The sequence below is a fragment of the Rana temporaria genome, chromosome 1 (genome assembly GCF_905171775.1).
Source record: "Rana temporaria chromosome 1, aRanTem1.1, whole genome shotgun sequence".
In the NCBI taxonomy this organism is placed as follows: Eukaryota; Metazoa; Chordata; class Amphibia; order Anura; family Ranidae; genus Rana; species Rana temporaria.
In genome coordinates, this window is record NC_053489.1 from 363289062 (window position 1) to 363433240 (window position 144179).

The 144179-nt window shown below is 43.8% G+C and overlaps 3 protein-coding genes across 3 annotated transcripts in view; 1 reads left to right on the forward strand and 2 right to left on the reverse strand.

Moving 5' to 3' along the window:
* The first annotated feature begins 23016 nt into the window (after positions 1–23016).
* Positions 23017–107594, forward strand: FSTL3 (follistatin like 3). Its single transcript, XM_040322085.1, has 5 exons — positions 23017–23160; positions 32718–32903; positions 42405–42620; positions 103859–104083; positions 106691–107594. Exons 1-5 carry the CDS (start codon positions 23076–23078, stop codon positions 106741–106743), a joined length of 765 nt encoding a protein of 254 aa, XP_040178019.1. The 5' UTR covers positions 23017–23075; the 3' UTR covers positions 106744–107594.
* A 3857-nt stretch (positions 107595–111451) lies between these two features.
* Positions 111452–131682, reverse strand: LOC120910244 (serine protease 57-like). Its single transcript, XM_040322086.1, has 5 exons — positions 131576–131682; positions 127448–127595; positions 118641–118785; positions 111908–112168; positions 111452–111822 (listed from the first exon to the last, which is right to left on the reverse strand). Exons 1-5 carry the CDS (start codon positions 131625–131627, stop codon positions 111670–111672), a joined length of 759 nt encoding a protein of 252 aa, XP_040178020.1. The 5' UTR covers positions 131628–131682; the 3' UTR covers positions 111452–111669.
* Positions 131683–143680: 11998 nt separating this feature from the next.
* The window catches only part of LOC120910259 (nicotinamide N-methyltransferase-like), a 24756-nt gene continuing 24257 nt past the window's right edge, over positions 143681–144179 (reverse strand). The window contains exon 3 of the mRNA XM_040322087.1: positions 143681–144179. This exon is cut by the window's right edge and continues 209 nt beyond it. Within this exon, the coding sequence (XP_040178021.1) occupies positions 143959–144179 (221 nt within the window). The 3' untranslated portion in view covers positions 143681–143958.

Consider the following 144179-nt stretch of genomic DNA (forward strand, 5'->3'; position numbering starts at 1 on the left):
TCCGTCCACAATACAAAGAAGGAGATCTCTTAAACCGTTGCTTCAAGCCCTATCCCAGAAAGCCATCAAATATAAGTGGGCCTTCCCCTTTGCAGTCAAGTTCGCTGTCAATGGCAAACCTTTTGCTTTTTCCACCCTTCATGAAGGAGAAAATGTACTCCTGCGTTTGAAGCTCATTTCACACAAAGCTGACATGGATACTACCTCCGTGGGGCAAGGATCCAATAAACGTGCTATCCCTACCAGTCCTCAATCTCCCCTATGGTTGAAGGGCAAATCTAAGAAAGCAAGGGACAATGGAGCAACCTGAAGATCTGACTTTCCTGCTCTACCAGCAGATCCCCGCTTGTTCTGATGTTTGGTTCTGGATAGGATGAACAATCCAATGTGTTTCTCTCCATAATTTGACTTCGTTGCTTTGGTTTTTTTTCCCCCCCCCCATTCATGTTCCTGAAATTCTAGGGTCCTTTTTGCTTTTTTCCTCAACTGGCCATCCCAGATGGCTTTATTGTCTCTCGGTTTCAACATTTTCTCTGTGCAGCTTTGACACACACACACGGAGGTTCCATCCATTCTCCGCTCCTTTGCGGCATACACTATTTGGGCTTGCTGTGCTGTTCACCTGTATAGCGGTACGCATCACAGGCTGACCACAGTGGGCGCTAGGGGGCCTGCACCAGCGACGCTAATAGCATTGCCGAATCCGAGCGGAGGCTCGGATGCCAGTGTAGGTCCGCTTCGGATTGGCATCTATTGGACAAGCACTGGACGTCATACCTGACGCCAGCGCCCCTCCTGTTTGTAACGTGCCGCCTCCCCATCAGCTGTGGGGATTGACGGCCAACACAGGGGGAATCCCTGTGATGGCCATCCGATTTCCCCGCCCACTGACGCAATAGATACCGCCTCACATACAGGTTCCACTTGTTGGGAGCTGATTGTGAGCGATATTTAAGTGATCTCTGCAGCTGTCCCATTAGCGTGGGCTTTGCTGGAGAGATCACTTGGCTTTGCAGTTGTGACACAGCTAGATCTAAGGTAGGCACTCTCTCCTTATCTTTGTCAGTATTATTCTGACACTCTGACTTAATTGGTATCTTATTGAACCTCTTCAGTCACCTTATACCTGCTTTAATCAGTAATATTTCTTTACTCTATTCAATCTGTTACAGCTTTTACACTTTGTTTGGCTACAAAGTGATTGAAACTGCTACATCATTGGCAGATTCTGCTATAAAACTAACCAGGTACTGCTTTTTGTTTAGTAATTCTTTCTAGCACATACAGATAGGGACATATTCTATACAAATAAAAAAAAAAATTTCTTTCTTTTTAACCCTGTCAATACATATATGCTCTGCATCCCTGATGATAGGATTAATATAGGTCATAGTCTTTTTTATATTAATATTCTTTTAGTAAGCTGTATGCACCTGTAGATATATGTATATATATATCTATATATATATTTGTATCCCTTGAAGCATGAATGTGTAATCTATTCCTTTTTATGCTATGTAGCATTACTGGAATTAACCCTGACTGGTCAGCATACTATTTAACCTTGGACCTCCCTCTGAAATTATCCAATTACTCAGTCCATCTGACCTATGGCTATGACTTTTTTCAATCAACAATAATAAGGTAATTCTATCACCTAATAATTATTCTCTCTTTTCCCATTTGAGCGTTTGTCACCTATGTGATGCGCTCTAATAATTATATTATATTTTTTTATACTCAATTACTATATATACATTATACATATACATATATCTTCCTTTCTCATTCTTATTTATTTCCTAGTTTCTGCCTGCCTCCATCTTCTATCTGTGTCTCTAGGTCAGCCTTTTTCATGCGGCCTGCTCTCTATGTGACAGCTAAGCATTTGCTGTGCTGAGACTCTTCCCTCCCCTAGGGGGTCTACATCTGGGATTTGATCTTGACACGGCTCATGCCCCCAACCATCTACTCCGTTTGTGCAAGGTAAGGACTGCTTCACAGTCCACAGCTTTTACATGCATCTAGTCCAGCTTTTCATTTTATTTAAATTAACATGTTTGTAACGGCATTTATTAACTTGTACTTGGATATATATATATGTTTATATTTCTTTGGTCAATGATACATATTGTGTCCAGAATATTATAACTATAGCCTTCTAACTAACGGGCTTGTTTTTTGCCTTTTTGGTTCTTTTGATTTTTGTGTTATCTTTTCTTTTCTTTCTTAGATGAACTGTACTGGTACACAGTATTTTAATTGGTTTTGATGCCTGTTAATATTCTATTGACATACTCTCTATTCATGTAGGCTATCACCCTCCACGGGTTCCTGACGAAGCCCTCTCGGGCGAAACTAGTTGAACCCCCAATTAACGTGGGCTGTGATGAAGATCACCTGCAGCATCTTGCACGTGTAATATACTATGTAAACTATAGTCTGATTGTTTTTAACATGTACTAAACATTCAATTTATATCTTTTGTATATTTTTCTATTTTTTTGTATAAATAAATATTTCTTAGTAAAATCATTGTTGGTATGAGTTGAATGACTGAGGTTTGACCAAGCCTACAGAGTTATTTAAAATACTCTATCTTTATCCATTAAGCTTCAATTAAAGTCCCACAATCCTTCCTTGCTTCAAGGAAACCTTTCTAAACTATTTCTAGAGGGACTCGGTCGCTTATGGTTATTTACCTTTAATTGGTGCTTTTGCTCTACTACTCTATATATATCTCGGTTTCAACGTTACCTTACAAGCTCCTCCTATCTACTGTGTTGAGGCCATGTATTGGAGCTCTCCCTATTGATCCTGAGGAGAGCCTAATCCTGGGCCACTGACCCTGATGACCACAAGTAATTTTTTTCATTTACATGCGTTTTTTTATTTATTTATTTTTTTATTTTTTACTCAGGAGGAGTGACGCCTTTTTAGTCACTGACGCTCTTAAGTGATCCCTATGGGCTCCCCTCGCCTCACTTGGTGGGGTGTCGGGGGCCGGAGTGATCAATTGGGGCTATTTGTTTAGCAATAGAAATATACTTTACTGCTGTGTACCATTCATGAGATTACAATATGTAAGATTGTGGGCGCCCGGTTCCAGCCTGGCTCCACTGCGCCTCCATCACCTGATGGTTTCCGAGGGGTGGACAGCTCGTTCCTGTTTAAGGGGAGCTGACTTTAATCTCGATTCTCAGAGCATCCGGGGAGTCTCCCCCCGGGAGCTGCCCCGTTTTTCCTTTCAGGGAGTTCTACTTTTCTCTGTTCTTTTCTGTCCCTCCTCACCTTACCCAGTATTCCCTATTCAACCACAAATGTGCCTAATATCTGTTTTGATTGTAGGTTCTTCACTCCTTCACTCTGTCCCCAGGGGTACAGCCTTCGAGACTTCGGATGCTTCTGGACTCGGATTCGTTCGGGACCCGAGACTGCGACGGGTGAGTGGTGGTTGCTTTAAACGGGGTGCTAACTCTACGCTCCATGGCTGATACGCTAGACACTAGGCTCCGCATTGCCTCTCATAATGTGCAAGGCATCAACTCTCCAATTAAATGGAGAAAGGTAATGGACCACTACAAATCTCTTCATCTAGACATTATTATGCTACAGGAGACTCATTTTCCTATCCGTTATAGCCCTACTTTTATTCACTCATATTTTCCTCAATTTTATTTAGCCAGTGCCGAAAACAAAACCAAAGGGGTGGCAATCCTGATCTCCAAGAACTGTACTTTTGTTAAAATATCTGATACTATTGATCCTGAAGGGAGGTTTATCTTAGTGAAAGGCAAAATAGGAGACCAACTGTTCTCTCTGATCTCATATTATGCACCTAACAGGGGTCAAGCTAAATTTTTCAAATCGATGCTAGACACCCTGTCTCCCGAATTAGAGGGCACCATAGTTTTTGGGGGAGATTCTAATACAGCTCTGGATCAGGACAAAACAAAACCGCCAGGGTCTAGATTAATACGTCCCACAAGAGAAAGCCTTAAAATTGCAAAAATCCTTCACGAATTTGGCCTAGCTGATACGTGGAGAGAACTCAACCCCTCCAAGAAGGATTACACTCATTTTTCTCACCCTCACCTCACATACGCTCGCATAGACCATATTCTCACTCCTTCTATCATTCTTCCGGCAGTCCTTTCCGCCTCTATTAGGGATTCTGCACTATCTGACCACTCCTTAGTGATCATATCTCTTAAACTGGGTCTTCCGGGGGGGTCACGTACTTTTTGGAGGCTGAATGAATCTCTGCTCTCTGACCCTGCCAGAGTCGCGGAGATCGAAAATGCCCTGACGGAGTACTTTTCATTTAATAACCGAAGAGGTTTCCGCTGAAACGCTTTGGGCGGCCCACAAGGCTTCGTCAGGGATAAGCTTATCCAAATCTCCTCGCAAGTAAAGAAGGGAAGAAAAGCGGAATTAGATCAATTGGAAACTGACTATATTTCCCTTAAGGCTAGGCATAAAAAGGACCCTTTCGGAATCCCCACAATCCAACTTGACAATGCCAGGTTAGCCCTTAACCTCGCTCTCACTACCCGGGCAGAGAAATCAATTAGGTGGAGTAAACATAAATTCTACTCGCAGGCAGACAAAATCGGCCCCCTTCTTGCGTCCAAACTCACACCTAAACCCAAACTACTTTCCATGCCCAAGATTAAAATAGGGGGACTTCCTCCTACAACCAACCCGACCAAGATCTTAGATGCTTTTCAAGGTTTCTACTCAAAACTTTACGATTCTTCCGCCCTCCCCCCACTGACATGACCTCACGGTTTCTAGAGGGACTTCCTATCCCTTCCCTGTCTACGACCCACAGGGACATAATGGATTCCCCAATCACGGAGGAAGACGTAAGGGGTCTCCACAGCGGGTCAGCCCCTGGCCCTGATGGTCTGCCTGTTCCCTATTACAATTTTTTTTTAGACATACTAACGCCACATATGACCAAGTTTTTTAATTTCAAAGCTAAGGGTGATCCCTTCGACTCCCAGATTAATACAGCCTTTATCACGGTAATTCCCAAACCAGACAAGAATACAGAAGATGTCTCTAATTATCGCCCAATTTCCCTTAACAACGATCTTAAGGTTCTCACTAAAATATTGGCCAATAGAATGGCAGGGTTCATCGGGCAATATGTGCATAAGGACCAGGTGGGATTTATACCCGGTAGACAAGGCCCGGACCAAATTAGACGTGCAATAGACCTGGTATCGATCCTACAAACCAATTGGACGGGAGGGAACCCCCAGAAGGGATTTTTATTGTCTCTAGACCTTCAGAAGGCCTTTGACTCTGTGTCCTGGCCCTACATCTTCAATATTCTGGAGAGGTGGGGCTTTGGAACCAAGTTCATGGGCATTATTAGGGCCCTCTACTCATACCCTAGAGCACTCATTAGGATTAAAGGTCATTACTCCTCCCCCATCGGAATTAAACGAGGCACTCGACAGGGTTGTCCGCTATCCCCACTAATTTTCGCCATTGCAATTGAGACTCTGGCAATTGCTATAAGACAGAACCCTAATATATCGGGAGTCCAATGCGGGGGTCGGAACCACAAATGTGCCCTCTTTGCGGACGACATTCTGCTGTTTTTGACCTCCCCCTATCCACTCTTCCCACCCTATGCCGCACCGTGGATGATTTCTCTACAATAGCAGGCCTATCCGTCAATTTCTACAAATCGGAGGCTCTTAACGTTTCTCTTTCCCCTCATTTAGTGTCGGATTTGAAACAATGTTTTAAATTCAAGTGGAGTGATAACTCGATCCAATATCTGGGTATCACCCTCTCCGCTAAGACTGAAACTCTATACGACCTTAACTACGCCCCCATCTATAAAAAACTGGAGGCTGATCTTGCTATGTGGTCCAAACTTTACCTCTCCTGGCTGGGGAAGATCAACTCACTTAAAATGACGCTGCTCCCAAGATTGCTTTACTTGTTTCGCTCCCTTCCAATCACAATCAGGAGAAATCATCTAAAGTCTTTTCAAAGTAAATTACTTAAGTTTATCTGGGGTTCTTCAGGGTATCGTATACCGCAGGAAACACTTTTTCGCCACAGACACAAAGGGGGTCTGGGATTTCTCGACCTTTACAAATACTATCTCTCAGCTCGATTGGCTCAATTTTCATTTCTTTACTCCAGATTTGATAAACCAGATTGGGTCGATATTGAGGAGCAAGCAATCCCGTCTATTCCCCTGGACTTTCTACTGTGGTCCCCCACTAAGTCTCGCCCATCCATCCTATCCCCAGTATTGTCACAGTCCTTTGCAATGTGGGACCACCTCAAACGCAATCCCTGCCTAACGTCCACTGTCCGTCCTCTAGCACATATTTTTAATAACCCCGATTTCCCACCAGGATTGCAAACCACTGACTTTAAGTGGTGGCTGGATAAGGGGCTATATCGGATAGGCCAATATTTCACCTCTAGTGGTCCCATCTCCCTGAACTACTGTATCCACACTCTGAAACTCCCCGATTCCAAGAGGGTCCACTTTGGACAAATTTCAAGTTTTCTATATAATATTTGGAGATCCAAACCCCTACCCCCTGACTTCACTTCATATGAGATTTGGTGCGGACAAGCCATGGGGCGCGGGGGAGGCATCTCAGTGATCTACTCGGCCCTCACTCACCCAATTGATAAAACATCTTATATGAAGGCTTGGGAATCTGATTTTCAGAGAAGCATTAGCTTGGAGTCTTGGCACAAGGCTGTCTCCAGATCATTCAGGGGCATTCAGAATGTCTCCTTGGTGGAGGCAAATGTTAAAGTCATTACCAGATGGTACCTCACTCCCTCCAGATTGTCTGCCATGTTTTCTGATGCTGATCCCCTCTGCTTTAGGGGTTGCCAGCTTCGGGGCACCATGACTCACATCTGGTGGGAATGCCCTAGGATCCGCTCATTTTGGAGAATCGTCTTCAATATGATTTACAGAGTGACCGGATATCGGACTCCAAGGACCCCCAAAATCTAGCCATTAACTTTTGTGCTAAATACAAGAGTCTGATCACTGCGATATTAGTTGGGTGAGGGTATAGTTCTTCATCAACTGCACCCAATATGCATATTAGGGGGTCCAAAGGGACCCTAACTTGGTAAACCGAGGAAATAACCTCAGTAATACTACCATAGAAACGGAGCAACTTAGGACAGCGCCACATCAGGTGGATGAGCGACCCCTTCTCCCCGCAATGTTTAGGGCATAGAGAAGAATCTCTTCTTCCCCAAGGAAACAATTGTATAGACGTGCGGTAAGCCTTATTTAACAGAAACAGGTGAGACAGTCTGTGTGATTGTGAAACCGAATTGAGAGGACCTGCTTGTAAGCATGTGTCCCATGTTTCGCCATTGATGACCCCTAGGTCTTCCGTCCAACCTCTTCTACTTGGTAAAGTCGCTGAGTCCTGTACCGTTGACAAAAGGCTGGAATAGATATGGGATATTAGGCCCTTTTTCTCTCGACCAAAAAATACGTCTTTTATCAAGGGATGACTAGAGAGTAGGAGAACAGAAGTCTGACCCTGGGCATGCCGGACCTGAAGTTATCTATAGAATTGGTGTCTGGGGAGGTTAAATTCAGTCTGCAAGTCCTGAAATTATTTAAGTACATTTTGATTATACAATTGGGCAATATTGCAGATACCAGCCAGTCTCCAGGACTGGAAGCCGTCTAATTTGGACACTTCCACTAAGTTGGGATTATCCCAGAGCGGTGTGTCTGCAATAAATCCTGAAATACGCAAGCTAGACCTCACCATGGACCAGAGTTGTTTAAGGAAGACTACAGTAGATGCCGCCTGTGGCAGGTGAGGAAACCCCGCCTCCAAACTCGCCAGCACTGAGGTGTTTCGTGTCCCTGTCCGCAACAGGTTTTCAATAAAATCAGATTCGCTTAAGTGCCCCAAGGGGATAGCCTATTTAAAGGTAAGCCAATGAGGTGGGAGTTGCAGGAGCCGAGGCAAGAGATGGCCAAGGAGTAAATTAAGAGCTTTGTGGTGACATTGGTTAGGAAGGGGTGTATTATGGAGATGTTGCAGGGGTTGAGCGGAAAGCTTTGCAAAGTGACTGGATGTGGGGCCAAAAGGATAGTTCAGAGTCCAGGATAACACCCAGCACCCTGGCATGCGGGGATGGGTTGATGATTGTGCCATTGATCTTGACAGAGAAGTCAGGGAGCCAGAGAAGACTGATATGTCTGTTAGTACATTAGGGATGCGTGAGGACACTAATGGAGTAAGCTGAGGGGTAGAGAAATACATTTGGGTGTCATCAGCGAAGAAATCCATTAGAGGCTATCAGCTGACCCAGGGAGGAGGTGTAGAATTAGAACAGTAGAGGTCCAAGAACAGAACCTTGGGGAACCCCGACGGAGAAAGGAAGAAGAGAGAAGGAAGCAGAATTGTAATTGACACTGAAGGTGCGGTGGGATAGGTAGGATGAGAGCCAACAAAAAAACACAGCCATGGAAACCAAAGATGTAAAGTTTTTTTTTTAAAGGAAGTGGGTGGTCAGCCATATCGAAGGTAGCTGAAAGGTCCAGCAGGAGGAGTACGGAATAGTGTACATTGGTTTTTGCTGTTAGTAAGTGGTTTGTGAGTTTTAGGGGAGCAGTTTCTGCAGAGTGTTGAGGGCGAAATCCAGACTGAAAGGGATCAAGAAGGTTTTTCCTAATAAGGTGGTCACTCAGTTGGTTGTAGACCAGGCATTCAAGGAGTAGGGATGAGCTTGATGTTCGGGTTGAACATAAGTTCGACTCGAACATTGGGTGTTCGCCCATTTGCCAAAGAACAAACATTATGGGGCGTTCGCGGAAAATTTGAGTGCCATGGAAAGCTCCATAATGCACTACAAGATCACAGTGCATTGCTGTATGATGATTGGCCAAAGCATGCACCTGACTTGCATGATTTGGCCAATTCCAGCGCCATCTGCAGGGTGCCTTTGGCCAATCATGGCTCACGGGGACTAAGTCTACGCCCCACACTTTATAAGGCTGCCTACACGGCGGCCCTGTGTAGTAGTGTTGGTGTGGATGGAGAAATTGCGTGATTAAGATTAAGCAGGCAGGTTATTCAGTTGGTGGCATTTTATATATATATATATATATATATATATTAGGGTTGTCCCGATACCGATACTAGTATCGGTACCGATACAGAGCATTTGCGCGAGTACTAGTACTCGCGCAAATCCTCCCGATGCCTTATCCGATACCTGTGTCCGTGTATAATGCTCATACGGCAGCCATCCAGTGTATAAAAGCCACGCCTCCTCCTCGTCTGTGATAGGGGAACACTCCCAGCAAGTGAGTCAGTGTTCTGCCTATCACGGACATCCTCTCATCCTCGTCCCATGGACGAGGATGAGAGGATGTCTGTGATAGGCGGAACACTAACTCACTGCTGGGAAACTGAGTTCCCTTATCACAGACAAGGAGGAGGAGGCGCGGCTTTTGTACACTGGATGGCTGCCGACTGAGCATTATACACGGACACAGGCATTACACGCTGCCTCTCTCTCTCCCAGGTATCGGGTATGGCCCATGATGTCCTTTGATTCATGGCACGCTCTGTGTGCAGCTCGTCTCCCCAGTGACAGCATGCTGTGTCCGTAATACTGGTAGACTTGCGAGACTGGGCATTCATTCACACATTGAGTAAACCAGGGTACCATAGAGACTCTATACAGCCGCAAAACAGTAAATATTGCACACGGAAAATGTAAATATTCAATGACATGTATTAGTAACGAATCAACTTAGTTATTTATTTATTTTTTTACACACACCCCATCACGCATGCGTGAGATTACGGTGGGGGAAACAAGGAAGGGCGAAATGATATCAAAAGCAGAGTCAGAAAACAGTGCTGAAAGGCCTTATCTCGGAAGACAATTTTTTTTAAAAGCTTGTAAAATAGTAAGTAAGTGATTATGCATACAGTATACTGTGTAATGATTGTAAAAAAGTATCGGTAATCGGTATCGGCGAGTACTTGAAAAAAAGTATCGGTACTTGTACTCGGTCTTAAAATAGTGGTATCGGGACAACCCTAATATATATATATATACTGCATATATATATATATATATATATATAAAGTCAGTCTATATATATATATATATATATATATATATATATATATATATATATATATATATATATATATATATATATATATATATATATATATATATATATATATATACTCTGCATCCAGTGTAGCCTATATCTACAGTGCATTCCTGGTGTACTTTTACTAATATACTTCAGGCGGTGTATTAATATATATATATATATATATATATATATATACAGTCTTGTGTGTATGTGTGTGTATATATATATATTGTAAGATTGGGGTTATTAGACTCCAGCGATAGATGCGTTTTCCAGTGAGTACGCCAATCCAGAACTGAGTTTTTAAGGGCCTGGTAGCCCACTTTTATTTAAAAAAACACGAAAGTTCACAAATACCATAGTAGCCCTCACAGGGGGTACCACCATTCCTGTATCTTGACAAATTTAACAGTTTAGCCTCCTGGCTTTCACATACTTGCCATCCGGCTGTTTCAGGCCTTTAGCCTAAGACTAGTTCTGTTCCTCAGAACACACAGTTTCCTAACGTTAAGCTCAAACCTCGCTTTCTTCTGTCAGCGTCCTGCTGCTCAATCTCTGTTCGTCAGAACAAACAGTCTCCTGGAGTTAAGCTCAAACCTTACTTTCTCCTAATGACATCTGCCTCTTGCAGACATCCACACAGCTGTCTCTTTTTTTTTTTTTTTCCACTTCAGACATAACCATTTACCGGGAGAAGGTAGCGAGACTTGCCCGCCATTCATTTGCCCACCATGACTCCTTCTGGTTTCGCATCATATGTGGAAGTTTTTGTATGTGGAATTTTTTATTTTTTTTCGTTTCTTTTTCTAAATCCACAAGGAACAAGTATATATATTGGCCCAGATTCAAGTAGCAATTGCGCCTGTGTAACCATAGGTTACACAGCGCAATTGCTTACTTGCTCCGGCGTTACGAATGCTCCTGATTCAGGAACATCATAACGCCGACTGCAGCCTAAAATCTGCGTGGCATAAGGCTCTTATGCCACGCATATTTTAGGCTGCATTCTTGCGATGCCCGCTAGGGGGCGCTCCCATTGTGCTCAGTGTATAGTATGCAAATTGCATACTAACACCGATTCACAATGTTGCGCGAGCCCTGCGTACGCAAGTTACGTTGTTTCCGTACAGCGTGTTTAGCGTAAGGCTGCCCCTTCTAATAGTAGGGGCAGCCAATGCTAAAGGATACCCGTCGTTCCCGCGTCGCGATATTTGAATGTTACGTCGTTTGTGTAAGTGATTCGCGAATGGCGCTGGACGCCATTCACGTTCACTCTGAAGCAAATTACGTCCTTGCGACGTCATTTGCCGCAATGCACGTCAGGAAAGTTTCCCGACGGAGCATGCGCTCTACGCTCGGCGCGGGAGCGCGCCTAATTTAAATGATTCCCGCCCCCTACGGGATCATTTAAATTGCGTGCTCTGGCGCCGGGCAATTTTGCTGACTCGCCCTCGCAATTTACGGAGCTACTGCTCCGTGAATCGAGGGCAGCGGAGCAAATTCTCCATACAGCATCTCTGACTTCTCTCAGAGAGGTTGGGAGTCACCTGACTCCCAGCACAGACCTCCTGTCTGTAGGGTGGGACCCTGAGCTGTAGTCAGAACTAAATAGCTGAACACACAGCTGTCTAATGTGTCTTTTTCTCCAACATATGGCGTAACCCAGCAATCTTTCCCATAGCACAGGGTCCCGCCCTCACAATATATATATATATATATATATATATATATATATATATATATATATATATATATATACACACAGCCCTCAAAAAATCCACTCGCCCACTCGCATTTTGCGAGTGGATTTTGAGGGCTGGCAAAAAGGGCTCCCTGGGAGCCCAGAAGGCGAGCACCGCCAATCAGATGGGAAGAGAGAAGAGCCGCCGGCTGGATGATCAGAGCAGGGATCATCAAAGCTTTCATTTCAATAGCTGTGTGTTCCCCACGCCGTGCGCCGTCATATAAGCCCCTCCTCTTTTTCCGGGACTTTGATAGACAGATCACCGTCCAATCCTAGGACAGGTGACATGTATCAAAGTTTCCCGGACAAGAGGAGGGGCTTATGTGACGGCGCGCCGTAGGGGAACACACAGCTATTGCTCTGATCATCCAGCCGACAGCTCTTTTCTCTTCCCATCCACAGGTAGGCTGCATGTGACACAGGCTGCATTATGTGACACAGGCTGCATTATGTGACACAGGCTGCATTGTGGGCACGGGTTGCATGGGACACAGGCTGCATTGGACACAGGCTGCATGGTGGGCACGGGCTGCATGGTGGGCACGTGCTGCATTGTGGACATGGAAAGCATGGTGGACACGGGCTGCATGGTGAACACAGGCTGTATTGGACACAGGCTGCATTGCTGGGCATAGGCTGCGTGGTAAGCACAGGCTGCAAGGTAAGCACAGGCTGCATGGTGGGCACAGGCTGCATGGTGAGCACAGGCTGCATGGTAAGCACAGGCTGCATGGTGGGCACGGGCTGCATGGGACACAGACTACATGGGACATAGGCTGCATTGGATACAGGCTGCATGGTGGGCACAGGCTGCATGGTGGGCACAGGCTGCATGGTGGGCACGGGCTGCATGGTGAACACAGGCTGCATAGTGGACACAGGCTGCTTGGGACACATGCTGCAGGGTGGGCACGGGCTGCATGGGACACAGGCTGCATGGGGCATGGGCTGCATGGTGGGCACGGGCTGCATGGTGGGCACGGGCTGCATGGTGGACACAGGCTGCATGGTGAACACAGGCTGTATTGGACACAGGCTGCATTGCTGGGCACAGGCTGCGTGGTAAGCACAGGCTGCAAGGTAAGCACAGGCTGCATGGTGGGCACAGGCTGCATGGTGGGCACAGGCTGAATGATAAGCACAGGCTGCATGGTAAGCACAGGCTGCATGGTGGGCACAGGCTGTATGGTGGACACGGGCTGCATTGTGGGCAGGGGCTGCATGAGACACAGGCTGCATGATGGGCACAGGCTGAATGGTGGGCACAGGCTGCATGGTGGGCACGAGCTGCATGGTGGGCATGGGCTGCATGGTGGGCACGGGCTGCATGGTGGGCACGGGCTGCATTGCTGGGCACAGGCTGCATGGTGGGCACAGGCTGCATGGGACACAGGCTGCAGGGTGGGCATGGGCTGCATGGGACACAGGCTGCATGGTGGGCACAGGCTGCATGGGGCACAGGCTGTATGGTGGGCACGGGCTGTATGGTGGGCACTGAGTTGTCGCATAGAGAATCGCATTGAAGTCCTTGCTAACCGCAGTTGTGGTTTACTCTGTTTACCAGTGCTGTTACACAGCCGTAGTGCAGTTGCTACTACTTTTCTGGTGGTGTACACAGTACACAATACAGTGCAGCCATAGTGCAGTTGCTAATTCTTTTCTGGTGGTGTACACAATACAGTGCAGCTGTAGTGCAGTTGCTACTACACTTCTGGTGGTGTACACAATACAGTGCAGCTGTAGTGCAGTTGCTACTACTTTTCTGGTGGTGTACACAGTACACAATACAGTGCAGTCGTAGTGCAGTTGCTACTACTTTTCTGGTGGTGTACACAGTATACAATACAGTGCAGCCGTAGTACAGTTGCTACTACTTTTCTGGTGGTGTAGACAGTATACAATACAGTGCAGCTGTAGTGCAGTTGCTACTACAATTCTGGTGGTGTACACAGCACACAATACAGTGCAGCCGTAGTGCAGTTGCTACTACTTTTCAGGTGATGTACACAGTATACAATACAGTACAGCCATAGAGCAGTTGCTACTACATTTCTGGTGGTGTTCACAGTACACAATACAGTGCAGCCGTAGTGCAGTTTCTACTACTTTTCTGGTGATGTACACAGTACACAATACAGTGCAGCCATAGTGCAGTTTCTACTACTTTTTTGGTGATGTACACAGTACACAATACAGTGCAGCCATAGTGCAGTTTCTACTACTTTTCTGGTGATGTACATAGGTGAAAAGGTAACTAGGGGGCAATCAGGTGGTTAATATTAGGTAATATATGGGTGTACCTGAAGCTATAAAAACCTGACGGTGAACCTAAATAACTATCTGGCTACCTAGCGTCATCAGCGACACTAATACGGAGATCGCTTAGCGACACTGACGACAAGGGGTGAAAAGTTTACCTGGGGTGCAATCAAGGGGTTAAACCTTTATTAGGGGGGGGGTTAGGGGGTACCCTGGATCTAAAGGGGCCTAACACTAATATCCCTGACATTTTTTACAGTCACAAATGACATTGCATGCAGTGATCAGTAAAAAAATTACCACTGCAATCGGTGACCCTGTGATGGGGGTGTGCTGGTGTTAGTGTAGTGTTGGTGCAACTCACTATTGATGTCTTCTCTCCTCAAGCTCCGGATGAAAAGACCGCCTCAATGAGAGTGACATCACTTCCTCTGTCTGTGTTTACAATTCACAGACAGAGGAAGCATCTGATTCGCCAGGAGCGATTGTGAGGCGGTGGCCACGAATCGATGGCCGCCCCCTCATCACGGATTGCTCCTGAAGCGATACCGACCGCCGCGGGCACAAGGGGGGCTCAAGCTGGGAGGCAGGGACGTACCTGTATGCCAATTTGCCTGCCCATGCCATTCTGTCGACGTATATAGTCGTGTGGCGGTCGGCAACTGGTTAAGCATGCACTGAGGAATCTGTTAAATTGTTTTATTTTAGCGCACAGAAAATACAACTGGAAAACATATTTTGTATGCAAGAAAAGTAGGTGTTATACATTGGATTTTATTTGATCAACCGTCAATTTTAAACCAATAATAGACCAGAATTCTTTATATGAAACCTATTAATAAGATTGTATATATCAGACTATTGTATTCATTCCTATCCTTGTTGTAAAAGAAGAATACAGGAAGTAAAATCTAGTTTTAGTTACCCTCTTAAGCTGGCCACGCTGCTCCAAATTCAAGCTGGTGAGTGCAGAGGTCAGAAGAAAGTATTGTACAGAATGCAGGTGCCAGGAGTGGATAACACACAGATTGCAGAGGTTGGGATAAAGTAATGCACAGGGTGCAGGGTAATAAGTGCATCAGTGCATAGTAGCTGAAGGATATTCTACTTTGCCCTATGCTGCTGAATAGTCATTTAAAGATATTGGGGTAGATCCACAAAGAAATTACGCCTGCGTATCTATTGATACGCCGGCGTAATTTCAAAATTCCCGCGTCGTATCGTTGTTTTGAATCCTCAAAACAAGATACGACGGCATCTCGGCTAGATCCGACAGGAGTACGTCTTCGTACGCCATCGGATCTAAGATGCAATTTTTCTGCGGCCGCTAGGTGGTGTTCCCGTCGTAATCCGTGTCGAGTATGCAAATGAGCTATTTACGGCGATCCACGAACGTACGTCGGCCCGTCGCTTTTTTTTCCGTCGTTTGCGTTCGGCTTTTTACGGCGTATAGTTAAAGCTGCTATACTGAGGCGTACTCAATGTTAAGTATGGCTGTCCTTCCCGCATACAATTTTGAATTTTTTTACGTCGTTTGCGTAAGTCGTTCGCGAATAGGAATTTGCGTAGAATGACGTCACCGTCGTATGCATTGGCGGGTTCCGGTTTAATTTCGAGCATGCGCACTGGGATACCCCCAGGGACGGCGCATGCGCAGTTCCAAAAAAACGTTGTTTACCTTGGGTCACGACGTATTAACATAAAACACGCCCCCATTAGATCCATTTGAATTCCGCGCCCTTACGCCGCAAGAGATACACTACGCCGCCGTAACTTAAGGCGTGAATTCGTTGAGGTTTCAAAGCAAAGTAAGTTACAGCGGCGTAGCGTATCTCACATACGCTGCGCCCGGCGCAGATGTATGTGGATCTGCCCCTTTCTACCTTGTCATTTGGTTTGGTGGTCGCTCACATCCTAAGTAAATTCTGTCGTTTTTTCTTTCCCCTTTTTTCAATCTATAGTTCATGCACACCTCTAGGTTATGAAGGCATTATCCTTGGCCATCGCTCAGCAGGGTAATAATTGCCCTAAACAAGTGCTAGCTCAACAGTTTTTAGCACTTGGCAGTCCACAGGTGCTCTCTCAGTAATCTATCTCTCTGTGCAATCGTTCATCCAGATTCCAAAATGGTGCCTCTGGAGCTGACTGCATGTGCACAGCAAACTCACTGGTCACCCACTGGCATGGGGCTCCATTGATTAAATTCTGGAATCTGGATGGGCAATTGCTGTTCAAGCACCTGCACATATGGCTGCTGAGATGCCATGGGGGGGGGGGGGCTAATTCAAGAAGACAGACTCCTCAAAAATGGGACAGTCCCTGGCAAACGGGGCATCCTTAAAGTGATACACCTACATAAACTGTACCTGTTTATTTGCATCCTTTTCTCCTCCACAGTCTTCCAAAGTGCAAAGTTAAGATGATATTTCTCAACTTCCAGAAGGAAGGAGGAGGGAAAATGATGTCACATACTGCACAGCACAGATCTGAGTGCAATCTTGAGACCTGAGTAGAGGGAAAGAACACACCACCCTCTACACAGCCTCATGGAGACACATGCCCATTTGAGGCTCTCAGTCAGCTACTGTGTGCTGGGGATTGCCTTGTGTCTGAAAAAACTTTCAGAAGTGACCCATGCAGACAGAGGAAGGAGAGAGCAGACAAGATCCACATTTGCCAAGGATTGAGGCAAGTACACACTATATAAAGATATGCTTTGTTCATTTTATATTTTAGAGGTTTACAAGCTCCCCTTTTCCCCAGTAATATACACAATGTGCACAGTGCCCCCAGAGGCTGGAGGAATGCTTGACTGACGATAAAACAGATTTTCCAAAGCATAGCTGTCAATTCACCCAGGAAATCCAGGAGACATTTTGTATTGGGGGTCTTCTCCCAGGTCTCCCAGATGTTAAAGCAAATCTTTTGGGTTTCTGGGAGATGATCAGTGACCAGAAAGCCCAAAACCTGCAGGCTTTATCTTTCCTCCTCTCTGTATGTGATTGCAAAGGTGATGTGGGTTAGCAGGAACAGTGGTGGAGCATGCAGTGGCAGTGTCACTGGTTTGTGAAGGGGGGAAGGTGCTGGCAGGCAGCAATGTCTGAGGTGTTGGGGTTCTACATTGGGGTGTTGTGCGACAGGGAGGTTCAGAGTCAGGGGTGCAGGTTCAATGGTAGATGTGATGGATAACAGGGAGATGCAATATCAAAAGCTGTCTTATTTCGTCACTGCACATGACTGCCATCCTCCTCCCTGCTTTTACCACCCCTCTCACATACCCAGCCACTTCACTCGTTGCTGCACCAATGCCCAGTTTCTGTGCTCGTTACCACTACAGTGATGCACCTTTCTGTGTTCAGCCTATTCATAGAGTGGGCACACTTTTGTTAGTATATTACTAACTGTAACAGCACCCCAGCTTCCCCCTCTGCTTCCTGCATGTCCTCAACCGCTCCAAACCACTATATATGGTGGGAGCCATACAGCTAACATCTAGCCCCTCACGCACAATTCCAGACACTCTACGTTTACTGGGTGCAATGCACCAGGCAGTCGGATCCCCTGGTGCGGCCGGTGTATTGATCTCCTTTAACCAGCCGCAGCCTTCCTTCCTCCAGTCACCAGGGTCTGGCAGGCACGGATCACTCTTCTCCCCCATTCTGTGGGCTTTTTATCAGTGCTGTAATACATTATTGCCCTGTGGACAATTTATCTGTCCTGTGCCCTACTGCCACCCCTCCTATACACTCAAGTTCCCCAATAAACACCTGCACATTGGGTTCCGTGTGATTTGCCTCCAGGTGCTCTCTCTTTGCGCTTTTAGTCTATCACACTAACATAAATATACATGGCTGAAAATTTTAAATTATAGATTACAATCATTGGAAAGAAACATTAGAAAGTGTTTACTGTGCTTCCTGCTTTGCAATAGAATTTAAAGAACAGTGGGGTTGGTTTACTAAAACTGGTGTAAAAATCTGGTGCAGCTGTGCATGGTAGCCAATCAGCTTCTAACTTGTTAAAAATGGGTGTACTTGCACGCTGCTATGTTGTGCTATTGAGTGTTATAAGACTCCAAAACGTATTAACCGGATTGCTCACACCTATACACTCTCTCTAAATGTGTATCAATGTGCAAAATTATATTCAAAAGTGGTGCTCTCCCAAATGCTAATGTGCTAGTGTCCCCTTTTGAATCTGTTTGCATTACAATTTTCAAACTCAGCATATCATTTCAAACCACATATAACATTAATAAAACAAACAATGCATCGGTTCATAAAGTGTCCTTTGGTATGAATTTGCTTGCATATGCTCAGTCTTTCATAAAAAAAACAGGCTTGTGTTCACATATCCAAATGACTGCTTCAATAATTAGTATTCATCACTATGTGCTCCAGTCATCCACATGCATTGGTGATAATCCCCTAATCTGATTTGCCCTCACCTGGTGGATAAGACTAACCAATGGTCTATATGTGCTTTTGTCCCTCTCTAGGGATCTGTTTTATGCTGTTTCACTCCTTAGCTGGCGATCCAGGTATTATTATCCTCCTTCTCTTACACTTATCTTCATACGCCCAAGTCATAAAGGGAGAAAGCTGGACATAGTGTTTTTGTCTTTTAAAACAACCGATGCACCAGTCCGTAAAAAGCATTCAGTCCTCAAAGTGCGCGTATAAGACAATCAGACAGTATTTCCACGGTATGCTCACAATTTGCGCCTCAGGGTGACAACAGATTGGCCCCTCCCCTATGCGTTACGCCACAGGATCATGTGGCTTCCTCAGGGGAATATCCCCCTGAGCATATGGAAGTGAATTTATACCAAAGGACACTTTATGGACTGATGCATTGTTTGTTTTGTTTTGTTAATGTTATATATGGTTTGATATGATATGCTGAGTTTGAAAATTTCAATGCAAACAGATTTAAAGGGACACTAGCACATTTGCGAGCGTGGCACCACTTTTGAATATAATTTAGAATCTAACTTGTTCACTTAAGCTTTGACAAAAAACCTGAAAGCTGGTTGGTTTCTATGCAGAGCTGCACTAGATTGTGCACTCTCCAGTTTTAGTAAAGTAACCTCACTAGCAGCTTCTCAATATGATCAGTAAATTACAAGTTCATTAGCAAAATGCATATTCCTACAAAGTACTTTATTTCATGACTTCAGTGCAGTCCTTTTATTGTAATGTATATCTTGATATTTGCCAGTCTTTCTATCTTTGCCTGTGGAACATTTGAAGAGAAGTAGCTAAAAGATATAGAATGAACGTGAAGTAGCAATTTTATTCCTTTAATGCAAGAAATGAGGTATAGTATAATCAAACATCTTCTATGATTTTTTATTTTTTTTGTCAACTTATACTTTTATATGTTAAAATAATGGGCTTCATCACATAAAGTGAAATCATCAATTCTAAAACCTGCATCCATCCACAAACCTGTACATTTTGACATTGTTTCATATTTATGGCTTTAGATCTTCAGTGAACCTTACTAAACCATCCATATCACAGAAATAAAACTTTCTCTCCATAGACTTTAACTTAAATTTTACAGATGAGGAAGCAACTAACATGTTAAAAGCTACTTTTTACAGTTCTTTTCTTTTACATGTACCATTGAAAACAGCTGTAATTCTGTACTCTGTCTTGCAGCATTATCTGTGTCTGCTTTGGCAATCCCAAAATAAATCAGTTCTGCAGATACTGGAATGGGCATGTTATTATTCCCTTCACCTTTCAAGAGAAAGACAAACATAATCAAACTGTTAAAATGCAGGTACACATATGTATGGACAATTATATAAAAATGGGTTGACAAACATGATAGAGAGAGGGTAGACAAGAGAGAGGGTAGACAGGAGAGAGGGTAGACAGGAGAGAGGGTAGACAGGAGAGAGGGTAGACAGGAGAGAGGGTAGACAGGAGAGAGGGTAGACAGGAGAGAGGGTAGACAGGAGAGAGGGTAGACAGGAGAGAGGGTAGACAGGAGAGAGGGTAGACAGGAGAGAGGGTAGACAGGAGAGAGGGTAGACAGGAGAGAGGGTAGACAGGAGAGAGGGTAGACAAAAGAGAGGGTAGACAAAAGAGAGGGTAGACAAAAGAGAGGGTAGACAAAAGAGAGGGTAGACAGATAGATAGATAGATAGATAGATAGATAGATAGATAGATAGATAGATAGATAGATAGATAGATAGTAGACAAGATAGAGGGTAATTTGTTGTTTGTGGAAGAAATGGACTTTCTAGGCACTAATAGTTGACACAGATAGAGGGTAGACAAGATAGAGGGTAGACACGATAGATAAAAGATCCATAGATAGAAGTTAGATTGTAGGCAACATAGATCAATAATAGTTATAGATATATAATATATATTAGATATATAAGAAGCTATATAGATATTTAGAGAAATTATAGACAGATAATAGACAGTTGGGTAGATACTTTATTATTTTAAACCATTACTCCTAGTATTATATAGTAATATATATATAATTTTGACGTATTTATATAGCAAAGGTAATTTATGCAGTGTATTACAAATTGAACATCCACATGAGTCTCTGCCCTCAATGAGCTTTCTATCTAAAAAAAAAGCTTGCCAATGTACAATCTCCTCTAGATTTGCCAACACTATGTAACATGAAGACAAACCTAAACAATCGATATAGCTTGTATCCGTGCAACATATTGATGGTACATCTAAAGTAAATTGTACAACCAGACTGTACAGTGTATGGTAAACCTAAGGACCCTTTCTGGCATGCAAAATAAATAGACACAAAGATAGCTTATTTTTAAAGTAACACTTATACGGCTAGAGAATTTGATTCCTTATATTTGAAGTTAGCATGATGGAGATAGATAGTTATCAAAATATCAAATATGACTGGAGATAGGTACAAATATCACTACTCTGATATATATATATATATATATATATATATATATATATATATATATATATTTATATATTGATAGATAGATACCTTTTTCTAATATAATTTCTGTGACTAAATAGATAGATACTTTCCTTTTATAAAATCACTTCTATGACAAGTTAGATAGACAGACATATTTATACGACTAGATAGATAGATACCTTTGTTGTATAATATCACTTCTATGACTAGATAGATAGATAGATAGATAGATACCTTATTTTTATAATATCATTTCTGTGACTGAATAGAAGATACCTTCTTTTTATAATATCACTTTTATGACAAGTTAGATAGATAGATACCTTTTTTTTTATAATATTTTTTATTACTAGATAGATACCTTGTTTTATCATATCACTTCTATGACAAGATAGATAGGTACCTTCTTTTTATAATATAATTTCTGTGACAAATTGTAGATACCCCCTTTTTTAATATCACTTCAATGACAAGATAGATAGATACCTTCTTTTTATAATAGAATTTTTTATGACTATATAGATAGTTACCTTATTTTCATAATATCACTTCTATGACAAGATAGATAACTTTATATATATATATATATATATATATATATATATATATATATATATATATATATATATATATATATATATAATCACTTCAATGACTAGATATACAAATACATACCTTCTTTTTCAAAATGCCACTTCTATGACTGGAGGTAGATGAATATAAAAATAAAGCGATGCATAGTTCTTTTTCCAAAATCTGCCTGGTATGACCGCTCCAGAATGCAATGAGTTAAAGCCATGCATTTTTCCCACTGATAAAGGCTTGGCATTGGGCCAATACAGGGGGGTCTTGCTGTGAACTCTTGACAGCCAGAGGGGCACCCAGACTCCGACAGATCTTCCCAGACAGATAAACCTGGACCGACAAACACGCAAGCAAAACATACCACCAAACCCAAACAGATTGACAGATAAATGTGCACTAATACAAACACCAACTTCAAACTGAGAGATATTACAGCAGTAAGTAACAGAAAAAACAAAAAATCAGCTTATTGAGACAGACCCAGACAGACACATAGCAGACACATGCCGGTTGCTGTGCAGGGAAAAATGTGAAATGTTGGTGGGTCAGGAATAGAGGAGGTGTGCACATATGTTTTTTTTTTTGGTCGAAAGAATGTACTTTATTTTCTATATATAAATAGATAAAAACAAATACTTTAATGGGGTACGATCCACCCTGTACTGCAACGCAGCGCATAAATACACTACACAACAATACGCATCCATGGATCTTACCTGATGGACATGGCAGAGCAGGGGCAGACGCTGAGCACAGGGGAGGGGGGCAAGAATTGGACAGGACCACCAGACAGCAGCAAGACACCCCCAGACACACCCACCCACACACTCACAGCACCGACAAGTAGATAAAGTTCCAGCAATGTTCTCACATGTCAGACGTCACATTCCCAGACAGCTCCAGACAAGGGTCAGACACACAGCTCCACACATAAACAGGTGAAGCAATAGTAAAAAGTGGCCAGGCAGAGAGAGAAAACAGACAGCCAGGGACTTAGAGGAGAAGGAGGGGACAGAGAAGAAGGGGGGAAATCAAGAAGTGGGAGAGGAGGGGGCAGACTGATCTGTCCAATTCTTAGACACAGACACAGGACAGACATAGGGGCACAAATCAGGGGGAGATCCTGACACACTAGACAGAGGGAGGCACACCACAGGGGGAACAGACACACACAGGGAGAAGTGGCAAATAAACAGGGGAGGGACACGAATCACCAAAATCTCAGAAAGAGATAGGCTTGAAGAACAGACCTGCTCAGACACAGGGAAGGCATCAGAGGAAAAAAAAAAAAAAGGCAGCCTCTCACCCAGACAGCCAGACTTCAATCACTCACTCAGGTAGACAGCAATCAGACAGCCTAAAGAGTTCCCATTCAAGCTGGGAACTTCGTGCACCATGCTACCATTTGTGCTGCTCACTCTCCTGCTGCTGACTGTTAGCCGATGCCACCCTATCCCTGGAGGGGACACAATGCAGACGGGTGAGTCACACCAGACCCCCCCACCCCATCCTTCCTCTCTTCTACACCTCCTGCCCTGGATGAACCCCATGCACTCTATAAACTCTGCTGGCACCATGGATCCACTATTGGTGGTCATACACGCTCCCGTAAATGATCCATTTATTTTTTCCGATCGATCTCTTCCGATAGGAATAATCGATCTATAGTCGACAACCCATTCGATCTATATGACGCACACAGGGAAGTGTATTTCGATTGATAGTTAGAAGATGCGATCAAGATTGTTATCGATCACATCTTTGTTTTCACCATGCAATCTCATAATCAGAAAGACGATAGAATTCATGAACAAAGCATCTCAGTGCTGCTGATTGATGCAATACGATTGATAATTTTCCGCCTTGGCCGATTAACTCAGTTTGACTGAATCCGATCTACAGGAATTGGAAAAAAAATGATGTCTTTTTGATTATTTGCTGATTTGATCATTTTGAGCAAATTGAAACGTGTATGGCCACCATTAGGGCTATTTCAGCCAGGCGTTCAGCCCCATGCAGCAGCCAGAGCTGTCTGTTTTCATATTTTTCCACAGCTGAGCTACGTGCAGGCAGCCCATAAAAACTGAATGGGTACACGTTACCTTTGCAGACAGCTGAGTTTGACAGGTGCACGGACCTGGGTGCGCAGGCTTTCGATCGGGGTCTGTGCACCCGTCCCTGCCTACCTGTCAAACTTGACTGTGCCCAGGCAATAGTGTACCTATTCACTTTATATGAACTGCCAGAACACAGCTCAGCAGTGAAAAAAAAAAAAAAAACAGACGGCTCAGGCTGCTGCATGCGATTAAGAACCTGTGTGAATGAGCTCTAAGACTGGAACCAGAACCAATTAGCTTCTAGCCTTTTTTTTCAAAGCTTAACTGAACAAGCTGAAGCTTGGTTACTATGCACAGCTGCTCCACATTCTGTCTGCACCAGTTTTAGTACATTCTACATGTACATCCCTTTACTCAGATGCTAGAAATACACATACACATACACACACAGATAATGGCCTACTGCCTGCTTTTACATTTTTATTGCGTACTGTCATCGTCCATTTTAAGGATGAGTCATAACTAAAAGTGGGTAACTTTTGAATGAATATTCCCAACACCCTTCTGTTGCACAATCGATTAATTTCCCTTTTTTATCTTATGTTGGTCATGCACTGTTCAAATATCAGCCAGTTCCTGGTGAAAGTCAATCAGTGGGTGGCCCTCTTGACCCCCTACCAGCCAACATCCCTTGACTTAAAAATACAAGGAGCTAGGCGTAAAATGGTAATTCGAAAAGCGGCTGCATCCAGTCAGCAGGACATTTGTCCATCCACACTGTGTAGCATGGATGGAGGAGCCTGCAAGCTAAATATAAAAATGTAATATTGTAGCTAGCTTTAGTGCCTGTTTACACCTGTGTGTCTGCGATTTAGCTGCATTTTGTTTGTGATTTTTTTCAATGCGGGTTGTAGCATATTATGAGGTGCTATCACACTACTGCTCACAAACAGAGCTGTACACACAGAACTAAAGTTATAGATCGTATTTTTTAAATTGTGCTGCAAAACATTGCAGGAATGTGAACACTGCTTATTTAGGGCTATGTGATTGTGCATTGCAGTGCATCGCCCATTTCACACCTGTGCGATTTGCCACACTTAAGTCGTTGCACAAGAGGCATCCCAATACTGTCTATGGGGCTCTATACACACCAAAGCAACACACTTCCATGTGACTTGGAAAAAGGTGCAGGTGCTTCTAAGGCCCCATGTATACTGCTGCTGCTAAACGGACGTTCAGAGGTAGTTGGATTCTTTTTTCAACTGACCCTGAACTCATTCAATGTTATTTTATGTGTACATGTACACAGGGCCGTTTATAGTCGTTTCTAGGCAGTTGAGTTTAGAGGCTTTTTTTGTAAAGCAAAAAAATGATTTCAGACGCTGAGTTTAGAGGCATTTTCAAGCGCCAAATGCTTCTAAACACGGCTAAATGCGGTAACCCGCATTTAGCAGTGTTTCGTTTATAGGCGTTTTTCATTTTTGCCCAGTAAAAAAAAAAAAGGAACGCTTCTTAAAGTGGAGGTTCACCCTCAAAAAAATTTCTGACATCACATGGAGTCGAGCCATTTTTTTCTCAGAACATACCTCGTTATCACGATTTTCACCCCCCGGCAATCCCACGGGACTGGGCGTTCCCAAGCACTGCCTGTGATTGACAGGCTTCCGAACGGCGCATACTGCGCGTCACAGGTTGCCGACAGAACCTGAACGTCGGTGCGCAGGCGCCGTATAGAGCCGCACCGACGTTCAGGTTTTTTCGGCAACCTGTGACGCGCAGTATGCGCCGTTCGGAAGCCAAACGCAGCATATAAATAAACACAGCAATTTTGTAAAATCGTCCATGTACATGAAGCCTTATGGTGTGACTTTTTTCATTTCTGGCCCTATAGACTTCAATGAAAACACATTAAAAACATTTGAAAATGCAGACACACCAGTGTAAACCTTGCCTTAGGCTGGCCATACACTGTGCACATTTCGTCAGGTTCCTGATGAACCAGACCAAATTTGCTTCATCCTGCCTGACTTTGACTGACAAATCAAAGGAGTTTGTGAGAAATTGTTGGCCAAACAATGGTAGATAATCTGATAGCCACTGGTGCTGGCTGACAGACTACAGGACAATAACCCAGCAGGGGATTGCGTCCTTCCATGCTGTTTAGCATGGATGGGGGAGTCTGTTAGGTTATGTTATGTATCAGTTTATGATCAATCTAGGTATGAGCTATGGCAAACAAGCGATTAATCATCACTTAAGATATCGAACAATGCAACACACAGGGTACCCATTAAAAATACAATTGATCAGATATGATCTATTGAAAATGATAATTCAATCAACTTATATGATCAGTTGTCTAAATGGAAGCAAAAAGGTATGGACAGCCACACTCCGATAAATGTAAAAAACAATAAAAGCCTTTAATCCAGTAAAAAAACACTGCACAAACAGAGAAACAGCAAACAGTGGGATGATATAGCTGACGCGTTTCACATTGTTGTACAATGCTTAGTCATAGCCAAATATATGATCAGTTGTCTGACACATGTGCAGATAGTCGTTTGGGCAATTAGAAGTGAACAAAAAAATGTCTTTACTGTTTATCAATTTGCAAGTGTCAAAATCAATCGAAAGCTCACTAAATTATTTAAATGGAGGGTCTATAGTTTACAAAACGTATTTAATTTGATCAATTAAGTCACATTATATGATAGATATTGATAAACGTGTCGCACCTTTAGGAACTGAACTGACTGTACACAATTATTATTACTGCAGAAATATAATTAGTGAGTACATTTAAATGTATAGCATGTTTGCCTACATATAGGATAATTCATGTACCTGTAAGTGACCACCTATTCTTTTACTTTTAAAACAAACTGATTGATTAGATTATATCACACAGTGACCTATACAGGCGGTCCCCGGGTTACAAACAAGATAGGGTCTGTAGGTTTGTTCTTAAGTTGAATTTGTTTGTAAGTCAGAACAGGTAATTTTTTTAAGTGTAGCTCCAGCCCCAAATTTACGTTTTTTGGATAGCATAGAGAAGGTTAACCCCTGTAACATTTGTTTTGCTGTCTGTGCCCCTGTTCAGAAGATTTCATCCCAATTTCTGTCCCTATGACAATAGGATTTTGAAAATGTTGGGTTGTTGTAGAAACAAGGATTGATCAATGGAGACACCTTTTTCCCATGATAACTCTTACAGGAGTGAATTTTCCTTCCTAGGGGTAGATTTCCTCTCACTTCCTGTTGTCTCCTCTTCTCCATTTGTAAGTTGGATATTTGTTACCCAGGGACCGCCTGTACTCACTTCAAAAATCCAATTGGAATACAAAATTGTTTATATATATATATATATATATATATATATACTGCTCAAAAAAATGAAAGGAACACTTTGAAAACATATCAGATCTCAATGGGTAAAAATCTCATGCTGGTTATCTATACTGATATGGACTGGGTAATGTGTTAGGAATGAAAGGATGGCACATCATTTGATGATAATGACAATTATCCACCTGCAGAGGGCTGAATTTAAAGACAACCCGAAAATCAAAGTGAAAAAGTTATGCAGCAAGCTAGTCCATTTTGCTGAAATTTCATTGCAACAACTCAAAATGGTCCTCAGTAGTTAGTATGGCCTCCAAGTGCTTGTTTGCATGCCTGACAACATCAGGGCATGCTCCTAATGATGAGACGAAGGATTTTGTCCTGGGGTATTTCCTCCCAGATCTGGACCAGAGCATCACTGAGCTCCAGAACAGACTGGGGTGCAACCTGGCGGCACCGGATGGACCGAAACATAATGTCCCAGAGGTGTTCTTTTTGGATTTAGGTCAGGTGAGTGTGGGGGCCATTCAATGGTATACATTTATTCATCCTCCAGGAACTGGCTGCATGCTCTCGCCACATGAGGCCGGGCATTGTCCTGCACCAGGAGGAACCCAGGACCCACTGCACCAGCATAGGATCTGACAATGGGTCCAAGGATTTCATCCTGATACCTAATGGCAGTCAGGGTGCCATTGTGTAGCCTGTAGAGGTCTGTGCGTCCCTCCATGGATATGCCTCCCCAGACCATCACTGACCCACCACCTAACCGGTCATGCTGAACGATGTTACGGGCAGCATAAAATTCCCCGCGGCTTCTCCAGACCCTTTCACGTCTGTCACATATGCTCAGAGTGAACCTGCTCTCATCTGTGAAAAGCATGTGGCGGACCTGCCAATTCTGGTGTTCAATGGAAGATGCCAATCAAACTCCACAATGTCTCCGGCAGTGAGCACAGAGCAAACTAGAGGATGTTGGGCCCTCAGGCCACCCCCATGAAGTCTGTTTTTTGATTGTTTGGTCAGAGACATTCACACCAGTGGCCTGCTGGAGGTCATTTTGTAGGGCTCTGGCAGTGCTCATCCTGTTCCTCCTTGCACAAAGGAGCAGATACCGGTCCTGCTGATGGGTTAAGGACCTTCTACAGCTCTGTCCAGCTCTCCTAGAGTAACTGCCTGTCTCCTGGAATCTCTTCCATGCTCTTGAGACTGTGCTGGGACACACGGCAAATCTTATGGCAATGACACGTACTGATGTGCCATCCTGGAGGAGTTGGACTGCCTGTGCAAACTTTATAGGGTCCAAGTATCGCCTCGAGCTACCAGTAGTGACACTGACCCTAGCCAAATGCAAAACTAGTGAAAAAGTCAGAAAAGATGAGTAGGAAAAAAAAATGTCAGACACCTCCTCCTGAAAAAACATTCCTGTTTTGGAGGTCGTCTCATTGTTCCCATCTAGTGCACCTGCAACTGATTAACAAACCCCCTCTGTATACACCCCTCCCCCTCTGTTACTTAACTGACCAGATCAATGTCTCAGGAGTTCTGATTCAAAAGTGTTCCTTTATTTTTTTTGAGCAGTGTGTGTATGTGTGTGTGTATATATATATATATATATATATATATATATATATATATATATACAGTTGTGTTCAAATTTATTCAACCCCCCAATGCTGTAAAGGGTTTTAGGGAATTTAGTGTACATTTGTAATTGTATTCAGAATGAAATCCTACAAGGACTTCTTAAAGAACCATATGCAACTAAAATGACATCAATTGGTTTTGTAATACAGTAGTAAATGTTTATTTTGTGAATTCTTCATTTACACAATTACTCAACCCCTTAAAGACTACCACTCTGAAGAACAGAGGTTCATTGAAGTGTTTTCAATCAGGTATTGAAAACACCTGTGGATGTCAGGGAGCAGCAATAAAGCCTAATAAGCACCAATCAGGCAGCTTTAAAATGACTGTGATACTCCGCTCCTTCTAGACATTTACTGGTGTGGTTACAAACATGGTGAAGTCAAGAGAATGGTCTGGGAAGACAAGAGAAGGGGTGATTACTCTTCACAGGAAGGGCAATGGCTATAAGAAGATTGCAAAGATGTTAAACATACCAAGAGACACCATAGGAAGCATCATTCGCAAATTCAAGGCAAAGGGCACTGTTGAAACGCTACCTGGTCGTGGCAGAAAGAAGATGCTGACTTTGACTGCTGTGCGCTACCTGAAGGGTAGAGTGGAGAAAAGTCCTCTTGTGACTGCTGAGGAACTGAGAAAAGTTTTGTCAGATGTGGGTACTGAAGTTTCTGCTCAGACAATACGGCGCACACTGCGTAATGAAGGCCTCCATGCCAGAACTCCCAGGCGTACCCTCTTGCTGTCTCCAAAGAATAAGAAGAGTCGACTGCAGTATGCAAAAATCATGTGGACAAACCACAGAAGTTTTGGGATTGTGTTCTGTGGACTGATGAAACAAAATTAGAAGTGTTTGGGCCCATGGATCAACGCTATGTTTGGAGGAGGAAGAACAAGGCCTATGATGAAAAGAACACCTTGCCTACTGTGAAGCATGGCGGGGGGTCAATCATGCTTTGGGGCTGTTTTGCTTCTGCAGGTACAGGGAAGCTTCAGCGTGTGCAAGGTACCATGAATTCTCTTCAGTACCAGGAGATAGTGGATAACAATGTGATGCAGTCCGTCACAAACCTGAGGCTTGGGAGATGTTGGACCTTTCAATAGGACAATGATCCCAAGCATACCTCCAAGTCCACTAGAGCATGGTTACAGATTAAAGGCTGGAACATTTTGGAGTGGCCATCGCAGTCACTAGACTTAAATTCCGATTGAGAACCTCTGGTGGGACTTAAAGAAAGCAGTTGCAGTGCGCAAGCCTAAGAATGTGACTGAACTGGAGGCTTTTGCCCATGACGAATAGGCGAAGATACCCGTAGATCGCTGCAAGACACTTGTGTCAAGCTATGCTTCAAGTTTAAAAGCTGTTATAACTGTAAAAGGATGTTGTACTAAGTACTAAGATTGAATGTCAACTGGGGGTTGAATAAAACTGATAATGATGTGAGCACAGAAAAGACATTTGTGGTTATTTCATTATAAATGTTATGTTATATTTGTCTGACCTACACGTGCCTCTTTGATTTAATTGTAAGCAGGATGACTGAATGATCAAAATCAATGTCAAACTGGGCAAAACAATCAATTTCAGTGGGGGTTGAATAATTTTGAATACAACTGTGTATATATATATATATATATATATATATATATATATATATATATAGGTGTACTTTCTGACCTATACCTTTATACATTACAGTGAACATGAGGTCATGCAGTGAATTTCATTTATTGCAGATGCACCTGTTCACTTGCATAATGTAAGATGCATAGCTGCTGTCTGGTTTTTGAAATTGCCCTTATAAAAGGGGAAGGGTTTATGGAAAGTTCGGTGGAATGTCTGAAACTAGGCATGCCTGAGCAGATTGTTTGTCTGGGTCCTTTCAGGAGGACATCTAAACCGGCACTCGCCTTACAAATGGGCATCATCTTCATCAAGAGCCTTTGATCATACACTTTGGCAGGGTTTCTTGACTAACATCAAATTAGAGATCTTTTCCGTATGCTGTGGCTGCAAACTCAATATTTAAGGAGATGCAAAATGCCCACTTTGATCCATGCGTGATTTTGCTGGAAAGATGTCATGTGAACAAAAGATCAACTGATGCCACTTGTCCTTGGCCCTCTTGCTATCTCATGCTCTGTTTCTGCCTTAGGTTTTACACAAGTTGTTCCTATATTAAAATTTGCTTACCCTTCTTCTTAAACAATATAGGGCCTCACAATAAAATGGCCAGGGTTTAGTTTAGGCTTTTGTAGTCCGTGCTTTCTTTTATTTAATAAATCCATAACTGCTTACCCTGTAATTGATTTTATTTTGATGCCATTGTTTGCCACATGGAGTGCTCTTCACTCTTCACACATCCCACTCGTAACCAGCCTTGTTGTTTACAATGCTCAGTTGACTACAGTTTATTCTAAACCTAAAACCAAAAATGTTCTATACATATAGGGGCAGATCCACAAAGAAATTACGCCAGCGTATCTATTGATACGCCGGCGTAATTTCAAAATTCCCGCGTCGTATCTTTGTTTTGAATCCTCAAAACAAGATACGACGGCATCTCGGCTAGATCCGACAGGCGTACGTCTTCGTACGCCGTCGGATCTAAGTTGCAATTTTTCGGTGGCCGCTAGGTGGCGTTCCCGTCAAAATCCGCGTCGAGTAAGCAAATGAGCTATTTACGGCGATCCACGAACGTACGTTGGCCCGGCGCATTTTTTTCTGTCGTTTGCGTTTGGCTTTTTCCGGCGTATAGTTAAAGCTGCTATACTGAGGCGTACTCAATGTTAAGTATGGCCGCGTACAATTTTGAATTTTTTATGTTGTTTGCGTAAGTCGTTCGCGAATAGGAATTTGCGTAGAATGACGTCACCGTCGTAAGCATTGGCGGGTTCTGGTTTAATTTCGAGCATGCGCATTGGGATACCCCCAGGGACGGCGCATGCGCAGTTAAAAAAAAACGTAGTTTACGTCGGGTCATGACGTATTAACATAAAACACGCCCCCATCACAGCCATTTGAATTCCGCGCCCTTACGCCGCGAGAGATACACTACGCCGCCGTAACTTACGGCGCGGATTCGTTGAGGATTCAAACTAAAAAAGATAAGTTAAGGCAGTGTAGATACCCGGCGCAGATGTCTGTGGATCTGCCCCTCAATATGCATTTTCATTTTTTTACTGGCTCTTTGTGTGCTGGTTGCATATGTGTTTTTTTTTTTTAAACCTTCTTTTCCTTTATTGTATCTGGTAATCTAGCAAATAGCATTCTTCATATCCCAGGGTGACTACATCACTCCTCTGCTTTTTCTATGGAAGCCATGGTTCTCTTCCTATGCTGCTCTCCTTATAAGAACGTCAAACATGTTCATATCTCTTAATTTTCATTAAACTTGGGCAAGGGCAATTGGTAGTTTACAGTAGATAGCAAGGAAGGAAAATATAGTATTTCATCTTCAAACTTAGAGCAGAAGCACTGAAGTAGTTGTCTAAGCTAGCTCAGCTAACTCTGATACCCCTTCCCAGTAGTGGCTGGCAGCCCTGTAGTCAAATGTAAACACAGACCAGGGGCTCTGGTAGAGGGGAGCATGGTGAGCTGAATGACTTCAGTGCTTCTGCTGTGAACTTTTAGGATGAATTACTCCACTTTACCTGCAGCTACAGAGGGGAGGCCTGGCTATAAATTAAAATGTAATGTAAATGTCCATAGTCCTAATTTCACTTTAAATGTAGTGGTTACATTTTGGATTATATGTTTTTTTTTTTCAAATGTGTTAAGTGTTATTTCCTATCATAAAATATTATTGAGTTCCAATGCTCTGATATAAAACTGTCAACCATATCCAGATTTGTTTTTCAGTTAACTAAAAATAATTGGTGCAGAGCGCTGGTAAATCTATAGTTTTGCATTTTTTGGTTTCATTGTTTTTTCCATACTACATTAGATGTAGCACAGAGATTAAGGATTTTCTCTGTATTTCTGCAGGGGGAACATGCTGGCTTCTACAAGGTTCAAGTTCAACCTGCAGCTTGATGCTGTTAACAGCAGTAACATGGGATGAATGTTGTGGAGATGGACACCTAGACACTGCCTGGTCCAACTATACTGACCCCATGAACAAGATAGACCTGCTGGGTTTCCTAGGACTGGTCAACTGCAAGCCCTGCAGAGGTGAGCCACAAATATGACTGGTGTCCTAGATGGATACAATTAAGTAATTAGAGGCAAGGTGCTAGTATTTTAAGATTGCATGGGTACTGCAAATGTACTAAACCTTCTTTTTTATGTACCTAATAATATGGAAACCTCAAAACCTAATTGTAAGATCCGACCATCAGACTACACTCCTGAGGAAATGTACAGTCCACATAGAGAAAACCTTCATGGCTTAAAAAGTGCTCACTTCAGTTTTTTCAGTGTTTGTTCCCCTTGGAGACAAAGTACATGTAGTACTTTATACCATATTTCTACATGCTTTTTAAGCCTAGCTACGAGGTTACACAGGGCACCCCTTTAACTCAAGGCCGACTGACAACGTAGCTAGCAAGGATATAGCTGTTTAATAACCGTGGCTTGTCTTGCCTCCAAGCACTTGCCCAAGACAATCAGCAAGAGGAATGCAGAGGGAGAACAGGCATGTCAGTCTCCTGTGCCTCTGCATTCCTCTTGCCACTGCTTACCCTGGGCATATGCTTAGACAAGTGACGATTATCAAATGGTTGTCTCCTGCCTAGCTACGTTGTCAGACGACTGTGAGGGAGAACTGGGCCACTCTTTATGAACTTAAAACTAGGCTTTCAAAGTTTGAAGGAACATGGGACAAGGTACTACATGTACTTTGTCTTCTGGGGGCTAGAACAATACAAATAAACTGAAATGAGAGCTCTTCTTTAATATCCTCATTTATTTGACTCACCTGCTCAAATAAGTTTAGTTTAAAGGAAAAACTTAAATAAAAAGTAAACAGAAACATTTTATTTGAAGTGGCATGTGAAAAAAGCATGTGGTGCGTCAAGGAAAATTTACTATCAGAACCAAACTATTGCAAGTCTCTGCAAAGACATCAAGGAGGATTTTTTTTACACAATAATATAATTAGTAGCAGGGCTATTCAGACAAGCAGGTAGGCCCATGGAGAAGCTTCGTGAGAGTAAAATAATTAGTTCTTTAAATAACTGTAATAAAATCATGGAGCGCTGGTTGCCCTAAAGCTCATTGTGGCATACAAAGCTGTGTAGGGTAAAACCGCTCCAAAGCAGCTTGTGGAGATCCCTGGCTGCTATGTGAACCCGGATGCCTGCCTAGTCCGCAGCCAGAGAAACATGTAAAAAAGGAGGCTGGTGGCACTTCCAGGAATAAGTGTGCTTACTGGGGGTAATCAGCAATTATTAAGCACAGAAGTGTGAAACGTGTCTGCTGACTAGTATGTACCGTGTGTGTCTTATTGCTATTTTTATGGATTTTAAATTAAAAAAGTGCTTTTATTCCTAAAAAGTGCCGACAGCCTCCTTTTCCTCATTATGGCATATTTTCCATTTAGAAAAGAATACCCAGATGCAAACATTTGACACACTACAGAGAACACAAAGGAACAGCCTTCTAAATTTCATCAACTCTAGATTACAGAAATTAACTTAAAATTTGTCCTTCTTTCTAGACAGCTAAATGAAGTCCTTTCAGACGGTGGTAATCTAACAGTACTTCTTTCGTTTTTAGCTCCCCTGACAAGCTGCATGTAAAATATATGAATAAAGAATTTTGACAGTGAAACATAAATAAATAATTATAACAGGAACTTAACAGTTATATAAAAAAAATCTAATAAAAACAAAAACAGTCGCGCTTATTGATTGAACCACTAAAAATGAATAAAATGTGAATGTGGATCAAAAATGGCAATCCAAAGAGTATTGAACTCAAGAGAAGTGAGTATTACTAAAAGAGTAATGTGAAAAGTCAATTGAACATATAAATAAAAAAAGTGGTACAAATGTGAACGTCTCTGAAAGGTTAAGAAATAATCTTAAATGCAACAATGTTCTTAAAGTGGATGTAAACCCACTCTCATCCTTTCTAAACTACTGCCATAGTCCTGATCTATCAGGATATAGATGCCTCCTGCATGTATCCTTACCTGTCAAATGTTTCCCTTCTGTCTGTTATAAGAACTGAAAAACTGCAGATTTTGTGGGTGGGTCTGTTGTTTGGAGCTCTGTGGGTGGAGTTGGGATGTCAGTAGACTCCCCGCCCTCCTCTAAACTCCCCTTGTCAACATGCACTAAACACAACACTAAATTCTGCTATGATCACTAACATCCAGTCAAAATCCAGAAAAGTAACCACATGACTTCAGAAAAGGAGTGGGGGTGGGAATTAAAAAATAATGCCTGTCTCCAGGCTAGTGCATGAGATATGTAAATAACCTGTCATTCACAGCAAGGGGGCGGAACGGACTAAGGTTTTTTTCTGTAAAGCCCCATACACACTATCAGTTTTCCTGCAGGTTTTTCTCTACAGGTTTACCAAAACCATGTAGTGCAAGGGCCTGCCTCATTGCATACAAATTGAAACTCTTAAGGTTTGACCTCATATTAGATGGTTTTGGTAAACCGGAAGGGAAAAACCTGCAGGAAAACTGATAGTGTGTATGGGGCTTTAGTCCGTTTAATTACACTGAATAAAAGAGGATTGCTCAGAGCTGAATTAACTATATGTGGCAAGACTGGGCACAGATGATAGGAAATCTTATACTGTACATTATGAAATTTGGGTTTACATCCACTTTAAATAAGAAAGATCCAGCAAGATGAAATGTTCCAGGACTTTCACCACCATCAAGGAAAATGTCTGTGTGATAATCACTCAATAAGTGGGGACTCTTACCGGAAATAGTGGAGCTCTTGTAGCGGTAAGGTCCAATGCGCCTGCAGATATAACCCTCTGCGGGGTCAAAAGGCACGTCCCATCTTGAAGAATTCACTGACAGTCTGGGGCAGTCTTCCTCCTAAATAGTGTATTAAAACGTAAAAAAAGTATTTTATTACTTAAAATCTATGACTGGATATACAGCATAAAAAATGTTTGCGGGCAAAACAAAAAATTGGAACACCCTCACCTCTGGGGTCACGTGGGGCGTGATGACGTCATAAGAATAAAAATATTGTGATGCATAAATGTCTAAACCTAATTCCAGTTAGTCTCCAGTCGTCACATTAAGATGAGGACCTCTAGTGGATATATCAGAAAAAATACATTGGGCCAGATCCACAAAAACCTGACGTAACTTAAAAAATCCAATTTAAGTTACACTGGCTTAAAGTTTCTACCTAAGTGCCTGATCCACAAAGCACTTATCTAGAAAATTCAGGCTGTGTAACTAAAATTCCGCCGGCGCAAGGCGTTCCTATTCAAATGGGGCGAGTCCCATTTAAATGAGGCGCGCTCCCGCGCCGGCCGTACTGCGCATGCGCGTCGGCCGTACTGCGCATGCGCGAAGTTACGTTACGCCGAGTTTTGAGGATCGCGACGGCTTAAAGTTGCGTCGGGGAAAAAAAAAATTTTCAAAGAAAAAATCGGCATGGGTTCCCCCCCCAGGAGCATACCAGGTCCTTAGGTCTGGTATGGGTTGTAAGGAGACCCCCCCACGCCGAAAAATTGACGTAGGGGGTCCCCCTACAATCCATACCAGACCCGTATCCAAAGCACGGTACCCGGCCGGCCAGGAAGGGAGTGGGGACGAGCGAGCGTCCCCCCCCTCCTGAGCCGTGCCAGGCCGCGTGCCCTCAACATGGGGGGGTTGGGTGCTCTGGGGCAGGGGGGCGCACTGCGGGCCCCCCCACCCCAGAGCACCCTGTCCCCATGTTGATGAGGACAGGACCTCTTCCCGACAACCCTTGCCATTGGTTGTCGGGGTCTGCGGGCGGAGGCTTATCGGAATCTGGGAGTCCCCTTTAATAAGGGGGCCCCCAGATACCGGCCCCCCACCCTAAGTGAATGGATATGGGGTACATCGTACCCCTATCCATTCACCTGGAGGCAAAAAGTAAAAGTTAATAAACACACAACACAAGGCTTTTTAAAATAGTTTATTATTCTGCTCCGGACGCCCCCCCTGTCTTCGTTATTAGCTCAATTACCAGGGGGGGCTTCTTCTTCCGCTCTCCGGGGGTCTTCTTCCACTCTCCGGGGGTCTTCCGCTCTCCGGGGGGGCTTCACCGGACTCCGGGGGGGCTTCTCCGGACTCCGGGGGGCTTCTTCCATCTTCTCCCCTCTTCCGCTCTTGACTCGGCGAACCCCGGTTCTTCTTCAGCTCTCCGGTGCCTTCTTCTTCAGCGCTGGCTGCCTGCTATGTTTGTGTGTTAGCTCGATTTCAAACAGGCAGCCGGCGCGGTCTTCTGTGGCGTCAGGGTCTTCTGGTCTTCTGTTCTTCCGATGTTGCCTCGTCGCCTGTTGTCGCTGTAATGATGGAAGCGCGCCTTGCATCCCATTTATATAGGCATCGCCGTCCCATCATGCTCCGGTAGGTACCCACGTGGTGGGTGCCTACCCACGTGCACCCACCACGTGGGTACCTACCGGAGCATGATGGGACGGTGATGCCTATATAAATGTGATGCAAGGCGCGCTTCCATCATTACAGCGACAACCGGCGACGAGGCAACATCGGAAGAACAGAAGACCAGAAGAGAAGATGACGCCACAGAAGACCGCGCCGGCTGCCTGTTTGAAATCGAGCTAACACACAAACATAGCAGGCAGCCAGCGCTGAAGAAGAAGGCACCGGAGAGCTGAAGAAGAACCGGGGTTCGCCGAGTCAAGAGCGGAAGAGGGGAGAAGATGGAAGAAGCCCCCCGGAGTCCGGAGAAGCCCCCCCGGAGTCCGGAGAAGCCCCCCCGGAGAGCGGAAGACCCCCGGAGAGTGGAAGAAGACCCCCGGAGAGCGGAAGAAGAAGCCCCCCCTGGTAATTGAGCTAATAACGAAGACAGGGGGGGCGTCCGGAGCAGAATAATAAACTATTTTAAAAAGCCTTGTGTTGTGTGTTTATTAACTTTTACTTTTTGCCTCCAGGTGAATGGATAGGGGTACGATGTACCCCATATCCATTCACTTAGGGTGGGGGGCCGGTATCTGGGGGCCCCCTTATTAAAGGGGACTCCCAGATTCCGATAAGCCTCCGCCCGCAGACCCCGACAACCAATGGCAAGGGTTGTCGGGAAGAGGTCCTGTCCTCATCAACATGGGGACAGGGTGCTCTGGGGTGGGGGGGCCCGCAGTGCGCCCCCCTGCCCCAGAGCACCCAACCCCCCCATGTTGAGGGCACGCGGCCTGGCACGGCTCAGGAGGGGGGGGGGACGCTCGCTCGTCCCCACTCCCTTCCTGGCCGGCCGGGTAGCGTGCTTTGGATACGGGTCTGGTATGGATTGTAGGGGGACCCCCTACGTCAATTTTTCGGCGTAGGGGGGGTCCCCTTACAACCCATACCAGACCTAAGGGCCTGGTATGCTCCTGGGGGGGAACCCATGCCGGTTTTGTTTTTTACAAATTGACGTGGAGTTCTCCCTCGGGAAAGCATACCAAATGCCGTCGCTGCAATGGGCCTTTACAAGGTGTGACTAACTTTACACTTTGTAAAACGAGCCCTAATTTTACACTTGCAAAATAACACTTACGGCGCAAAAAAGAAGCTAGAAAGCTTTGTGGATCGCCTTAAGTGCTAATTTGCATACTAGCAACGGCATTTCGACTCGAAATGCCCCCAGCGGCGGATGCGGTACTGCATCCTAAAATTAGGCAGTGTAATTCAATTACACATGCCGGATCTTCTGTGTAACTTTGGAAAAAGCCTTTTGAGGATCGTTTCCAAAGTTACACACAGACTGAACAGCACTTAAGTCGGAGTATCTCTTGTGAGGATCTGGCCCATGACATCTGTCTCAAAGACAAAATCCCAACTTATAATTACAATCTAAAGTCAAAAATACGGTTATGAGCAAAAATAAATAATAATATTAGGCATTATCAATAAAAGCATTAATTTCCACATCTGCATTAAGGCCCAAAGGCCTAAGGCATTTAACCATGTATATCCAACTGATTTCAAGTTTAGAGATGGCACGTCTCTTAGGACCTCCTCTCCAGTGTGACTTCAATGTATCCATCCCTATAAGGTAGGTACCTCCTAGGGTTTTGAATATGGACCTCAAGGTTATGCCCTGAGACTGGATGACCTTTAACCACTTGCCCACCGGGCCTATTCTGGCACTTCTCTCCTTCATGTGAAAATCACTATTTTTTTGCTAGAAAATTAATTAGAACCCCCAAACATTATATATTTTTTTTTAGCAGACATACTAGGGAATACAATGGCAGTCATTGCAATACTTTTTGTCACACCGTATTTGCGCAGCGGTCTTACAAGCGCACTTTTTGTGGGAAAAAATCACTTTTTTGAATTAAAAAATAAGACAACAATAATTTTTGCCCAATTTTTTTACATATTGTGAAAGATAATGTTACGCCGAGTAAAATGATACCCAACATGACACGCTTAAAAATTGCGCCCGCTCGTGGCATGGCGTCAAACGTTTACCCTTAAAAATCTCGATAGGCGACGTTTAAAAAATTCTACAGGTTGCATTTTTTGAGCTACAGAGTAGGTATAGGGCTAGAATTATTGCTCTCGCTCTAACGATCGCGGCGATACCTCACTTGTGTGGTTTGAACACCGTTTTTATATGCGGGCGCTACTCGCGTATGCGTTCGCTTCTGCGCGCGAGCTCGTCGGGACGGGCGTTTTTAAAATGTTTTTTTGTTTTCTTATTTATTTTTATAATTTTTTACACTGAAATAATAATAAAAAAAAAAATATCACTTTTATTCCTATTACAAGGAATGTAAACATCCCTTGTAATAGAAAAAAGCATTACAGGTACTCTTAAATATGAGTCCTGGGGTCAAAAAGACCTCAGATCTCATATTTAGGCTTAAATGCAAAAAAAAGAAAAAAAAAATTAAACTGTCATTTTTTTAAATGACAGAAAAAAAAATGTTGCTTTAAGAGGCTGGGCGGGACTGACGTTTTGACGTCACTTCCGCCCAGCAGAGCTATGGGGACGGGTGAAGGAGATTTTTCCTTCAGTCTCGTCCCCAGTCACCAGCCGAACGGTCCCGATCGCCTCCGCCGCTACCGACGGCTCCGGTAAGCGGCGGAGGGCGCGGGAGAGCGGCGGGAGGGGGGGCCCCTCTCCCGCCACCGATAACGGCGATCTTGCGGCGAATCCGCCGCAGAGACCGCCGTTATCGTTTACAGGACCGTTGGCACTAAAGATGCATACCTCGGTTGTGGCAGCAGCTGCTGCCGTTACCGAGATATACATCTTTAAAAACAGGATGTCTTTTAGACATGGGGCGGTGGGCAAGTGGTTAAACCATCTCATACCTGTCAAGCAGAAAATGTTCATCATTGAACTTTTTATAAATTTGCTACTACACACATTTTTTTCTGGTTCAATAATAAGTATTATCTCCAGAATAGAGGCGTTGCTATGGGGGCAATTTGCCCCCAACCTAGCCATTAAATTTATAGGTAAATGGGAGGAGGACATTGTGTATGCCAACCACAGAACTGAATTGGTCTTGTGGGCCAGGTACATCGATGACGTCCTCCTTCTATGGAATGGGACTAGGGAGTCTTTGCACTCTTTCATGGAGGACTTAAATGATTATGATAAGGGTATTGAATTTAAGTATGAGGCAGATCTACATACATCAGTTTTTAGATCTAAAAATATGGGCGGAGGGAGGCCAGCTCCTAACTTCCACCTACTTCAAACCCACAGATAGAATTCCTTCATTCCTCGTGATAGCTGTCACCACCATTCATGGTTAGACTCAGTTCCAAAAAGCCATTATATGCGCCTAAGGTGCAATTGTACTAAAATAGAAGATTTTAAGGTACAGGCCAGTGTTTTAACTAACAGGTTTATCAAGAAAGGTTACTCAGTTTAAGTGCTAGATCAGAGACTGTTGAAAGTTTAAGAATTGAGTAGGAACCGACTTCTGGTCAAGAAACTAAAGTGACCAGTAAACAAACCGATTTCTCTATGCCTTTTGTCACTGGATATTCCCACCAACTTTTCTTGATTAAAGAACGTGTGCGTAAACACTGGCATATACTGAAAAATTATCACATACTTGGCCCCATTCTTCCTGAGGTGGTGTTTAGAAGAGCTCTTTCCCTTAAGGACTCACTAGCCTCTAGTGCTTGTGATCCCCCTAACAGCAATAAATTAATGTTCTTCCAGAATTTAAAAGGTGTACTGTATGTTCCATTAATAATGTTAGACAGGAAAATTACAAAATGTATTTCCACTAGCCCTTCCCAAGAATTTCAGATAAAATCCTTTATTACATGTTTGACTTTCCATGTAGTTTACCTTCTAATTTTCCCTTGTGGATTGCAAAAAGTTGGACGCACAATACAACCTCAAAGTAAGATTCAATGAGCATATTGGGAATATTAGGTGAGGGTTTAAAGGTCATCCAGTCTCTAGGCATTTCCTTGAGGTCCATAATCAAAACCCTAGAGGTCCACCCTTATAGGTTGAAGCCACACTGGAGAGGAGGCCCAAAGAGATGTGCCATCTATAAACCCGAAAATTAGTTAGATATACAGGGTTAAATGCCTCAGGCCTTCGGGCCTTAATGCAGATGTGGAAATTAATGCTTTTATTGATAATGCCTAATATTATTATTATTTAATTTTGCTCATAACCGTATTTTTGACTTTAGATTGTAATTATAAGTTGTGATTTTGTCTTTGAGACAGATCTAATGTCCTTTTGATACTTCCACTAGAGGTCCTCGTCTCAATGTGACGACTAGAGACTAACTGGAATTAAGTTTCAGACTTTTTTGCATCACTATATTTTTATTTTTATTCTTATTTATATCTATCTCGTCTGTGGACTTGATCCGTTTGTCTATTGACAATTTTATTCTTCATATTTCGTGTCCTTGTTTTATGAGACAGCCCAATTGGTTCCCATATCCTGAAGTCACAATGAGGCTTTGTTCTATTACTCTCTATGTAATAAGTGTTAATTCGATATACACCAGTTGCAATATGGTGGCCAGGTGAAAATGAGTCTTGGTTACCTTGTTGTACTATAAATTAACTGTGCCTGGAAGACATCATGTCTGACGAAACATGTCAGGAGGAGCTCTGCGCTGACATCATCACGCCCCACGTGACCCCGGAAGTGAGGGTGTTTGATTATATTTTTTTTGAATCAGTGTGGATGTGATCACATTAGGGGTGTCTGCTGTCGAACATCCTTGCCATGATTAAAATCCGGTCTCCATCTGGCACGGCCCCGTTTTAATAGCAGGCAGGTTGTGCTTTAAAAAAGCACAGCTTTTTATTGGGACATACTCATAATCCCCGATAATGACTATAGCACTACCTTTAGAATCAACCAATTCAGTCGGGCACATGGCTCTTAAGAGCTATATGTTGAAAACAGTCTTTGTAACAAGGAACATAGGGCCCCTCGTAACTCCTTCCCAGAGACAGAGAATAGCTGCAATTGACATCACATTTAACAAAACATGATTACAGTGTCTGTAAAATGTATGGCCTTTAGCTCAAGGATTTTTTTCTTCTTAATGCAGACAGCTGTGATGGGGTCCAGTGCCCCCCTGGAAAGACATGTATTCTGAAGGATGGGCGTCCTCAGTGCGAATGTGCCCCTGACTGTTCAGGACTCAATGGTGATGTTCCTGTATGTGGCTCTGATGGGAACACTTACCAGGATGAATGTGAACTTATCACCCACAAATGTCGTGGACAGCCAGACCTGGAGGTCATGTACTATGGAAAATGCAAAAGTATGTAACCCATTTCCCTTATACTGTTGTCTTTTGCATGTCTTTCTATACTAGTGATAATAATATAGAACATATCTATGTAGGCATGTTTATTTATAACTAAGTGATTGTCTTCGAACTGTGAAAGGACTAATTTAGGCCTTTAGTCTTATGTGTTCTCTCTGGTATTTTACAATGCATGAAAGTGCATCATTTTAATTCCTCCCCTTGTTTAGGGAAAAACTTCCTGGCCCTTGCCATAAAATGCACAGATGTGAACTACATCCATAGGAAACCATGTTAAATGAACGGTAGTGTGTTTCTGCAAAACTAAAAACGCACAAAAAAATGCAAAGGTGTGAACCAGGCCTTCGGGCTGAACAAGGTTATATTTCCTCACATAGGCTGATGATACTTCAGTCTGGGTGTGGGCCTTCTGGTCTCCAACTAAAGATTCTGCAGGTGGTTGCTCCTTCACAAGCTCATTTTAAACAGACCCATCATCCTCTGACTACTTCATAAGGCTGGATTCTTACCTATGCATTTATAGTGCTTTTTGCAGATTTGCACTACAGAATGTGTCCCATAGGAAACCATGTTAAATGGACTGCAGTGCAAATCTGCAAAATGCAGAAAGCACTAAAAATGCATAGGTGTGAATCCAGCCTTAGGGCTCATTTGCACAAGTATTACTCTAAAAAAGGCTATCTGCATTTTAACATCTAAAAACCCACACCACTGTGCCAGAACCACGTGCATTGCATGCAGTTGAGGCGCTGCCCCATTTAGTTGTATAGGTCATGTTCAGTGGACAGTATTGCCTTCTTAACTCAGGTGGGGGAGAATAACTTTTGCCACACCAAAACAAAAAAGCATTGTGGCCCCAGCATGTGTATAACCCACTCCACTGCCTTTGCAGCTTAATGGGGGAGTGCTTGGGAAATGGTAAAAACAATTGATTGTGTGTATTAGACTGTGTTTTTCCTGGTCCAGCTGCAGTCTCTGTTCCAGAATTATATCTATTAATTATTCATAACGAATTTTTGTTACTATGTCATACACCAAGCTATGCAATGGAATAACATCCTTAAAGGATGTCTCCACCTTACAGCCTCAATGCACTGTTTAATTGGGCGACTGTGTGGCAAATGAGGTTAAATGTTGATAAAGTTATGCATTTGGGGGCTAAAAATATGCATGCATCATATATACCAGGGGGTAAAACTGGGGAAGACAATGGTGGAGAAGGATCTGGGTGTTTTGGTAGATCATAAGCTTAATAATAGCATGCAATACCAAGTAGTGGTTTCCAAAGCGAGAAAAATCCTTTCATGTATTGAGAGAGGTATGGACTCTAGAGAGAGGGAGATATCATTTTGCCCCTGTACAAATCATTAGTAAGACCTCCTGGAATATGCAGTTCAGTTTTTTTGCGCCCCAAAATTCCTCACATTTGTACTCTCTCTTACCTTCCTACCTGGCCCAGCTCTGGTACCTCCCTGCTCCCTCCCTCTGTATTGGGCTATAGTTAGTACCTTCTTTTTTATTGGGGTATAGATGGTACCATCCCTCTGTGGGCGGATCTCTGTGTTTAGTACTTTGCTAAATGTTTTTTTTCACCAGAACTGCAAAATAGCAGCACACACTTCATTAACACAAGCCTCAGGACACAGCCTGCTGGATGGGGGGACTGCCCAAAAAAGCTGCCAGCAATCTCTGCCACTATGCACAGTCAGTGCATGCAAAAAAGCCGTCATCGCTGGCTGGGGGGGTGGAGGTGGAGACAGAGTGGCGGTGGAGGCGGGGACAATGCAGAGACATAGCGGCATCGTAAGCTGAGACTGGTGGAGACAGAGCGGAGGTGGAGACCGGGCGGAGGGGGAGACCAGAGCGGCATTATAAGCTGAAACAGGGGTGGAGACAGAGCGGAGGCGGTGGTGGAGGCGGAGACAGGGCGGAGGTGGAGGCGGAGACCAGAGCGGCATCGTAAGCTGAGACAGGGGTGGAGATGCAGCGATGGAGATGGAGACAGGGCGGGGACAGAGCGGCATACTAAGGAGGGGAAGATGTTTATTCCTGTGCTCACGGAGACTGACCGGCTGCGCATGCGCTAATTTGCCGCGTGGCTCGCGGGACTGAGGGGGGATGTTTTCCCTTGCTGGGATACCTACCAGATAAAAAGAGGTAGTGGACGGAAGCTGCTGTGCGGGCCACATTACAAGGCCCGGCGGGCCTTGTGTTTGCCACCCTTGGTATAGGGGGACAACACAATTATAGTATGGTTCAATACAAAATACATTACATACTTTCAGTTTGTTGGTGGTATAAGATTTGCTTAGTGTATAGTGTGATGACATTTACAGATTTTTCTGCAGCAATATGAGTTATTGATTAAAGTAAACCTCAAATTATCAATTGCACTGCAGAAATATTTACCTGTCAGCTGGTGTGAACTCTGTCAGGGTCCCATCAGCAGCAGACTTCTCTTGCAATAACACCTGTTCACTGAGGAAGTCTGTGAAACTGTGCCACTGCCTCAGACAGCCACATGCAGCCCACCCAGTCAACAGACCGAGATGGATGTGGAGACAGCAGCTGGTGGGACACAAATGGAGTTCACAGCTGACAGTATATCATTGGTGCAAGGGATGTTTTGTATGGCACATGGGGCAGTGGACATGGACCTTAGGTTTATAAGAGTTATTGGGGCTTATTTCCTGAATTCAAATATGCTGTTTACTTTTGCAAGCAAAGATGCACTTTGCAAGGAAATTTTACCCCAAGCTTAGTGAATGTGGTGAAATCTCATTTTAAAAAGGTTACCCAATCATGTACAAGGAAAATAAAAAACAAAGTTTTTGCTTGCACATGGTTTAAAGATATAAATGAGAAGTGCTTCAACTTATTCTCCAAGCTCTGGAAAACATTCTTCTGGAAAGTGAAACTTCCCTTGCTAAGCTAGCACTCTATTTGCCTTGTTTTTTTTCTAAACTTGGTTTATTGACAAAAAAGATGCATATACAAGCTATGTACGTTATATCATTACAAAGGCATATTGTAGTTCAGACTCGTAACTGACAAAATATACAAAAACAGATGAAAAAAGCACGCAAATATCGGAGATTATAAGAACAGCAAACGTGCCAGAATCATCAGATAAATACGTGTGTGCACATGCGTCATAAACAACCACACAGAAAAAAAGCTTTCATAGAATGAAGCCCAGAGTAAGCAATGTTGAATACAATAACTACTCTAGTACGTAGGTAGTACTAGCTTGTTCACCTGAAGTACCCCCCAAAACAAAATGTCACTAAAGACACAGTTACCATTGTACCTCAATAAAGGTTAAGGCCCATACACACGATCAGACTTTTTGACAACAACGGTCCAACAAAAATTTGGGAGGTTGAAATTAACCAAAATAAATGCGGGTCTCTTTATGCATTAAAAAATACGTCTATTTGCCTTTAGTAAATCCACCCTAAAAATATGAGAGTCTACTGTAGAATATAGCTTACCAACTTATAAATAGTCAAATCAAATGTGAAAAAGAGAATAGCAACAACTTTGGAATGAGCCTTCCGTCCATCAGAAGCTTCGAGAATTACTTTAATTTCTGTAGCTTTTTGTTGATTGGTGTTAACGCATTCACAATAAGATCTGTAAAGATAGTGACAAATCACAGGAGACAGTTAAACATTTATTTACTAACCTATTGCCACGTGAATCTTTCTCTGAAATCAACAATTTCTTTTGGCAGCTGCTATGTTTCAGCTGACACACACATCAAGCCGCTGGTGCGCACAGGAATGTTTTCAGCCACACAGAAGCCAAACACAGCTTCCGATTACTCCATCAATAGCAATAAAAAGTAGAGCTGTTAGAAAAGTGCTGAATAAAAAAAAATGGTGACAGAAACACTATAACACTATATCATGTCCATACATGAAAGCTGTTTTATAATTAATGCTGGTAGAATACACATATGAACATGGACAGTGCCTTGCGAAAGTATTCGGCCCCCTTGAACTTTGCGAACTTTTGCCACATTTCAGGCTTCAAACATAAAGATATAAAACTGTAATTTTTTTTGAAGAATCAACAACAAGTGGGACACAATCATGAAGTGGAACGAAATTTATTGCATATTTCAAACTTTTTTAACAAATAAAAAACTGAAAAATTGGGCGTGCAAAATTATTCAGCCCCCTTAAAGCGGGAGTTCACCCGAAATTTAACATTGGATTTAGGCTAATTAAGGGGAGCAGAAACGGGTATTTTTTTTTAAATCAATGATGTACTTACCGTTGAAGAGATACATGTTCTCCCGCCGCTTCCGGGTATGGTCCTCGGGACTGGGCGTTCCTATTTGATTGACAGCCTTCCGACGGTCGCAGACAGCGCGTCACCAGTTGCCGAAAGAAGCCGAACGTTGGTGCAGCTCTATACGGCGCATGCGCACCGACATTCGGCTACTTTCGGAAACTCGTTACGCGCTGTATGCGGCGGTCGGAAGGCTGTCAATCAAATAGGAATGCCCAGTCCCGCAGCCCATACCCGGAAGCGGCGGGAGAACATCTATCTCTACATACAATAATCCCTGGTCACTTGACCGCTAACTAAACACATCGGTGTCCCTAACTAACGCCTGGGTACAGCCTAGTGCTGCCCCAGTCCCTAACTCCCTGCTGGTTAGCGTTTTGGTAATAGTAGCCACACAGGCTTTGTCTCACCGCACAAAGATCACTCCCCAGACTATTCACACAGGTCTAGTTCCAGGTTGGAGCATATCTCTTAGCATGCTGGGAGTTTTTGTAGAGGACCTAACAAATCCACCTGATACAGCTGGGCTCATCAATCCTCTCAGCAGGACTCCCAGCACTCCCCCTAGAGGTACAAACTGGCATAAAGCCAGAACCTAGGAGAAATATATACAGCATCTTGGATGCAACCAGTGGATTTAACCTGCCTACTGTCACAGTCCGTTGCTCCGCCGTATAGACACCCCCCTTAGTGGAGACCCCGCAGAATAGACACCCCCCTTAGTGCAGACCCCCCATCAGTATAGACCCCCCCTTGGTGCAGACCCCCCATCAGTACAGAATCCCCCCTTAGTACAGACCCCCACAGTATACACCCCCCCCCTTAGTGCAGACCCCCCATCAGTACAGAATCCCCCCTTAGTACAGACCCCCACAGTATACACCCCCCCCCTTAGTGCAGACCCCCCATCAGTACAGAATCCCCCCGTAGTACAGAGACCCCCGCAGTATATGCACCCCCCTTAGTGCAGACCCCCCATCAGTACAGAATCTCCCCTTAGTACAGAGACCCCTGCAGTATACACACCCCCCATCAGCATAGGCAGCCCCCCCCCCCCCCACACATGTCCATCTACTAGTAGCATGCACAGCACAGTACACGTACAGCCCTCAGAACAGCGTGGCCACGGACATGTACACACAGCAGTGTGTGTCCCTCGGGCTCCTCCTCACTGTATGTAAACAGAGAGGAGGAGGCGCCGGTGGCTTCAGTCCACTCCACAGAGTGAGGCGCTGATCAGTGTGGGGCAGCAGGCGGTGTTAGCGGTGCCCGCACACCCACTCAATTTTCCTCCCTGTTCCACGGCGCCGTAAGGCAAGTGCCCATGTTGCCTTGCGCTAGCGCCGGCCCTGTTTACACATGCCAGAAGGAGCCGTGAGCACTACCGGGGGACCCCAGAAGATGAGCTTTGGGGCCAAATGAACTGCACAGTGGAGATAAGTATGATATGTTTGTTATTTTAAACAAAACAAAAACGAGGGCTTGGTAATCCTTTAAGTAGAATGGACATGGAATTTCAAATGTGAAAACCATGCAGGACATTTTTTCATCTGTCACTTTTTGTGTCCATGCTATTCAAATATTGATTAGTAGCAGGATACTATGGCAGCAGCAGACACAAGCCCAAATATTGGGACACAAAGGTGTTTTCTTAGGAAGAATTACGACACTAACTCTTCACAATCACGCCTTAAGCCGTGTACACACGACCGTTTTTTGGGTTCTAAAAAATTACGTTTTTAAGGGTCTAGAAAAAAACGAAGTTTTTTTTAACCCAATCATTAAAACGCCCTTGCCTACACACGATTGTGAAAAAAAAAATGCTCTAGCAAAGCGCGGTGACGTACAACACGTACGACGGCACTATAAAGGGGAAGTTCCATTCGGATGGCGCCTCCCTTTGATTTTGTGTTAGTAAAAGACGATTCACGCTTTTCTGTCTGTTACAGCGGGATGAATGTGCTTACTCCATTACGAACGGTAGTTTTACCAGAACGAGCGCTCCTGTTTTATAACTTGCTTCTGAGCATGCGCGTTTTTTCACGTCGTTAAAGCCCACACACGACCATTTTTTACAACCTTAAAAACGGCAACGTTAAAAACATTGTGAAAAAATAGAGCATGTTCGAAATTTTTAATGGACATTTTTTAGATTGTGAAAAATGCTCTGAAGCCCACACACGATCGTTTTTAATGACATACATTTTTTTTTTTTTAGAACCCGAAAAACCGTCGTATGTACGCGGCATTATTCATGTCATTTTTTCGGCAGAAATTACATTTATGAGCAACAATTTTTGAGGATGAAGCAGACAAAGGGAATTTTAGAGCCAAAATATTTGATGCGTCACTTAATCAATAACAGTGTCAAATATAGCACTTGTTTTATATTTCCCTCCTTTAATTTTATAATAAAAAATATTACAAAAATGTTTAATTTTATTACTCAGATAGGTACATTATCTTTATCAGTGATTCTGAATACTTGTATTTTGTACACTTACAAACATCTCATGATTAAAAGCGTGTTTGTATGCCGGCCGGCAATAGGAGCCCTTCCTCCTTTAGATGGAACGCGGTGACGTTAGTGTGCGCCTTCCCAGACAACGTTTCGTCATTAACAGACGTTCTCAATCCCCATTGAGAACGTCTGTTAATGACGAAACATCATCTGGGAAGGCGCACACTGACGTCACCACGTTCCATCTGAAGAAGAAAGGGCTCCTATTGCCGGCCGGCATACATACACGCTTTTAATCATGAGATGTTTGTAAGTACATGTCTTATGCATCTTTATTAAATATTTCGTACGGTATCACGCTATGGTCCGTTTTTATTTATATACCGAGGATATGTTCAATCATCGATGTGGTGCAATTTGAGATCTGCTCCCTGGATCCCTCCCCAGTCTGATGCTAATCTGATGTGGAGCCCATTGAATAAAATCTGTCTACATGCCTAATGTTTGGGTGGTTCTGGTAAGCGGCTTTCAGTTTGGTGGTGGTGTGTTCACACTGAAGTTTTGCTGACACATGGTGGTGCTGCTACGAACCTTTTATTGGACTGAATGTGTTTTTATTCATATTATTTATTATCATTGCTTTTTACCAGCCTGATATCTGGTTTCCTACTTGGCGCAGTTCACTTTTATATTGGACTTTAAATGCTTATCACATTTCTTCTGCTGCCTTGACACATACGTTTTTGACAAGCGCAGTTTTTTCTCCCTATAATACCATGATTAGACCTGCGGTCTGCATCAGGTAGGTGCACACATTCTGACAGAGTTTTATTGTGCCATAAAGGAGTATAATCATTGTAAATTGGTATCCCTAGCTTGGTAGAAGCTAAGTCCCATATGCGTCTGTAATGGTACAGCAGGGTCCGTCTGTTGTCCCCCAGTTCCGCACCACTAGAGCCCATAGCCAGCGCGTAGATTGGGTCCTCAGTGCGTCAAGCCCATCTCGGGGAGAGCAGCTGGCGAAACCACTCCTTGTCCGTCTTGTCGATATGGTACAGTTGGGAGGTGATATAGTAGAGATTAAAATCAGGGAGGGCGGTGCCCCCCAGGTCTGTGGGGTTTTTAAGCACCTGCCAAGCCAATTTATGTCTGTTGTTTCCCCATACAAAAGGTTTGAGAAGGGCCTCAGGGGATTTAAAATGTTTCAGGGGTAAGTACACCGGGGAGTGCCAGAGAACAGGAGGACCATTTTAATGAGGTTCACCCGGCCCCAAACCCCCAGTGGCAGACGGGCCAAGGGCCGGAGTTTGGATTTAACATGGGAAACTAGTGGGTCTAGATTTATATTTATATAATCCGCCAGTGTTCTGGATATGCAGATCCCTAAATATTTGATGGTACTTACTCGTTGTAATGGCAAACTGTCCTGAAATTCAGTCGGTGGGAAGCTGTCAAGAGGAAGAATCTGGGACTTACCCCAGTTGATTTTTAGCCCGGAAAAAGTCCCAAGCTGTTCGATTGTCTGGAGAGTCTCGTGTAGAGAGTTCGCCAGGTATAATAGTGTGTCATCAGTATACTTCCAGTTCTTTTTTAAAGCAATCTAATGAGCTGGCCAGAACCACCTCTGAAATATTTCTTCCTCGTAAAGAGTGCCCACTTGCCCTCTGTAATGGCCTTAAAGTGAATAACTCAACACCAAGTTCACTATATGGATCGCTTATGCATTTATACATGTTGATCATATCCCCCCCCCCCCCCTTAATCTCCTCTTCTCAAGAGAGAATACATTCAGTTCCTCTAATCTTTCTGCATGCCTCTTATCAGTTTGGTTGCCTTTCTATGTACTTTCTTCAGTTCCCCGATATCCTTTTTTGAGAACTGGGGTCCAAAACTGAACTGCATATTCCAGATGAGGTCTTACTAATGATTTGTACAGTTGCTTGGTTTTAACCATCTGAAATAGAGGAAGGTTTGTCAATGATTTATGAACGCGGCCCTGTCATTTTTAAACCATTACTCAGAAATTTGAGGAAGTTGTGGATTCAAACACATTTTGACATATTTATGCTTTTGTCTTTCAAAAATTTTCGCTTGTTGTATCACCACAGTAATTACATAAATTGACTTAAAGGCTCCTGTATGATAGTCTAAATAAGTCCCACATTATTGTATTATCAGTTAATATGATGTACAAACTTAACCACGAGCCCGAGCCTCGTTTTGAGATTTGGTGTTGACAAGTTAAAAAAAAAATTCTTTGCTAGAAAATTACTTCGAACCCCCAAACAGCATATTTTTTTTTTAACACCCTAGAGAATAAAATGTCGGCTGTTGCAATATTTTCTGTCACACTGTATTTGCGCAGTAGTCTTACAAATACAATTTTTTTGGAATAAATGCACTATTTTGAATAAAAAAATAAGACAACAGTAAAGTTAGCCCAGTTTTTTTTTTATATTGTTATGCCAAGTAAACTGATACCCAACATTTCATGCTTCAAAATTGCGCTTGCTCCTGGAATGGTGACACACTTTTACCCTTAAAAATCTCCATAGGCAATGTCTAAAAAATTCTATAGGTTTTAGGGCTAGAATTATTGTTCTCGCTTTAATTATCACGGCGATACCTCACGTGTGGTTTGAACACCATTTTCATATGCAGGCACTGCTCACATATGCATTTGCTTCTGCACGCAAGCTCGGTGTGACGGGGTGCGTTTATTTAATTATTATTATTATTTATTTTACCTTTTGTTTTTTATTTTTACACTGTTTTTTTTTTTTTTTTATGTCACTTTTATTCCTATTACAAGGAATGTAAACATCCCTTGTAATAGAAAAAAAGCATGACAGGACTTCTTAAAAATGAGATCTGGGGTCAAAAAGACCCCAGATCTCATAGTTACACTAAAATGCAATAAAAAAAAAAAATGTGTTTGAAAAAAAAAATGTCTCTTTTAAGAGCTATGGGCGAAGGGACATTTTCCCCTCACTCATCTCCATACCTAACAGGGAATAGACGCGAAGACGCGATCGCCTCTGCCGGTGGCACCGGTAAGCGGCCGAGGGCACCAGAGCGCAGCGGTAGGGGGGCCTCTGTCGCTGTCGATAAAGGTGATCTTGTGACAAAGCCACCGAAGAGACCACTTTCATCTGAAAGCAGACCGTCTGCTGAAGAAGAGGATACCAGGGGTTATGGTTGCTAGCTGCTGCCATAACAATGATATCCCTCTTCAAAGTACCGATGTATAACGAAGGCGGGCGGTCCGTAAGTGGTTAAAGGAGAAGTACAACCAAAGCTTGTTTGGTTGTACTTCTGTGGATCACAGGAGTGCAGTTCGTTTTGCACTCCTCTGACCTGTTTTCAGCAGACAGCGGGCTGAAGTCTGCTTCCTGCTGACATCACAGAAGTCGGTCCAGGCTCTGCGTCATCACAACCACGGAGTCAGGATCCACCAGACCCCTCCCCTGGACTGACACCCGGCTCAGCCATTCAGTGAGCCCCTAAGAGCTTGAGCCGGCCACCCCTGCCCCCTCCACAGCCCAGGGCTCCAGTGAGAGAGGAGGGGGAAGAGCAAAGCTCTCTGCTCACAGAGTTGTGAGAAACAATTGATCAGCAATGTTCGATCGCTCGGTTCTCAGTGTAATTGCGCCGGGGTGATGCTGCATCCACCTAGGTAAGTATGATTAAAAAAAAAAAAAAAAAGAAACCCATACTTCTCTTTTAATAAATCATAAAGTAAACAAAAAACATCCTTTACCTTCTCTAAGTCCGTTCCTTCATTTGTATCTCACATACTCCCCCTCTGATACACTGCAGGTAACAGCAGGTTCAGCAGGACAGTCACCTTTTTCAATCTAGAGAGCAGTGGTCAGGACTGGGTGTATCCAGGCAATGATTGGCATTGAAGTTACAAACTTGTGAAGCAGAAGTGACAAAGATAATACCCACGCCCTCCTTCAACATTTTTTCTTCCTACTTTAGCGCAAGCAGGCACAGCCTACATGAGGGTGGCAACTCTGCTTTGAATTCAATAGTAGTGTAACATCATTGCCACACCGTTACAGAAAGCTGCATTAGGTGGACTTCAGTACAAACAAATGGCAACCACCCCAACCCATAACTGCCTTTGGCAGCAAGGAGAACATAGAAGGGTGGCGCATGTCAAAAAACAACAAAGCAAAATTCCCAGCACAACTTACCAGCCAGCCTGCAAGAAACCAAATTGTCCTGTCCAACAGTTCATGTTAAAACCAGGGGTTTAGTTCGCACACATTTGCAAATATATATGCATAAGCTGCAGGGCCACTTCACGCCACCCCAGTGTACTGCAGTTCTGACTCTATAAAATTTGAGAACCTCTAAATTTGGAGCTCATATATAATTTATAGATTAAGGGCAGGTATGCCTGGAGAGAGCCCACACCTCCCTAAAAGGAAAGCACTGGACAACCAGCTACAGGACAAGGTGGACTTCACATGCAGAATCAATGGGTATTTGTGGGACTTTGCAGTGGGACTAAAAAACACATTCAAGCTCATTTTTTTCCTTATGGGCATAATTGTCTTTGCTTGTTACAAATCTAGGCAGTTAAAATTGGGCACAGCTAAAAATTTTAAAGATTTTATTCAGTGAAGAATGTATATCAAAATAATCAGAATAATCATAAATCTAAGCCGCCAAAATGATGCAGATTTCAATGTTATTTGCAAGAGTCAAGTCCCCGTCCCCCCCCCCACGTTTTAAGCCCCCTTTATTACTCAGGGATACTGCTAATCCCAATAAAAAAAAGGAATTGCAGGGTTTGGGAAGTGGGAGAAGGCAGATACATGCTTAGCTTTTATATGAAAAGTCAAGATATGCATGCCCTTCAGCTACCTACTAGTGTTGAGCGGAATACGCCATATTCGATTTCGCGATATATCACGAATATATAGCGGAATATTCGTGAAATATTCACTAAAATCGAATATTCGTGATATTTAAAAAAAAATAAAAAATTGCGAAATTTCGCTAATGCGAATTTATTGCGAACATTTTGCGAATTTTTTTTTTTTTTTTTTTTTTCTGATGCAAAAGAAGGGCGGAGAAAGTATTCTCGAATATTCGCAAATCGAATATTCGGAATATTTTATCAAAAAAAAAAATGTTGTGAAATATTTTGACAACTGTGGTAGGAGAACTCTGATTGGCTCTGATGCAAAAGAAGGGTGGAGAAAGTATTTGCGAATATTCGGAAATCGAATATTCGCGAATACTTTCTCCACCCTTTTTTGCATCAGAGCCAATCAGAGTTGTCAAAATCTCGCAATCAATTTCGCATTCGCATTAGCGAAATTTCGATAAAATATCACCAATATTCGATTTCAGAATATTCGCGAATACTTTCTCCGCCCTTCTTTTGCATCAGAGCCAATCAGAGTTCTCCTACCACAGTTGTCAAAATATTTCACAACATTTTTTTTTTGATAAAATATTCCGAATATTCGATTTCCGAATATTCGAGAATACTTTCTCCGCCCTTCTTTTGCATCAGAGCCAATCAGAAAAAAAAAAAAAATTTGCAAAATCTTCGCAATAAATTCGCATTAGCGAAATTTCGCAATTTTTTTTTTATATTCGGAATAGCGAATATTGGCCGCGAAATTCGAGATATTCGCGAATACTCAAATATGCCATATTCGAGCCGAATATTCGCAATACGAATATTCGTAAGCAACACTACCTACATCTCTGGGTGTATTAATGTGGTTTTCACTACGGTAAATTTAGTTTATGCATTTTTTTAGCATGTGAACTGGCTAGGTCAGCAGGGGAATCTTGAGAATTGCTGAGATTCACAGTAGCAAATTTAGTAAGGGCCACCACAAAGCTAAGTAGAACTTGCATATTATACCGATACAGCAGAAATTCCCCTGAGTTATTCGAGAAAGTCTAACCAGTGGAGACCCACTAGATAATTCTGTTTTTTTTACAGTTGTGTAATACTCAGGGTATGTTATTAACCAGTTAAGCTTGGGATAAATAAACCCCAGTTTTAAAAAAATAAAATACATTTCTACTGATTTAAATTCTACTATAACTGTAGAAGAGCGTGTCACAGTGTTCGAAAAAAGCTTGCAGACCACAAGGTGCAGTTGGTGAGCAACACTGTCAGAGTGATTGTGCAAGTGTTTTGTCATCAGACCGGCTCAGAAATTGTTCAAGTGATCTAGTTGTAAAAAAATACACATAATTACTTCCAGTGTGGCAATCACTGGTTAAGTCAATTTCCCAGCAAGGTGAAACACTGTCTCCTTGCTTACTTTCAAGTTTGAACAAAGACATAATATAAAATGACGCACTTAATTTAGTTGCTTGCACTCAACGAGGAGTTGCATACCACACCACCTACTAAATGAATACCAACATACCAGACATTCAGTGTGGCCAAGACAATAGTAAAACATATGTAATACAGGAAAACACCTTCAGGATATCTTGAATAATGCTTTCAATTGTACATTATTGCACAAAACTCTTTTTGTTTTCCCCAAAAAAAACGTATGTGCTGTAATTCCCACTACAGTTCCGTGTCTACAGTTTTTCCGGTAATACAATTCTATACATAAAATATATTCATTTTTAATAGATCAACAGTATAGAAATTTTAGAAAATAACCATTACAGCCAAAGAACCAACATGACTTAAAAAGAGGAAAGAAATAAGTATAAGTGAAGTAAATAAAGGAAATACAAATGTTCAGCAAAGAAGATGAGGAATTTGAGGAAATATTAACTGAACCCCGTGCTTAAAGTATAAAGACTTAGAGTGGAGAGAAACTAGAACACCTGTCAGGTACTTATTGCTATTTGCGCTCCCGTTAGGGAGATTCATCCTCTCTAATTGTCCTGGTAACTGTTATCATGGAGTAGAACAGTAATGTGTGTGTGTGTGTGGGTGGGGGGATCTTTTCATAGGGACACCAGCTTTAGTGACCCAGATGACAGCCACGGATTCCATCTCTTTGGATGGATTTCCTCTCACTTCTTTTTTGGCTATGGGAAAAGAAGTAAAGTTAAATCTCCCTAATGGGATACAGATGGCAAAATATGACAGGCAGGAAGCTAAACGCTTCCCGGCTGAATGAAAAATAAAGAATTGCCGGCTGAAATTTTTTTTTTTTTTAAAAAACAGCGCTGGGTCCCCCCCATGTCCATTAAAGGGCCCTTGAGTCTAGTAAATTCTAAAATAAAAAAAATGGAGTGGGGTCCCCCCCAAATTCTGTACCAGACCTTTATCCGAGCATGCAGCCCAGTAAGTCAGGAAAGGGAGGGGACAAGCAAGCGCCTCCCCCCCTTGAACCATACCAGGACGCATGCCCTCAACATGTGGGGGGTGGGTGCTTTGGGGCGGGGGCTCTGCGCCCACCACCCTAAAGCCCCTTGCCCCCATGTTGATAGGGTCAAGATCCTCTTCCTGACAACTCTTGCCTGGTGGTTTTCAGGGTTTGTGAGCGAGGTGCTTATCGGAATCTGGAAGCCCCCTTTAACAAGTGGGCCCCTAGATCCCGGCATGCTACACCTACCCACGAGAGTGGGACACAGTGCGGCCAGTGCTCTACGTCACATCTAGCTGTAACACGCTTGATTCCTTAGTGCCAAGGTCTCGGCACTTGCACAAGTAAGCTGCCATTTGGCTTTTGTTTTTAATCTGTTTTATAATAAATTGCAGGACTTCACCATGGCCTGTTTTTCTTCATTTTATCCATGGTAATTTCTTCTGTTGAGTCCATTCCTGGCCAGTCCCATCCAGGTACCAGTACAGACCTTAGGCCACCAACTGTACTAAAGCTCCACCTGATCCTTTTTAAAAACGAAGGATCATGGTGGTCTGGTAAGTAGGCACTTACCTCTAACCGGGTGTCGCTAGTTTGATATCTGTTCGATGGTGATGGTGTCTTCTCTCAAGTTAACCATTTGATGCATGGACTTACCATTTGCTTATCATTTAGTGACCATTGCTGCATTTTTTATGCATTGATATTTTTTGATGTTGTTATCATATAAGCACTTGCACTTTAAATCACTATTGTATTGTTGACCTTATAGTTAACATATTGTCTCGCGTTAGAATTTGGAATTTATTTTTCACTTGCTATTAGCGCCCCCTTATTACTATACACCCTCCACATTGCTAAAGTTGTTTTCACACCACTTTAGGGGAGCAGCTTCCTTAATATATTTTACATTACCATAGCGCAGAGTTCTCTATTTACTTATAATCTCTGATGGCTGCAGAGCCGTTTATAGGTCAATGTGTGAGAGTACAGTTTTGAAATAATTCATTAATATGTTAGTAAGAGCAGGTTTCTTCTGCTCTGGCAGTGATTGGTTTCAGGAAGCATACAATCTGCAAATAAGGGAATTATTTGACAGTTGGATGCCATATTGTGTATGCTTGTTCTTGGGATATTACGTACAGACATAAAGGTAATTTAATGAATCAAGATTTTTCTCCCTTACTTACAAAATAGTTGCAATTGTGTCCAGCTAGTCCTGTTTCAGACAAGTACCCCTTGCAGACAACAAAACCATGTCCTTGATATTTACTGGAACTGCAGCAGCAGTTCCAGTAAACGGCTCGTTGTAGTGTTGTACGTCACCGCGTTCTTCACGGTCGGAATTTGGTGTGACCTTGTGTGTATGCAAGACAGCTTGAGCGGAATTCCGTCAAAAAAAAACATCCGAGTTTATTCCGACGGAAAAAAAATGGTTGTGTGCATTATGTTTTTACAGCATCTGTTTTTATCTATAAGCATTGGTAACCGGAAAGGTGTTCCTCCATGGCTACCTGTCACTTCTGTTTGCTATAAATCCAGCGCTACTAATCTCATGGTGTGGTTATGGCTATATTCTTACATTTTACCTTATGGATAGATTTTTTCTGTAGGCATGTTTTTTTTTCTGAAGAGTGAATAACAGTGCAAAAAAAGTAATTTCAGATTCTAATAGTTATTATCCCTTAGTTCCTTAGTACTATTAAAAGGAATACTTCACTTTAATATCGCACTGACAGTTCGGACATGAATCGGATGGCATGGGTGTTCACACCCATGCGATCCGATTCTGGTGCGTACCAAAAAAAGGGTCCTGTGTGAGTTTGGTCCAAATGCGATATCAGCCACACTATCTGTATGGCTGAAATCACATCGCACGGACATTGCATGTGATTTGCGCTGCAGTCTGGTGCGAATCACATGCGATCTCACATCACGCACAAGTGCCAATATTATGTTTGCTTTGCTTGCAACAGCTTGGCATTGCATGCCATTGCAGAGCCTATCATCTACCAGGACTCCCCAGGTCCTTTTCCATCCTAGTTTCCCCCAGTGGTTCTCCCCCTAGTGAGTAGATTGCATTCATATTTTTGCCACCCAAATGCAGTATTTTACAATTTTCTACATTAAACCTTATTTATCATGTAGTTGCCCACCCCATACATTTTTTCAGATTTTCTTGAAAAGTTCCCACCTCCTGTGGAGAAGTTATTGCCCTGCTTAGCTTAGTATCGTCCGCAAATAAAGAGATTGAGCTGTTTATCCCATCCTCCAGGTCGTTTAAGAATACATTAAATAGGATTGGTCCCAGAACAGAATCCTGAGGGACCCCACTTTCCACACCGGACCAGAAAAAATAAGTATTCCCCATTTATCACTATCCTCTGAATTCGCCCCTGTAGCCAGTTTTCAATCCATGTACTCACCCTATGGTCCATGTCAATGGACCTTACTTAGTAGAGAAAACTTTATGGGGAACTGTATCAAATGCTTTTGAAAAATCCAGATACACCAATTCTACGGGCCTTCCTTTATCTAGATGGCAGCTCACCTCCTCATAGAAGAATAATAGATTGGTTTGGCAAGAATGATTCTTCATGAATTCATGGAAATTACTGCTAATGATACTGTTGTCAATAATAAAATCTTGTATATAGTCCCTTATCCCTTACTTGAGGGTGCTTCCTGTGACATGTCCTGAGGATAAACATTGCAGTTGTGGTTACTGAAGCCCCCCGATTCCCTCATTAAGACTGAGGAGAAGAATAAATTTAATACCTTCGCTATCTCTCCATCCTTAGTAACCAGATTCCCTTCATCATTCTTTATGGGACCAATTGATCTGACCTCCCTTTCTTACTATTTACAGTATATACCGTATTTATCTTCGTATAGCGCGCCCCGGCGTATAGCGCGCACCCCCAACCTGGAAGGGAAATTTCCTGAAAAAAAGAAAATACTTACAGTTTGAATGCCCCTCGTCTGTGTCCGGTCCGGCGCCCGTCTGCGGCTTTGGTGGTGTCCTCCCCGCTTCTCCCGCGCTGTTTTTGAGCCGATCCTCGCTTCCCGCGCTGTGTTTGAATGCCGCCGCCGACATATACCGAGCGCAGTACACTCGGGCACGCTCGGCTCCTCTCGCATAAAGGCTAGGGGGCGGCACATGGCGTGACCGCGAGGGGAGCCGAGCCTGGCCGAGTGTACCCGAGTGTACTGCGCTCGGTATATGTCGGCGGCGGCGTTCAAACACAACGCGGGAAGCGGGGATCAGCGTTTATCGCGCACCCACGATAAATACGGTACTTAAATAATTTCTTGAGATTTTTTTACTCTTCTCTGCAATGTGCCTTTCGTGTGTTATCTTGGCCACCCTGATTACACCCTTACATTTCTTGTTGCATTCTTTGTAAAGTTGGAATGCTGATGATTTTCCTCAGCCTTGTATTTTTTAAGGCCTTTTCCTTTGCTTTTATATGCATTTGTACGTTGGAGTTAAGCCACCCATGACTTTTGTTAGCTCTTTTAAATTTATTTCCCATTGGGATGCACTGGCTAATGCCCTTATTTAATATGCTCTAAAAAGCATCCCCATTTTTTCTCCATGTTCTTTGTTCCTAAGACTTTATCCCAACTGTTATCTTCTAGCAAGGTTCGTAGTTTAGGGAAGTTGGCTCTTTTGAAATTCAGTGTCTTTGTATTCTCCTTATGTTTCCTATTTATGTGATTTATACTAAAACTAATTGACCTGTGATCGCTGTTTCCTAAATTCCCCCGAATTTCAATCAGGTCGGTATTGTTGATTATAAGCAGGTCTAGTAACTATTTGTTTCTAGTTGGTGCATTTTAGAGGTCGACCGATATGGGTTTTTCTCTGGCCGATGCCAATATTTAGAAATTGCGGCGACCGATGGCCGATATATGACGCCGATTTTTATTGGGCCGATATGTTAGGCCAATTTTTTTTTAAATAATTTCCCTTCATTTCATAAAATCTAACAGTTAGACCCCTTTCACACTAGGGTGTTTTTCAGGTGCTTTTGGGATAAAAATAGTGCCTGTAAAGTGCCTGCAAAACGGCTCCCCTGCAGTCTCAGCGTGAAAGCCCGAGTGCTTTCACACTGAGGCAGTGCGCTGGCAGGAAGTAAAACCGCTCCTCCACCACTCCTGTCCATTAAAATGAATGGGCGCTGCTGCCGAAGCGCTTGCAAAGCACTTCTGCAGTGGTGCTACATGGGCGCATTTAACCTCTTCATTGGTCGCTAGCTGGGTTATAAGCTAGCAGCCGAATAGCGCCGCTAAAATGATGGTAAAGCGCCATCAAAACTAGCAGCGTTTTACTATCAACGCCTGTCCGCTCCAGTGTGAAAGCAGCTGAGTTCCGTCGAAAAAAAAAAATATTAAAAGTCAGCAGCTACAGCTAATGCAGCTGCTGACTTTTAATATATGGACACTTGTCTGTGTCCTGGGCGCCCACAATGCCGTTCTCTCCCTCGGCTCTCAGGTGCTGCCCCCGCCATCTTCGGTAAGGGAATCAGGAAGCAGGCACAAAAACAGGTAATCAGAACTTTTGGATGAAGAAAAAAAAAACTGTTAACTTTACTGTTTAGTTTTTAGTGTATTTTTTCCCAAAAAATTGCATTTGAAAGACCGCTGCGCAAATACCGTGTGACATAAAATATTGCAACAACCGCTATTTTATTCCCTAGGGTCTATTCTAAAAAAAAATATATATATATATATATATATATATATATATATATATATATATATATAATGTTTGGGGGTTCTAAGTGATTTTCTAGCAGAAAATACAGGATTTTTAATTGTAAGCAACAAGTGTCAGAAAAGATTTAGTATTTAAATGGTTAAACTGAGAACTTCTACACAGTTCATTTCATTGATAAGTAGAAACATTGGCCTGGATTCACATACATTGGTGCATATTTATGCCAGCGTAGCGTATCTAATATACGCTACGCCGACGTCGCGCAGAGAGGCAAGCACCGAATTCACAAAGCACTTGCCTCCCAAACTGTGCTGGGTTCCCTCGGTGTAAGCCATCGTAGGTGGAAGTGGGCGTGAGCCATGCTAATGAGGCGTGACCCCATGCAAATGATGGGCCGAGTGCCATGCAAGTACTTAAAACGAACGGCGCCGTCCCGTGGACGTATCCCAGTGCGCATGCTCACAATCACGTCGGAACTACTCCCTAAGATACGACGAATCACTGCCTACGACGTGAACGTAACCTACGCCCAGCCCTATTCACGTACTACGTAAACAACATAAAATACGACGGCTGTGTTCCCTGGTCCATACCTTTTGCATGGGTTGCGCCTCATATATATGGGGAATAACTTTACGCCGAGCAAACGACTTACGCAAACCGCCTATAGTATCTCCCTCATTTGCATATGTGCATAGAAAATCAATGGGAGCGGCAAATGCGCCCAGCGTAAATATGCGCCCACGATACGACGGCGTAGGCAAGTTACGTCGGTCGTAGGAAGCCTATTTTTAGGCGTATCTTAGTATGTGGGTTGTCGCATAGATACGACGGCGCACATTTGTACTTACGTCGGCGTATCTTGAGATACGTCGGCGTAAGTGCTTTGTGAATCCGGGCCATTGTATCTTTTCTCACACTTGGCAGGCTGCCCTGAGACAAGTTGCTCCACAGGAAACTTCAGGCAACTTGCAATGACTTCTATGATACAGAAGCTATTTGCAAGTCGCACTGAAGTTTTACATCAGGTTTTTTTTTTAAACAATCGGCCGATGCCGATTAATTAAAAAGTGCCAAAAATCAGCCAATATATTGGTCGACCTCTAGTGCATTTACCATCTGACCCATGAAATTGTCCTGCAAGACATTTAGGAGCTGGCAAGCCTTATATGAATGCACGGTTCCTTCCACCCAGTCTTTGTCTAGATAATTAAAATCCCCCCATTATAATGACTATTCCCATTCTTGCCGCCAATCCAAATAGTGATAGGATAGATGAAGGATTCCAACTCCTCCTTTGCTCCCTTAGTGATGTCATCTCTCACATTCACTTGTACATAATTTTTGATATACAGGCATGCCCCTCCCCCTTTTTTTACCCTTTCTATCCCTGCGATATCGGGAATACCCTTGAAGGGTTGCCAGCCAATCATGAGAGCGGATGATCATCTGCTGACCTCCACTTGCCTATAGAAATACATTAGTGTCCTTTTTTAATCTGTCAACGGATGGATAAAAAACGGACAAACAGAACGCCTGTGTGAAAGGGGCCTTGCTGTGGTCCCTCAATAAATTATAAACTTAGTGCCCCCCAGCTGATGCTAATTATATTCTTGGTTTTTGTCTAGAGGATGATGTAAAAGAGCAAAACTCACCATTCTCCACTGTACAGCAGGGGTTAGCATTCTGGTTACTTGCACTCCCTCCAGAATGTGAGAAGACACTCCGATATCTCCATGTACATGAGGGCGGTGACATGACCATTTAGAGATTGACCAAAAGAGAGACTTTGTGGGACCAGTCTTCACTACTGGAACTGGCATGTGTAATAAAGTAAGCTATACTCATGCTTGGTATGGTCCCTTTGAAGAAAATTGCAATATATCATGCATCAGCTAGTGGGTGTGGAGGGGGCACACATTTTATAATTGTCAAGCTGCCAGAGTTTGACTTGAACATAAAGGGTTTTATTTACTAAAGGCATAGAAACCAATCAGCTTCCAGGTTTTATTGCCAAAGCTTAATTGAACAAGCTGGGGTTAGAAGCTGATTGGTTTTTATGCAGAAGTGAGACTGAGTTTGCACTCTCCAGCTTTATTAACCACTTGCCGACCGCCCTATAGCCGAATGATGGCTAGAGGGCAGCTCAATAACTCTGGGAGGGCGTACATTGATGTCCTCCCAGAATCGCGCTCCCAAAAAAAATGCGTTCGAAAAATTGCTGCGCAAATACCGTGCGAGATAAAAAGTTGCAACAACCGTTATTGTATTCTCTAGGGTCTTTGCTAAAAAAAAAACATATATAATGTTTTGGGGTTCTATGTAATTTTCTAGCAAATACGTTATGATTTTTACATGTAGGAGAGGAATGTCACAATTGGCCTGGGTGCTCCAGAACGTCTGAAGGTGCTCCCTGCATGTTGGGCCTCTGTATGTGGCCACGCTGTGTAAAAGTCTCACACATGTGGTATCGCTACACTCGGGAGTAATAGCAGAATGTGTTTTGGGGTGTAATTTGTGGTATGCATATGCTGTGTGTGAGAAATAACCTGCTAATATGACAATTTTGTGAAGAAAAAAAAATCTTGATTTTGCAAAGAATTGTGGGGAAAAAATGACAACTTCAAAAAACTCACCATGCCTCTTTCTAAATACCTTGGAATGTCTACTTTACAAAAATGGGTCATTTGGGGGGTATTTGTACTTTTCTGGCTTGTTAGGGTCTCAAGAAGTGAGATAGGCCGTCAGTACTTCAGGTGTGATCAATTTTCAGAGATTGGCACCATAGCTTGTGGACTCTGTAACTTTCACAAAGACCAAATAATATGCACCAATTTGTACTTATTTTTACCAAAGATATGTAGCAGTATACATTTTGGCCAAAATATATGAAGAAAAATTACAAATTTGCTAAATTTTATAACAGAAATGAAGAAAAATTATTTTTTTTACAGAATTTTCAGTCTTTTTTCTTTTATAGTGCAAAAAATGTAAAACCCAATGGTGATTAAATACCACCAAAAGAAAGCTCTATTTGTGTGAAAAAAGGACATACATTTCATATGGGTACAGTGTTGTATGACTGAGTAATTGTCATTCAAAATGTGAGAGCACCGAAAGCTGAAAATTGGTTTGTTAGAAAGCGGGTTTAAAGTGGTTGTAAACCATTTACAGACCACTTTAACCTACAGGTAAACCTAGATTAAGACTTACCTGTAGGTCCAAGAAATATCTCCTAAACCTACACTTTAAGGAGATATTTTCCAAAAAAGGGGCACCGATGTCTACGGCGCATGCGCACCGTCGACAGCGGCGCAGGCGCACTGAGCGTGCCATTAGTGCCATCATTTGCGCGGGAGTGACGTCATCGCTGCTCCGGCCAGTCACAGCGCCGGAGCAGCGATACCCAAAAGTCACTTCGGGAGAGATGGCGACGGTGGAGGAGGTGATCGAGGACTGCTTCGGGGGCTTCGATCTCAGGTAAGTAATTTATAATTAGCTAGTTTGCTATGCATACTAGCTCATTGTGCCTTTCTCTTGCAGGGTTTTTTTCCCCCGGATTTTTTGAAGAGGGTTTACTTCCTCTTTAAGTGCCCAGTGATTAAATAAAACCCAAAGGCCCAGATTCAGAAAGACTTACGACGGGCGTATCTGTAGATACGCCGTCGTAAGTCAGAATCCGCGCCGTCGCAACTTTAAGCGTATGCTTAAACTGAGATACGCTTAAATGTTGCTAAGATACGACCGACATAAGTCTCCTATGCCGTCGTATCTTAACTGCATATTTACGCTGGCCGCTAGGGGCGTGTACGCTGATTAACGCCTAGAATATGTAAATCAGCTAGATACGCCTATTCACGAACGTACGCCCGGCCGTAGCAGTACAGATACGCTGTTTACGTAAGGCTTTTTCCGGTGTAAAGTTACCCCTGCTATATGAGGCGCAGCCAATGTTAAGTATGGACATCGGGCCAGCGTCACAGATACTGTAACTTCATTCTTATTACAACACAGTGAAAAAAAAAGTGACCTTCCCATTCAGAAACTAGAATTAAGAAAAGAGAAGGTAAGGCTAACATGACTACCGGTACTTCTTAGCATATGAAAAAGTGTGACTCTTTAAAAAAGGATTGCTAAAATCCTTGTAACAAATATGGTTCTCATGGTGGGGATAGATTTTTTTTTGCAAGAGTTTTTTTTGAGAAACACATTCTGGCATCAACAGTTGGGTATTATTTCTCCAAATGACACCTATGATGGAGCATAAATTCTGACACCAATAACGGGGTACTATTCCTCCCACTTGCACCAATGATGGGGCAGTATCCCTTCCACTGATACCAACAATGGGGCACTATTCCTCCCACTGGCACCAATGATGTGGGCACTGTTCCTCCCACTAATACCAATCATTTGGAACGATTCCTCCTCCACCTAACCACAGGGACGCTATGTAATCACTGGACCCCTTACATTACACAGCACCCTGCATCACTGGACCCCTTACATTACACAGCACCCTGCGTCACTGGACCCCTTTACATTACACAGCACCCTGCATCACTGGACCCCTTTACATTACACAGCACCCTGCATCACTGGACCCCTTTACATTACACAGCACCCTGCATCACTGGACCCCTTTACATTACACAGCACCCTGCACCTCTGGACTACTTTACATTACACAGCACCCTGCATCACTGCACCCCTTACATTACATAGCACCCTGCATCACTGGACCCCTTTACATTACACAGCACCCTGCACCTCTGGACCCCTTTACATTACACAGCACCCTGCACCTCTGGACCCCTTTATGTTACACAGCACCCTGCACCTCTGGACCCCTTTACATTACACAGCACCCTGCATCACTGGACCCCTTTACATTACACAGCACCCTGCATCACTGGACCCCTTTACATTACACAGCACCCTGCACCTCTGGACCCCTTTACATTACACAGCACCCTGCATCACTGCACCCCTTACATTACATAGCATCCTGCATCACTGGACCCCTTACATTACACAGCACCCTGCATCACTGGACCCCTTTACATTACACAGCACCCTGCACCTCTGGACCCAGAGAGGGGGGGTTGCTGGACAGTGTTCACACATCAGAGCGGGAACGCCCTGCTGGGGGGGGCCGGGTTTTATTCTGGAAACATGTCAGAGGCAGAGCTGAGAGCCGCACGCGTGCGCGGGGGGGGGGGGGCGCTGCCGCTGCCTGACACATAACATTTAGTTGCCTGTTACACGCTTCTGCTCGAGTCCTGCAAAGGGAACGACGTTCCTGCTGTGAAAAAAGTGCAGGGACGTCGTTCCCACGCGTTCCCGCAGGACCCGAGCCCTGCATAGTGAGTCCCCATATTTGGATACCCACTTTAAGCTTTTAAGCTCTGCATGTCATACCAGACCCCTAGATTAGCATATTTACTGCATGGTCTTTACCTGGCTCATTGTCATTAAGGACTCCCAGATTGTGAATTGTTACTGAGAGCTGTATACTGAGACCTCTACTGTCCTGTAGATAGTGACCAAACTGCATCAGGGACATTTTGTAGGACTACTCTGCTTGCAGCTTCTACCACTGGCTTATGCCTGAAGTAGGTACATGGACAATATGTGGATAGCCTAGTATTTTTTTCCTGCTGATCCTGTTAGTAGCACACTCCTTGTCCAAGGGTGACAATGCATTTTCAAAGTTTTGTATCTATAGAGAAGCAGCATCGTCACCAAAAGAAAGAACTACAAACACCTCCGTCTCTCCTCTCCTCCGTAATACAGGGATTCTACAGTCATTAGAGGTAGCTGGAAACAGTATAACTAACAATAGTGAGCACAGACAGTTTTCAGCTGACAAAGTTCATGATGGCTTGGTGCGCAGGTACTGCTTACAGTCAAGCGATCCAGGTTCAAAAAAGAGAAGCCCATAGCAATACGCAGTATTAAGTGCAGGGCTGGCATGACTAGGTAGCAGGGAAACAGCACTTATAGTGGTTAAATTAAGGGGAGTGTAGTTAGTCAGGTCAGGGGGTGGCCTGAGTTAGTTTTCCCCAGTGTAGGAGGGGCCTGAGGTCAGTTGGTGGTCAGCAAGAGGAGAAAGAGCTTGTGCCTGCCCCTGCTGTGATGGTATTTTATCTGTGTGGAAGTATGGCTGGCATGGAGGACTTTCTGGCACAACTGCGGGTGGCAGCAGCATCCCAGGGCTCTTCCTGGCTGCATCAGCAGATCGCAGCCATCGACCAGGAAGGGGAGCCAGTGGCAGGTACTTCAGGCGGGCAGCATGCTCGGCGGTCTCGGTCTCCGGAGAGCTTTTCACCCCCTTTTCCCCTTGAGCTCAATGCTATTATGGGAGCCCCAGTGCGGTGGACTCTCCAGGCACACCGGCTCCACCACCCCCACAGGCGGCCAGTGCTAGCGCCGGGAGGAATCCCCGGCAGAGGCGGAGCTCGTCTGGCAGAGGCGGAGCTCGTCTGGCAGAGACTGCGGTGCGCCCCCCGATCCCGCCAGCATGTTGCAGGAGACAGGAGCAGGCGGCCGCCTCCCCTGGTTGACGCCCCTATCAGGGAGGTGGCCCGGCGCGTGAGAGGTCATTTTGCGGGCGCCAGCCATTGGTCCAGTGCGGCCGGCGCCCCCCACCTCAGGCTGATGATCGTGTTCTCCGGTTTCGGGGGTGGAGCCAAATGGGGACCCCCCCTTCCCAGGCTGCAGTGAGGCACACCGTGTTTATAGGGGCAGACGTGGCTTCGGTATGACAAACAATTCGTCAGCGGAAAGCCGTTTGTCCATCTATACGCTGGGACCATAAGGACATCAGCTTATAAATGAAACTTATTTCTTCAGCGCGGGCCTCCCCGGCGTTTGTTCCTGGTAGCGTCGGTGGTTCAGATGCCCCAGGACAGCCGGCCCCGAAAAGAAAAGGGGTGTGTTGGCAGTTCAATGAGGGGCCTGCAGGTTTGCAAACAGTTGCTGTTTCAAACATGAATGCTCCAGCTGCGGGGGTGGTCATACCCTATCACAATGTTTTAAACAGGGTAAAGGACGTTCCGGGGATGCTATGGGAAAAGGGGAGGACTCCGGTGCGGGTGGAAAGGATGCTTCTTTTTCTAAGTAGGTATCCGGACCGTGTGGCTGCCTGGTTCCTGGAATTTGGTTTTAAGAAGGGGTTTCATATTTCGTGCTCGCTGCAGCACATTCCCCTTGTGTCTAGGAATTTGCGTTTGGCTTTGCAGCATCCTTGGGTATTTTCTGAAAAACTGTCCAAGGAAGTGGCATTGGGCCACATGTGCGGCCCCTTTCCAAGTCCTCTATTGGTGGGCCTCGTGGTTTCGCCTGGAAAAGAGCCTGGAAAATTTCATCTGATTCACCATTTGTCATTTCCAAAAGGGGGTCAATGACGCCACTGACTTTTGCATGCATGATTATGGCCATGGGGAGGGTGTTTCTCCTAAGCATTTAATTGAGCTCATGCGGGAGCACTGGGAGGACCTGCGTGTTTGGCATGTCTTCTTGGACTCTTACAACGGCCGGTCTGTATGGATGGGGGGTCCAGTGAGCAATTTGATCTGGAATTTTACACTGATGCAGCAGGGTCATCTGGTTTTGGGGCCTATGTTGGGGGATGGCAGTGTGCAGAGAGCTGGCTGGAGGATTGGTGCGGGGCTGGGTTCCTCCGGAACTTGTTCTTGCTGTAACTTTTTTCCGGTAATTGTGGCGCTGGAGATTTGGAGGGATACCTTCCGGGATTGGAAAATTTGGCTCCACTGCGATAATTTGGGGGTAAACCAGGTCATCAATCAAGTGACTGCTTCTTCGGCGCCAGTGGTGCGCTTGTTGCTTTACCTGGTGTTGCGTTGTTTACAATTAAAAGAATTCTGTATGCACGTCACATTCCAGGGACAACTAACGCTGTGGCTGATGCTTTGTCTCAGTTTCAGTGGGACAGATTCCCGGACTTGGCATCGTAGTGGGAGCAGCATGGGTTTCCTTGTCCCCAGCATCTCTGGCACATTGCGTTGGAGTCGTCACGGGTCTGATCCGGAATTCTGTGAGCGATGGCACCTGGTCGGCCTATGCAAAGGTTTGGCAGGAGTGTTGTGGGTTGCTGAGAAGGGTTGGACAAGTGTCGGGGGATGGGGTTGTCGCGGTCTTGTTGTATTTCATTGGTTTGAATTTTGAGCGACGGGTTTTGGCTTCGGCAATGGACCGGAAGATAGCAGGTTTAGCTTTTTGGTTTAAATTGACAGGGGGTGGGGATTTCACCAAGGCTTTCATGGTTCAACAGGATTTGAAGGGGTACAAAAAGGGTAAGAGGGTCCGTGACAGCAGGCGCCCGGTCACTTTTCCCATGTTACATCAGTTGATTATTCAGGTGAGTAGGGTGTGTGCCTCCAGCTATGAAGCCAGTCTCTTTAAGGCGGCGTTCACTAAGGCAGCCAGATGGGGTTTTGACAAGTCAGTCATAAAGCGGATAGGGCGTTGGGAATCTGAACGTTTCAAGCTCTATGTACGCCCACATTTGGTTTAGATTGTGTAAAGCAATGGTTATCTGTGTTCTGTGCTTATGTTGTAAGTGGTGTTTGTGGTTCTATGTGCCACATTTTTCTTTCAGATGATACGGCTGATCTCGTGTGGATCATGGGACATTCTTATGTCTTTTGGGGGGCAAAACGGGCGGATGTTCGGCCGAACGGCCGCCAGTTGGGAGTTCCCAGGGAGTTGGCGATGGAACGCTGGATCGGAGTTTCGGGCATGCTGTGGAGCAGGGTATTGCCCGAGGTTCATAAGTATTCGCACGGACCTTCCTCACACCCTAGTTGTGTGGTCTGATATTGGCATGCTGATTCGGAAAGGCATAGCTCCTCGAATTCAAAAAAATTATTTTACATACATTTTGCATAATTTAACTGAGAATATGATGTAAAAATGTATGGGGTTACCTTTACTAAAACCAAATGTGCAATTTGTTAGTGTATCTAGAGATATACAGGTAGTTGTCTATTTGGAGAAGTCATACAAATCCAGGCATACTTGATACTTACTGGTCTGAATCTACACTGATTTAAATATTTCTTTTTAAGCAGGACTTAAAAAGGATCTTATCTATTGGGCACACTATCAGTGATAGTAAATACATTTAATTATGCAATTGATTTGGCTTCATCATTATCATATTAAAAGTTATAAACTAATGTACTGCATGAATATGAAAGCTTAAAATTCAGAAGTGTTCCCATGATAAATAGGCGTGATTTATATGTACAGTGTAGGGTGTGTACTAAGATGATCTTTGGGTGGCCTAAGTTGCTCGGATTTGTCAGTGAGGAATGTTGTGAAGTATGCCTAAACCACCCCTAGTAGTACAGCTGCAACAATCATTTGCTTTGGAATCAATATTTTCTGGGGAAATTATCCAAGCCTCCCTGAGTGACTAGAAATCCCCAGCTCTGTAGAGGTAAACAGCCCACAGATCTCTCTTTCCTTCAAGCAGTTTTAGCTATAAAGGCAGAACATATCAAGCAGAAAAGCAAAGACAAACATATTTTTCAAAGTAAATATACTAAAGGGGAAGTCCAGACCAAACTGGGACAGAACATAAAATAGGTGTTAATTGTTACATGTGTCCCATTTTTAAAAGATTTTCCCTCACTTCCGGAGTGATCACTGGGACAGGAAGTGAGAGTCTTTCCAAAAAGGACATGGACAAGTTTTTTTTGAAGGGGAAGGGTCGGAATCTGTCAGGTTTTGTATTGTTGTCAGTTTTGCCATGGGGAAATTTTGTCTCACGTCCTAAATATCCACTGGGACACAAAATGAGTGAAAATCTCTGCGAGAGGAACACAGACCGGGAGGTATGGTACCCAAAACGAAACCAACATTTTTCCCTGGCAGTACATTTTCAGCCCTGCCTATTTATAGCCCATTTACTTCTGCCTCTGGAGCTTGATGAACAACTGTGTTGTTCTGTAATCCTTTCCCCCCCACTATGCCTTTGAAGTTTCAATGAAAGGCATTGAAGCAGGGATACTTCACTGGGTGAAGACACCCAGTCTCCCACAAAACCCACTGACTTTCTTTGACATTTCTCCTGGGCTTCAGGGGCTGTAACAGTAGGATTTAGGCGGGCAGCCGCGGGTTGGCAAAACCACAGCTCAACTATCAGTGTCCAGATCTGAACATGGGACCACCGCAGTGTCTGTAGCTTCTCTCGCTGTGCCACCTGAGATTCTGGACAGCTCTCAGCCTGATTCCTTAGACCACCTTGCATTTTCTTTATTTCTGGTGAGCCTTGAACTCTTTGCTCCTCTCATGAACTTCCTGATTTAAGCCATGTGTCTGCACTTCCTGCTTGCCAAAATATTCTGTTACGGGATCAAATTATGGGTTCTCTACAAACCCCCCCCCCCACGCGCGCCTGGATGTGATTGACAACAATGCGAACCAATGGCTGCGCTGCTTTCAATCCATCCACTCTAGCCAATCAACGCCAAGGCTGAGCGGCGAAGAGGACGTCAGGGGCGAGCACAGTAGGTGAACGGGCTCAGGTAAGTAAAACGGGGGGGGGGGGCGGCGGTATTGTCAGATGTTTTTTTCACCTTAATGCATATGATGCAACCTTTACAACCCCTTTAAGTAATTTTTCCCTGGTTAGCAATCTTGGTCTTGAACATCCATCTAATTTTCCATGTGATTCCTCTGTACGTTTGGCAGGTTTTCTACAACTATGAACAAAATATGTAGTCATGGACTTTGTGTGGACATATAGAAGAGAAACTGAGTACCAAAAAAAACCTTACTATGTACCATTAAAAAATCTATTACACAACGATAAAAATTATTCTCCACTAGGGTTGCACCGATACTTATGCTGGTATCGGTGCCAATACCGAGCATTTTTACGAGAATGTGGTACAATTCCTGTCCAAATCACATGTGAACCCAGGCTTGTCATAGTGATTTTAGCCTGGGTTCACACAGGAGCAGTGGGGAAAAACACATGCGATTCAGATAGGAATTGCACCACATTTCTGTTCAAATTGCATGCGATTCTTTGAAGGGCGATTTGAGCCCATTTATTTTTGTATGGGTTTAAATTGCACGTAAAGGTATCAGTACTTAGTATTGGTGAGTACTTGACCGAAAGTATTGGTACTCGCTAGCAAAAAATTGGTGCAACCCTTCTCTCCACACAACATGCAAAGATTCTGATTGCAGTTTACATGTTGACTCAACAAGTTTCGGGAATCCCTCAGGAAAATATGTGACAGAATCAGTACATTGGAACCCACTCCTATAGCTAGATTCAGATAGGGGCGCGCAACTTTAGGGCGGCGTAGCGTATCGTATTTACGCTACGCCACCTTAATTTAGAGAGGCAAGTACTGTATTTACAAAGTACTTGCCTCCTAACTTACGGCGGCGTAGCGTAAATGTGGCGGGCGCAAGCGCGCCTAATTCAAAATAGGCTGAGGGGGCGTGTTTTATGATAATTTGCTTTGACCTGATGTGATTGACGTTTTTTTGGAACGGCGCATGCGCCGTCCGCCTACATTTCCCAGTGTGCATTGCGGCTAAGTACGCCGCACGGTCCTATTGATTTCGACGTGGACGTAAATGACGTAAATCCCTATTCACGGACGACTTACGCAAACAACGTAAAATTTTCGAATTTCGACGCAGGAACGGCGGCCATACTTTAACATTTCTATTCCAACTATTTGATGGAATATCTTTAGGCCTGATAATGCGTTACGAAAATGGCGTATCTGTACTGCGTCGGCCGGGCGTATGTTCGGGAATAGGCGTATCTAGTGATTTACATATTCTACGCCGACCGCAATGGAAGCGCCACCTAGCGGCCAGCCTAAATATTGCACCCTAAGATAGGATGGCGCAAGCCGTCGTATCTTAGATAGGTTTAAGTGTATCTCTGTTTGAGAATACACTTAAACTTAGGTCGGCGCAGATTCCGAGTTAGCTCGGCGTATCTACTAATACGCCGACCTAACTCTATGTGAATCTAGCTACTAATCTTTAATCGAGTAATATCAACCAGTAGGGTAGACTGGAATTCATAGCATGTGTATTTTGCCCATAGAGGTGCAAGTGAGTAAGCCAAGGAGGCTTCAGGTACAATCAATAAACAGCCAATGGTCTTGTACACATAATCTTAAAATAGAAGGACCGACTCAGGCTGGATTAATGTGAACAGAGTTTGTTTCTAAGAGACTTATGAAGAGCCCCCTCTTTGGAATATACACTCACCCAACACTTTATTAGGTACACTTTGCTAGTACAGGGTTGGACCACCTTTTGCCTTCAGAACTGTCTTAATTCTTCATGGCATAGATTCAACAAGGTGTTGGAAACATTCTTCAAAAATGTTGGTCCATATTGACATGATAGCATCACGCAATTGCTCCAGATTTATTGGCAGTGAATCACCACCACATCCCAAAGGTGCTCTATTGGATTGAGATCTGGTGACTGTGGAGGCCATTGGAGTACAGTGAACTCATTATCATGTTCAAGAAATCAGTTTGAGATTATTTGAGCTTTGTGACCTATTGAATCATCCTGCTGGAAGTAGCCATCAGAAGAGGTAGTCATAAAGGGATGGACATGGTCAGCAACAATACTCAGGTAGGCCGTGGCATTTAAATGATGCTCAATTGGTACTTAGGAGCCCAAAGTGTGCCAAGAAGGTATCCCACACACCATTACACCACCACCAGCCTAAACCATTGATACAAGGCAGGATAGATTTATGCTTTCATGTTGTTTGTCCAATTTTGGTGAGCCTGTGCGAATTGTAGCCTCAGTTTCCTGTTCTTAGCTGACAGGAGTGGCACCCGGTGTGGTCTTCTGCTGCTGTAGTCCATCTACTTCAGGGTTCAATGTGTTGTGCGTTCAGAGATGGTATTCTGCATACCTTGGTTGTAACGAGTGCTTTTTTGAGTTACTATTGACTTTCTATCATCTCGAACCACACAACTGGATATTTTTTCTTTTTCGGACCATTCTCTGTAAACCTTAGAGATGGTTGTGCGTGAAAATCCCAGTAGATCAGCAGTCTTTGAAATACTCAGACCAGGCCACCTGGCACCAACAAACCATGCCACGTTCAAAGTAACTTAAATCCCCTTTCTTCCCCATTCTGATGCTTGGGTTCAGCAAGTTGTTCTCACCATGCATAGATGCCTAAATGCATTGAGTTGCTGCCATGTCATTGGCTGATTATCAATTTGTGTTACTAAGCAATTGAACAGGTGAGTGTATGTGCCTTGACTATTTTGATTACATGCTGCTTTATGGTGATTTACTCACATTTGGCATGGATGGTTCCCCCATTGGGAAGTCAGTCCTTCTATTTAAAAATTATGGGGTTTATTTACTATAGGCAAGTCCACTTTGCACTACAAGTGCACTTGGAAGTGCAATTGCTGTAGATCTAAGGCACAGGTGTCAAACACAAGGTCTGCAGTCCTACTCCAGACCCTTACTTTCCGCTTTCAAGCAATGCATCCAGGTTCTTCCCAGAAGCAGCATAAGGAAAGGGGGGTGCACTGTGATGTCAGGGAAATTGGGGGACTCAACTTCTTATGGTGGGGTGGCTCTTGAAATCGAATGTAAAGGGCAGGGGAAGCGCTGGACATCTAATCTTACAGATACAACCAGCCCTTTTGAGGGCAATCATAATGCTGATGCGGCCCAAGATGAAATTGAGTTTGACTCCCCTGATCTAAGGGGAAGATCCAAATGAGGGGAAACTATGCTGATTTCTATCATCCAATCATGTGCAAGCAAAAATGCTGTTTTTTTTCCTTGCATGTCTACCTCAGATCTACAGCGACTGCACTTCCAAGTGCACTTGTAGTGCAAAGTGGATTTGCCTTTAGTAAATAAACCTTTATGTCTACAGGACCATTGGCTGTTTAATGATTGTACCTGAATTTCCCACCCAATAGTGACAGAGTGCTTCGGGAGATGCATACTAGCGATGCATACTAGCACATTATGACGGTGTGTTTTTTGTTAATTGTGTTAATTTTCAGACTTTACTGCTTTACTTAAACTTTTCTAATAGACATAAGGATTGGAAATGAATGTTACTTGTATCCTCTTTTATGTTAAGGAAAAAATAAACTATACCCACAAAGCCAGACAAGCAACAACTGCTGATCTATTGAGTAACTCATGGCATACTGAAAGGCCATCTGAAAGATGAAAAGTAGCAAACTTATTTGGAGAAAAAGAAGTCCCTCACAGTTAGGCTGTGACCTCCTTTCCAGCAACTCTAAGGGATCTTTTGTCTATGACAGTCCTCCGCAAATGACCTCATTATACGTTTATTAAAACAGTCCTGTGTGCATCTGGGTCCTTCTTACTCTGGCAAAATTGACCATGTAATTGCCCACACAAGCATTCTCAATCGTTTGTTCATTTGGCAAGACCAATTGATTTAATGGTGACTTACTGTAGCAAAGAGATTTTAGCATAGGCAGCTGGCTGCAGAAGTGTTACTCAGCTGTAAGCAGGTCTGTGCCAGACTTCTGCTAGCAATAGAGACTTCTAGCTGCAGAGGAAACACTGGACTAGCTTTTCTGATGGATTTGAGTTGTCTAATAAGAGTCAGCATTGCTGCCGTTTGTGTGCATGTATCACTGAATATAAGATCTAATATTGAGTATTGTGAGTCAAGTTTTAAACCTAGACGAATTATTTTAATTTAGTTTTATTTTGCTTAAATGGAACCCTTTCAATTATAGTTTGAAAAAAATCTTTGAGATCATGCATCTATTCATTAAAATTCATTACAGCCTGTTTCACACTTTTAATTGTAATTTTGATGGATTACCGCAGGCAGGTTAATGTGCAATATTTTGAACACACATTGCGTTAGGGCAATCAGTTCACTTAGAATGGGCGTTCCATGCATGGAAATAAAAAAACTGGGCTTGATTGTATTTATTTTTTTATGCAGTGACCACAACACACATAGGTAGATTCACAAAGAGTTAGGCCGGCTTATCTACAGATAAGCCGACCTAACTCTGAATCTAAGCCGACCTATGTTTAAGTGTATTCTCTAACAGAGATACACTTAAACATATCTAAGATAGGACGGCTTGCGCCATTCTATCTTAGATTGAAATGTTTTGGCTTACCGCTAGGTGGCGCTTACATTGCGGCCGGCCTAGATTATGTAAATGAGCATTTACGACGATTCCCGAACGAACGCGAGCCCGCCGCAGTCGATTAACGTAGTTTCCGTAAGCGATAGGCCGCCTAAAGTTATTCCACCTATGAGTTGGAATAACAATGTTAAGTATGGCCGCCGTTCCCGCCGCGAGGTTCGAATTTTTTACGTCGTTTGCGCAAGTCGTCCGCGAATCGGGATTTACGTTGTTTACGTACACGTCGAAATCAATAGGCCCGTACGGCCTACTTAGCCGCAATGCGCACTGGAAAATGTAGTCGCCCGGCGCATGCGCAGTATGGAAAAACGTGAGGTCAAGCCTCATTTCCATACAACACGCTTACGCCCGCTCGTTTTAGGCTACGCCGCCGAAAATTAGCAGGTAAGTGGTTTAAGAATCACTACTAGCCTAACTAATTTACGGCGGTGTAGCCTAAAAAGACTAGGCTAGGCCGCCCTAAAGTTAGGCACCCCTACGTGAATCTACCTAACAGTATTTGCCTTTTTGTGTAGTGCTATGCAGGTCTATCAGCACCTACTGTGCTTGTGTTTTGGGGTGCCATTCTACATGAATGTCCTGCAATGCATTACACAGAAATCTATTTATTTATGCTTGTGTTAACATGACTGCAGCATAGTTAAAGTGGAAGTTTAAGGCCCCGTACACACGAGAGGATCTATCCGCTGGTATTTATCCGCAGATCAGTTCCAGCGGATAGATCCTGTGGTGTGTACGGCCCAGCGGATATTTATCCGCGGATATTATTCGGGCCGATGGATTTCCAGCGGATAAAAATTTCTTAGCATGCTAAGAAATCCATCCGCTGGAATCCTGTCCAGCGGATTGATCCGGTGGTCTGTACAGACTCACCGGATCAATCCGTCCGATTCCCTCCCTCGCATGCTTCGTAATGATTCGACGCATGCGTGGAAGTCTTTATCTTACAGCGTCGCCGCGTCATCATCGCGGCGACGGCGCGGCCACGTCACCGCGGATGTATTCCGCGCGGATTTCGATCTGATGGTTAGTACAACCATCATATCCAAATCCGCCAGAGGATTTATCCGCGGAAACGGTCCGGAGGACCGTTTCCAGCGGATAATCCTCTCGTGTGTACTAGGCCTAAGGCTTGGTTCACACTAGGTTTGCCACCTCATCCCTTTAGAACCAAACGTATATTAATTATACAGGTTCTGTGGCTGATTAAGGTGTTAATTAAACTTACTTGGTACCTTATCTGCATAAATTAGTGTAATTCATATGTGTTTGCGTTTAAAGGGATGAGGTGGCAACCCTAGTTCACACTAGTCTGAATTGGTTGCGGGTGGATGAGGTGGCAACCCTAGTTCACACTAGTCCAAATTGGATGCAGGTTTCTCCGCGTCTAATTCCCATGACAGGAGACTGTGACTGGCTCTCAATGGAGCCAGTTCACACATCTCTGGGGCGACATGCAGAATGAATTGCAGAGGGATCCTGTGCATCTTTGGCTCCGTTTCTGGTCCGAATTCAGGCAAAAATTCTAGCCTGATTTGTCCCTGACGTGACTGCAGCATACTTAAAGTGGAAGTTCAGCCAAAACCGAACGCTAAAGCTTTCAGCCATATTTTAAGTCTAATCTATCTAACCCTGTAAAGAATAAATCACTATACTTACCTGTTTTCCAACTGCTGAGATCCTGTCCCAGGCTGAGCTGTCAGCGGCAGCTTCAGTGTGTGGGAGTGTGCAGGAGGGGCAAACCAACAGCGGAAGCCCCATAGTAAGTCTATGGGTGACATAAATTCCCTGGCATTTCACAGTCATTGTTCTCTCCTGCACACAGCATCCACCGCTGGAGACCAGACCGGATCAACTTCAGAAAAGGTCTTTATAGCGATTTTTTCTTTACATGGTTAGTTAGATTCATTTTAGAATGTGTCTGAGAGTAGATTTAGTGGTAGATTGGCTAAACTTCCACTTTAAAATAAATACCCAAATCTGTACTTATATTAGCTTTATATAATACTCTACAGTAGCACAGTAGAGTAACTAGAGGTCTTTATCCAATCAGGCCCATGTTATTTTCAGGCCTCATGCTGTTATTTTTAGGCCTCATGCACATTGTGCTTTTAGCCCCTGTGCATATGGTTCTGGCTCTTTGATACAGGCAGAAGGCACAGGTGCACTGCCCACAGCCTGTAAAACTCTGAAACTTACTGGGGCTGTACCGGCTGGAAGGTGCACAGAGTGGCACTAGTGTTTAGGGCAATATGCACCCAATGACTACTAATGAGCCCTGTCCAGCCTCAACAGCTTTTTTTTCCCCACAGGCTGCTGGATACATGGCTAGACCTTGCACTTGTGCCTTAAAACACTGGAATCTCATGCACAGGGGCTAAACGTTCTGTGTTCATCAAACCTAACACTACACATGGGAAAGCACAGGAAAGACCTTATTAATGTGTTGCTGCACCTTCACTGTCCAATCAGGAAGATGGGGGGAGATGAGCTAACTAACAAGACAGAGTCTGAGCTGCCATTTTTTTTAATAATCACCCTTAGATGGGTAAATTCTATTATTGGGATTTAGATAGGGGGAAAAAAGCGTATATACAGGATATGGGACTTTAACGGTGCAATGTATGAAAGTTCACTCAAACACAGAATAAGACAAATAGAAAGACATTTATTGATACTAAATTCTAAAAGTAATGAGTACAGATAGTTCAAAGTCTTAGGTGTACACTTACTACCTATAAAATTACAATGAGATACTATACACATATACAAATTGATGTGGCGTCCATTGTTTCAACAGTTTCGCCCGTAGGGCTTCTTCAGGATTTAGACGCTGAGGCACTTTTGTTTCATATGGTAATACATAAGTCATTCAACTGATTGGTGTATATATAAAAAAGAACAAAAACAAAAAAACATTGTTAATACATCATACAAATATATATATATATTTTTAAACAGCTCAATATATGATGCGACTCTAACTTAAACGCGCATTGACCATGGGTCACATAAATGGACAAAGTCCAATACACAGAACCCCATACCTCTAAATAGAGCGCAGGAGTCAAAACCATTGAAGTGGTTCCTCCCAGGCATACCACGGCCCCTCCACTCGTTTCCATCCAGGTCCCCCGTAGGGAGGGATGTATATTAAGACCAAAAGATAAATATTCCAAAAAGAGTGCCTGTAATGCATATTCGAAATGTCAGTGAGACAGATGAGGGAGAGACATGTGTCCACAGCAAGCTCAATAGAGTGGACTGTACTGACCTCACTCCTACATTGGAGTTAAATGAAAAGCTGGGAGCTCCAATAAGCAACGGGATAAGGTGTGTATTAAGATATCAACAGGATCCGCACATCCAGGGAGGCCTATGTATATACAGATATGTATCAGTGTAATAGAGTATGTTAATTCCATCTCTATCAGATAAAAAATGTCTCTCACCCGTAACAGTAGGGTACTCTATTTCTAGTTGATGTGCCCAAATGCCCCTCTGGGGGCCACCAAACGCTCCATTCCAAAAGGAGAGCCAAAGTGGAACCAAGGGCAACCGGATCCCCAACAGGGTAACCACATCTATATCTATGAAAAAGAAGAGACCAGCTCTTGAAGATCGTGCTACAGCCTCCCCCACCCACCATTGAAGGGGTAGTTTCCTGTGTCCAATGTCCCAGTCAAGCGTAAGCTCCCAGGAGATCCCAAACATGGCTGGTTCCATGTGGGATTTAAATATCCCTCCTCGGTGCGCCAATGACGCAGCATGTGACGTCACTCCGCGATGATGCATCGCGGATGCAAAAAGGGGAGGGACCGAGAGGCATGGACCAAAGCACCGGAAATAGGAAGTGCGGTCATTTCTGGTCCACGGCTGAGTGAGCACAGAAACATCCTGTGCTGATACCTGCTGAACCAAAAGCGCACAGATCTTTGGCCCTAGTAAGGTGGCAGCACATGGCTTTTAAATTTCACGGAAGCCATGCCACATCGGACCCTCTGGGTGGGCAGACACTGAAACCACCCCATCGCAGATGGATAAGGTGGTATTATGGACACCCTTAGGCCTCCGTACAGGAAACATGGCACCCAGGCGGAAACAGCAGAGGAGAGGAACTCCCCGCAGGATGCCAGGGAGGAAAAAGATGATATGATATTGCCCATACGTGACCAAAACCAAAATATGGCCACGCATGCAGAGTCTCGTCACACCACATGAAATACAGCAAAGAAAATAAATTTATGTTCCTGACATGTAAATAACTTTGGTTCAAAAATAAAGAACCAAATATAACAAAGAACAATATAAATATGTAATAAATTTACCTCACCGCAGGGAGGCAAAAAAATGCTGGAAAAATTTGTTCAAGATACTTTCACAAAACACAGGACCAGATAGCCCATCCATCGCACGACCGTACCTCAAAAAAAAAAGGGGGGGGCAGCACAGCACAACCAAAGCAGGCAAGGATATGTAGTGTAATGTGTGTTGGCTAAATAGAGGCAACAACAGCAGACAGGCCCACACAGAGACCAGAAACAGAAGGGCAACCAAATAAGGAATCTTCCAAAGTTACAAAAATGGCTTATAACTTAACCCCTCATTCAAACCAGGGGAGCGGGTCGCTTGCAACAGGTAGATCCATCTACTCTCAAGTTGAAGGAGTTTTCAATTATTTTTTTTTAAATGTCACCTCCACGTTCATGTTGTGGTATGTGTCCCAAACTGAAAAACCTGATTGATTTAAGATCAAAATCATGATACAGTCCCACATGGCGGCTGATGGGTCTCCATTTTGCATTTGGCAATCAAAGAGACATGATCCCTGATTCTGCAAAATAGGGGATGCTTCGTTTTCCCTATGTAGAAAGCTTACCCTTTTGAATGTGGACATTTTTCTAAATGAAATGGGTGAACTATGTTCGACCCTATACAGGAAACCCTCAGCCAGCAATAGCCTACTACATGCCAGCAGCTCGCATCTAGAGCAATTGATTAGGAGTATTCCTTAGGCCTCATTTCCATGGATGTTTTTACAGCCACATTTCTGAGCATTTTTTACAGCTTAAAAACGCCTGTCCATGTTATTCTATGGCTTCATGCCCACATAGGCGTTTTTGAGCTGCAAATGGCATAGGCGTTTTTGAGCTGTAAAAAAAAAACAGGACCAGGGCGTTCTGTGGCGCCAACGCCAGAGCTGTAAAAACCCCAGACGTTAAAAAAAAAACTTAAAAACGCTACCGCTGCGTTTTTGAGCTCCAGCGTTTTACCAGCAAAAATTTCATTGGTCACTGAAGCCTCTGTAAACACAGGAAATTCCTGTCTGGACATTTGAATTACCCAGGAGTGCTTTGCACAGATGTGTGCTTGTGGGTATAGCAGAGAGAGCAATCTAAGATGGCAGTGGCAAGTTCTGTATCCCAACTTTCTCTGATCACTGCTGTTCAAGCACATCCTGAACTGTGGGATGTGGCACATGCTCTTCATGGAGATCATATTAGGAAGGTGAAGGCATGTGGATAATCCACAACTTGTGGCAGGTGACATGGCCAGGTGACGTGGCAAGTGGACAATCCACAACTTGTGGGATGAGTCGTGGTCAGGTGACGTGGCAATTGGACAATCCACAACTTGTGGCAGGTGACGTGGCCAGTTGACGTGGCAGGTGACGTGGCCAGTGGACAATCCACAACTTGTGGCAGGTGTCGTGGTCAGGTGACGTGGCAAGTGGACAATCCACAACTTGTGGCAGGTGACGTGGCCAGTTGACGTGGCAGGTGACGTGGCCAGTGGACAATCCACAACTTGTGGCAGGTGATGTGGCCAAGGATTGCCTGATCAATTTTCAGGATGACAGGACCCATATTTCTCCAAAAATTTCACAAAATGGCAAAAAAAATCAAATAGACTCAGAAATGCTCTCTCCTCTCTCTCTCGCCTAACAAAATGGCACCGACACATGCTCTGTAACATATTTATTACGTTTTCTGTGGCATTGTGGGAAATTTGGGAGTGTATATAGCCTAGAGATGTGTTTTTCTTCAAAAAAACGCTGCCTAACGCTAGCGCAAAAAAACGCGCAAAAACATTAATGCAAAACGCGGTAAAAATCACGTTTTTAACGCTGATTTTTCCAGGAGTCCTACCTAGCTTTACAGCTCGTTTTTAAAAACGTCCATGGAAATGAAGCCTTATAGTCAACTTCTGAGGATAAGGAGGATTTGCACTCAATATGAGGACTTCCAAAATGAGGCAGACCTCCTAAAGGGGAACGCCTGTTGATTAGAGGCTACAGTAGTACATGTCTAAAAAAGGCCTTTAATAGCGTAAAAAATGTGTTGCCTCTGTTTTAGCCAACACACATTACACTACATGTCCTTGCCTGCTTTGGTTGTGCTGTGCTGCCCTTCTCTCCCCCTCCCTCCCTTTTTTTTTTGAGGTACAGTCATGCGATGGATGGGCTATCTGGTCCTGTGTTTTGTGAAAGTATCTTGAACAAATTTTGCCAGCAATTTTTTGCCTCCCTGCGGTGAGGTAAATTGATTACATATTTATTGGTCTTTGTTATATTTGGTTCTTTATTTTTGAACCAAAGTTATTTACTTGTCAGGAATATTTTCTTTGCTGTATTTCATGTGGTGTGACAAGACTCTGCATGCGTGGCCATATTTTGTTTTTGGTCACGTATGGGCAATATCATATTATCTTTTTCCTCCCTGGCATCCTGCAGGGAGTTCCTCTGCTCTGCTTTTTCTGGCCAGGTGCCACGTTTCCTGTACGGATGCCTAAGGGTGTCCATAGGACCACCTTATCCATCTGTGATGGGGTGGTTTCAGTGTCTGCCCGCCCAGAGGGTCCGATGTGGCATGGCTTCCGTGAAATTTAATAGCCCTGTGCTATTAAATTTACTAGGGCCAAAGACATGTGTGCTTCCGGTTCGGCAGGTGTCAGCACAGGATGTTTCTGTGCTCACTCAGCCATGGACCGGAAATGACCGCACTTCCTGTTTCCGGTGCTTTGGTCCATGCCTCTCGGTCCCTCCCCTTTTTGCATCCGCGATGCGTCATTGCGGCGTGACGTCACACGCCGCGTCATTGGCGCACCAGGGAGGGATATTGAAATCCCACATGGAACCAACCATGTTTGGGTTCTCCTGGGAGCTCACGCTTGACTGGGACATTGGACACAAGTAACTACCCCTTTAATGGTGGGTGGGGGCGGCTGTAGCACGCTCTTCGAGAGCTGGTCTCTTCTTTTTCATAGATATAGATGTGGTTACCCTGTTGGGGATCCGGTTGCCCTTGGTTCCGCTTTGGCTCTCATTTTGAAACGGAGCATTTGGTGGCCTGATAGAGATGGAATTAACATTTCCTCTATTATACTGATACATATCTGTATATACGTAGGCTTCCCTGGATGTGCGGATCCTGTTAATATCTTAATACACACCTTATACCGTTGCTTATTGGAGCTCCCAGCTTTTAATTTAACTCCAATGTAGGAGTGAGGTGAGTGCAGTCCACTCTATTGTGCTTGCTGTGGACGCATGTCTCTCCCTCATCTGTCTCACTGACATTTCGAAAATGCATTACAGGCACTCTTTTGGAATATTTATCTTTTGGTCTTAATATACATCCTTCCCTATGGGGGACCTGGATGCAAATGAGCGAAGGGGCCGTGGTATGCCATTGGGAGGAACCACTTCAATGCATTTGACTCCTGCGCTCTATTTAGATTTCATCTCCAAATATGGAAAGGTTTCTTCACAGTAAGAGCTGTGAAAATGTGGAATAGACTCCCTCCAGAGGTGGTTCTGGCCAGCTCAGTATATTGCTTTAAAAAAAGCCTGGATTCTTACCTAAATGTACATAATATAAATGGGTATTGACATTTACATAGTTAGTCAGGTTGAAAAAAGACCATCTATTTCAACCAAAAAAAAAAGTTATACAATCCCATATACACATTCTTATACCCACAGTTGATCCAGAGGTAGGTGAAAAACCCCAGCAAAGCATGATCAAATTTGTTCCAGCAGGGGAAAAAAACTCCTTCCTGATAACCGAGAGGCAATTGGATATTCCCTGGATCAACTTTACCTATAAATGTTAGTATCCAGTTATATTATGTACATTTAGGAAAATATCCAGACCTTTCTTAAAGCACCAGACAGAACCACCTCTGGAGAAAATCTATTCCACATTTTCACAGCTCTTACTGTGAAGAAACCTTTCTGTATTTGGAGATTAAATCTATTTTCCTCTAGGTTTAAAGAGTGTCCCCTTGTCCTCTGTGTTGACCTTAAAGTGAATAACTCAACACAAAGTTCACTATATGGACCCCTTATGTATTTATACACGTTGCTCAAGAGAGAATAAATTCAGTTCCTCTAATCTTTCCTCATAGCTGAGCTTGTCCATGCCTCTTATCAGTTTAGTTGCCCTTCTCTGCGCTTTCTTAAGTTCCCTGATATCCTTTTTGAGAACTGGTGGCCAAAACTGAACTGCGTATTTCAGATGAGATCTTACTAATGATTTGTACAGGGGCAAAATTATATCTCTCTCTCTCTGGAGTCCATACCTCTCTTAATACAAGAAAGGACTTTCTCGCTTTGGAAACCGCAGCTTGGCATTGCATGCTATTATTGAGCTTATGATCTACCAAAACCCCCAGATCCTTCTCCATTATGGATTGCCCCAGTTGCACTCCCCCTAGTCTGTATGATGCATGCATATTCTTACCCCCCATGTGCATAACGTTACATTTATCTACATTAAACCTCACTTGCCACATAGTCGTCCAATTAAACTTAAATTTAAATGCATTGAGGTCAGTTTGTAAGTTGGAGACATCCTGTAAGCACGATAATCCACTGCATAGCTTAGTGTCATCTGCAAAGACAGAAATGGTACTTTTATGCCTCGTATATACGGTCGGACTTTTGACCATGCAAAAGTCTGCCGTGAGTCCGTCGGAAGTCTGACGGAAAGATAGAGAACAGGTTTTTTCTCTCGGAAAGTCCGACCGTGTGTACGAGGCATTAATCCTAGACCCTATATCATTTATAAAGGTATTAAAAAGTAAGGGTCCCAACACTGAACCTTGGGGTACACCACTGATAACCTTAGAACATTAGCCGTGTGTGGGGAACTGTGTCAAACACTTTTGCAAAATCCAAGTGCAGAACCCAGGTGGGTAGGTGCTAGTGTAGGTTTTTGTGTAAGCTGCCAGCGCAGGTAAATTTAAGCAGGCCTATGTTGTGAGATAGGCCTGTTTGTTATGATCTGGGGGCATGGAAGTGGTTTAGTGTAGCAGTAGGTGACTGACATGTGCCTCAGCTCTTGGGCGCCTCCTCTGTTTCCAGATAGAATGTTCTGGAAAAGGGGCAGGGCAGAGAGCTGGAGTGACATGGTGTGCATGTGGGAGCCCTGACCAATCCCCAACTAGAATTGGCAGGGGGCAGGACTCATATATATATATATATATATATATATATATACCCATGGTCAGCCTGCTGGGGGAGGAGTTGTCGGCTGGATGAACTGGATGATGGAGTGTTAGACTGTCATGTCTGAGGGAACCCCCTTTCTGGGGGTGTACCTCAGGCGAGGAGCTTGGAAACTGGGAGGGAGCCTGGAGAGGTGTCCTGGAACAGGAGCTGTAAGGACAGTTGGTCCGCACGTCCTGGATTAAAGTCATTCAGGAAGGATCCAGGACAGGTGTCGGTGAGTGGAAAGCACAGTGGAAAGCTCTGGAAGAGACATGCCAGGGGAGCTGGATGTAGAGTCAGAGGGAGAGACTGTTGGAGTTTTGTGCCAAGTCGGACTTGCTGGGATCAGTAGTCCATCTACATTTATTCTTCTCTATCAAATCGGTTGCTACCACAAAGGGGTACTGCAGACCCCGGCCTACAAAGGGCTATCAAGTAAAGACACTACGACTTATTCAGAGTGAGGCCCAGTCATGTGCTAATGGTGTGACAGGAGTACTGAAGTTGGACAGTGAAGTAAGAGCTCCTAAGTAGTGTGCTGGAGGAAGTGTTCTGAGGTAAAGGACTGTCAAGTTTAGAATCAACCATCTTGTTCAGCTGAGAAGTGTGATTCAGTTACTTTTATTCTGCCAAACAATATTTATCCTATGGGCATCTCATGTCCCTTTTCCCCAACCAAGTTTAATCCCCCAATAATTTTTCTTATATTTCCTGTATGTGTTTGATGCTTACAGCTAACATTAACCTTCTTAGCGGTATTCCCGAGTGTGGCTCGGGGTGAATTTTCAGTACCAAAATCGCTAACCCCGAGCCACATTCGGGATCGCATCGCAGGATCCATGTTCAGCTTACTTTCCCTTGTCCCCTGGATCTTGCAATGTCTCCCTGCTGTGTGTGCAAGCCGTGTGTCTTCCGCTCGATTCACAGTGCCGAGCTCCGTTCCCTGCGAGCGTTGCGACGAACGGTGACGGAGCTAAGGGCCAAATTCAAAAAGTGGAAAACACAGTATACATACAGTACACTGTAATCTTACAGATTACAGTACAGTAATACCTAGGATTGCGAGCATATTTCGTTCCAGAAACATGCTTGTAATCCAAAGCACTTGTATATCAATGCGAATTTCCCTATAAGAAATAATGGTAACTTAGATGATTCTTTACGCAACTATTTACCCCCAGAAGACTTCATTTGTGTGACGAAACGTGCGACGGGAGCAGGAGACGTGCTGACGTCATCGCGTTCCAGTCAGAGCGGACGGGCGTTCGCATAGCCGGCTGGCTTATTTCTTGTTGCTGCTTTTACTTCGTCTATGTGTAAGTGTTTTTACCAGAATAAAAGTTTATATTTTATACGGAGTAACACTATGGTGAGTCCCCTTTTTTTTCCGAATACCTTAGTTGACATCTGAACTTGTGCAAGCATCCAGTGATCCCCTAGTGACTTTCTATAGCTGTGTGTCTGGTTAAAGGCCCAGGCTGGGGTTTACACCTGCAAGCTATCCATGCTTGCCTTGTGGTAAGCGCGCATTCTCTAAGGTGCATTCACTTTTTGGTGGTGGAATTTCCTTGATGTAATTCACTCAAGACAAGTTTTTGGTGCTGTTTGTGTCACGTTAATTTGGACTTTATTGACCACTTTGATTTTCACATCACAATTTGGTAATTCACATATTATTTTTTTGTTTCTTATTTAGGATTTATTCCTTCCTACATTTTATATCACTATTTATTTATGATTATTTAATGCGACAGCACAGCTAAAAAATTTTATTGTTATTGGTGTGTATTTTCACTTTTAGTTGCTGCTTATTTTAGTTATTCACATTTAGCGCGGTAATTTTCCTATAACCATTTACTCATAAGTTCTTCAGTTTATAGTCCATATAAAAAGATTATAGCGATGTGATCAGGTTTTGTAACCATAAAATGTCCATCCACAAATGGAAGCTTCAAAAAGGATTAAAAGCAAAATCCAGCTGGAGCTACACAAAGTATAAAAGAGAAAAGATGGAGGGCGTGACCGGAAGCCGACCTGGATGGACGCTTAGCTTGAGAGCTCTCCTCCAGCCCGCAGCTATTAGGCCAAAATTCGGGGGAAAATACAGTCATCCATGAGCAACACCTGCACCACTAGATCCTCCTCAGCCAGAGGATCATCCCTGCCGCCGCTGGGTGCTTCCACGTCCTTTAGGAACTATTTTAAGCCGGGCGGACACAGCAAGATGGCGCCAGACACCGAGGCCTCCTGCCATCGGGCCTCCACACCGTCATTCCTGTGGGGCCGCCATCTGCAACAGGATCCACCTGCATCCCCCAACAGCGACCCTGGGCTCCGCTGGGTCCCAACAAGTGGTGAGTGTCCACCAGCATCCCCTCCATGTCCCGCCCATCCCATGTGGCGAAAAGGCCGAGACTCAGCCTCCATCGCAGTACACACAGTGTACAGAGGCCATCCCCAAGCTGCTAAGAACGGTACCAGATCCAGACTTGCAGGATACTGGCTCTCTCTCCCCCAGATGCTATGAGTGACTTTCCGGCCCTCCCGAGTTCCATGCACCCATCAGTGGCCCTGGGGCCTGAGGAGAGCAGTGAGCCTTATCCCACCTCCGGGCGGGCTCCAGTATCACCAAAGGCCCAGATGCCTTCTCGCTCAAGGGAGCTCTCCGGGGGACATGCAACAGCCCCCCCACCCCTCTCCTATGCCCAGGTGGCACAGACCCGGCCCCCACCATCAAGGGATGACTCCCCAGAACCCACCCTGCAGTCCCCTCACGCTACGTCGTGGTCCAAGCCCTGGGATCCATCATCCTCGTGGCCCCCACCCTGGGGCCCAGGGTGCCCCTGCAGTGGACTACTACCCACAATCTCGGTCCTCTCACCCGCCTTGGGGTCAGGCTCCTGCAACCCCTACAGATGGGAATTTCCCCTTCAGCCTGACCGCCAGACATCAGGGAAAATCGGCTGCCCTACGCAACCCAGAAGATCTAGATTCCTTTTGTGACACCCTGGGTATCCCCATCCCCCAACTGCTGGACTGGGATCTGGTGGCCACCCCCCCTTCCACCAATGGTGAAGTCCCGCTCAACCAAGCGCTCCAGAGGACAGGAGTCCTCCCGCAAATCAACCAAACACAAGACTGGCTAAGTCCCCACCGGGGGACCCCCCCCCCCCCCCCCCGGCACCCAGTTAAATTACCCACATATCCTTGTTTGCCTGGCTGGGCAACATTAAGAGCTAATCCTTGCTCATGGAAGATCACATGCCTTATAAACATGACTTTCCCCCCCGAAGGCCCTCGCCTTATTTTTGTTTTTGTATCCCGGGCTGCTCTGGACCGGGCCCCCAGGTTGGTCTACTTTAAGGTTACAGACCCCCCCAGCTCTTTGACCTGGTCACATCGTCAGCCGAACCACATAAGTACACCTGTAGCCCATCCCCACTGTACAATGGCTAAGATATTTTCACTAAACGTCCACGGCCTCAACAAAAAAAGACATTTGGCGCTCCGAGAGTTTAGGCAGTTGGGGGCAGACATCATTATGGTGCAGGAAACGCACTTTAACATTTACATTTTCCTCCAGACACTTCCCCCAAGTTTACCAAGCCTTCGACCCGTGTAAGAGGGTGGGCGTCGCCATCCTTTTTAAAAAGGGTACCCCCTTTACTTGCTCCTCCACTTACCTTGATCCGCAGGGATACTTTCTTGTCCTTCGGGGGTCTCTGGCAGACGCAGAACATTACCCTTTGTGTAGTATACTCTCCAAATACACGCCAACACTGCTTCCTGACCAGGGTTCACGCCCGCCTATCCCGGGAGTCCCATGACTTCCTAGTGATCGGGGTGACTTTAACTTGGCTCACTCTAAAACCTGTGACCGCCTAGTGGCGAGCCCCCCAGGCACCACAAACTTGAACCCTTAGGGACTCTAAGCTGTTCCGTCAGCTCACTAGGAGACATGCCCTATTTTATGCCTGGCGGGCTCTCCACCCGGGCGACCGTCAATACACATTTTATTCGGCCCCCCACCGCACTTACTTGCGCATAGATTACTTTTTTCGTAAATAACACATTGCGTATTACAGAATCAGCGCACATACTGCCCATCCCTGGTCCGACCATGCCCCCATCACGCTCTCATTAAACCTAGACACCCCCCTCTGCCGGCCCTAAAACTGGAGGCTGAATAATTTCCTCCTACAACACGTCCCTTCGAAAATAGAATTAGAGGCCACCCTACAACATTACTTTGTGGAAAATGACACCCCGGACATTCCCCCCTCCACATTGTGGGCTGCTCACAAGGCTGTTCTTCGAGGACGGTGTCTGGCACTCTTTTCAGCTATGAAGAGGGATGCCAACGCTGCCAAATTGTTGGCGGAAAAGCAGCCGAGGGCCCTTGAAACCCAGCTCCTGCAAACACTGATCACTTCACTCCTTAAACAGATCGTTCGTGTACGTATGACACTTCGGGACGTCGGGATGGGCCAGGTTGAGAAGGCGCTGATCCGACTGAAACAGCTTTACTATGACAAAGGCAACAAGGCGCAATCACTCCTGGCTAGGAAGCTGGCAGACCGGGCCCTCGTCTCTACCCCACACCAGATAAAGAACAGAGGAGGTGACCTTCTGACCCACCCCCAGGATATAGAAAACACCTTTGATGACTTTTATACAGACCTGTACAACAAGCAGAGATCCCACACAACCCCCCCTCACCTGACCTGACAGACCTTATGACTCAATACCTTGAGCAGGCTGGACTGCCCCGACTTTGCGAAGAGTACCTACAGGACCTAAACGCCCCCATTACGGCAGAAGAACTAGCGGCGACCATATAAGACCTCCCGACCCACAAATCCCCTGGCCCGGACAGGTTACCGTACGAGTATTATAAAGCCTTCCTTCCCCTCTTGAGCCCCCATATGACCAAATTATTCAATGCTTTTCTCCAACAGACCCCCGTCCCGAATGACATGCAGGGATACTTCTTGACCCTTATACCAAAACCAGATAAATATCCCGCGTCCTGCACCAGTTATATGCCTATAGCCCTGCTAAACTCAGACCTTAAGATATTTACAAAACTTTTATCGATTAGACTAAATGTTATTCTCCCCGCTCTGATACATAAGGATCAGGTGGACTTCATCCCTTTGCGACACATGGCATTCAGGGGACCCTTCCTGCCGGCAGAACCACTACTTTACTCAAATCCCACCTCCCAAGTTAAAACCCCCTTTGCCACATCACCCTCCTTCCTGATAGCCAATGGTACACGCCAGGACTGTCCGCTGTCACCCCTGCTCTTTGCCCTGTGTGTAGAGCCCCTGGCGGCGACCATTAGGGGGAATCCGGACATCAGGGGTATTTTGGTAAGGGGAAAGGAATTTAAAACGTCCCTATTTGCAGACAACATCATCCTCACCCTGACTCAACCCAGGATCTCCCTACCCAACCTCCACACCGAATTGGATAAATACGGGATGCTCTTGGGGTATAAAACAAATGTGTCGAAGTCCACGGCCCTTCCAGTCAACATCCTGTTGGATGAGGTTCATCACCTGCAGTTAAATTTTCCTTATAAATGGGAATGTTCATCCCTCAAATACCTGGGGTACCCCATCCTTCGGCACCCTTTACCAAGCCAATTTCCCTCCTCTATACCGGACAATCAGAGAGCTCCTCCAAAAATGGAAGGCACATCATATTTCCCTCCTGGGACCGATCGCATCCATTAAAATGGTCATCCTCCCCAAGCTCCTCTATTTATTTCAGACATTGCCCATCCCGTATGCCCAACTACACAGACTCCAAAACGATATCCTACAGAATGTATGGAACTATAAAAAAACACAGGATACCCTGTTCAGTCATGACAACGTCATGTAGGGACGGGGGCCTGGCATTCCCTAACTTTGTTAGATACTATCAAGCAGCCCAGCTGCGTTTCATAGTTTTGTGGTTCCCCCAGATGTCCTACAACAAATGGACGGAGATAGAAAAAATGTGGTTAGCTCCTGTACACCCAAACAGCCTCCTATGGCATGCGGGTGTGGAGGTAGACCCCAGCCGCCTACTGGGCTCAATGTCCCTGCTTCGCAGGCTCTGGCGCAAGCTGTCCCGTGAAAGAGAACTCAAGTCAGAATGCTCACTGATGAACTCCTGATGAACTCCTTCATCTGCAACCCTAAAATACTAGACAGCCTGACCCACCAGATGTCCTGGCCCTGGGCCTCACGGAACCTATTCCACTTCGGCCATTTAGTTGACCCGAGGTCCGTAGGCTGCTGACATTCTCGGAGCGCCAAACAAAACATGAACTGCCACAACAGGTGTTCTATAGTTACTTGCAGATCTTCCCAAACCATTGCCCCACGGCTTCAATTCTCACCGCACTCCCCATTTGAACGTATTGTTTTGGCTCTCTCTTCCACATCTACTGGTCCTGTCCCCTCATAGCCCCGTTCTGGCAATCTACGCAACAATTACTAACCCGTCTCTTCGAGGTACCAATTCTTCTGACACCTAAACTGTTTTTGCTGGGCCTCTCTCAGCCTAAAATTGTCAAACCGTACAAAAAACTACTCAGACATATTCTAACGGCAGCTAGATGCCTGATAGCCCTCAACTGGAAGAAATCCACCCCCCATCCAAGAGGCCCTTTACTCCAGGATCAAAGATGTGGAGAGAATACGATATAGGCTGGGCGACCACGATGAGGTCTGGAGGGAGTGGTGTCGGCAGGAGGACATGCTGGGAGCGGGTGTAGGAGCAGACGCAGTAACCTAAAACTCTTCTCTTTTCTTTTCTTTCTCCCCTCTTCTTTTTTTTTTTTTTCTCCCTTCTTCTTTCCCTCTCTAATTTGGTAGACTACTTATGCAGAAATGTTTGTGATACTAATTGTAAGATACTGCCTACTGTGTTATGTTTGCTGACATTACCATTGGAGGTGTTGGTTCTTGTTTTTGCACTGTTTTGGCCAATGGCCCATTCCCTCCTACACCTACCACGTGTGTAACACGAGCTGCTATCTTTTCGTCATCAAACACTGAAAGTAATGATAGCGACAATTCTGCAACTGAGCAAATTTCAGTGTTTTTGATTTGATTACATTATTGAATAATTTTTATTATTATTATTTGTTATAATTACTTCATCATACCCAGGATGTCTACTAGACTCTTGTTTGGGCAGATTTAAGTGAGTTATTTCCAGAAATTACAGGTCTACAATATAAAACGACAAATTTCCATGCGGAAAAATTGTACCGCTTTCAGCATTAAAAATCTGACATAATAATACCGGCAGGGAGGTTAAATGAAATCATGTTATGGTCACTGCTACCCAGATGTTCTTTTATATGAACATTAGTTATAAGCTCTGCATGGTTTGAGATTACCAGGTCCAACAGAGCATCATTCCTAGTTGGTGCCTCAATAAACTGGACCATAAAATTGTCCTGTAATAGGTGTATACATTTTTGCCCTTTAACTGTCCCAGCAGTGCCATTACTTCAGTCAATTTCTGGGTAGTTAAAATCCCCCATTATTATCACTGTCCCAGCCCTTGTAGCCCCCTCCATCTGTGCAAGGAGCTGAGTCTCCACCTCCTCATTAACATTTGGTGGCCTATAACAAACTCCAATGATTAACTTTGAACTACGCACATCTGTATGCAGTTCCACCCATAATGCTTCAGACTCATCACACTCTCCATCAACCAGGTCCTCTTTCAAACTCGCTTGAAAGATTAATTCTCACATAGAGACAGACGCCACCACCTTTCTTTTTTACCCTGTCTCTCTAAAAGAGTGCATAGCCAGGAATATTAATAGCCCAGTCATGTGAGGAATGAAGCCAAGATTCAGCAATACCGATTACATCATAGCTCTCCTTGAGCACCAGAGCTTCCAACTCACCTATTTTGCTTGGCAGACTACTGGCATTGGTGAACAAACACTTTAATGCATTATTACATTCTGCTCTGGTGTTTTACATATCTTTTTTAGTAGTAAAAATAGCACTATAATTCACAATGGTTGATTATAGGTAAAGTTGATACAGGGAAAATCTGATTGGCTCTCAAGGGATCAGGAAGGATTTTTTTCTACTCCTGTACCAAATTGGAGCATGCTTTGCTTAGGTTTTTTCGCCACCCTTTGGATCAACTGTGGATGAAGGATTGTGTATATTGGATTGTACTATGTTTTGTTTTTTTTTTGGTTGAACTAGATGGACTTGTGTTTTTTTTTCAGCCTCACTAACAATGTAACTATGTAACTATGAGAAAATTGGAAGAAAAATCCTGCAGGAGGCATGATTATTCGATATTCGTATAGTGTGTACCTGGCTTAAGTAACTGTTGTATTAACAAGACATGGTTTTTATGTTTAGATAAGTCACCCTACTTCAATAAATCTAATCAGCTTGCCTCCAAATCACATCTCTTGTGATACATTTTTGGATGAATGTGCCCTACAGCAGGTGACATAAGCTTTCCTACTTATGACCAAAACCTTGCCAATACTTTATGAGATGGTCAGATCATGCCTAAATGTCTTGACCAACAACTAATATCTTCAGGCAGTATTCCTGTTTTATATATATATATTATATATATATATATATATATATACTGTGTGTGTGTGTGTATATATATATATATATATATATATATATATATATACACACACACACGTAAGAGCAATCATTTCTGCTATTAAAAAAATAAATATTTGAAAAAAAGTTTGTTTCTTTGAATAGTGTGTTGAACATGGTCACATGACTGCATTTCCTTCAACATGCTGCCAAACAGACGCTGATATGTACAGAATCTCTTGGCAGCACTATTTGTAAGATTTACTTGCCAACAGTTGAAAACAAGTTAAGGAACTTTTCTGAGCAGGTGCATATGTACATGATATACGAAAAATGGTAAGTGCCAACAGACAGTATCCACATGCAAGACATGACTACTTTATTTTCATTGGGATTTTCAGCTCTATTACATAGACTTGAAGTAAAAAAACAAAAGATTCTTGTATAGTTTTTACATTTCATGATCATTTTCACTAAGATTCTTTTAGTGGTAATACAAATACTTAAAAAAATGTTTTAAAAATGTATTTGCTTTGATTCTGGAAAAATGAAAAATGTTCGGTGTGGCTCAAGTGGATAGTGACATCTGGGGATAGACTTTCACAATTATTTAAAGTTGAACTCTATTCACACTAAATACACAGATTCATTACATATAAGAGAGATGTTTTACCTGAAAAATAATTTAGTATTTCTCTAGTACCAAGATTTGAACAGCCCCCCAGTAGAGCCAGGCAGATGACACCTTTTTTCCTGTAAGACCTTTCACACTGAGGTATTTTCAGATGCTTTTGGGCTAAAAATAGCACCTGTAAAGTGCCTGAAAAATGCCTCCCCTGCAGTTCCAGTGTGAAAGCCAGAGTGCTTTCACACTGGAGCGCTGTGCTGGCAGGACATTAAAAAAAAGTCCTGCAAGCAGCATCTTTGGGGCGGTGGAGGAGTGGTGTATAAACTGCTCCTCCACCACTCCTGCCTATTGAAATGATTGAGCATCACTGCCGAAGTGCCTGCAAAGTGCTTCGGCAGGGGTGCTACACGGGCACATGTAACCCTTTATTTGGACGCTAGCTGGGACTAAAAGCACCCCACTAGCAGCCGAACAGCGCCGCTAAAACAAAGGTAAAGCGCTTCTAAAACTAGCAGCGTTTTACCGTCAACGCCCACCCGCCCCAGTGTGAAAGCAGCCTTAGGGTAGATTTAGACATTCTTTCCGCGGCAAGAAAGTCCATTAAGGGCACAGGGCGCCGCCCCCTCTCTTCAGGCCCCCCTCTCTCCAGCCCACATACAAGCATGTAGGTTGAATGCGAGAGGTGGATCAGCAGGATGAATGTGCCAGGACAGGTAGCCGTGTCTCATCTCTGCTTCCTTGCACCACTCTGCATATCACACATATCATAGATGAGACGAGGGTACAGCAGTGTAGCAGATGTGTAAGACAGTGGGCGGTGGGACAGAAGAGCAAGTGGGTTACAGTGGTGGGACAGATGAGCAGGGGGGGTTCAGTGTTGTGTCAGATGAGAAGGGGGTTACAGTGGTAGGACAGAGGAGCAGGGGGTGTTCAGTGATGGGCCAGATGAGAAGGGGGTTATAGTAGTGGGGAAGAAGAGCAGGGGGTACAGAGGTGGGGCAGTTGTGCAGGGGGGTACAGTGGCAGGGCAGAGGAGAAAGGAGGTACATTGGTGGGACAGGTGAGCAGGGGGTTACAGTGGTGGGGCAGAAGAGCAGGGGGGTACAGAGGTGGAGCAGAAGAGCAGGGGGTTATAGTGGTGGGGCAGAATAGCAGGGGGAACAGTGGTGGGGCAGATGAGAAAGGGGGTTACAGTGGTGGGGCAGATAAGCAGATAAGTTAAGTGTTGGGACAGTTGAAAGGGTAGTTCAGCAGTGAGACAAAAGAGCATGGGGGTACAGCGGTGAAGCAGATGAGAAAGGGGATACATTGTTGGGGCAGATGAGTAGGGGGGTTACAGTGGTGGGGCAGATGTGCAGGGGGTTACAGTGGTGGGGCAGATGTGCAGGGTAGTACAGTGAGGGGACAGATGAGCAGGGGGGTACAGTGAGGGGACATATTTGCAGGGGGTACAGTGATCTGAGGTGTGAAGGTGCAGGAATTGGGGCTGATCTGAGTACTGAATGTACAGGAATTTGGGCTGATCTAAGGCATGAGAGTGCAGGGTGTTAATTAGTTACTGTAATGGAACCCCAAATGGGACAGGGGTTAAAGCCGTTTAGGATATTCCATTCCCGAACACAAGGCAGCTACCGATACGCCACAATCCGGCGAACACGACCCATAGAATAATACGCGACACAGCTCTGTATGAAGTTCAAGCAGGTTTGACCATCTTTATTGAGAAAGCAGGCTCTTATATACACAAAAAGAATACTGCAGTAACCAAATGAACAATGACCCAACTCCACCCACAACATCATACAATGCTTACCTAATGAGCCCCAATACACATCTTTTAGTAGACATCCTGACTCCGGCACTGACCTAATTTACATGATCTAATTAACTACAGTTGATGATTCAGACACATGACCTTTCGGCTGTCTGTTAACTTGCGATACACATTATCATCAATAGACCTTCACACAATACAGGGTCAATTAGCACAAGCAACAATGAAAGATCCTTATAAGCCATCACAACAGACAGACAGGTGGGCTGCAGTCCAAGACATATTCTGCATGTCCATTAATTTCTGGCTCATGCTTTCTAAGAGCTTCTGGATTCCACGGGCCCTCCCGTTACAGTTACTATCACTCAAGTAGTTTACATCATTTACTTTATAAAAAATCCTTTTTGTGATTCAGAGTGTGAAGTTAACATTTTTGTGCTCAAAAGGTTGCCTCCCCCTGGGTTAGTGAGTACATAACTAGATGTAATTGTATATTTTATAGTTGCTATGGGATATACAGTATTTAGCAGTTTATGTGTAGTTCAGGTTTAATCATGACACTGACAGACTTGGCAGAAACCTATTTATCGACTTGCCAGGAACTTTATCTAGCTGATTAAACCGCTCACATTTTTGTTGGAGACAGATTCTCTTTAATGTAGAATGAGGCAATAAAACAAAACTACCACCGACCAAGTTGATGCTGAAATGTGTTTGTACTTTCTAAACTATTGACGCTTTCATTATAAATGTCAGCTGTAACATCCTCCCCCTCATGCCCTATGTATGAACTGGCATAGTGTAAACTATTGTACAAAGCAGAGCTAGCAATTTGGCAATTCTGAAATTGGTTGCAAGAAGATCAATGGTCATATTTTGTGCTAGGTGATGATAGCTCACATGAATATCCATGAAAGCTGAATTTCAGACAAATACGCAATAGTATATTCCTTTAAAAATAATGATATGCATACAACTAGCATAAGTACTTGAATTTGTCTTGGTATAGGCCTCTGTCATGTTTTACATACCAAAATTCAGACTGGGAGATGTTGGTGAAGTACTAAGAGGGGAAAACGGGCAATAGGACATTCATTCTAGAGCCCCTAGTAACAACCAGCGATTTCCTCACTTTGAAGGGATTTTGTTTCACTGTCCTGATGTGACTATAGGACAGGAAGTGAAGGAAAAGCTCCCCAAAGGGACTCAGATGACGAAAAAAAAATATACAGGGTTTAAAGCCCTCACTCTATCCAAATGGAAAAAAAAAGTTTGCCTTTAGTTCTAGTTTAACTATAAAAGAGAACAGTGTTGGTTGGTGGTCAATATTTTGGGGGAGGGGGGAGGCAAACAAACCTGGCCCCCTTGCTCGCACTACCACCCCCCGTGAGGCTCTCAAACAATCGGTCAAAGCGGCAATCCACTCGCACTACGCCTGGCACAATCAATGGCCTTACCTCATGCTTCGGTAGAGGTGCAGGGAGTAGGACAAGGTGGTGGTATTGATGAACTGCTGAATCCAGGGTAGGGCTCCTGAAAGGGGCCATTGCTTCTCCTCCAGGCTGAACAAGAAGCAGGTCCTGAGACCCGATTGGCCGGGAGTCCTAGGACTCCCGGCCAATCGGGTCTCAGTTCCCGCTGCCTGATTGTCTGGGAGGAGAAGCAGGAAGACATTAACGAATATTAATTTGCTAATGTCACACAAGTGGATGGGCTTGGCACTCAGAGCCTACCCTTTTTGAAGCCAATTAGACCCATATAGAACCATATATAGACTGTTTTTCTAAAGTTTTTTAGTTTTTTATTTTATAATATTTTCTTTATAAAAGTAGACGTAGTAGTCATTGTAGAGCTGTTCCCGAAATGTTAGTCTGATTGTAGAATTAATCCAGCATATTCCAGCAAATTGCATTAAGTTGCATAAAACAGAGAATGGATGAGAATAAAGAATTTTAGTAATATCTAAACTCCTGGTGGCCAAGTACACAGCACTTGTTGTGCAGACTTCGGGCCCTCTGCAGACAGTATTCCGTGTTTTCATTAGCTAGGTGCTTACTCTTTCTTAGATAAATAGTAATAGCAATGATCCCTCCTCACTTTTGTTTGCATGTCTTTAGTCACCGACCATTTTCTATAGTATAGCTACAGTTTCTGACCATCTCCTGTTGCAAGCCTGCAGTCTCTGACAGCTTTTAGTAGCATAACATTTATTTAATATTATGTGCTCCATTTTGTGACATCAAGGGCACACTATAGGTCCCCTATATCAAAAAAACTGACCACCACAGATCTAAACACTTAAAGTAAAGATGGCAACATGTCATGTTTGAAATGGATACTAATTTGGACTAGAAAGTTGGACTTTAGACGACACACAGGTAATTAATGTAAAAATCTAAGGGTTTTTTATTATTGAAATCTGCTGCGACACAGGAGAGTCTCCCTACAGGATTCTCTATTACGCCAACTTGCCTGGTCTCAAGCCTGGCTACGTTACCTTCTCTGGGTTACCTCTTGGACAGATTATCCCTGCCCACTCTACACATCAGATCTTTATCAGTGTGCAATCTTTTGGTGTTTTAGAGCTAGATACACCTGGAAGGAACCCCCTTTTTTCTGCTTACCAGCAGACTGTGCTTTGCTTAATACCCCGCTGTCTTTTATTATAATTTCTACAAATTCAACTGGCTATCTGGTTTAGATACTCTGCCAGTGTGTTGGTATTCAGGCTCGTGTTTCACTACTTAATATGACCTGCCTACCACCATGCTCCTGAAGAAGCGTCATGTATAAGTATCTCTTGTAATTTGAGTTTACTTACGGTATGTTATTACAGTTTTTTGGAAGTGATATTATAGCATTACTCTGGGCCACATACCGATGATTACTACATTGATATTTATGAATGTACTTTTATACAGATTTCGATAATAAAAAACCCTTAGATTTTTACATTAATTACCTGTGTGCCATCTAAAGTCCAATTTTCTAGTCCAAATTAGTATCCATTTCAAATATATCGGGACTTTGGCACACTTCATCCACAGTGTCACCCTGTGAGGATGCACATTTAAGCATTTCCTTTAAAACATGTCATGTTTACTAGTTTCAATCATTTATTTATGCTTATTTTAAATTAAATTGCAATGCCAGCAGCCAGCTTTACATAAAACTGTTGTATATGTTTAGAACCACATTTGACGTCAACGTGAAGGAGAGAACAGTGTAAAAATGGCGAGTTTGCTCAGAAGTTTGTCACTATGAAAATTACGACGCTAGGGGGAGACTTGTTGCTGTAAAACACTTTGACTAAAGTTATTCAAGGCTTTCCTGGTGATATTAAAATACAAAACAAGCTGATTTCTGTGCTGATGGAAACAATTTGCATTGTGCTTTTCTGGGTAGGCAAATCATTATCTAAAATCTTCAGTAATTTCTGTTTTTCATGCAATCCACCATCCAGGATATATAATAACATTCCTCCTCCTTAGTTCTGTTACAGGAACTGTGTGCTTTACTTTCCGTTTGTTACTTCTGAGATTTTTTTTTTTTCCTTTTTCTTGGAAAGTGAAAAGAAACACATTTTGTATTCTTAAGAAAAGCAGCAGAAATCAGTGTAAACACTTGGCAGTAGGAGAAGGAACAGTCCGTCCGCTCAAACACATGTCTTACATCTTCCTAACTCCTCCAGTTTAAAGAAATACACTGATTGCATTCATCCTCAGTCTGGAGAAACTAGTGCAAGACTTAGTTAATATGGCTGCAGCATGGAGTTTAGTAATGACCTCAAACTCTGCTCCTATGCAGGGAGGGGGGAAAACGTTGAGCTGTGACCTAGTGAAATGATCCTGCAAGGAACCATGGATCTTTTAAATTTTAGATAACCCCCGAACAAAAAATTGGATCTTTTGCAGCTTACCTGCCCTAAGATATGGTGGGCTGCATTTGTTTTCTTTTTTGTCTGTTTAATACATTTTTATTAGAAGGTATAAAACAGTTTATAATGAAAGAGAAGGGTACATTTCCCCAAATTGTCAAGTACAATTGTCTTACATCATAGCATGTAGCGGGGTCGGCTTGTGGGAACAGAGTAGATACATTTGATAAACTTTCTAATTAAGGGCTGGTCATTAGACCTGAGCCAGCTCGATTCTCTGGCTTAGGTGTGGAGCAACATGCATTAGGAGTGTCTCCTCAGGAGATGACGTACTTCAATGTAATGGAACCTCAGTTTAAAAAAAAACGTGTACGACAGTAGCAAAGAATAGAAAGCAATTAGGAAAAGGGGAAGGGAGAGATATAGGGGGAAGGAGGGGGGGGGGGGGTGGGGGGGTACCCTGCCTCTGCAGAACACCAACTTATATGCTAATCTTCTAAACATAACATAGTTATGCCTTTTGGGACATCAGTTCTGCATATGAAGCTGAGAACTTAAAGGTAAACCAACAGGACCATATCTTCTTTGATAGATCAGATTTATGTCTGAGTGTGTACGTGCTGTCTTCCATATGGTAGATCCGGTCTACCTCCACCAGCCATTGGTGTAATGTGGGGGTTTTCTGTTTCAACTATTTGGGAATAAGGGCCTTGGCTGCGTTCATTTTTTTTATACGGTCCTATTGGTTTACCTGTACAGTGGAACAATACCTCCCATGGGTCATTTGGAACTGCAAAGCCCTTTGATCCAGTATAATATAGTGTCCCAATATGGAAGGATGTGTGGGAGTGAGCACGAGTTGCCCGTTCTCCACATCCTTGCCAACAAAGATCTAACGTAGACGGAAAGATTCTGTGGAGTACCATAGGGGTGTAGTGCCACCAGCATTTTGTAGTTTACCTTTGCTGCTTTAGAGGATATGGAGGAGATGTGGGTTAGTTGAAGTATTGTAGAACAATGAGTTTCTGAGAGTGGGCCGTGAAGGTCTTGTTTCCAAGTAGCAAGAAACATGTGGTTGATTCTCGACAAGTAGACTCTCCACCGGGGTTAGATCTTACAGGGACCGCAGTGGTGCATTTTTTTTTTCAAGGTTTTATTCCTTTTATTTTCTATTTGTGATTATGCCAGTAACATAAGTTCAGTCCAAGAATGACAAGGTCTACTTGTCTTCTGTATCAGGACAACAGAAACAAGACAGGACTACTAATACTCTCTCACTGTCTAACATAGATGGGTGTGGTACTGTAGTGCACTGGGTTGGCTGAGAACAAGGTAATTGATTATAGTCACAACAGACAGAGAGTGGAAAAAGTTATCACACGTCTTCTGGCAAGATCAACAGGTATTTTTTTTAACTTAAAACATATATAACATAAAAAATAAAAAAAAAAGAGAGAAGTTGATGGTTAGGGATTACATACACTTTAGGAGCTGTTTTTAGCCACTTGGACTTTAAGGCTGCTTTCACACTGAGGCGCTTTACAGGCGCTATAGCACTAAAAATAGCGCCTGCATAGCGTCTGTAAAGCGCTTGTCCAAAGGATTAGTGAAGATGTGTTCTTTTATTCTGGCTCATCGCTTGACATCACCTACACTGTCTGCTCTCAGAGGGAACAGAATGAATTTAGACACAAGCTTAAAGGAAATGAGAGCAAATGCAGATTTCTGGAACCATTTTATGGGGGATAAATGTACACAAAATTTTAAAGGAATAGCAAAACAATTGAAAATTTAGACATAAAGCATATATGTATTTTTTGTTTTTACTTTAGTTACATTTAAGGAATGAACCTCATAGTTTTCTTTAGTGCTGATCAAGTTTTCTCTATCTTTGTCACTTTCTTTTTGGAACATTTAAAGAAACAAAGGAGCAAAAATCAAGTTTACAGCAACTAACTTGGAAATGTTTCTGTTATGATTGTAGCATATGTGATTGTAGATGTTATAAGTATAGAATTTTACAATAAATAATCGATGTATAGAACAGAAAGAACATTTACAGCGATCAGCTAGCAGGCAGTTCAAGATGCTACAATGACGCTGTCAATGTATGAAATGAGCGCTTGGAACGCTTAAAGCTGGAACTTTTAATGACCTAGATCACCGTTTCTCAACTCCCGTCCTCAAGGCGCCCCAACAGGTCATGTTTTCAGGCTTTCCATTATTTTGCACAGGTGATTTGATAAGTTTCACTGCCTTAGTAATTATCACAGCCATTTCATCTGAGGGAACTTCTAAAAATATGACATGTTGGGGCGCCTTAAGGACTGGAGTTGAGAAACACTGACTTAGAATGATTGACAAAGATCTCAGAAGCAGACAGTTGTGCCAAGCATTCCTTTCTGCTGTCTAATACAGAGATTAATTATTTACATTACTGTAGACCACAATAGCCTATCCTTCATCAGTTTTGCTCACTGCCAATTAGAGGCCATCATCCTTCTCATATCTCTGGAACATTAATTGCGAGATCTTCCACCCACCCACCATGGAAATGACAAGCGGTCTGCCTGTTTGTAATGGATTTTTATGGGAAATGTAGCAGTGAGACAGCATTAGGAAGGAACTCTGAAAACGTACTGTTTGAATCACTTCTATATAAGAATTTGCTGGGTGACCTATAGTGGCCTGTTCAACATCCTTTTTATCCGCCAGTTCATCAAAGTGAATGTAACTACTCAGGGTCAGAAGGCACACTGCTAACACAAAACGTGTCTGCTGCAGCTAATGTATGGAATACAATGATGCTCTGTGTCTTGGAAATCAATAGCTGTTCTATTTTCTTTCAGAATCGTGCTCCAATGTGGTCTGCCCAGGGACACATTCTTGTGTTGTGGACCAGACAGGAAGTGCCCATTGCGTCATGTGCCGTACATCCCCCTGCCCGATGCTCGCGCTTGACTACATGCTGTGTGGGAACAACAATGTCACCTATCCCTCTGCCTGTCATCTTCGAAGAGCCACTTGCTTCTTAGGACGATCTATAGGGGTTCGTCACTCAGGCAGCTGTGCAGGTATCTATTTATTTTCTAAAGTTTATATATGGAGGATGATGCATCTTTTACAGTAGTTTATAGAGATATTAGAAGCCTACAAAGTGCTCTATGGCCATATCAAAGCACAAAACCTTAGGTCAAGTGTGTGCTTTATTCAGTAAAAAAAGTCAGATGGAGGCAACACACGGCCGGACTTTCCGAGAAAAAAAGCCAGTCTGACTTTTTTCTCAGAAAGTCCGGCAGTGTGTACGAGGCATTAGTTGACCTGTCATATCGTTACATTTTACTTTACATTATATTTTACTCTAGTTACATCATACATTTAAATACAAAAATGTTACGCAACCCTTTTATCTCTAGGCTTTATCCTTTCGATTCCCTCAGTAATAAATGGAAATATGGCTAATTAAAGGGGAGTACCTAAATTATATTACACGCATACTCCTTTTGTGTTCTACTCAAGACACATAAAAGATTTGCTTTTGTTTTGATTTTATCATTTGATTTTAGCAATTTCTATATACAGTGAAACCTTGGATTACAAGCATAATCCATTCCAGGAGAATGCTTGTAATCCAAAGCACTCGCATACCAAAGCAAGTTTCCCCATAGATGTCAATGGAAACGAAGATAATTCGTTCCACATTGACTTCTATTGCATGCAATACCGCATGTGGCCAGAGGTGGGGTAGGCACCGAAGAGCCTCGGAAAAAATCGGGGACAGCTTGGCTGAACTCGGAAACCCTCGGAAAGGCTCAGTAAAACACTTGAGAACGGAGAATTTCCAAGTGATTCCGAGTATTTCCAAACGGCTCCGTACCGTTCCGAATGTCACCGGCGCCCCTGCACCTTCTGACAAATGTGGTACTGCACATCCCATTGGCTTGAATTCTGCTCGTTTTCCGAGACAACACTCGCAAACCGAGTCAGGATTTTTTTTAACAGTTGCTAGACTTTCAAAATGCTTGTTAACTGCGTTACTAGTTAACCAAGGTTCCACTGTAGAAGTTTTTTTGTTTGGCATATTGCATGTGTGTTTGCTTGTTCTTTAATTTGACTCCAGTTACAATCAGAATTACTTTAGTTTCTATTTTGTTAAATCTTTTTAATTTGTGCACCATTAAAGGTTGAATCAAGAAAATATGTATTTCTTAATTGTACAGTACAGGACACAGGATTATAGTCTTATAATATGGGTTATATCAGGGCTCAAAATTTCAAGTCCTGAGCTACTAGCCAGGCCTCAAGAGTTACTCGCCAGCAGTTGCCCCACCTAATTCATACACTGCCCTGCGCCTAATTGTACCCGTAAACACGCCCTCGTAGATTATCTCATGGAATGACAATGTTTTATGCAGAATCAAGTTACAAAATTAAATATTACCAACAACAACTTCAACAAAATGGGACAGGGCACTGGGGGCAGACCAGAGGGACAGGGCACTGGGGGCAGACCAGAGGGACAGGGCACTGGGGGCAGACCAGACCTTTTATTCAGGCTGGCAGAGAGGAGAGGAGCTGCAACACAGCGGGAGGGAGTACAATCTAGCGCTGAGATCCACACAACTGCACAGCCATTGACACCATAGCACAGCGCACACTGACAGCGCACAGCACACATTGAGACCAGTCTGTTCAAAGTGCTCAGGCTAAACTGTTGGACACTTACATAGAGCACAAGGAGAAGCAAACTAGAAGGCTGCGGCTCTCATGTCAGGGCAACTTTCAGTGAGCGCTGCACCGGAGTGGTCATTTTTGCAATCCTCCACCTCACTCATTACTTTCTGCTCTCCAGCTACATTGGTCGGGGCCCGGGGGAGGGGGGGCAGGCTCAGAGAGGTCATACTGTTAGGTCCCATGGCTTAATGAGAATTGTAAGGAGAGCACCTGTGTACTGCTCTGCCTGTGCGCGGCTCACCAGACTACTTTTCCCGAGCACGCACCTTTCCTCTTCGGCCGCCAATCTCATCGGGACTCTAAGTGTAGGCACAGATTGGAGGGAGATTGGTCATGCAGCCCTGTCATCACTCGCCCCCAACTTAAATCCACTCGCCAAATGCTAGTAGGCGAGTGGAAATTTTGAGGGCTGGGTTATATGCAGTTACCTTCAGGTAATTAGACATGGGCAAAAAATGCTTCAGGGAAATCCTCTAAAAATAACACATCCCACTCCCAGCAAGTCTCATTTTTTTGTTGGTGTCTATAGGTGTTGGACATCTTCCTTTTAAGCTTACCTCTCTTGTGTTGAGGTTTTGAATTAGGATGTGGGGCCGACCTGTAAAGTCACTTTGGGTACTAGATCTTGCGAGGGCGCTTACCTTGGCACGTGATGCATCATGTTGAGTTTGCCACAGGGTCCAGGACTCTGGTCTGCTTATGGTGGAGCCCTGTCTCTGAAATGCGCCTCAGGGGTATGCCCATCATAGACCACCAAGACAAGATGGGACTGGTCCTTATTACCCTGCCCAATATGGAAGACAATGTAATATATGTAATATACAATGTAATGTAGGATGCAAGATTTATATTTTAATGACAAGGTTTGACACTGTTTTCTATGGCTTGGTAATTTTAGGATTATCTCAAATAAATTAATATTGATATCCTTTTTATTCTTTTTACAGAGCACTCAAAATTTTCCATGGATCTCGATGATGCAGTGAAGAACTATGTGTGAAGTCATCATGATTTAATAGCCATGTCAAAATGAGCACACGGGCATTCCATGTGTATATTGTACATAGCGTGAGGCATATTTATTAACTGGAATTGTTATTTATATGTATCAGACAGACTCCACTACCCAAGCACACTCATAACAGAGTTCAAGAGCTAAACTCTTGAAAACTATAAGATGGTATGATATTGTGTTGGAAATGCTATGTTTTATTAATCTGTTGCCACTATGTATTGGTGGACACAACCCATGTTTAAATAGCATTTTGAATGTGTACCTAGGGCAAAAGATAACTTCCCTCCATGTTTTCCAGGTTTGCATGGAGGAGTGCAGAGAATATTATCCCATACCAAGCCAAATATGATATTGAGACCACTGCTTTACTGTCACCTGAAGACACAAAGGAAAGCTAAGGGACATTGTGAAACATAAAAATGAGCTGTTATCATCAGTTATATTACATAAGTTAGTGAATGAATCAAAAGATTGCGATCGCCTCCCCTCCCCATAACAAAACACCAGAATGATGCCCACATGACATTTATTTAGAATACATTGATCGTTGTAAGACTATTGTACCATATGACATGAAAACATTTGTTGCTGGCACATCCCATGCCAGCATATGACAGCCACATCAATGGGCTTTCTGTCATTGTATAATCCCTATCTCCTGTTCAGTTTTGGGTGTAACTTGCCTCCTAAATGTAAAGGTCAGAGACCACAGTGCTATTTTTTTCTATTTTTCTATCTCTTGTGTCCTTTCTCTTTTTTCTATCCATGACAATAAAAGATACAAATGTAACACATATTCATTGTTTCTTTAATGGAATTAAATGCTGTTGGATCTAGAAGATTAGCCTTTTTTATAGACAAGATTATCCTTGTTTCTATATACAGTATTCTTTTTTTACATTATTCCTTTTCACATTAGTCCCCTTTTACACTAGGCGGATCCGTCACAGAGGAGTCCGCCAGCTCAGTGGGCGATCTCTCCGTGGATGACAAGCTACTCTCTGCTCACTGAGCGGGGAGGGGCTTGTACAGCGCCGCTGTCTTCTATGGAGAGATCTGATGAAAACGGACAGCATGTCCGTTTTCATCAGATCTCTCCCGATCCGCCATGGACGGATGGTGACGAATTGCCATCCGTCTGATTTTAGCGGATTGAGTCGGATGTTAGCGGACATGTTTCCGCTGATCTCCGCTCCGTAGAGATGTATGGAGCAGCCGTTCAGGTCCGCCAACAAATATGACAGACGGACCTGAACGGTCCGACCATGTAAAAGGGGCCTTACGCATATCAGAAATGTATTTTGATTGGAAGCCCATATTTGCTTGCTTTTATATGTAAAGCAGCAGCACTGTGATGGGCAACCTCATTAACTAATGGTGATGCCTGGGGGGTGAAAGGGAGTGGGCTAGAGCCAGTGCCTAAGAAACTTTGGGGATCCCGGGAGGCTGGACAGACCTGGGGTACAGGTTCATTGAGGACATTATGTCCTATCATACAAAACATGATAAAATTTTGGGTTTACTCTAAGGCTGAGCAGGTAGTACTATTACATACAGAACTGTACCTAGCCATATGCAAAAAAAAATCTAATTTGGACATGTTTTATTTTTCCAGGGCACGAAGATTGCATATAGCGTGGCTAAAGATTTGTATAAATCATACCTGTTGAGTAATTTTTCATGTGTGTACTTTTAATAACAATAGCTTTTGTCAATTAGCTATTCATGTGTTGTTTATGTACAGTGCTGTGCTTCTATACTGTGTCCTCTATTGCCATCTAGTGATGTTATGTTATAATGGCCCCTGTCTGAGTGTCATAGACAGAGCATTCTATAGACCCCTGGTTGCCAACCTGCAGCTTTTGGTGTTTTTTTAGACTGTATTCTAAATGGTTTGGTTTATTTATTTCACGCTATCTTACTATTGTATGTGCTTTGCTCATTTTATGTTTATAAACGCTGGAAGAAACTTCAAATGTAACACAAGTAGTGTTACTTGCCTAGTGGGTGCTTTCACCCCCCTTCCTGCCGAGGCCATTTTTCAGCTTCAAGTGCTCTTGCACTTTCAATGACAATTCATGAAACACTGTACCCATTTCTATAATTTTATTGAGACAGATAGAGCTTTATTTTGGTGGTATTTAATCACCACAGTTTTTTTTTATTTCCTGCTAAACAAATGAAAAAATTTCAGAAAATTTTGAATACATTTTTGACTTCCTTTCTGTTATAAAATTTCCAAAAAAAAGTTATTTTTCTTCTTTACTGATGTATGCTGATGAGGCTACACTGATGGGCACTTATAAGGCAGCACTGATGGGCAGTGATATGCTAGACTTATGGGGCTGCACTGATAATCAGGGCACTGACAATCAGTGCCCTGATTATCATTAAAAATGTACCCTGTCACGGGATAGCTGGTTATCGGCTTTCCTTTCCTCAGACAGTGACAGCACTGAGGAAAGGCCGATAGCCGGCATTGGTTTACCTATGATCAGCTGTGATTGGACACAGCTGATCACACGGTAAAGGGCCCCTTTACCTTGATCTGTGATCAGCTGTGTCCAAAGAACACGGCAATCACAGAGTGTTCCTCACGCAGGGGAGCATGGTTCTGGAAGGATGTCTATAGACGCCCTCCTGGAGATGTGTGATCATGCTCTAGCCGTCATTCGACTGTGCAATGGTTTTTCACAGAGCAGCCTGGATCCTCCTATTTTCATGTCCCACTCTGACGCTCCTGGCTCCTCACTCCTGCTGGATGCCCCCACAGCAAGCAGCTAGGGGCACCCGAGGAGGTGTGCTCTCGAGCCATGGCTCTGTATGTCCATTCACACACAGAGCCATCGATTGGCCCTGCCCTGCCCCCTCAAATCTCCTGATTGGCTCACTTGCTGTGATTGACAGCAGCGGGAGCCAATAACATCCCAGCTTCTGTCAAAAGCCAATCAGGAGTGTGAGTCCCCGGAGAGGCAAGGCTTGCGAGGGGACTCAGGTAAGTAATCGAGGGGGGCTGCTACACAGAGAAAGTTGTTTACCTTCATGCATAGAATGCATGAAGAAAGGAAACCATCTGCCTTTACAACCACTTTAAAGTGGTTTTAAACCCAAAAGCAAATATTTATTATATTGCAGCCTACCAATTCTTAGATGTGATGGCTGCATTCAATATATATATATATATATATATATATATATATATATATATATATATATATATATATATATATATTTATTTATTTAGGCTTTCTTTCTCTCATTTTCATTTGGTGACCCAGCCAGTAAGTCTTTTGTTTTTCTTTTTTTAGGCTTTCTTTCTCTCATTTTCATTTGGTGATCTACCCAGTAAGTCTTTTTAAACTCTCCTGCAGAATGTATCCGTTAGGCCCCTTTCACACTGTCAGTTTTTTAGGTGTACCTGAACGGATGTTCCATGCACCTCTATGGAGCCACGGATGGCAGCGGAGACATGCCCGCTGACATCCGACACACTCCAATCCGTTAAAGTGTGATGGATGGAAACCCTACTTTTTCCTTCCGTCTGGCGGATTGGATGAAGGCGGACTCTGTGGTCCGTCTTCATCTGATCCCCCATAGGGGAGAGCGGTGCTCTGACCGGTCGGTCCCTGCACAATGTGCAGAGACTGACCTGTCATCTGCCTGCTCAGCGGGGATTGACGGAGCGATCCCCGCTGAGCAAAGAGGAGCCTGCACACGGACACGTCCATGTGAAAGGGCCCTTACAGAGATGAGACAACCCATTTACCACTGCTTACAAAGATCAGCTTCTGTTTATTTATGCAAGTCTTTATCCCAAAAGGAAACAACTTTTTTGTTTGCTTTAACTGATTATAAAGTGTGAGTTTGCTTCAATTTGTTAGTGTATCAGATTTAGCTAGTACATCTAACACTCCCTTCCCACCAGAATGACAATGCTGCTGTCTAAAAGTTCCCCCCTGTGCTTCTTCGTCCAGAGTGTGGGCACTCGAAAACAGAAGGTGTGTTACTGGCCAGATCACCAGGTGAAAACAGAAGGAAAAAAAGCTTACAAAAGAAAACGAATGCAGCCACCACAGCTACTGGTTGGTTTAAAACCACTTAAGGCTGGGTTCACACTGGGGAATGCAGCGGCTCACAGCAGGAGTCCGGTGCGTCTCCATTCATTGTTTCAGTTCCGATTTCAGCCCGAATTTTGGGCTGAATTCGAACCTGAAATGAACTCCTGTGCAATTTGCACTTGAAGCGCTTCGGAGATGTGTTAACTGGCTCCATAGAGAGCCGGTCTGATCTCCTGCTATGCGAACTGGATGCAGAGAAATAAGTGCCTATACTGTTTAAAATCCAGTAATGCACGCTTTGCACATGCTCTCTATATTTAGGCACTATGCTAAGAATCAGATCCACTGACAGCCTAAAGATTTACTGCCACTCGGGGGCTCTGGGCTTCGGCAGAATGGCAGCCTCTGGCAAGAATAAACAGGAGCAATGTTGGGGGCAATTTACAGAAACGCTTATTTTAGTAGTATAATTATACATGTAGAATGCATGTTCCTTGCTAAAGAACATTGTTTTTTTTATCAAGTTGTTATGGGTAAAGTTCCACTTTAATAAAGAAAATAAAAAACTTTTCATAGTAATACAACCCCACTGCTTTTTATGCATTTGCATATTAGAAAAACAAACAATTCAAATGTTCTCTTACACAATTGTCTTTATATTTATTGTAATTAGCACATTTTCTGAACAGCAGTTGTCTATTTTTTCTTCATGCAAGCGTTAGTGGCTTTAGTAGCCAACATACCAGTTAATTAATGCGGTCTATAAAAATTGCCTGGCAGCTGCTATGAATTAAATCATTGGACATTCATATTATAAATCCATGTAAATCAAAAATATTGAATGTGTTTTCTCTCAGGCTCTGTTTATCACTGATTTAATCCAAGACATAAATGATGAAACGCGAGTGTAAACATCAGGAGTGATAGGATTGCCACAGCGAAATCCGGAGAAAGAAACCACTCCTTCAACACGATCCTCACAAATAAGGGGTCCTCCAGAGTCACCCTATAAACAAGAACCATACACAGGCTTGAATTAGCTACTTGTCATAATTGTACTATGTGTCAGTAAAGATCATCATTTTACTTACAGAACAGAAACCCTTGATGCGCAGCCCTTGGCTTGCGGTACAGACCATGGTGTCAAAGATGCTCTGTTTCCAAGACACATTACAGGCCGCAAGTGTGATCACATTTACATCTGTTTCCATCAGAGCCCTGGGTAAAGTCCCAAAATCTGACACGTATCCCCAGCCAGCAACAGAGCAAGAGGTCCCGGGAAGCACATCTGTGTCAGCAGAAGCAAGCTTAATAGTTTTTACATAGGGAGTAATATTGGCCGATGTGTTCAGCTGAAAATAATAAATGGCAAATTTAATAATATAAAGAAAAACATATATAAAAGTAGTTTCTAAGACAGTTATCTAAGACTATTCAATGTCACATTTTTTACATGCTGCTCCACGTGAGATTAGGTTCCACACTCCACAATCATATCTCAGGTGCTGGCTTGACTTGTTTGCGTCAAATCAATCAATTGTACAAGCAACAAGCATGACACACAATGAAATGTAAAAAAACAAAATTCCTCCCTTTATTAAAGCACCCAACAGGAACACGTTATATTCTGAAATTGTTGACACTGGGCACAGCCCTTTCTCAAGCGCGAGAAAGTGCTGTGCCTATTACAGAACATGTCAGAATAAATCTTGGGCTAGATTCAAGTAGCCCGCCGTATGTTATTTACGCTACACCGCCGCAACTTAGACGGGTAAGTGCAGTATTCACAAAGCACTTGCTCCGTAAATTGCGGCGGCGTAGCGTAAATCAGCCGGCGTAAGCGCGCCAAATTCAAATTTGCAAGAGGTGGGCGTGTTTTACGTAAATAAAACATGACCCCACGTAAATGACGTCTTTAGCGAATGGTGCATGCGCCGTTCGTGAAAGAATCCCAGTGTGCATGCTCTAAATTCCGCCGCAAATCGTCAATGCTTTCGACGTGGACGTAATTTAGGCAAAGCCCTATTCACGAACGACTTACGCAAACGACGTAAAATTTTAAAAATTCGACGCGGGAATGACGTCCATACTTAACATTGCGTGCGCCTCATAGAAGCAGGAGCAACGTTACGCCGGAAAAGCCTTACGCAAACGACGTAAAAAATTCCGCCGGGCGCACGTACGTTTGTGAATCGGCGTATCTAGGTCATTTGCATATTCTACGCCGAAAACGACAGAAGCGCCACCTAGCGGCCAGCGTAAATCTGCACCCTAAGATACGACGGCGTAAGAGACTTACGCCAGTCGGATCTTAGCCTAATTTCGGCGTATCTTGCTTTCTGAATACAGAAGGAAGATACGCCGGCGCAGCTTTGAATTTACGCGGCGTATCTATAGATACGCCGGCGTAAATCTTTGCTGAATCTAGCCCCTTGTCTCTCAGTGTGTGGCATTCCTGTTGGTGCAATTAAACATATAACACTATTATAGCTAAGGATTTATGTTAAAAGCACAAATAAACTAAATTGTATTGATTTCAACTACTTTCTCCCCAACTGCAAAAAGGTCCAAAAGTAGTTCTCATCATCTTCATGTTCCAGCGCCACACTTCAATTCCTCCTCAGGACTAGGAACCTATTCATCATCCATGTTAAAAGAAACCAATTCATTGGGGGTTCAGGATGTCAAGGACATGTCCCCTGGGGGTACATCATTAAGTGACCCCAGATTACAGGAAAATGCTATAGACAACAGAGAACACAACAACATGGCACTGTCCTCTGCATCACTGAGGAGCACACATTGCAGTGGAATAAGCAGTGGTGTATCCTGGGTATGGCACATATGGCAAGTGCCATGGGCCTCATATGAAGGGGGCACTCGTGAGTGGCTGGTAGGGTGACCACGTGTCCTGGGCAGAGTGCCCGGGGCTGTCCTGTCCCGGGCACCTTCATTCCCCGGACAATACAGTGTCCCGGAATGAAATAGTGGACACAGCTACTGTAGCCACCCTATTAACTACATTTGCGGAACTGGTTGCTAGGGCCGGCCCCGCCTGGCATCTACCAATCAGTGACATCACAGACTGTCAGACAGGGAGGCCAGGAGCAAGGCCTGCGCCTAATGCTGCCCTGCAGTCTCCACCCACCTCTGAAGTCGGCACCTCCTTCCTTTTCCGGCGGCATGCAGCAGGGAGTCAGGAGAGTGTCTCCCAAGTCCCTGACCAGCCCATCTACTGTGTGTCAGGCAGCCCCACTGCTACTACTGTTCGGGTGGCAAGTGGTGGGTCTGGTTACCAGCGAAGCAGGAGTGGCAGAGGCTGTCAGGCTGTAACGGCTCTGGGTAGCGGGAGTGAACCACAACTGCGGATGCAAGGATTTCAATGCTCTTCCTTATGTGAGAATTCAGTATTGGACCCCAGGCGTCACTCCACACAAACAGAAGTTTGGGGCTTCTCTACATCATCTCTCTCTCACATAAAGATAGGCGTTGAGCTACTGAGCTTGGACGCATTACAACATGCGACCAGAGCTTAGCGTTTAAAATGATAGTATGCACTATAACATTCCAATGCACAACTGCATGCAAGCGATTATCAGTATTACATAGCGTTGTGCATTAGGCGACTAAGGGAGAAGGTATGAAATACGTCAACCCTTAGCATAGGAAAGTTTAGGCGAACATGTTCCGCAACTTAGGGCATAGGCCCATAAACAAGTAGCACTTATGTCAAGCTCGTAGTAAATAGGTGTTGTAGCAACAACTAATGACTGTATATGACAGGCAATTATAGCTCAGGTACTTGAGAGTACACGTAATATAGGAGTTGTGACAACTAATAGTTGCATATAAGAGGCAATTATAACTCAGGTACTTTGAGAGTACACGTAGTAATATAGAAGTTGTAATGACAACTAATAGTTGCATATCAGAGGTAAATAGCTCAGGTAATAATAATTGCATATGAGAGGCAAATATAGCTGAGGTAATTTGAGAGTAAATGTCCCTTTAAGATATTCCTTAGCAAGAGCCATAGGCACAACAGTCTATCCCAAGTAGTAGTCTCAAGCCTTAATAAATAACAGCAATTGTTTTAGATGGAAAGTATACAGCAGATCTTTCTGTAGAACTACAAGTGACACAATTGCCACTTATCCATTTGCAGGGCTTCTGTGTAGACAACAAGGGATTCCTTAGTGTAGGTTGTCCTGTAGGAAGATCTCTTTAGGGAGTGCAGCGTAGATACAGGAGAGGATGGTTTGCAGCCTGGGATTGATGGTTGTAGGGGATGCCATGCAGTCCAGGAATTGCTAGTAGACATGTGCACTGTCAAAAAATTAGTTTTTTTAGTTTATTTTCGAATTTTCAAATTTTAGAAATTTCGTATTTTCGAAATTTCGAATTTTTCAGTTTTCGAATTTTTTAATTTTCGAATTTTTCAGTTTTCGAATTTTTGAATTTTCGAATTTTTGAATTTTCGAATTTTTGAATTTTCGAAATTTCAATTTTTGAATTTCGAATTTTTGAATTTTTCAATTTTCGAATTTTTCGAATTTTCGAATTTTTCAATTTTCGAATTTCGAATTTTTCAATTTTAGAATTTTTCCATTTTCGAAATTCCGAATTTCGAATTTTTCAATTTCGAAATTTTAGAAATTTCGTATTTTCGAAATTTCGAATTTTTCAGTTTTCGAATTTTTTAATTTTCGAATTTTTCAGTTTTCGAATTTTTGAATTTCGAATTTTTGAATTTTCGAATTTTTGAATTTTCGAAATTTCAATTTTTGAATTTCGAATTTTCGAATTTTTCAATTTTCGAATTTTTCGAATTTTTAAATTTTCGAATTTTTCAATTTTCGAATTTCGAATTTTTCAATTTTAGAATTTTTCCATTTTCGAAATTCCGAATTTCGAATTTTTCAATTTCGAATTTTTCAATTTTCGAAATTTCGAATTTTCGATTTTTGACATTTCGAATTTTTCAGTTTTCAAATTTTCGATTTTCAAATTTTTCAATTTTCGAAATTTCGATTTTTAAATTTTTCAATTTTCGAAATGTCGAAATACGAATATTCGGAAATACGAAAATTCGGAAATACGAAAATTGAAAAATTCGAAATGTTTTCATTTTCGAATTTTTCAATTTCGAAATTCGTAAATACGAAAATTTGGAAATACGAAAATTCGGAAATAGAAACATTTGAAATTTGAAAAAATTCCAAATTTCTGAGAAATTCGAAATTTGAAAAGTAAAAAATTCGAAAATTGAAAAATTCGAAATGTGAAAAATCCTTAAATTCGAATTTTTCCATTTTAGAATTTTTCAATTTTCGAAATTTCGATTTTCGAATTGTTTAATTTTCGCATTTCGATTTTTTCAAATTTCGAATTCTTCAAATTTAGAATTTTCGTATTTCCGAATTTCGAAAATTCGAATTTTCGAAAATTGAAAAAATCGAAGTTCGAAAATAGAAAAATGTTTCAAAATTCGAATTTTTCAATTTTCGAATTTTTCAATTTTCGAATTTTTCAATTTTCGAATTTTTCCATTTCGAGTTTTCGAAATTCGTAAATACGAAAATTCGTAAATACGAAAATTCGTAAATTCGGAAATGGAAAAATTCGAAATTTGAAACATTTTTCAATTTTCGAATTTTCGAAATTCGGAAATACGAAAATTCGAAATTTGAAACATTTTTCAATTTGAAAAATTCAAAATCTGAAAAATTCGAAATTGGAAAAGTGAAAAATTCGAAAATTAAAAAATTCGAAATTTGAAAAATTCGAAATTTGAAAAATTAAAAAATTCGAAATTTGAAAAATTCGAAAATTCGAAACTTGAAAAATTCGAAAATTGAAAAATTCGAAAATGGAAAAATTCGAAAATGGAAAAATTCGAAAATTCTAAAATCCGAAAAATTTTCGTATTTCCGAATTTCCGAAAATCCGAATTTCCGAAATTCGTAAATACGAAAATTCTGAAATTAAAAAAAATACGGAAATACGAAAATTCGTAAATTCGTAAATACGAATTTTCGTCAGTTCGTAAATTCGTAAATACGAATTTTCGTAAATTCGAATTTTCGGAAATACGAAAATTCGTAAATTCAACATTTTCGGAAGTCCGAAAATGCGTAATTAACGAATTTCCGAATTTTCTTAAAAAAAATGAATTAGAAACAAAACGAATTGCACATGTCTAATTGCTGGTACTATAGCCTTAAGTGGATGCCTCCAGGCCGAGGAAAGGCTGGTAGCCTAGCCGGCTACGGCCCACAATAATAGAACGGGGAATGTATTTGAAATGAACGCCTTTATAGGCTGAGGAACAGGTGCAGTGCATCGTATGACGTCATCGCGTGGGCGCCGTATGCGTTCCAGCATGGAGCATTAGGAGTGACATGCATGTAAGACAAAGCAAGAAGCAGATAACGACTGAATCAAGCCTCCTAAGGATAGTTATGACATACACAGCTCCTCCAACTAAAATGAGAAATTATCGTTGCATATTTTTGCAATATTTTTCTTAGATTTGTGGATGTAGCGCCCCCTTACTTTCAGTAAAGGCGCTACGCTAAAATTAGTGGGGAATGAGAGAGATCATTTGCTCTCATTCCGAATTATGTCAAATTTGGCTGTCGCCAAATCTGGATTGTTCTGTGTGCTAGACTGCGTTCTAGGGATGCGGTGCCATCCCTGGGCAGCAGGTGGCGCCAGAGAGGTCCAGGCGGAGCCGCTTTTCCTCAGCAGCCAATTAGAAGAGTTTTCCCTCGCGGGGCATGCTGGGGAGGAGTATTTCTGTGGCGGAGGCCGTTGCTCTTGGTTCTTCGCGGGTTCCGGCACCCACCTTTAGGGTGTGCGCACATCGCGGGCCCCACCACTATGGCCTACTTGGCCTGGGGTCGCGCGCAACGCGGAGTTCCTAAATCTGGGCCCTCCTGGCCTGGAGCAACTGATGCCACAGAGGGGCCCCAGTGACTGACTGGGTCCCCCTTTCTACTGAGGAGATCCCAGGCTGTATGCTGTTCGGTGGGGGGTCGGCTTAAGGAGAACCCGGAGGCAGGTTGTCCAAAAGGGCTTGAACGAACAGTCGGGAATCTGGTGACCGGGACATTGACAGGTACACTTCCACTGTCAACCAGTGACCCTAGCGCAAATTTACTGGGAGGATAAGCTCAACCATTTAGCTCATCCAAGTTCTAGGCCTGTGGCAGAGGCTTCTTTAGAGCCAGGTCTGTGGCAAAGACCTGCTCCTCCCAGCATCTTTAAAGTGACACTTCGGCTGCCAGGCCTGTGGCAGGGGTCTGTCCGGGGGCACTTCACCCACTCTGGCTGGAGTGGCAACAAACTGTATCAACTACTACTGAAAGCAGGATTGCTTTCTTCTTCTATCCAGGCCTGATACTGCAAGGTTCTCTCACTTCATCAGCCTTTTCTGTCCTACCTCATGTTGATGTTGGTCGTGTTGGGCCGAGAAATAAAGCATTCAGAAAACCTATTTCGCTGATTGGACATTCGTTTACTGCTCTACTCACTGCTATCGACATCGATTAGAGGTAACTTAATTTGCCGATCCTAAAAACAACCAGCGGCTCCTGAGGGGTTGGCGCTACACGGACAAAATGAGCAACTCCTTGACTGGTCTAAGCCTTGCATAGAAACAGTTAATTTGTTTGTTTTTTTTCGATGAAGTGCCATTTACTGCTCTTGCTATAGGACATCAAACAGAAAATATACGATTCCTTATATTATCGGTCAAGTGGCAATTTGCAAAATTGACCATCAAATTTTTAACTGCTGCATGGGTAAAAGAAGAGAGCTTACCTTTAGCAACTGAAGGTCATTCTGTAAGCTGTTTGGGTTATATCCTGGGTGCTGAAATGATTCTTGGACAGGTGATACCTGAACACAGTCATCTGGTTGATTCAGGTTATGAGCTCCGAGAACAACTCTTACCATGTCCACGGGTCTGTAACAGAAAAAGTGTTTTACCTCTATTTCTTGGTATTGCTGCTGTAACATGATATGAATGGTAAATTCAAGACTATAATATTTTTGAGCTATGAAAATATGTTTTATTTTAAAGTGCATCTAAAGCCAGATTTTTTTTTGACAGGGCAGAGAATAGTTAACCTGGCCCCCAGGTTTTTGGTCTGTTTGTGTCCCATTGGGGGGATTTGTCCTGACAGGAATCTCACCAAAGTGAGACTGTTGTCATCATCAGAACATATGTTTCCATTGCAAGATGTTCCTGTTCCAATGACAACTGTTAAAATTTTGATTCTGAGTTTTCCCACTGAAATGGTCGCCAGGACCAATAGAGAGGGAGAATTTTCCTAGTGGGGACAAGGGCAACCATAAAAAACCCAAAGGCTCTAATCTGTCACTCTATGCGAAATAATAAAATAAATTTGACTTTATACTGTATACTTTAACATGGAACTCTACCCTAGATTTTCCATGGTTTGGGGGGAAAAGAAAGCAAAAAATTTGATGTGCATCCCGGTGCCTTTTTGATGCATTTTGTGGTGTTCCATATAGAAAAAATTTAACATGTTCTACTTTTGTTGACTGCACTGAAACGCACTGCACTGGTGTGAACTAGGGCCCTTAAAATCCATGTTAAACATTGTCCATGTGTTTTTATCGCAGAATAAAAATGCACTGGACTGTGTGAACAAGCCCTGAAAAAGGCAATGAAATGCACAGCTGATGATCAAAAAGTCTATCCTAAATCCGCTAACTTGCATGGGACTTTCTTTAAATTAAAGTACGTAAACCCATAAAAGATTTAGAGCAGTATTAAACCCTCCAAAAAATATCTATTATTTTAAAGCTTACCAATCCTTAAAGGAGTTGTAAATAAAATAAAACATTATGCTGAAATGACTGTTTACAGGGTATAGAGACATAATAGTTAACTGATCCTTTTAAAAATAGATACAAATCAATCATATAATGTACCTGCAGTTTAGTTTCGTTTTTGCATGTTGTTTCCTGCCTCTCTGCTGTACAGAGCCACAGAGCAGTGATGGTTTGGAAAATGAAACTAATCCAAAGGGGAGGTGCTGAGGGGTTTTAGACACACAGTAATCACACCTCCTTGAAGTTAGTGACCACAGAGAGAAAGCTCCCAGCACTGTGGTTATCAGGAAACAGACAACCAGGAAGTGTGGAGATCAGAGAAGAATTACAGCAACTTGAGAGCAAAAACGAACAATGAGGGCATGAAAACAGCACTGCATTAAGGTAAAGGAAGCTATTAAGATAAAAAAAAATCCTTTACAAACCCTTTAAACATGGTGGCTGCATTATATATCTTTTTTTGGGTTTTATTTCCTTTATTTTAATCTGGGGATCCGACCAGCAACACACTTCCTGTCTTAGGCCTCGTACACACGACCGAGGAACTCGTCGTAAATTAAACATCGTTTTCCTCGACGAGTTCCTTGTCAGGCTTGTGGAGAAACTTGACAAGCTTTCTTTGCATACACACTGTAAAGACCAAATCTCCTCGTTCTCAAACGCGGTGACGTACAACATGTACAACGGCAGGGGAAGTTCGATATCACTGGCACACTGCTTTTGCTAATCTCATGTTACTGCGTGTTAAAGGGGTTGTAAAGGAAACATTTTTTTTCATAATAAGCATCCTTTACCTGCAGACATTCCTCTTTTCACTTCCTCATTGTTCGTTTTTGCTCAGAAGTTGCTCTATTTCTTCTCTGTTCTGTTCACTTCCTGCTTGTCTGATTTTACTGACCACCGTGAAGGGAGGCTTTACTGCGGTGGTCAGTAACGTGCTCACCCCCTCCTGGGAACTACATCTGTGCGGCAGGACGCTCTCTACGTGTTAAAAACTTCAAGGAGGTGTGAATTACTGGGCGTGCCGCAACCAGGAAGTGAATGAGAGAACAGAAACTGGGCGAACAGAAACTGGTCGATGCAAACCAGGAAGTGAATGAGAGAACAGAAACTAGAACGCCAGAGGTGATATAGATGAAGGAATTTAATAGGTATTTACTAGTTTTTTTTAACAGAATCATTACACTTTTCTGTCTGTTTACCTTGCAGACATTAATTTTAGGCAATTTTTTTTATCCTTTACAACTCCTTTAAGTAAAAGTTTGGTAAGAGACGATTTGCACTTTTCAGACTGTTACAGCGTGACAAATGTGCTATCTCCATTACAAACGCTACTTTTACCGAAGGTGCGCTCCTGTCTCATACTTTATTCTGAGCATGCGCGGGTTTCTTAGCATACACATGAATGTGTTTCTCGTCGAAAACCAGCCCGACAAGGAAAAAGAGAACTTGTTCTCTTTTTTTCTCGTCGAGTTCCTCGACAGTTTTTCGATGAAAAACATACACACGACCATTTTCTCGGCAAAAAAGCTCTGCCACCAAGTTTCTTGATGGATTCTGTCGAGGAAAATGGTTGTGTGTATGAGGCCTTAGGCCTGGGTGGCAATGATGGGCAGTGATCAGAACTGGTAGGTGAGACTGATAGGCAGCACTGCTAGGTGGCACTGATGAGGCACTGATTGACACCACAGGTGGGGATTTATAGGTGGCGCTCGTAGGCATTGATAGTTGGCACTGTTTTGCACTGGTGGTCACTGTGGGCACTGGCAGGCGGTACTGGTGGCCACTGATGAGGCGGATGTGCCTCTTCCACTCGGGACCGATGTCTCTAAAATAAAAACCGGTGATCGGCTTTTTTTTCTCCTCACGCTGTTAGCGTGAGGAGAAAAAAAATTATTACCGAGCTCTTGTTTACATTACGTGATCAGCTGTCATTGGCTGACAGCTGATTACGTGGTAAGGAGCCGGGACCGGCCCCTTACTTGGATCTGGGATCACCCGTGTCTCAGTGACTCGTGATCACAGCGTGTGCCACGCGCGCCCTGCAGAGGGCGTGCAAGGAGCGTGTAAAGGGGAGGCCGTCTATTGACGGCCTCCCGGTAATTTAGGTCTTTTAGGGGTTTAAGGTTTTTACATAAATGAATGATAACTGTAATCACCCATGTCAATTGTAAATGGTTTGTCTCAACCCTCTAACTGACAATTTTACTGCATAGCTTGATATGTAATGTAGTGCCTGTGTACTTTTCAGTACAGGTGCTATCTCAAATTTAGTGGGATGAGAGAGTTATTTGCTCTCATCCATGTTGATTTGTTTAAATTTGGCTGTCGCCAGCCCTGGACTGTTCTGTGGGTCATTCTGTGCTCCAGAGATGTAGTTCCATCTCTGGATGGCATGTGGCGCCAGAGGGGTCCAGGCGGATGTGCCCTTTCTCCAGCAGCCAATCAGAGGAGTGTTTCCCTCACGGGGCATGCTGGGGGAGGGTATTTCTGTGGCGAACGCCATTTTTCGGGGTTCTTAGCCCGTTCCTGGTTCCAGGTGCGGCACACACCTTTAGGGTGTGCGCACATCACGGGCCCCGGCCTGGCCTACCAGGTCGGGGCGCACGTGCTATGCGGAGTTCCTGACTTTGGGCCCTCATGGCCCGGAGCAACTGATGCTGCAAAGGGACCCCAGTGATTTACTGTGTTCCTTCATCCTATGAGGAGATCCCAAGCGAGTTGTGCTGTTCCATGTGGAGTCGGTCTGAGGTGAACCCGGAGGCAGGTGATCCAACAGGGCTTAGACAATCCATCGGGGATCTGGGTGACCAGACACTGACAGGTTGTATGTTGCAAACTGTCAGTCGGTGACCCCTAGCTATCAAGTCTACCTGAGGGAGATTCAGGCGAAATTGTGTTACTGGAAGGATTCGCTCTACCATCCAAGTTTCTGAGCACTGGGCCTGTGGCAGAGGTCTCACTAATAATCTAAATTTTACTAGAGCCAAGTCGGTGGCAGAGCATTGGGGGTTATCCACAAAAGGGATACGCCGGCGTATCTACTGATACGCCGTCGTATCCCTGTTTCTATCTATGGAACTGATCCACAGAATCAGTTTACCATAGATAGGCAGAAGATCCGACATGTGTAATTGAATTACACTGTCGGATCTTAAGGATGCAATTCTAGGCCGGCCGCTAGGTGGCGAGGCCATTGCGGCCGGCCTAGAATATGCAAATGAACACTTACGGCGATCCACGAACGTTCCGACGGGCCCGTCGCGCTAAATCTACGTAGTTTACGTCGAGTTACGCCGTGTAAAAATAGGGCTAAGTCCTATTTGACTAAGCCCTATTAAGTATGGCCGTCGTTCCCGCGTTGAAATTTTAAACTCTACGTCGTTTGCGTAAGACGTCCGTGAATGGCGCTGGACGCCATTTACGTTAACGTCTAAGCAAATGACGTCGGAGCGACGTCTGTTAGCGCAATGCACGTCGGGTAAGTTACCCGACGGAGCATGCGCAGTACGTCTGGCGGGGGAGCGCGCCTAATTTAAATGGGACTCGCCCCATTAGATTCGGCACGCCTTGCGCCGGACACATTTAAGTTACACCGCCGCAAATTTCAAGGTAAGTGCTTTGTGGATCGGGCACTTAGGTAGAAATTTTGCGGCGGTGTAACTTAAATCGGAAGATTTAAGTTACGCAGGTTATTTGTGGATCTGGCCCATTGTTCCTTTCCAGAAGTTCTAGTGACGCTCCGGCTGCCAGGCCTGTGAGAGGGACCTGTCCGGGGGCACTACACCCACTCCGGCTGGAGTGGCGACAAAGTAAGGGTTGCTACTAGAAGCAGGACTGCTTCCATTTATCTATAGGCCTGAATCTGCAAAGTTCTCTCCTTTCACCATTCTGTCCTATCTTCCCTTAAGTTGATTGTTGGTCGTGTTGGGCCGCAAATTAAAAGCATTGAAAACGTCACCCTGCTATCTGGACATTCCGTTATTGCTTCTCTCCATCATCATCATCCCTAGACACATCACAGAGTTAACATAATTACGCCGATCCCAAATCTAACCAGTGGCTCCTGAGGGGGTAGCGCTACAGTAAGGAAGTTGAGAAATAACAGACTTCAAGTGGCCATTTCAACACACATTACCCAGACATGGTCCTGTATTGTTACCATCAGGAAACACATCTTGAGAGTTTCCATGCAGCTATTGCTGGAACACGTTATTGTAGAATTCTCAAGAAATTAAAAAACAAATGTAATTCCTGAGAATGTGGGCATGGCTAATTGTAGTGTGATAGGTGGGCAGGGCTGAATGGTGGGTATGGTCAAATTATACTTAAAAGTAGGAGGGCCATAAATGATAGGTCCAGGTTCAATAGTGACAATATGCAAACAACAAACAGGAAATCATGGCAATTTGAGAATAACAAATAAGAAATGTGACAATAACAGTGGCAGCAAAGACAATAAGAATGACATGCTCCATACTCCAGTCCTGCTGCCGCCTCCGCTTTGTGGAGCTAATAGTTTCTGTACAAAGGCTGGAGCCTGGGACATGTAGTTCTACAGTGAAACTACATGTCCTAGCCTGTGTACAAGCCTGTGTACACACACACTGCTGCAGGCCACTTTACACCCACCTTACTACACAGGAATAGTACACCCAACTGGCTAGCACTCTCCTTCTCTATTTACTTCACTCCCCAGCTGCCAGCAAATCCTGCCATTCAGAAGCATAGCTGCTATTGGGGGTACAGCCATCCCCCGACAGTCCACTTATACTCCTGCACAGCATTCCGCTTGTGTACAATCATTGCAGGTCATTCTGGAGAATGGCCTGAATCTATTAGGCCTTATTCAGACATGCGGTTGGGGGGCCATAAAAATCCATGGTGGAGCCACGTTTTTGCGGCCCCCAACTTCCCCCCTTAAGCTGCAATAGACAGCAGACATATTCACAATGCTTCACTTTGCAGCCAAGGCAAAATCTACCTGACATAGTAATTAGCAGGAGGCAAGCCTGCCAAAAGCAACATATTCAAGCACATGGGGAAGCACCGCAAGCGCCCTGCAACTCATGCAATGAACATTGTTGCAGCGCTTTTTTTAGCAAATATTTGGTTAAAACAGGCGGCGAGGGGGTGTCACATTGTCTCATCACTGCCTGTCAATAGCCTCTGAAATTAGATCCAAACACAGATTGTGCTTCAGGGGAAAGGTAGATTTGGATGCACGTCTATATACACCATTAATGATCTAGTGACTGGTTAGAAATTCCACCATTGCTGGCTCAGTTCCAGCAAGTAATCAGGTATAATGTACAGTGGAAGGACCTGCGAAGATCAGCATCACTGGGATGTAACAAATAATGAATAAAAGGTGAAAACTAGTGTTTTATTAAAGATATTGGCTTGATACAGGTCAGCAAACTAAAAGTCTTTCTATGAGGTTTTCCATCTATGTAATAGAGCTCCATCCTCACAACATTATTTGGTTTAATAACTGAGTGGCTAAGTATGTTTAAAACCCACCTACTTTCTGCATAGATTTTAAATGTTCTAACAAAGTTCTGTGGGCTTCTTCTGTAGTCAAATGAGTGTAGAGTAGAGACATTAGATTGTAAACTCCTTTAGGGAATAGAAAGTAATGTGAGTTAAAGGCTAACTTCACCTTTTTTCCATTGGCACATAGGAATTCGTCAATGTGAATGCGCATGCTCAAAAGGGCATGATCGGTCGGGAGAATTCATGTGCTCGTAAGCATGTGTGTACGCCAAAGCGCATGCAATGCATGACAAATTCTGGCGTCCAGTGGCCTATTTAAAGCCAGCATCATGAGCCATTCGTTGCTGGATAATCTTCAGCTTCCCAAGTGAATTCCTCTGTTCCTAATATTATTGGATTTCCTGTTACCGACCCAGCTTGCCTTTGACCTGTCCTGTCTGCCTTCTTGGCTTTGACCCTTGGCTTGTTCCTCTGACTCGGCTTCTGCCTGCTGATCCATGTTTGACCCCTGGCTTGCTCTCCTGACTCCGCTTCTGTCTGATTTCCAGTGTATGACCCTGGCTGACGCCTGACTCTGCTTGCTGCTTTTCACCTGGATGACCTTCTGTGCATGACTTCTGGCCTGGATCCTGACTCTGCTCCTGGCTCTCCCAGCTGCCAAGTCTCACCTGGCACTCCTGAGGGACTACTGCCCAGCAGTGCATCCTGCTCATCAGCCCCCATTAAGCAGACATCCCATCAGCCTGTCGCAGCTGGCACCCCCTGCTATCTAAGCATAGAACTTCCTGTTACCACCTTCAGGGTTGCTCTGCAATCAGCCGCAAGGGACGCCCTCTCAGCACTTCGGCCTCCGACCAGGTACGTAAGATTTTCAAAGGGATACAAGTGCGGTTATTACAGCACATTTACACTTTCTCCAGTTCTCTAACTGAAAGTCTGTACCGTGGTACAGACCAGAACTCAGAGCTGTCAATGCATGGGCACCCCGGCACTGGCCTGGGGCCCCAGGTGCATGGGGGCCTCATTACAATTTTTCATTACATCATACTTGTCAACTGTCCTGGATTTTCCACAACAGTCATGCTTTTTACTAAGTTGTCCCTGGCTGGCCGTGTCCTAGGCAGCATCCCGGGATAAGCCTGTCACTGGGCTAGATCTGCAATCAGAATGACATCTTTCCCCACTACTTTACACTTTGAAACTTTGCAGGGGAAACTGTACCGTGCCCTCCTGCCTCCACCCCGTACTGTTCCCTTTGTGTTGATTAGTCTTTGACTTATGGCATGTTTTATTACTGTTTAAAATACATTTTATTGAAAGTATTATTAAATATGTGTTTAATTATATTATATTTATACTTACATTTTTTAGAATCAGTGCATAAATTAACTCAGGCTGGTAGGGGCCCCAGAGCATTATTTTGCCCAGGCGTCCGTGATGCTATTAAGATGGTCCTGCCAGACCTGCAGGAAGCCTGGCTTTGCACCCACTGATCATGGTTGCAATGCTTTGCAGGCTCCTATGCAAAAAGTAATAGCTGTCCTTTTTGCTGAAAAAATATGTGCACTAGGTGGACTTAGCTTTTAATGTGTTTATCTCACTGGGGTTGATTTACTAAAGGAGTAAAAGCTGTTCACTTAACATAGTAAATATTACTGTTTACCAAGTTTGGTGAATACGGTGAAGCTCTATTCACTCTGAATACTCAATCATAGGTGAGTGAAAGAATTTTTTTTTTTGCTAGCACCTGATTGGATGGTTTAGGTGGACACAACATCCCCTTATTCTATAAACTCAGAGAACAATCACTTTGATAGCAAACAGTCTCTATTCCTTTAATAGATCAGCCTCAGCAGTGGTGTCGCTAGAGGGGTGCGGGGGGTGCAGTCCGCACTGGGTGACACCCGCTAGAGGGGTGAAACCATCCCGACTCTCCTGGGGGGAGGTCTATGCTAATAGAGGATCTGCACTGAGGGGGTCTATGCTGATGGAAGGAGGTCTGCACTGAGGGGAGGTCTATAATGATGGAGTGGGATCTGTACTTAATGGGGGGGTTTATACTGAGGAATGGGAGTCTGTACTTAGCGGGGGGTCTGTACTGAGGGAGGGTGGTCTGTACTGAAGGGGGACTATAGTTGGCGGAGGGGGGTGACACCAATTTTTTTCGCACCGGGTGACACCAACTCTAGTGAGGCCACTGAGCCTCAGTCAATCACTGCATAATACTTCAGCATCAGCACCCCAAAAAAGAAAAATCCCAGGTCACTTACGTGTCTTCCATGCAGTGTGCTGCAGTTAGAACCCATTTGGGATCGATGAGGGCTCCTCCACAGAAGCTTTGACTCTTGATCTGTAGAGACACCATGTATGGCCTGGAATGTGCTTTGGCCTCTCGACCCCCTACAATTCTATATGCTTCTGTTTTAACATAATAATAATAATACAGTTAAATATATTTAAAAAGTATAACATGTTCAATGTGCTTTTCTTCCATTGGGCCCTCAAAACCTAAAATAAGATATGTTGAAATCCTTATATCACTCTATTTTGTTACTGATTTAATAGGTAGATAGCTGAATAGATCATTATTAATCAGAACAGATGAAAGTATAATTTATTATCTGATTAATATATATTTTTTCAATTTCAGGCAAGGTCTCCAAGGAGTGCAACAAGGATTGATACTGTGTGTAAATATTGATTAAAAACTGCTACAGACCCAATTCAACACAAAGGGGGTTATTTACAAAAAGCAAATCTACTTTGCACTGCAAGTGCACTTGAAAATGCACTGAAACTGCACATTCAAGTGCAGTCGCTGTAGATCAGAGGGGGACCTACAAGGAAAATAAATAACAACATTTTGGCTTGCACATGATTGGATGATAAAATCAGCAGAGCTTCCCCTCATTTCAGATCTACCCCTCAGATTTACAGGAACTGCACTTACAAGTGCACTTTAAGTGCAAAGTAGATTTTCCTTTAGTAAATAACCCCCAAAGACTTGGAAAACCACAAATATATGTTAGTTCACTATAATAATTAGGCCCCTTTTAGGTGTGCGGTATGATCAGGTTGGCCTGTCAGTTTTTAGGTGCACCTAATTGGAATCTCTAGCTAAATCTATAGGGAGGTAGATATTAATGTACATGCATTCATTTACATCTGACTACTGAATCCATCCAGGTTCAGAAACAAATGGAGGTCTGTGTCTTTTTCCACTTTTCACGTCCTAAACATGGCGGATCACAGATAGTCTAATGTAAACAGATGCATGCCCGTTGACATCCAGCCATTCATAGAGTTAAAAGAAGGGAAAAAACTGAACAGACATGAATGTCACAAAAGTGACACACATCTGGTTCTGCAGATGACGCCCCTGTGAAAGGGAGCTTAGATCATAGGTTTTCATTTTCTGAACAAAATACTGCAGGCCATATTCACTCGTAATGTTTTGTTTCCATTGTGCACACAGACCCATATAGGGGGGCGTGTCATATGCCTACATACAATTGCTTGTAGGTGTCCCTCATTCCCATCTCAAAATGTTGGGAGGTATGGTGGTAAGGATAGGTCTGAGATCTGATTTGAGGGAAGGGATACCCCCCCCCCCCCCCTCTGCACAGCACACTGGAACAGAGCTGAGGCTATCAATCATCTGGAGATTCCACCCGTCACCTCTTTTCTCTTGGTGTCAAGAAAACTTGTCAGAAGTGACTCATGCAGATAGCAAGGGAAAAAATCAGCAGACAGAAATGATGCGTAGTGCTCTTAACTGAGACAAGTACACACTATACAAGGATATGCTTTGTTCATATTTTTGAGATTTACAAACACTTTAAGTAATGGTTGGTAGAAGGTTTTATTCTGTCCCAGTTCTAATTTAGAGCAGCTAGGGGAAGAGCTGATAAAGGAGGAATTTATGAATGAAGCTACTATATTATAATAAATCTGTCTCATAATCTCTCTCACAGCTCCTGTTTCACATTGACGGGCTATGTGACAAAATTGATACATGCCCCTCTGACTTTCAGCTGCCGCTTTCTGCACACTCTGCCTATGATATTTCCCATGGGTGTTCCTTGCAATGTCATTGCACAGTATACACAAACAACATTCATGTAGCCTGTAGCTAATTTGGAGCATCTTTATTGCAGCCAAGCACTGGTAGACCTTATGTAAAACAATGATATGTTTCCTTCTTCAGATACACTTAGAGAGCCAATCATTCTAGAGATAGTTAATCTATAACAGAGGTTCCCACACTGGGGTGCAAGGTGGAACTTCAGGGGGTGCGACAGAGACTGGCTTATGTCATGTAGTGACCAGTAATCTGTCATCACTCAGCCATCTACCGGTGTGCTTTATACAGTGGTAGTAGCTGGTTATACACATAGAGATACAAGGAGTTACGCGCTACTATGCAAAGACAATAAGCTAAGATTGCTGCTGCTGTCACCTATGTGCTCCCACAAAAAACAAAATTTGAAGTATATAAATGAGACATCGCTATATAAATAACAAACAAAATAATAAAATAAAAATAGAAAATAATGTGCAATATAAGTGCTCCACAAAAAGTCCAATAATAATTGAAAATTTGAAAGTGATATTTTCTTCCACTGGCATGCAGGGAGATGTGAAGGGTTTCTTTGCTTCAAATTCCATATCCAAAGTGCTCCCACCACCACATTCAATGCTTACTCGCCTCCTTAAAAGACCCTACTAGGGGTCAAACACACCTTACACACAGTGCAACTCTCCCTCCAGGAAATCCCCACTGGCCCCCAATAAACTCTGTTGGGCTCGCAAAAAACAAGTAATGCTCTATATCAGATATAGGTTCCTTCCATTATCATGCTTCAATCTTGAATCCACATTAGCTGCCTGCGATCTCACAGATGCATAGAAAAAAAGTGCCTCCAAAAGTGCAGTATCAAAAGGGGTTAAAAATGTACCCTCACCACACCAGCCAATATTCAACTCACATTAATTAAAAAATGTAAAGCATTGATACAAGATACATCAGAAAGGTCTCACTTATTGCGACAAGGTTCCACCGCCAGGCTCCAGATGAAGTCACGTGTGAGGTGGTGAAACTAGTAGAGATAAAGCCTGGTGGTGAAACCTTGTCGCAATAAGTGAGACCTTTCTGATGTATCTTGTATCAATGCTTTACATTTTTTTAATTAATGTGAGTTGAATATTGGCTGGGACGGTGAGGTTCAATTTTTAACCCCTTTTGATACTGCACTATTGGAGGCACGTTCTGTTTTTTCTATGCATATGTGAGATCACCGGGCAGCTAATGTGAATTCATGCATGATAATGGAAGGAACCTATATCTGATATAGAGCATTACTTGTTCCTTAAGAGTCCAAAAGAGATTATTGAGGACCAGTGGGGATTTCCTGGAGGGAGAGTTGCACTGGCTGCAAGGCATGTTTGAGCCCTAGTAGGGTCTTTTAAGGAGGTGAGCGATCATTGCATGTGGTGGGGGAGCACTTTGGATATGGAGGTTGTTTGAATTAAAGAAACACTTCACATCTCCCTGAATGCCAGTGGCAGAAAATATCACTTTCAAATTTCCAATTATTATTTGACTTTTTATGGAGCACTTATATTGCACATTATTTTATTTTATTATTTTGTTTGTTTGTTACTTATGCAGCGCTGTCTCATTTATACACTTCAGTAGCTGGTTATGTTGTGCTGTAGATAGTAGTCTTGTTTAATTAAAGGGAGAGAATAACAGAACAAATGCATAAAGTAAATAATTGATTGACATGGTATTTCTTTAAAAAATCATTATATAACACAACATCTGACATTAATATTGTCTATTGTTTCACTCAAAAATTCATAAATGTATATTGTTTCACTCAAAAAATCATAAATGTATATTGTTTCACTCAAAAAATCATAAATGTATATTGTTTCACTCATACAATTTGATGATTTTTTTATACTGTTGGAGACCTTAAGATTTCAGAAGAAGGGATCAAGAACCCATATCGCTACAATTTGAAACATATTAATTTGTTCATCTGTGGTATCGTATGTTATTCAAAAATACTAAATTAGACTTATTCATTCTTAAATTTGATATTACATTTGAAGGGGGTACAAACATTAATCAAACATTTCCTAGGAGTGTGAGGTATAGAAAAGGTTGAGAACCATTGATTTACATAATCACATCTTTATACTCAGTGAAGGACATGAAGCATTGTGAAGGAAAATACGTTTAGTTCAGAGATCAGATATTATTCCCTTCATGTGTAAAACTAAAGTTCATTGTACCTATTAGGTTAAACTATGAAACACAGCTAAATATCCAATATAATATGCTTTAAACTCAATTTACAAAAACTTAGTTTATATAAGAAATGTGTTACCTGAGAGGTTCAGAAGGCATAAGGTTGTGGCCAGCAGCACCAAATATTTCATGGCTTGAAAGTAAATGTACGACTCACCAGAAACAAGAATAACGATCAGCTTTTAAAGGAAACATGCCAATGTCCGTTAGGGAATTTCACCAGACCTTGGTGATGTAAGGATGGTGGCTTTTTGTGTATGCATGGAAATATAAGGAGAGGAAGTATATTGTAACTGTAACCTCTGAGTTATTCAGAAATTTGTTAAGATTCTTGTTCATTTGAAGTCTTGGGTAATTCATCATTCCTTTTCCCTTTTATACCTGTGCCAGTTTCTCACTCAAATAAACCTACCAATATTTTCTTCAAAATTGTCATCTTTTTTTTAAGGATCAAAATGCAGGTTTGTGGTACTGTAGCCTGTATATAGCAAGCCACAGAAGAGATATACTTCTTTTTGGAGAAGCGATTATCTAAAGCAAGCCATATATAGATCAAAATGTGACCTGTTCAGCAGGGACTGGCCAAATTCCGATCCATGTATGGGCAAGCTGGTTGTACAGAAGTTGATCTACCAACTGTTCAACCACTACTGGAGGTATTCCCCCATCCATATCGAGTGTGTGGGTAAGGAAATCAGGACACTGTGCTACACAGAAGATTTTTGGAGAAGTCAGCACACCGATTGCACAGGTGTGTATTGGGATATTAGTTGTGCCCCAACTATGGCTCAGGCCCCCACCCAACAGACAGGAGGTCTGTGCATGGGAGTCAGGAGTCAGGAGGACTCCCATCCTCTCTGGAAGTCAGGAGTCAGAGAGGCTGCATTGGGCAGCCAGAGCATGCATGTCTCCAGGAGGCATGTTTAGTCTCTGAAAGTCAGCAAGAAGCTGATCATGAGTAAGTTATGAGAGAGCTTGACTTTAAAGTGTAAGTTCACCTTTACAGAAAAATCTGTAAGGTGAACTTACACAGGTCCCCCTCCTCGCCCCCTGGTCCCGCTGACCTGGACCGCTGAAATCTCCTGTTCTAAGCCCCAGTATATCAGTGTCAGAAACCCAGGGCTTAGAAATACTCTCTGATTTCTTGCGGCATCTTCATAGCTGACAGGATGGGCTATGCGGCTGCTGATTGGTCGGTGCCGCCCATGTGACGGCACTGACCAGTTAGAATGCTCCAAAACGTCTCCCTGATGAGGGATGTTTTTGACATTGAGCTGAGAGAATTTCTATGCCCCGGGCTCCTGCCGTGGATATACTATAGGGTTGTCCCGATACCGATACTAGTATCGGTACCGATACCAAGCATTTGCCCGAGTACTTGTACTCGGGCAAATGCTCCCGATGCTTCACCCGATACTTGTACTGTCGGCAGTGATCAGTGCGTGGGGAAGTTACAAGCACCGATCACCGCTGATTTTAAAGCAGCTGAAAGCCGCCGTGTATCCCGTGTATGCTTCCGTGTGTATCCCGTGTATGCCGCCGTGTGTATACTGTGTATACCGCCGTGTGTATCCCGTGTATGCCGCCGTGTGTATCCCGTGTATGCCGCCGTGTGTATCCCATGTATGCCGCCGTGTTTCTCTCCCCTTCGGTGCTCCTCCACCACCCCTGGAAATGTCAGGATGGAGAGCGGGGTAGGAGCCGGTAAATCCGGCTCCTTACTGCCCTGAAGTGATCACTGACTCTGTCCATTCACATAACTGAAACATTGTAACCTGTGTTTACAAATGTTTTTGTTTATGAATGAAGAGAAGACGCTGTCTTCACTCCATTAATTTTCAGCGCAGCTGATGCTGCTGAGAAAGGGACAGGGGAACATGTGTCCCTAGTCCCTTTCCCTGTCTCAAAGGGAAGATGTCAGAGGTCTGTTAAGACCCCTGATATCTCACCAAAGCCCCCCCTACAGGGCTGAAAAAATAAATAAAAAAAATAAAGAATAAAAAAACAAAAGAATAAAAAAAATGATTGTAGAAAATAAAAAAATTAAAGAAAAAACACACTGACACGGTCCACCCCCCCCCCCCTTAAAAAAAAAGAAAGCATTATAAATTAAAAAAAATTAAAACATTTTTTTTAAAAATTTAAAACAAATTGTTAAAGATAACAAAAAAAAAAACATACTGACACATGTGCCGTTGTCACATGAGATTAAAAAAAAGTATCGGTATTCGGTATCGGCGAGTACTTGAAAAAAAGTATCGGTAATTGTACTTGGTCTTAAAAAAGTGGTATCGGGACAACCCTAATATACTATGGCTTAGAACCAGAGATTACTGCGGTCTAGGTCAGCGGGACCGGAGGGAATGAGGAGGGGGACCTGTGTAAGTTCACCTTACAGAGTTTTCTGTGAATGTGATCTTACCCTTTAAGGGATACTTTGTATTGGTCCGAGGAGCAGAACTAAGGCCTAGGCTTGAGGCCTGAAGCAGCCGTGTGTCAAGAGAGTAAGCCAGGAGGCTGAAGTATTCTGTTACAGTAATGGTGGGAAACTGATGTCTATTGTGACCTTATCCATTCTTTTAAATAAAAGTGGGCTACTATGCTCTTAAAAAATACAGTTTCAGACTGACGCCAGTGGCGGTACGTCCATAAAGGGCGCACGGGCGCCGCCCCCTTTCTCCTGCTACCTGTCTATCACCATAGATAGATTCTTGCATTGCATGATTATGGTCGCCACGCCCTATTTAGATGCCCGGCTCCTTGTCTGACACTGGGCACCTGAATTACAGCCGCAGTTTTTTTTTGGAAGCACCTGATTAGAGCCTTAGGCTCTAATAGGCGTCCAAAATGGTGAACAGCGGGCGTCATGCTGGATGTTCGCTGTTCACTCAGCTGTGTGTTAGGAAAGCGAATGAATCGCTTTCCTAACACTGAGTCACGTGGAGGACATTGCCTTGACCCGCTGCCCCACCAAGACAAGGTAAGTGCCGGGCGGGGAATGCACACTGGCAGCAGTTGAAGGGCACAGTAGCGGCAGTTGATGGGCACACTGGCAGCAGTTGATGGGCACAGTAGCGACAGTTGATGGGCACAGTAGCAGCAGTTGATGGGCACACTGGCAACAGTTGATGGGCACACCGGCGGCAGTTGATGGGCACACTGGCAACAGTTGATGGGCACACTGGTGGCAGTTGATGGGCACACCGGCGGCAGTTGATGGACACACTGGCAGCACACTGGGTCTGGAGAGGGTCAAGGAGGAAAAGAGACGTTGGGGGGGGGGGGGAGAAGAGGAGAGGAGCTAGTGCAATGACTTTTATCTTTAATCCACAGCGTGAGGTGTCTGGCCTCCACCCATTTCAACCATATTTTCTGAAACTTTTTAGGACACTTGCGACCCATATATGTCAGCGTGTATAATGGAAGGGTGGCATTCACCACTCACCAGGCTTTTCTATGCAGAAATCCGGGGTGGCTGAGGTGCCTTCCAGTGAAGCAAAATAGTTTTCCTGGCGTAGTATGCACAGTAAAACATAAAGTGTGTTGGTAGGTAGATTATCGGTTACACACAAAAGAAGGATCATGGAATCAGGTTTGAAGGGTATCCCACTAATTGAACTGATGTCAGCAGCCACCACCTGCCAGAATGTCCGTATTCTGGGGCAGTCCCAAACCATGTGTATAAAGTTGCCTATGCCCCCTCTACAGCATGGACAACGGTCATCAGTCGTGCGATAGATGACCGACAGCCAGTGCGGCATATAGTACACCCCAGGGGCGGACTGACCATTCGGACACTCGGGCACTGCCCGAGGGCCCCATGCCACTAGGGGGCCCCAACAAGGTTGCCAGCCTCAGTAAAACCAGGGACAGTATGTAAAAATCTTTTTTTTTACATCTGTCCCTTACCGACATCCTTATGGTCCAAAAATCCCAAGATTATAGCTGCCCCGCCTCTCCAGTACCTTCTCAGTGTATGTATGTATACTGTGTGTGTACTGTGTGTCTGTATGTGGATTCTGTGTGTATGTATACTGTTTTTGTATACTGTATGTGTGTATACTGTATGGCCCCATAATCTCCTATTGCCTGGGGGCCCCATAATCTCCTATTGCCTGGGGGCACCATAATCTTCTATTGCCCTGGGGCCCTATAATCTCCTATTGCCTGGGGGCCCCATAATCTCCTATTGCCCGGGGGCCCCATGAGTTGTCAGTCCGCCCCTGGTACACCCTATGAAGAAATTTTATCTGAATGAACCGATCTTTGGCTGCTATCATAAGGGGGATATATTGTTGGAGGCTCTCGGACCAATTTTCCTCTGTCAGACTCGGTATATCTCTCTGACAGGCATTGAATGCCCTGTCAGCTCTGTTACTGCCAGCACAGGTGAGTCTAACGTAGATGGAGGATAGCGTTCTGTCTATGTTGCAGGTTGTGAGGAGTTGTTCAACTGAATGTGGGGCTAAAGTGACCGACTCTGGAAACTGGGCCCTAAGTGCATGTCGAAGCTGCATAAACCAGAAATACATCCATGCAGGGAGTGAGAATTTACTCTTTAATTCATTAAATGGGAGGAGACGGCCCATACCTGCGGGTCGGGCACGGTCCTCAAGTGGGGCAACTCTGGTTTGCGCCCAGGGCTTTTTTTCAGCGGGAACGCGGGGGAACGCAGTTCCGGCACCTTTTGAACTGACTGTATGTAATAGCAAGGGATGCTGGGGTGTGCTGCAGGGTATTGATGCTCACAGCTGTGGATCTATTTTTGCAGGGGGGTCTATTGTTGCTGGTGGGGGACCTATTGTTTCTAGGGGGGTCTTATGTTGCTAGGGGGGGGGTAAATTGTTGTGGAAAGAGATCTACTGTTGGAGGAGGGGTCTATTGTTGATGGCGGCCAGAGTCTATTAATGCTGGCTGTATGGACATTTTGTTGTGGGTGGTCCATTGTTGTTAGGGGGATCTATTGTTGCTGGCTGAAGGGGATCTATTTTACTGCTTTTTTTTATATCATTACCAAATTCCATATAAATGACTTAGCACCACAAAATGATACTTGGTTCTATATTGTCTAAAAGGGGCGGTACTGGGAGGTGGGTAGGGGGCGGAGAAAAGGGGTGACTCGGAAAGGGGGAGTTCCTGCACCTATTGTCTGAGAAAAAAAGCCCTGTTTGCGCCATAAGGGAATATAGGGAGAATAGGCCCGGGGGACTCATGAGAGACCCCGAGACCCGTCTTCACACTCCAACGGTGGTTCTCATATGGGTGGTGATGTGTATGTTAGAACAAGGCCCCCGGTACACTAGGTTGATGAGTTCTGCATATGAACCTAATATTACCGCCTCGAGGTTCACCGCGTAATGGAACTTAGGGAGGAAGAATATCTTTATCAAATTTATCCTACCCACCGGTGTAAGCAACAAGGGGCCAGATTCAGGTAGAACTTACGCCGACGTATCTGTTGATACGCCGCGTAAGTTCTATGATGCGCCGTCGTATCTATGCGCCGTATTCAGGAAACAAGATACGCCTGAATTTTGGCTTAATACGACCGATGTAAGTCTCCTACGCCGTCGTATCTTGGGTGTATATTTACGCTGGCCGCTAGGGGCGCTTCCGTTGATTTACGCGTTGAATATGTAAATGACCTAGATACGCCGATTCACAAACCTACTTGCGCCCGTCGCAGTAAGCTACGCCGTTTACGTAAGGCGTACGTCCGGCGTATAGTTATCCATCATAAAGCAGGGGTAAGTCATGTTAAGGTATGGGCGCGGGAACAGCGTCGTATTTTACTTTGTTTACGTAAGTCATACGTGAATGGGGCTGGGAGTAAGTTACGTTCACGTCGTATGCATTGAGCCGTCATTTCTTAGGGAGTATATGCGACGTGATTCTGAGCATGCGCGCGCATGCGCCATTCGTTCGGCCATTCATTTACATGGGGTCACGGTTAATTATAATACAACACTCCCACTACCTTCCAAATTTGAATTAGGCGGGCTTACGCCGGCCCATTTACGGTACGCCGCCGTAACTTAGGGAGCAAGTGCTTTGTGAATACTGCTCTTGCCTCTCTATGTTACGTCGGCGTATCGCATATGAGATGCGCTACGCCCGCTCAAACATACGCCGCTGACTGTGAATCTGGCCCAAGGTCTTCCATGTAGTGCATTTTTGGAGAAAGTTTTGCAAAATCAGGTGCACATTGGCTTCCAACTAGTCCGGCAGGTTTCTCTGGACATATATGCCAAAATATTTTAATTTGTCGAACCCATTGAAGGGGGGCCGGTAGGCTGGGTGGGGGCCCATCGGGCGTAGAGGAAAGAGCACCGATTTGTCCCAATTCATTTTAATGCCCGAGAACCTGCCAAACCCCTCGAAAATCTCAAGGGGCGCCGCCAAGGAAGCATGGGGGTCACCAAGATACAGAAGGTGTCGTCCACCTACATGGAGATCTTTTCTACCAGAGGTGGCACCGGGATGCCAGCCATTCTATCGGAGGATCATATCTTAGCAGCCAGTGGCTCGACAGCCAGGGCGAAGAGGGTGGTAGAGAGGGGGCAGCCCTGTCTAGTGCCCCGGCGGAGTGGGAAGGCTTCAGACAGAATACCACCGTATGGACCCTGACTGTCGGGTTAGAGTACAGTAGCCGTAACCACGATATGAAGACCGGTCCGAACCCAAATTTATGCAACACCTGGCTTTGGAAGAATAAAGATCAGTATAATAGGAGGCAAAGCATGAGTTAATCTCATCTGGATCTGTTAGTAGTCTCCCCGTCCTGTACCTAACATTAGCCACCGGAGTGGATATTGTCTGTTCCCTGGAGAGCCAGGCCAGCATGCGCCCTGTCCTCTCACCCTGCTCAAAGATCCTTTGTGACTTGTAGAGCAATTGTTTTTTGGCCCTGAGTAGCTGAACCTCCCTTAGTGCTGCAGAGAGTGCCAACCTGTGGCTCTCTTCTCCGGTCACTGCATACTGGGCCTCCAGCGTCTGGGCACATGATTCAGCCTGGAGCATAGAGCCCCGGGAGGACTTGCGGGCCAAGCCAATGGCACTTTGGTATTGCCCCCTGATATGAGTCTTAAAACATTCCCAGCTAGTGGGGGATTTACATGGAGGAGGATCAGAAGACCAAAATGCCACTATGGCCAAGTCTACCTGTGGCTCTACCCGTTCGTTCGTTACCCAGTACCTGGAGAGCCTCCAGAGGCAGTTAGCAGGAGTCAAAGTAATCTGTAGCTGCAGTAAGATGGGAGCGTGGTCCGAGATACCTCTGGAAAGGGCAGTGACCTCTTTCACATGGGGCTGCTGACATAAATAAGGACACTATGGGACATTGCCAAATACATGGCTGAGTTGAACGTATACCCCCTGGTCCGAGGGTGTTTCCACCGCCACACATCAGTTAGACCTAGCATTGTGGCCCAGCGGGAAAGCGGAGAGTCTAAGGCCGGATCCTTAGCCAGTTTGTCTAGATTTGGACAGGGGACCATGTTGAAGTCCCCAGCCAAGACGACCGCAGCGGCCGGAAATTCAGCCACTAGCTGCGCTAACTTGGTGAGGAGTCCCCCAGTGGCAAGGGGAGGGATATACAAGCCCACTAGTACCATAGGGGGGCCGTCTACTCTTGCATGTAACACCACATACTGACCCTCAGGATCCAATTTCAAGTCTAGTAAAACAAAAGGTAGGGACTTGCATATGAGAATGCCTCAGGCACGGGAGTTGTATATGGAGTGGTAATAATGCCCCACCCACAGCTTCTTGAGGCAGAGGATCCTGCCCCCTACCAAATGCTTCTCTTGGAGTAAGCAGATATCCGGGTTGTAATCTTTAAGAAATTTGAAAATCTCCTCTTAATAGGGGAGTTCATCCCCCTGACATTCCATGATACTAACAGCAGTGCCACCATGTCAGGGAGATGAAACATTATATTGGGAGCCCATCCCCCCAGCCGAACCCCGAGAGAGGGTCAGTGGGGGGTACAGCCACCCTAAAGAATTAGACTGTGTCCGCCTTGCCAAACGCAAGTCCTGTAAGGAGGGACTCTGCTGGGGACACTTGATGTAAGGAGGGACTCTGCTAGGACTGCCTGATGTAAGGAGGGATTCTGCTGGGGACACCTGATGTAAGGACGGACTCTTCTGGGGACACCTGATGTAACGAGGGACACTGCTGAGAATGCCTGATGTAAGGAGGGACTCTGCTGGGAATGCCTGATGTTAGAAGGGGCTCTGCTGGGAATGCCTGATGTAAAGAGGGACTCTGCTGGGGACACCTGATGTAAGTAGGCACTCTACTGGGGATGCCTGATGTAAGGAGGGACACTGATAGGGACACCTGATGTAAAGAGGGACTCTATTTGGGCACCTGATGTAAGGAGGGACTCTGCTGGGTTCACCTGATGTAAGGAGGGACTCTGCTGGGAATGCATGTTGTAAGGAGGGACTCTGCTGGGGACACCTGATGTTAAAAGGGACTCTGCTGGGGACAACTGATGTAAGGAGGGACTCTGCTGGGGACCCCTGATGCCATCTGGTGGCAGGCGACGTTGGCGACGCTCAGGGCTCCCACTGATTCTGCATTATGGTGGATTGAACTATTTCATTTTATATTACAATATAATAATAGAAATAATGCGCTTCAATCATCCTGACACCATAACAAGTATGGTGCCGTGATGATTGAAGTGCTAAGGTGTTTGGCGCATCTTTATCTGTTAATTGTTAAACTTTCTAGAATACACATATTGCTATTGTGGTGTAGTATATGGGCCTGCTGTCCCTCCATCCTTCTTTCTTTCTTTCTTTTCCTTCCTTCTCTCTCCCTCCCTATTTCTTAATTTTTTTCTCCCTCCATCCCTCATTCATCTCAGACTCGAACCACACCCCTTTGAGCCACGGCCCGTAAAGCCACGCCCAATATTTAGTTTAAACCACACCCATTTTCATGTGACTAATTTCCCTTCTCCCGATACATCACGCCTACAAAGAATACCCCACCCCTAATTATAATAAGACTCCTTCTACAGACAAAAAAGTGCCCCTATACATTTTTTTACAATGTTGGCAACTATGGTACTCACAGTGAGATGTTCTCTCCTCGCACACTGGAGCCGAATGGGCTCCAGGGGAAAATGACATTGCTTCCTGTGCCTGTGTTTACATTACACAGGCACAGGAGGATCTCTGATTCGCCAGAACTGATAAGCAGGTCCAGGCCAGAAATCATTGGCCTGGACCTGAAGATCGATCAGTTCTCTAGCGAATCTGATCGCCCCGTGGACAGCGGGGGCGCGAGTGATGTACCCGTACGGGTGATTCGCGCAGCCGAGCCCCCTTGTCGCAGTAAAACTGCGGCGGGTGCTTGGCAACTGATTAAACCAACCCATTTTAAGAGAGAGTGGGGGCTGAATTGCGGAGAAAAAAAAGTGAACAAAGATTTTTATGGCGCGTACACACAATCATTTTTCGGGTTGTAAAAAACAACGTTTTTCAGCCTCTAGAAAAAAACAAAGTTTTTTTCAACTTCATCATTAAAACGACGTTGCCTACACACGATAGTGAAAAAAAAAGGCTCTAGCAAATCGCGGTGACGTACAACGCGTACGACGGAACTATAAAGGGGAAGTTCCATTTCGGATGACGCCGCCCTTTGGGCTGCTTTAGCTGATTTTGTGTTAATAAAAGACGATTCGCGCTTTTCTGTCTGTTACAGCGTGATAAATGTGCTTACTCCATTACAAACGGTAGTTTTACCAGAACGAGCGCTCCCGTCTCATAACTTGCTTCTGAGCATGTGCATTTTTTTCATGTCGTTAAAGCCCACACACAATCATTTTTTACAACCCGAAAAACGACATTGTTTAAAACTTTGTGAAAAAATAGAGCATGTTCGATTTTTTGTTTTTTGTTTTTCAGAACCCGAAAAATGCTCTGAAGCCCACATACGATCGTTTTAAATGACATTTTTTTAAAAACGTCGTTTTTTACAACCCGGAAAATTATCGTGTGTACGTGGCTTCAGGGTCAGACTTTTTCACGAGGACAAGCTGCCAACTAGCTTGACACACACACACACACATCTGAATTTACAAATCTTTATCTCAAGAGTATAAACTACATTATTGGTATTATTTTTACATTTTGTATTTTAATATTTTTCTTGTAATCTTATGCTATTTTATTATTACATCCATTTAGAATTTTTTAACAAAAACGGGAAGGGCTTTTTATTTTGGACTTTTCTCACCAATACAAGTTTACAGAATATCGAGATTATTTCCGATACTTAACATTGATCCTCTAGAGACTGCCATTATTCCGGGGGAAGGGCAGTCCATCCTCTGTGACGCCTCCTAGTCTTTATGCGTAAGAGGCCGAGCGTGGCCGAGCGTGCCCGAGTGTACTGCGCTCGGTATATGTCGGCGGCGCAGTTCAAATTCAGCGCGGGAAGCGGGGATTCGACTCAGAGACAGGGCGGGAGGACACCACCGAGGCCGCAGACGGACGCCGGACAAGGCCGCCGATGGACACCGGGCAAGACACCGACGAGGGGCATTCAAACTGTAAGTATTTTTTTTTTCTGAAATTTCCCTTACAGGTTGGGGGTGCGCGCTATACGCGGGTGCGCGCAATACCCCGATAAATACGGTATATAGAAGTTTTCCCTCAAGTTGTTCTACTGTGTCAAATTCGAAATCCCATATTCCTTCACCCCCAACCAAATTTTTTTCCCTCATTAACCTCCCTGGCACCAGGGCCGGCCCTACCATGGGACCCGATGGTACCATTGTACCAGGCAGCACTTTCAGGGGGGCGGCAAATTCCCGCCCGCACGCCATCCCATTCCGCCAGCTCCGCTCTCCACTCCACTGTGGGGCTAATTGCCCCCGACCGCTCCTCCCTCAGTGCAAACACCCCCCCCTTCAGTGAAATCCCCCCAGGTGCAAACACCCCCCCAGTGAAACCCCCCCAGGTGCAAACTACCCCCTCCCCATTCAGTACCTCAGATCATTGCAGCAACGCCGCCGGTCACGGCACATGGACAGAAGGTCCCCTCGGCCCCTCCCCCTCTGTACACACAAACAGAGAGGAGGGGGAGGCGGCAGCGGCTTCACTCGGCTGTACCTGTGTGCCGAGCACCGCTAACAGACCGTGACTGTGAGAGGAGGGGATAGATGGTGCCACAACCCCCCCTCCTCTTGTACCGCGGCGCTCGGCCTGACACCCCCCAGTGTGCCCCCCCCCTGCCCCCCACATGTCAGCTAAAAAAAAAAAATCCTCAATGTCGGGATGGTGTCACCCCTCTAGCGGGTGTCACCTGGGTGCGGACCGCACCCCCTGCACCCCCTAGCAACGCCTCTGCGTTCCTGTGCGTCGTAATGTCGCAGGGAACGGAGCTCGGCGGCACACAGGCACTGTGTGAATCGAGCGAGGACACAGCTCGATCACACAGCGGAGATCCAGGATCCAGGGACAAGGTAAGTAATTCCCTGCCTGTGGATGCTGCGAGGCGATCCAGAGTCTGGCTCGGGGTTAACGCTTTTGGTTCTGAATATCCACCCCAAGCCAGACTTGGGAATACCGCCAGGGGGGTTAAAAAATTAAAAAAAAGCCCATGGACTGGTTACTGTGTGGAAGTTGGAAAATGCATGTTGCCTGGCTGTGCGGGAATAGGGGAACCCAAAAGTCCAGCGGCCCTCTAAGGGGTAGTGCTATATGTGTATTAAGAAAGGGTTAAATAGCATGTAAGTCAAGGTGTAGAAGCACCCCAAATAAAAGTTCTGGAATCAGAATATTAAGATAGATTTTTAAACCTTTATTAGCTCAAGAATTAATCAAATATGCTAACACATATCTGGCGTCTTAGGATACCTTTTTCGGGACTTCTGTATCTCTGTATGCCCAAAGCTTGTGTATGTAAGCGTTAAAAGTTGGTGTTCAAGTTTTAGAAGCAGGTTTGCGATCTCCATGTCCAGAGGACTACCTCAACACTTTGACCAGTACATACATGGCATGCTGAAATACATGTTTTTGAGTTCTGTTTGCTACCTAAAGACCCATTCACACCATTGTTTTTTATAAGCCCTACACAGGATCACAGTGTGCTGAACTCTATTTGCCATTATAATCTATGAAGCTGTTCATATCAATGTGCTGTCAGAGGGCAGTGCATTATGTTCTGACAAAATCCTGCTTTCCACATCTTTTCTGAGTTTTTGGTAAATACTAAATATGCACATTTCATTATAGTCAATAGCAACACATTGAAAACACACTTAAAATGCACTAAAACACAATAAACATTGCAATAAGAGCATTGGTACATTTCCCAGGAAGAAAAAGCATTCAAAGTTTGCGTAACCTGCATTTTGCCTTGCATTACATTTTAAGCAATAAAATTGCACTTTTTATTTAAATGCATGTGCCCTTTCTAATGCAATATTGTAAACTTGGCCTAAAGCTTCTGTTCCTTGTAAGCTGTGCAAAACACAATCGAATCAAAATCAATCAGATCAGTGACAGCCTGTCTTTCAGAAACCTCAAAATGCGTGATGACAAACCCTTCATTTATGAGCATATTTCTCAAGTAATTTTCATTAAGCTTTACCATATGAAACTTCTCTCCCCCAACAATAAGGAATGTGCTATTTAAAGGTCCATAAATTATCAAGCGCC

Excerpts from the sequence above, each read along its gene's own strand:
- FSTL3 (XM_040322085.1), top strand. The coding sequence starts at position 23,076 with ATGCTACCATTTGTGCTGCTCACTCTCCTGCTGCTGACTGTTAGCCGA. Across the intron at positions 23,161-32,717 it reads AGGGGACACAATGCAGACGG|GGGGAACATGCTGGCTTCTA; the intron begins GTGAGTCACACC and ends GTATTTCTGCAG. Across the intron at positions 42,621-103,858 it reads GTACTATGGAAAATGCAAAA|AATCGTGCTCCAATGTGGTC; the intron begins GTATGTAACCCA and ends ATTTTCTTTCAG.
- LOC120910244 (XM_040322086.1), bottom strand. The coding sequence starts at position 131,627 with ATGAAATATTTGGTGCTGCTGGCCACAACCTTATGCCTTCTGAACCTC. Across the intron at positions 127,596-131,575 it reads ATGCCTTCTGAACCTCTCAG|AAGCATATAGAATTGTAGGG; the intron begins GTAACACATTTC and ends ATGTTAAAACAG. Across the intron at positions 111,823-111,907 it reads GCATCAAGGGTTTCTGTTCT|GGTGACTCTGGAGGACCCCT; the intron begins GTAAGTAAAATG and ends TCTTGTTTATAG.